The following is a 125,361-nucleotide window of genomic DNA, read 5'->3' as shown; positions in this document are numbered from 1 at the left end:
TTGAGTGAAAAAAAAAAAGTAAGTTGCGGTTTTCACTTGCATATGTAAAAATTAACCAAACAGAAGTGAATGCAGTCTCTTTGTAAAAGGTTAATATGAATAAAGCTAAGGATCCCCCTTGACTGTCTGGGAAAATCCCACTCTCCATATACATAGGAAGATTTTTTTTTTTTTTGAAGATTTTATTTATTTATTTGAGAGAGAGAGAGAGCGTGCACAAGAAAGAGAGAGAGAGTGAGAGAGCGAGCAGGAGCAGGAGCTGGCAGTCGGGGGCAGAGGAGGAGGGAGAGAGAGAAGCAGACTCCTTGCTGAGCAGGGAGCCCAATGAGTGGGGCTCGATCCCAGGACGCAGGGATCACGACCTGAGCTGAGCAGACGCTTAACAGACTGAGCCACCCAGGCGTCCCTGTATGTGACGTTTTAATTTCCCTTTTTAATGTAATTAGTATTATACTATATTTACTGTTCTACATGTTTGGTTTTGGGGTTTTTGTTTGTTTATTTGCTTGTTTTTACTTAATTATAGGTTGTGGTGGTCTTTCCACAGCAGTTCCCAGAGCCTCACATCATCCTTTTTTTTTTTTTTAAGATTTTACTTATTTATTTGTGAGAGAGAGAGAGAGAGAGAGAGCGCGCACAAGCAGGGGGAGCAGCAGGCTCCCCGCTGAGCAGGGAGCCCAATGTGGGGCTTGGTCCCAGGACCCTGGGATCACGACCTGAGCTGAAGGCAGACGCTTAACCGACTGAGCCTCTAGGCCCATTTTCAAGTGTACAGTTCAGTAATGTTAAGTACATTTAGATTGTTATGCAACCAATCTCCAGAACTCTTGTCATCTTGCAAAACTGCAACTCTGTACCCTCTAAACAACTTCCCATCCCCCCATCCCCATCCCCTGGTAAGCATCGTTCTACTTCTGGCTCTATGAATTTGACTACTCTGGGTACCTCATATAACTGGAATCATACAGTTTTGTCTTTTTTTTTTTTAACATTTCCTCTAATATTTTTTTATTTTTAGTTTTTAAAAGAGTTTATTTGAGATAGAGAGAAAGAGAGATTGAAAGAGAGAGCACAAGCCAGGGGGCAGAGGGAGAGGGAGAAGCAGGCCCCCCACTGAGCAGGGAACCAGACTTGGGGCTCGATCCCAGGACCCAGACGGTTAACGGACTGAGCCACACAGGTACCCCTCCTCTAATATTTTTTGAAAAGGTTTTATTTATTTATTTGAGAGACAGAGAGAGAGAGGAACAAGCAGACTCCACGTGCTGAGCCACGCTCTTAGAGGGTCTCAATCCCATGACCCTGAGATCATGACCTGAGCCAAATTAAGAGTCAGACGCTTAACCGGCTTGAGCCACCCAGGTGCCCCCATTGTCTTTTTTGTAACTGGCTTACAACTTCACGTTGTAGCATATGCCAGAATTTCTTTCCTTTCAATGAATGAGTAATATTCCACTGTAGGTATACACCATTCATCTATCAATGGATACCTACCTTGCTTCCGCCTTTTGGCTATTGTGAGTAATCTGCTATGAACACGGGTCTACAAATATCTCTTTGAGACCCTGCTTTCAATTCTTTTGGGTATTACCTGAAGGTGGAATTTCTGGGTTCTATGGTAATTCTATCTTTAATTTTTTGAAGAGCCGCCATACTGTTTCCATAGTGGCTGCGCCATTTCACCTTTCCGTCCCTGGCGCACAAGGGCTCCAGTTTCTCCACGTCCTTGCCAACACTCGTTATTTTGTTTTTTTGATGGCAGTCATCTGCTCTGGTCTGAAGGTTTGTGTCTCCTGGGCCTTTGGGAGGTGCTTGGGTCATGAGGGGGAGCTGTCAGGAATGGGATTAGCGCTCTTGTAGCAGGGACCCCATGGAGCTCCCTAGTCCCTTCTGCCACGTGAGGCTGCAGGAGAAGTCTCTGACCCAGAAGAGGCCTTCACTCGGCCATGCTGGCTGATCTCAGGCTTCTCTGCTCCAGAACTGCGAGAAAACAATGTCTGTTGTTTATATGCTCCTCAGCCTGTAAAATTTCGTTATAATAGTTCCAACAGACAAAAACACCGTCCTCACGAGTGCGGGGTGATTCAGGTTGTTTTGATGCTTTTTGTAACACGAGGTAGCCAGAAGCAAGAAAACAAGCGTGGGTAGGTTTAAGGGTCTGATTTTAGTCAGTTAGCCTGGGTTCAGATCCTGACTCTACCAGGTTCTAGCTACGTGATAGGTGGAAGCAATGACCCTGAGATCATGACCTGAGTCTGTTCTTTTCTTCTTCTTCTTCTTTTTCTGTTTTCTTTTTCTTCTTCTTCTTCTTTTTTTTTTTTTTTTTTGGCCTATTATAACTCCATTGGTCCTGCTCCCTTCTGCCTATAAAAATCTTTCATTTTGTGCTCCCTGGAGCTCCTTTCTCTCTGCCAGACTGCAGGCTGCCTGATTTGGATCAATGTTGGCTCAAATAAACACATTATGCCTCAGTTTATCTTTTAACAGACCTCATGCAGATTACCCTAAGCTCTACTGCCCCATCTGTAAAATGGGTATAATCATCTTACTATTCTTTTAGAGTTTAAGGATCAAGTAAGACAATGTACTTAAAAGGATTTAGCACAAGGTAATCTCAAATGCATCAATCTTTTCTTTTATATCTTATTTAAAAGAATCATCTCCACTCCAGAGTAATAAACATCCTATTTTCCCCTTCTGATTCTTTTATAGCTTTGATTTTGCACCTAAGTATTTCAGTCAATCGAAAAATACTTTTTACATCATATGCAAAAGGACGGCCGCTACTCCAATGCTTCCCACTGACTAGTGTATCCTTTTGCCACTAACTTGATCATCTCTTACTCCCAGCTGCCCAACGTCTGTTTTTGGACCCTCTTCTCTGTCCAACGGATCTACTCCTAAGCTGACATCACTCCCTAGAGCTTTAGAACAAGTAATGCTAGCGGGTTAGAGCAAACCCTTTTTGCTGTCCCTTTTCAAAACTGGTTTGGCTTTTCTCGCACTCTGTTTCTACACTCAGCCTATTAGGTCTTAAAAATAAATCCTGGTGGGCTTTTGAATGAGCTGTCCTGAAAAACTACCTTGGAGGAAAATGGATGTGTTTACAGCATTGTAACCTCTTGCTGGGAAACTTCTGTCTCCCAGAATTCTGTTTCTCCCTTCCCAGCCAACCCAGGTAGGTCTGAGTGTTCTCTTTCACCAAGGACTGGATCACAACCACAGTGGATAAAAGCCCTTATTACCCTCCTTTGCCCTTGAAGGAAAAGGGGCTGGAGACAAACTGCGAAACGAGATGATTTGGAAGGAGCTGAGCAATCTGTCTCGGGGAGACAGGCTATTCAGGGTGGTGAACCTGGAAACGCAGCTGACGGTTTGCCAAGACAGGCCCCTGGGCCTCCTGGACTCTCTCCTCTGATGGCTCTGACGACAGGCAGCTTTGCAGGAGCAACTAGAACATTCCAGGAATCTCAGGGCTTTGGGACTGGGGCCTGGTTTTAACTTCCCTCCGAACCCATTGTACAGATGAAGAATGTGAGGTGACAAGTGCGAGCAAGAGACACACATGTGGGTCTGGTCTCTCTGTCCCCAGCCTCGAGCTTGACTTAGCAGGAGGCTCAAGTGCATCTGAAGGGGGGGGGTATGTACTCCGCCCCACAGAGCTCCATCCCAGCCCCAAATAGAACAGAGGCCATGTCTCAGGATTTCACTTTTCAACGGGGCAGTTCCCTCAGATTAGGCTCCCCCTACCCCCACACCCTTCCCCTTTAAGAAGAGACCAGTCCTCGGCTTATGCCATTCATGGGATTTATTGTCACTTGCCAGGGGCCGGCAGAGGAAGGGGACACAGCCAAGCCTCACCACAGGAGAGATGGCACCAAGCCACCCAGCACTCTTCACCCCCGGTCCACACGGGGCGGGGGGGGCACGTCCTCACTGGCAGCAGCTACACTTCTCGGCCTCGGCCTCCGTCCCCTCTCCTCCTTTGCACACACAATCCTTGGCGCATTTCTCACACTCTGCAGGGCAGCACGAGCAGCAGCCTGCAGATAAAATCGGGAGCCACCAGTCTGATGGCCTCTCCCTGCGTCTGTCCCCATCAAAAGGGAGGGGGACAAGGAGGGATGCTAGGGGCCTGGTCGCACGCCCGGTTGGACTCAGCATCCGTGGTCTGTCGGTTGCATGCTGGGCTACCACGGGAGACGAGTGTCCAGTAAGTGGCCCACAGCCCCGTCGGTGGGTGCAGGGGAGTCCTGGGGATGGTGGGGTAGTGCTGGACCATAAGGAGAAAGCATCAGAGGGTGAATGGCCTTGAAAAGGGACTTGAAGGATAAACTTGGAGGAGCCGAGATGGCCAGGTGTAGGGGTTCCGGGAGATCCGTGGGAGGACCTGTGGTTAGTCTTATGCACCAGGGAGGAAAGGAGCCCTCCTCCCACCTCCTACTCCCCAAGCACATTAATTACACTGCTCCTGGGGAGACTAGGGGAGGTCAATTTGAGGGCATCCTCAAAGGCCTGAGAGGGACCAAGCCACCAGAACTCCAGAGCTGGCCCCCAGCCTTGCCAACGGCTTCCCCAGGCATGAGGTCTGGAGGTGAGGGTTCGGACCAGGCTTGCAGCTCTCCACCCCAGCTCCCCATTAGAAGCCGAGGATTTACGAAAACATCTTGCCCCAGGCCCACTGCAGCAATCACTGGGGGTGGGGCCTCGGCGACTCTATCTTATGGTCTCCCCAGGTGGTTCTGTCCCAGCAGGAGTCAAAAGCAATGTAATAGGGGGCCTGGGGTCTCTCCATCTTGCCTAGACAGACGCCAACTTCAGGGAGAAGAGGGGGCGGGGGGTCCCACACTCACTCTTCTTGCAGGAGGTGCATTTGCATCCCTCGCACTTGCAGGTGCCGTCGCAGGTGCAGGAACCGCCTGGGGGGGACACCACAGGAAGGGTTAAATGTGCTAAAACCGGGGTGGGCCTGGCCTAAAGGAGGAGATGGGGTGTCAAATCTCAGTGCCCTCTGGGATATAGCCACGTCCACCCTTCGACGAGGTTAAAAATGGCAAACAGGGAGGGTCCCTTCCCCCAAATGTCCTTGAGCGGGTCCGTAGGGCGCGGGATTCTTTGCAAGTCAGGGGCGCGCTGTGCCGCGGGCTGGGGGCGGGGGCTCACCAGTAGGGCAAGGGCAGGTCTCGGGGTCCATGTCCAGGGGAGCTGCCGCTGGAGGAGGTGAATTGGCTTCTCCGGGCAACTGGACGCACTGGTGGCAGCAGGTGGCGAGGCTTTTATAGGCCCCGGCGGGGGCGCGCAAGCACAGCCCGCTCGCGCGCGGCGCCCCCTCTCTCCATCTGGGCACGCGGGCTTCGGCGGAGGCGCGCACTGCGGCAGCGGTACCCCTCCCCCGCCCCACCGCAGCGCACCGCACCCCACCCCACACTACCCTGCCGCCGCGTGCACTGCCGGGTGCGCGCGTGCTCCCCAACCCCCCCTCCGGGGCCGCTTCCCACTGCTTGCACAGAGGCGACACTCCCCGCTCGCCCGTGTGCGCGCGGCCGTGAGCACCGATGGGGACGCGTCTGCCGCTGCAGCAGTCCCCGGCAGAAAGTGCGCACTCCCCCCCGCCCCCCGCCCAAAGCGGCGTTGCAGGTTCCCCAGCCCTTCCCTGCCTCTCATCTCCTCTTATTCTAGGATTCTGGGGCGCCCAATTCATCCAAATGGGGTGCTGAGCACCCTGCTGCTCTAGGACCCCATTCCCTCATCCCCCACGAGATGGGAAAAGAATCATAACACAAATGGAAGGGCCTTGCAAACTGCATTTGGGAGGGGCGGGGCTCTAGGAAGCCTAAAGGACAGGGCTGGGGTGACTGGGGGCAGTTATGGGGGGAGCAGGGTGCTGGTACTAGGTGGCTACTGCATCCCAGCTCCAAAGGGAAGCAGCTCTCCTTTCGTCTTTTCCTTCTGTTGAGTCCCTTGTGCCTGTGGTAGGCTGAAGAGATGGCCCCCAAAACATATCCGTGTCAAATCCCAGAACCTCTAACTACTACCTTATTTGGACAATGGGTCTTTGTAGATGTCATTCAGTTAGGGATCTTGAGAGGAGATCATCCTGGATTGGGCCCTAAATCCAGTGACAAGAGTCCTTATAAGACACACAGAGAATAGACAGAAGAGGAGGAAGCCCTGGGACCACAGAAGACAGAGACTGGAGTGACGTAGCTGGACCCGGAACGGATGACTTCCTTCCTCTGAGCCTCACTGGCCTTGCTCAGCAAACACATTCCATCCCCAGGAAGCAGAGGAGCAAAGGAAAGCGTTAGATAACTGGTCAAGGGCTATTGAAGTAAAAGAAAGAATTGCTAATGGTGGCATTTCAGACGGTCAGTCACCTGGTGACCCCTCCCGGGGAGGCCTCGCTTTGGGGGGGGGGTCATGCAAGCCCCTTCCACCTAGCTGCATCGGCTTCCTAGGACAAGGCTCATCTAGAGACAGAGTTTTATTTTTTTTAAGCTTTTATTTATTTGAGAGAGAGAATGTGTGCAAGGCGGAGGGCACAGGGAGAGGGACAAGCAGACTCCCTGATGAGCAGGGACCCCATGTGGGGCTCAATCCTGAGATCAGGACCTGAGCTGACTGAGCCACCCAGGCGTTCCTAGAGATAGAGTTTTAAAGAGAGTAATAGGAAGGAAGGAGGAAGGAAGGAAGGAAGGAAGGAAGGAAGGAAGGAAGGAAGGAAGGAAAGAAAGAAGGGAGGGAGGGAGGAAGGGAGGGAGGGAGGGAGGGAGGAGGGAGGGGGGGAGAAATGAATCCCAGGATCCCTGCAGTAAAATGTTGGCAAGGTGAAGGTGGGAGGGGGACAGCCACTACCTCCCCAAGAATGCACGTTCCTCCATAACCCCTCTCAAAGGGTTCTTCTCACCTCTCTACCCTAGCTTCCACTTCTTTCAGGGAGATGCCCCGTTAGGACCCGCACCCCCCCCCCCCCCGTAGAGGTGATCCCTAGGCTGCCCCCCATGGAAGGCAGGTCTGGTGAGTTTTCGGAGTGTGGTTCTGCTGAGACTGGGGCAGAAACTGAGCACTGCTCCAAATATCCCCATGCAGCATGAGCCTCTGTTCTCAGTCAGAGCTGGACAAGCACTTTCAAATGTTGGTTGGAAACCCTCCCTTCCCCCAAAGATGAGCTGCCCCAGGGGCCTCCAAGTGGCCTCACCTGAGGGGTGGAGCCAGCTGGTTCCTCCATGCTGTGCAGGTCCCACATGTGTTGGTCTGTGAGTCTAAGCATCAGTAGTGGTGAAAGAAGAGAAAAGCAGAAGAGGAGAACCAAGAGTCTCAGGAGAGGCTATGGTGTGATCTATCGAGGTGTTTAATGGGAAGCCCAAGTGGGTGCTCAACGCTGGCTTCTGCGGTTTCAGACGGCAGAGCTCACCAGCTCTAGCCCTGCAGCTCATGTCCTGTTTGTCTTCATGTTGCCTAAGGCTACTCTGGCCCCAGGTCCCGCGCTGCCTGTAGCCCTCAAGGCTTCAGTGTCTAAGACTTGCCGCGCAGGTGAAATGTGCATGCCAACACACTCATCCAGAGCAGGGACCCCCTCCGTCCCCCTCAGGCCTCTCAGACTTCCTTGGGATTGAGCCTCAGATGAGGCCATTTGGAGGCCCCTGGGGTAGTTCATCTTTTCTGAGATGATCTCAGAAAAGAGCAAGGAGTCCAGCAAGTCCCGCCCGGGTTGAAATCGATCCAGTGCCACACAGGGCTGTTGCACTGTCCTCAAAGGGTCTCCTAATTTACTATGCTGGGACCGAACAGTTGACGGAGAGTTTAGGAGCGGTGTACTGAAAGAATTTGCAAATGTGCTTCTCTGCAAGTAAAGTCATTTCTTGGAGAGATCTGCCTTTATTAGTAGAGGGAATGCTGAGTGAGCAATTTTATCCAAGGGGGCAACTAAAGCAGCAGAAGGGGCCGGGGTCACAGAGAGGGTAAGAGTCAGGGTAAGGATGGGGAGGGAGCCTCAGCCTGCCATAGAACAACTTAGCTAGAAATTTAATAACCCTCTATCTCCATGGTTACCTCCTGTTTATGGCAAATGATTCAGTTTCTCCTCTGCAGTAGTGATACAAGACCTCCTTTTAAAATAAATTTAAGTATAATAATAGACCAGGTGATATGTGATTATGCCTAAAATCGAGTAGGTGGTTCTGGAAGGACAGCAATCAGGGAAATACTGCACTACACCAGGCTGATCCCCTGAGTGCTCACATCCAACGTGGCTGCTGGTTCCGTGTCCCCTGCCCTCCTGCATCCTTCCTAGCCAGGCACTGGCACCTTTTGCGTGGGCTCTAAAGGCCACAGGAAGATTCTGCTCTCTCTGAACACTCGTGGGATGGGAAGTGTTAGACGAGGAGGCGGGGAAAGGCAGCCTCCATGCTTCCAGGTTTCAGAAAGTGGCCAGGTTGACCCCAGCAATCTTGCCAATACCTCCGAGCTCTAAGGAGTGTAATGCAGAGTTTTCCCCAAGGGGCCCCTCAGTAGAAGAGGAACAGAGGTGGTCTCCTCTCAATGAGCGGCCTGGGGGGAATCATTAAACCCTGAGTGAGTCAGGGCTCTACGAGCTGATTTGGGCATTGGTGGGTTAGAGTTCAAGGGCCACCCCTTGAGAAGGTTCTTGTGCATGGTGGGGGCAGGAGCTCCATGGCTTTGCGGGGAGGGGGTTATGACAGGGAAGGGTCCATTTTAGCTGGGGCACGAGAAGAAAGCCCTCAGGCCCCCAAACTGCAGGAGACATTCTGGGTGTCTGCTGGGCTCCCACAGCAGGATAACGGGGGTCCTGCACTGCTCACATTATCCAGACCACCCTGACACTCCTGTGAGAACCTTCTTCCTAAATGCAGCGAGTGAAGACTGAAGTTCTTCAGAGTGCCTGGCTTTGGGGTCAGACCTGATTTTGAATCTCACCAGCTTCCCTCCACTATTCACTGGGGATAATCAGACTCCTTACCCCTTCGGTTATGGTGAACATTCAGGAGCTTCTTCACACAGATTGCTGAAAATGTCACAGGTGCTCAGCAAACAGTGCTTTGATACCCCCTCTTCCAGGAAGTCTTCACTCCTGCCTGCAGCCAGACGTAACCGTCGTTCTTGGAACTTCTATGAGGTTTTGTCTAGGTATTTTCTTCCCTGTAGGAGAGGGGAGAGGGTAGTCCAACAGTCTCCCTGACACATTCTGAGGTTCCTAAAGGCAGAGGCTGAGCAAGGAGGTTCTTTCCTCTCCCCCCTTCTATGCTTAGCAAAGCTCCCTCTGTACCTGAAATGTCTTCGAATGCTGAGTGAATGAATTAATGTGAGAACTGAGAGTCTGACTTCGGGCTCACCTGTTTTTATGGGACCCCTTGAAGGCTGGGTCATGAAGAGTCAGGTTAAATTACGTATGTCTTAATGAAGTTACCCTGTGGCCCCCACCATCCTGCTTTTAGTAATGAGCAACGTGGTGGTGAATTCTTTCCTTCTCTAGCACAAACGTTCATCGAACACTGCCTTAAGCCACACATTGTGTTAGGGATGGCAGGTACAGAGGTGAGCAGGACAGTGACAACGTCTGTCTTTTCTGAGAACCCACTACCTGGGCAAGGAGGCATTTAATAAGAAATCCACACCTACGGGGGCGCCTGGGCGGCTCAGTCGGTGAAGCATCTGCCTTCTGCGCAGGTCATGATCCCCCGGTCCAGGCTCCCTGCTCAGTGGGGATTCTTTTTTTTTTTTTTTTTTAAAGATTTTATTTATTTATGTGACAGAGAGACAGCCAGCGAGAGAGGGAACACAAGCAGGGGGAGTGGGAGAGGAAGAAGCAGGCTCATAGCGGAGGAGCCCCATGTGGGACTCGATCCCGGAACGCCGGGATCACGCCCTGAGCCGAAGGCAGACGCTTAACGACTGCGCCACCCAGGCGCCCCTCAGTGGGGATTCTGCTTCTTCCTCTCCCTCTGCCCCTTCTCCTCCCCCTCACCCCCCACCCCCGTCTCCACCTCATGCGCACGTGCTCTCTCTCTCAAAATAAGTAAATAAAATCTAAAAAAAAAAAAAGAAAAGAAAAGAAGTCCACATACAGTAAGCTAAGTGCTGCCAGGAGGTGCGTAACATGGTGGTGCCCGTGATTTTGCATAAAGCAATCTCCCCGCTCTCCCTTCCTCGTTAGATCCCTGCTCCCCACTACCCACCGCCCAGGTGTGGGGACAGGCAGCATTGCGTCTCCCAGAAGCCACCCCAGAGCAGCCTGACCTAGCGTCAAAGTTCTGTCTCACAGCTCACCTTCCTTCAGTGGTTCTCCGCTGGTGGTCGTGGTGGTCATGGTGGTCATGGTGGTCATGGTGTTGGCATCTAATGGGTAGAGGCCAGGGACGCTACTAAGCTTCCTGCAATGTCCAGACTAACCTCCCCCCAAAAAGAATGATCTGGCCTAACGTGTCAATAGTGCCGCGGTTGAGAAACCCTGCTGTACTTTATCCTGTAACAAATCCAGGATGGTTTTGTAGCAACTCAGAGATGCAGGCAAGGGAGCCAGGGGAGTCAGAGCCCCTACCTTATCTCCGGCTGGCCTCTTCGGACCTCTGATTCATCTTCTGTCCGATGCGGACAGTCATGCCCAGCCCTGCCTCCTTGACAAACGTGTTTGGGAGCTGAAATACGAGAACGTAAGTGAGGGCGCTCGCCGGGGAAGGTGGATGGTGAGGCTGGGCATGGAGAGGGACGGAAGCCTCCATTGAGCCAATGGGTATTGTGGTCACGTGGCCCAAATTCTCCAAGACTGTTTCAGTTTCAAGTACTCTGCCCTACCCTTGCCTCTAAAAATAAATTGTACAATTCAGGCCATCGGTACCTCAGGTTCAGAAACATCTGGGTCTAGCTCCCCTCTCCCTCCTCTTCCTTCTTTGTTTATTGCGGACATTCTGAAAAATTTAAAAAAATATGGTTCTTTCAAATATAAAAACAGAAGCCTACAGTATACACTGGTCTATAAATGACTTTTTCCCTTGCTTGTCAGATCATGAACTTCTGTCCGTGAAATCAGTTTTATTTTAGTAGGTTCATTGCACGATTTATTTAACCGGTCCCCAACTTTGACACACTTTGCCATTTCTAAATCTTCACTGTTAAAACCCATGATGTGGCAAACGTCTTGGTAGCTTTTGTGTGTGTGTATTCACGATTTTTTTTTTCCTGAGGAGACAACATTCCTTGCACTAGAATTTCTGGCTCAAAGGATACATTTTTCCCCTTGTCACACAGTTATTTATTTTTTGTTAGAAATGTGCTACTTCAATTTCAGAAAATCCAGAAAAATAGAAAGAAGGAAAAGTAAAGATTACCTTTTACCTGTGATTTGAGCACAACCACTGTTGACTTTGTAGCGTATTTTCATTTCCATAGTTTGTATTCTGTGTGGCTTCTTTTTCAAAATAAATGACTGCATACCTAATTTGTAGCCTAATATTTACTTCAGATCTTACCGTAATTATTTGCTGCGTTTTTGCAGTTTTTGCGGCTGTCTCCTGTCCTGTTGCGTGTGCGCGGCAGCTTCCTTGCACCACCTCATACACGCGAGGCCGTTTCCCGTTTTGCACAATCGTAGATGGTACTGTAATGAACCTTGTCGTGGGAGTGAAGCTTTTTCATTTTCCCCTGAATTTGTGGCTCTTTAGACAGCTTTCCAGAAGTGAAGCTACTAGGACAGATAAGGATTTCATGGTTCTTGGACCCACATTGCCAAATTATTTTAAGAGCCTCCTGTCCTATGAATCTGGGTGGTTCACACATTGTTAAGGGCTTTTTACACCTAATCAGCCCTTGGAGAGTTTGGCCTGATTTATCTTCCCCTGCAGCCTCGTCTAGGGTTCTAAGCCCTTTCTGGGATCTCTTGGGCCCCAGACACGGCCAGACCGAGGGGGGAATAAACTCCGGCGCCGCCGGGCTCAGAGCAAACGCCTCCGCACCTGCCTCTGGACCTCGAGCGCCCCCTGCAGTCCGCGTGAGGAACTTCCTTCCTCGTCCTGTGACCTGGCGTTTCCTTGCTCCCCCACCAAGTTTTCCTCGCGTTTCCATCCAAGCGGGAGAATGTCCTGAGCAGGTGCAGACTTCGTCACGGCCTCTCAGGGGTTTCCATTGTCCCCTAGGCAGCACAAGAACACAGTCCGTGATGTGTCAGCTTCCTGACACAGCTCCTTCCTGCTCCAGGCAACTCTTCCTTGAGAAAGCTCTTTTTCTTGACATAAAATCTGTTTTCTTGGCATTTCCTTGCTCTGTTCAAGTGTCACCCCTCATGGCCGCCTGTAACCAGTCTGCTCACTCTTTGTTTCGGCCTTTTCCACAACTTATCTTACCTCGCGGTCTTCAGGCGTCTCTCTCAACTAGTCCTTCCTGAGTTCGGGAAGAGATCCTTAACTTCTCTGAGTCTCAGTTTTCTCGCCTGTAGAATGGACATCATAGTCCCACGAAGAAGCCTAGCCTGGAATTTGGGGCTCAAGATGGGACACGGGATACAGGCATTTACCTCTCCTTCCTCCTGAGAATCCATCGAAAGAAACTAAAGAAAGACAAAGAAGGACAAGACAAACTAGTAAAAGAGCTGAGAATTGGTGTGGGGGGAGGATAACTTGGATAGCACATCAATGGATCAGAGGTTACAAGATTTTTCTGGAATACTGGAATGGGTCAAATCATATCGATGGGTAAATGGGTGGAGAGGAAGCCTCAGCTCAGATGAAAAGGAAGAGAACTCTATGGGGGTGCTGTGTTATTTTGTTTTGGGGTGGTTGGGGGAGTCAGGCTGGGATAGCGGAAGAGGAAGTGGTCACAGAAACCAGGATGGGGACTGATGGAAGAAGTGGCAGTAGCCTGCCACGTGATCGTCAGGTTGGCCTCCTTTCCCCCTCCTTGTAAACTCCGCCAGTTCCGTGCAGGCTGAGGCTGCGAGACGTCCCTGCAGAAATGGAGTAACCAGTCTAGGAGGGGCCAGGGCTCTCAGGAAAGGGTCAGAGGAGGGCCCTTTTGGTTTTGGCACTGAGGGGTGGGCCACACCTGCCTGCCAGCTCCCCACCCGGGTATGCTGAACCCAAGCCTGCCAGTCAGCAAACCTCACTGACATCCACAGAGCCTGCCTGCAGCTCAGAGAAGCAGAAACAGTTCAAGAAAGAGGAAACTTAACAATAAACATTTCAAAAAACTTTTCTTTGCACATCAGAGATTCAGGAAAGGACTTAAATAAATAAGGTATTATGGTAAATGTTCAGAGGAGAAGCTCTTATGTATTAAACTACGATGGACCAAAATTTAAGAGATGAATAAGAGGATTGCAGAAAGCCTGAGAAATCTCTCAGAAGCGCCCAGCGACAAATAAAGGACAGTTCATGCTGGTGCTCACAGCAGCAACGCCAGACGTTGGAAGGTAGCGCAGCAATGCCTTCAAAAGTGCTGAGAGAAAATTACATTGAACTTAAAATTGGATATCCAGCCAGACTATCCATCAAGCATGAGAGAAAAATAAAGGTGTTTTCTGAATTTAGGGAATCCATTTTTTTTGGTAAAAACAACAAAACAACAGCAAAACAAAGAAACAATTGCTTGAGGATGTATTCTAGCAAAATAGAAAGGAGCCCAAGATGGAGGATGATGGGGACCCAAGAAGAAATGGGTCTAGCCTAGGAGAACAATGAAGAGATCCCAGAATGGCAGTTGTACAGAAGATCAGAAAAGAAGCCAAAACATATTAGATTGTTCCACAAATAGCAAGGGGGGGAAAGGCAATTCGAAATGCAAGGAAAAAACAGAAGCCTGAGGGTCTCTGATGGCCGCCTTGATAGGCTGGTGGAGTTGACAGCTGCTCGCAGCCTCTGCTGGGCCCTGCTCAGGCCCCGGCGGCATGAATGAGCACCAACTGCCCCAGAGCTGGAGTCACCCGCACTCTGCTGGAGATGGTGGTGTGGGTGAGCGAGCGAGTCTCTCCCTCCTCAGCTCCAGCCTCCAGGGACTGCGGCCTTCCCCGCGGTCCTGCTACAAGGTAGTTTCTGCATCACCACTTGCTCTCAACTGCACAGCTTTGGAGTTTAAATCTGGATTCGAACCTCAATTCTATAAACTAGCTGTGTAGCCTTGGCCAAATCACTTAACCTCTGTGAGTCTTGGTTTCCTCCTCTGGGGAAAATAACAGTAATGACCTTGTGAGGTCCTGTTGTGACGATTAAAATGAAAATAATGCAGGGGAGATGTTGGGCCCAGTGCCTGGCAGGTAGTAGGTGCTTAATATTTTAACCTATTATTAGACCACTTCATTCTTATAAATAACAGATAGCACGCATGGACCATAGATTCCTAACCCAGATCTCCTGGGGGATCCAGAGACGGCTCAGTGGGTCTGGGAGTTCCCTAAGATCATATGTAAAATTGAGTGAGGGTGTTTGTGCATTTTTAGGGAGAGAAGGCTCATTGCTGCCAGTGCTTCTTACAGGTGTTTACGGTCCCTGCTCTGCACGGTCCCTGGCAGCTGCTAAGCGCAGCGGCGGCTCTGCCATGGGAGGGACGCCTGTACAGCTTCCTCTTTGTCTCCCACTGTATTTCATCTGCTAATTCTTGTTTTGTCACTGTATTTTATTATGGTTTAATCTTATTTTTTCTTCTACTTATTCTTTTCTGTCTTAAGTGGAAAAAAGGACTTGGCAGAGAGTTAACTCTCTAAGGGAAAACACTTACCGAGTTTCCCCAGGTGTATCTTACACTGCCGTGTGTGTGTGTGTGTGTGTGTGTGTGTGTGCGTGTGTATGTGTGCGAGCATGTCATACGTGCTTGCACAGGCAGGGAATACCCCTGGAGTGTTACACAAGTAAGTGCTCACTGTCATTGTCTTGAGGAGGAGGGACTGGGGTGCAAAGGTGGGGAGGAGACTTAGACACTTTGGATCTTTTGTATTTTGTACATCGTGCATACAGACCTATTTAAAAATAAGTGATTTTTTTTTCTTTTTAAATCAAGGATTCCTCCATACAACCCACCCTTTTGCAGGACTACCCTGGGGAGTCAATGAGAGCGGTGTGTGAAGGGCTCAGCACAGTGGCTGGCGCATTGGAAGGGCTGCATTATGGTTAATGGCAGCACCGACAATCAAGCTTAGTTGGACTTGTGCCAGAGCAGGTGAAAACTCTGCCGTGTGTGTCAGCAATCTGGGGGGTGGGGGCAACGGCAGAGACCTCAGCTGCTCTTTACATTGACTTCTGTGAACTGCAAGAACTTCAGTGAACGGCATCACTTCCTCCTGGCCTCTGTCTGTTCCATCAACCCAGTCCAAAGTGGGCCCAAATAACCAAACCAGGAGCGAATGCCCTCGGTGCCTCGGCCTTGGGGATCTTCTTTAGATCCACGCAGATATCCTACGCTATGAGTTCATGGCTGATTCAGCACGCAAGTTCCTTAAATAGCACTCTTCACACGACAAGGCATTCTGGGCCAACATTATGCCAGGACAGCCTGGCTAAGATTCAGTGAGTCCAAAGCAGACCCTGCTCGAGAAGCTTCATTGGGTAGGGATCCCAGAAAGCACTGGTAGGAGAACGGACAAGTGAGGCAGGGAAGGAAGGGGGCCAATATGAGGTATGTTAATAGGCGGGGTACCGCTGTGGGCTAGTGGAGCGCTGCGCTGCTGGGGACTTTTGGGCCATGCTGTGGAACCTGTCTCTGATCTGTCCCACTGCAAGGGTAGAGACGCCGGGGGTATTTATCCACCAACTCCTGTTTGTCAGCAGCTAAGGGCTGTTCGCAGGGGCGCTGACTCTGCGGTGTGCCTGGGCTGCTCTGTGCACGCACCAAGCAAGCTCATGCAGCAGCAGAAAGCCCCCCGAGGCCGAGCTGCAGGATCCTGCGGTTAGCAGCCACTGCAGAAGGGGCGCAGGCTGGCGCTTCCCGTATCCGCAATGGCCTCAGCCCTTCTTGGTTCTGCTGGGCTAGGGTAAAACAGTGCTCGGAGCCACCAGACAACCATGAGTGAAACCTTTATTTTGCAAGCACTTTACATGAAGGTCACCAACACTGCATCTGAGCAAATATATAAAAAGCATAACCTATAGTACAATAATTCCAGCTTCTCGACTAAGGCACTGTACAGACATCTCCCGGGCCTTGGCCCCCAGCACAACGGATGCGTTTCAGGGGCAGCAGCTGCACTTGTCCGAGCCCCCTTTGCAGATGCAGCCCTGGGCACACTTGGCACAGCCTGGGGGGCAGCAGGGACAGCAGCCTGAAAGGGTCAGGAGATGGACAGGTCAGTTTGGGGTCAATGCTTCCCTCTCACCATGTCCTCTCCCACTACTTAGAGAAAGCAGGAAGGGCAGAGCAGGTCACAGGCTTCAATCCACATTAGCAGAAAACCCGGGGCAGGAAGTTGTGGGATGTTAGAGCCAGGAGGAATCTCAGGGGTCATCAGGAGTTTACCAGCTGCCCCAGAGAGGGGAAGGGCTTGCTCAAGGTCATTGGTCAGTGGCAGATCTTTTTTTTTTTTTATTTAGATTTTTAAATTTATTTATTTGACAGAGAGAGACAGCCAGCGAGAGAGGGAACACAAGCAGGGGGAGTGGGAGAGGAAGAAGCAGGCTCCCAGCGGAGGAGCCTGATGTGGAGCTCGATCCCAGGACCCTGGGATCAAGTGCTGAGCTGAAGACAGACGCTTAACGACTGAGCCACCCAGGCACCCCATGGTCAGTGGCAGATCTGAAACTAAAACCCAGAGCTCATGAAGCTAGGCCAGTGCTCTGTCCCTTTCAGCACTGGGCACAGCAGGACCTCCCTGCAGTCAGCCCTCTTCTTCCGCGAACACTCGCAACCCCGGCGACGCTCTCACCCCCAGGTGAGGCTGCCACCCTTAGGAGCTTTGTCCCAGGCCTCTGCTCAGCTGTCATTTCAGATCCCTCCCAAATGGGTCCCAGGCCTCCAGAACCCGCTTAATCCCACCATGGCTGGAGGGTTGGGAAGGGAGGGGACAGACTCTCCTAGCTTCCAGCCAGCGGTGCCCCCGGTCAGCATAACTCACTTTTTCGGCACGTTTTACAGTTGCAAGTTGTACATTTGCAGTTGTCTCCGCAGATGCAGATGCCTCCTAGAAGAGAGGACAGAGCCCCAAGCGTAAGGACTGAGATCAAAGAGGGTCAAAAGGTGTGAGGCAGACTGTCACCGTGGCAGGGTTTCCGGGCTGTCCTTGGGGAGTGGCTGGACAAGAGGACGAAGATGCTGCGGGGCAACACCCCTGGGGTACGGGCCCTTGGATGGCTCCCAGTCATGGTTCCCGGATGGAAACTGGGGTGGCTGCACTGGGCCCCTCAGCTGCGATACTTGCTAAAACGCAGATTCACGGGACCAACCCTTGAGATACTCTGATTCACAAGTCTGGGTAGAGAAAGGGAATCATATTTTAAAAAGCAACCCAGATGATTCTGTTGTACAGTGAGGTTTGAGAACCACTAGACCAGGCCAAGACTACCAAGCCCAAGGTCCCCCAGGGACTGTGGAAGCCTTGTATACCCTCTTCACCTTTTCAAGGCATCAGGCAAGATGGAAACCCGGGACGGGCAGGAGAAAGACCAGGGACATAGATAACCTTAAAATGAGAGCTGTAGCCCCACTTCTTTTCCTATAAAAACCTTCTACACTTAAAAAAAAAAATCATCCCACCTATCATTTTGAGTGTCAAATTTTGAGTGTCAAAATGCTGGAAGTTTCTGTCCCTTTGGCAAGTTTGGGGTACAGATATGTCCTGTTAAGGACCAGAGAGGCTTGTGAGAATTCTCGATACCATTTCCAAAGACCATAAAAGCCCAAGATGCCTCCAAACTCTGACCTCTCCCCTCCCGAGCTATGCGCTTCCGTAGAATTAAGGGATTTCAGACTCGGGAGCCCACATACACTTCTAATGACTCCCCTGGCCTCTGCAACTACCTTACGATTTTAGCACTTTCATAGCAGCCCTGGGAGGTGGGCAGCTGGGGAGGAGTGACCCTAGTTTTCAGGTGAAGATACGGAGGTTCAGAAATACGAAGTGTCAGGAGTGAATGGCAGCAGTGGACCAAAACCAGATTGCCAGGTCCTTAACTCTGGTGGCTGCCCCTAGGGGCCTGACGCTAAGTGGCCCCTGAGCCAGGGTCTCAGTTCTAGCAAATCAGGCTGGTAGGGAACAGAGTGGGAGCTCCTAATTGGAGGAAGAGAAATATTCATCAGAGCCCTACGGGCTCCAAATCTGAAGCTGGTGCAAGGTTCCAGGACCCCAGAGTGGGCATCCTTACTCACCAGACATGCAGGTGCATTCCCCGGGGTCCATGGTCCAGGCGGCCAAGAGGCTCCAGTGCTAGCACAGTTGGGGAAGAGAAGTTGAGTGAGCAGCGGCTGGAGGCTCCCTATTTATAGCTGTGTAGGTGTGCACTTGGGCGCTCCCCACCTGTCCCTGGGGCCAGACGCCCTGCACACGGCCCAGCCAGACGCCGCAGGCTGGGGGTTGGAGAGAGCGGGCAGAGGGAGGGCAGAGGAGAGGGAGAGCAGTACAGTCATTCAGATGCTTCTCACAAGGGGAGCAGGTGGCTGCACCCACCCATCTACCCACGTGCCAAGGTGTCAAGGAGCCAGGCTCAGGCTCCAATGGCACTCACAGTGCTCAGATTGGCAGCTATACCTGTCCGGTCTCCAGGTCCTCTGTAATCTGCCATTTCTGCTCCCTCCTTCACAGGGCCTGGCTCAGGGCCTCATTCTGTCTTCCCTGGTCATAAAAGCCCTTACTGTGGGCAGAAGGGGGCCCTATTCGGGCCTTCCCTTGGCATGTCCCCCAAACTCCCTGGGTGAGAAGGCCAAAAGTCAGGGGCACGTGCCCAAAGGGAGCATGCAACCTCTCCTTCTAGATCACAAATGTAACGCTCTGGATTCTGGAATTTTCTCTCATCCCAAGCCAGCCTGCTTCCAAGGGTTTGCTCAGACCTCTGCCCCAGGCTCCGAAGGGCAAATGCGCAGCCACTGTGTGTCTCTCTAGGCCTGAAGCCTGGCTGGAGGTAGCTGTGTGCTGAGGATATGAACAGAGTTTGGGTGCGTAGGCTAGGTGCCCCCAGGCGTGCGTGAGGTCTCTCGCAGTGAGGGAAGGGGGTAGGGATGGAAAAAGACTGGACATGGGCCCCAGACTGGAGGCTGGGGACATGGGGCAGATCTCTGGGCACCTTCCGGTGTGAAGATTTGAGAATTAAACATTGAACCTGGCCCTTCAGGTTGCTTTGAAGCTCTCTTTGTCAGTGTAGGGGGATAGAAAGTATTTTATTTGTTCATTTGATTTATAACTTTTAGATATTTTAGCCAGTGTCCTAGGAACCTCCGTTTATACTCCTGCTCTGATGCCCCGCCCAAACATTAGGAGGGGCTTGGAACCAGCCTCCTGTGGTCTTGCCTTCTCCTCTTCATTCTCCACCCTGCCCCGGAGATCTAGCCTCCAAATAGCACTGGCCATGTTATTCTATTGCTCAAAACCTTCAGTGGCTCCCACCATCTGCCGAATGAAGCCCTGACACCTTAGTCTTGCGTTCTAAGCTCAACTTACGTTTCCAAGGTCAAGGTCCACTCCTCCCTTCCACCTGCTCTACCGAAACCTAAGGACTCCAGGCTCCCTATACTTGGCATTGAACTTTTCCACCTCCAGGCCTTTGCTCCTGTCAGGTGTTCATCCTTTCCTGATCACCCTGAGTCCAAATAAATCCTCCTTGTTTACCGAGGCACGAATCAAATGCCATGTCTTGAGTGGGAGAAGCAAAGGGGGGGGGCTTTGGGGGAGAATGAAGCCCCCCAATCTCCATTATGACCTTTCTTGGACACAGGCAGCTGACTGATTTTCCGTCTTACATAATGTGTCCTCCTGATGATGCAGCTTCAAGCTGCCCCCAAAGCTGCCATCTTCACCGCCTCTCCATGTAGAAATTCTGGAGGTGCAGCTGCTGACCTTTGCTCCAGGAAGCTGTCTCTGATCTTTTTCTACTGGAAGAAACCTTTCCTTCTGTGACCCTCTCAGTGACCTGTTTGTATCTTTCTCATGCCATTTACTCCTTTTTACTCCGCTGTGTACGTGGGTTTATGGCTCTTGTGCCCCGCGCCCCAATCTCAGAGCTCTCAGAGGCCAGACGTGTTGTCTGAAGCATCTCGATTCCACAGTGGTCTGCACAACGTTGAGGAGGTGAATGAATGAATGAATGAGATGAATAGTCAGATGACTGAAGACATGAGGAAGCGCCTGAGTGGGCATGGGATGAACAAATGAACGAGCGAGTGAGTGAGGAGCGGACACGTAAATGCACGAGGCTCCTGCATGTGGGACCTGGGGACCTCTCCTGAAAAACACTGTCACCATCCGGAAAGGCAAGAGAGATGGGGCGTGGCCAGAACCAATGGCGACAGTTCCTCCCGTTTGTAAATTGCTGGGGTCTCCGTCCCTTATCCAGAAGGAGCGCTGGAAGCATGGGGTTGAGCTGAGACGTTCTAGGGAGGCCAAAGGCATTCAGCCCCACGGGCATCAGCAAGGCACAGGGAGGGTAGGTAGGGGCAATCTTGTATTGATCCAGAAATGGTCCCAGCCTGCAAGGAGTTCACAGCTAGCTTCTAGGGGATCCCAACACATTCCATTCATTTATCTCCTTCTAAGGGCCAGCACTGTGCTGGGCACTGGAGAGCCAAGGGTGAGTTAACACCAGAGCTTATAGTTGAGAAGGTCAGGAGGACATCTCAGCCCAGGAAACCTCTGCCGGGGCAGGGCTGCTCTCAGAGTTCAGAGGCTGGTTTCGTCTTCCCAGGCCCACGTTCCCATGGGCCTAGTGCCGGCCCATGTCTTGGCAGGACCAGCTTCCCCCACCTCTTGCGTGTGTGCCTTGCAGTGGATATCAATGCCTTAGGAGGTCTAGCCCAACCCATGAGCCCATAGCAAGGAAGGGATTTTCCTCCACCTTCATCCAAACCATCTCTCCTCCCTCTTTCCTCTCTGAGCCAGGAATGGCTTCTTCTTCGGATGACTGACACCGTGATGTTGCTTAAGGCCCCAGCTGAATGATAATCTCAAAATTCAATCCCGAAGGTAGCACGAAGCTATTTCCCAAGTTCTGGGCTGTGCAGACTGAAAGGACCCTCTGTAGCATTGGGCAGTCAAGTTCATGTTGAACTGCGCTGTCCTGTCCCTGTTACGCGGTCCTTCTTCCGGTGCCTGGGGAAGCATATCCACAGCCCCTCGTGCCCTTCTGCCTGTCTTCTGGGTCTCAGCTCTGAATCTTGCATGGAGCACAAAAACAAAAATACACACACCACCCTGAGTGGGTGCAATGGCTGTAGGCATAGCTTAAATCTGCACTTCGAAAATTAATGTTTCAGGGGCACCTGGGTGGCTTAGTTGGTCAAGCATCTACCTTCCTCTCAGGTCATGATCCTGGGGTCCTGGGATCGAGTCCCGCAGCAGGCTCCCTGCTCAGTGGGGGGGGGGGTCTGCTTCTCCCTCTCCTCTGCTATCCTCTCCCTCTCTCTCTCACTCTGTCAAATGAATAAATAAAATCTAAAAAAAAAAAAGAGAGAAAACATCAGTATTTCAAAGAAATATTAATCAATCTTTTGATTAGCGAAGAAGTGATCCTTCCTGGGGTATTCAAGAAGCCCTATGAGAATGTGATGAAAGTTCTCGATCCTCTACCCCCCAAAAAGGCACAAAAACACAGCATTTCCCCCAAAAGTTGAGAGGTTTTGTGCATCTCTTAAATCTCATTGGTGAACCCACCCCAGGTCCCCGCACCACACCCAAGGGGTCCCGAGGTCAGAACTCCTCTGCAGAAAAGCAGTCCTGCCTACAGCAGCTCTCCCCTTGTCACACAGTAGCTGGAGCTCCTTTGAGCCAGAGTCCTAACTATCTCCTTCTCCAGGTACGGCCTCCCCTTTGTGCATATGTCAAGGGTTTTTCTCAGAATGATGAAACTGCCTGTTCCAAAGGAGTCGCAATACTCCTGGCTTACAGAACACGAAATGACAGGGTTTCTATAGTCTCCCCCTCCCATCAAGGTAAAAGCTAAATACACGTTCTTGAGCCCAGCGTTTTTTTGGCGCAAAGTTTCTGGGACTCATGGCTCAGGAATGGAGGTTCGGCCATGGCTCGGGAACGGATGTCAGAGAAGTGTCCTGTGCCATGACTCCACACCCTGGTCTGTGTTTTGCTCTTGGGATCACCATCTTTTCCCACACAGGGACCCTCTGGACATACATCCCCCCCAACCCCCCGCAGCAGCCTGGAGCCATCAGTTTTATTATGCTGGTTTAGATACTGACCTCTCTCTCTAGATGACACGCTTTGCAAGAACAAAGGCTACGTTTATTAATCTCAGCATCCCCGTGGCCAGACTCACTGAGTGCGGCCCCGCAGTGGGTGCTCAGTAAATGGTTACGGGCTGACGATGAATAAATGGTTCAGTTCACAGAGTTACATCTTCTCTGGCTCTTGTAGAGGAGACTGAGAGGAACTTCTGCTCAGCAAGAGCCGTCAAACTCTTGATATCTGGAGTCCTGTGGCCAGGCTGTGTTCCTTCTTTGCTGTGTGACATGGGGCAAGTTGCTTGACCACTCTGAGCCTGCAATATTCTCGTCTGGCTAATGAAAACGATAACCTTATGGCACTGTCCCTGTGACGGTTAAGCAAGAGAACGCATATTAATACGCACTTATTAGCAGTGGTATCGTTATCATTGCCCGTGCCTGTTAACAAGCTGGCAGATTGGTTCAGCCACCCACACCGGTTTGTATGTTTCAGGGTCATGGACCATTCTTCAGCCTGTCTTGGGGTCCTGAGGAGGATGTATGCAGACTTTTCAAATATGGTGGGGCACCTGGGTGGCTTAGTCAGTTAAGCATCTGACTCCTGGTTTTGGATCAGGTCACGATCTCAGGGTTGTGCGATTGAGCCCCGTGTTAAATAATTAATAAGTAAATAAATAAATAAATAAATAAACTCTTCAAAAACCACTTTTCAAATATTGTCACTAATAGTTTCTGCTCTGTCACTAAAGTTCTCTGCCTTTAAGCTCAGCCTAATTCCTTTGGGGTTCCCCGGAGCCTGGGGACTGTAGAGCCCTGTCCTCTCTGACTCCTCTTGATTAAGTTTTCATCTGTTTGGAGGCAGAACTGACCTTCCACCTCCAGAGCCCCCTTATCTGCAGGACTAGGCAGGAGAGGTGGGTGGATACCATCTGGGCCAACAGGGACCCTATTGGGGCACCAGCCTGAATCCTGGATGGTCAGCCCTGAAAGAACCCTGAGAAATTGTGGGTTAGCTTCTTGTTCAAATGGGGAAACTGGGTCAACCCCTGGTCACTGAGCTTAGGTTGGTGGCAGGGGAGGACTCGAACTTGACTCCTCAATTTGTTACCAGTACCCACGCTTTAGGTCCGAGGCACTTCTCACAGAACTGGTCAGTCATTTGGAGTCTAGTGGCCTTATAAACTATTTATTAATTAACTTTATTATTAAAAAGTTCAAAACTACTAAAAAGTACAAAGACGACTATTATAACCACCATCGTATCTACCACCCAGAATTAACAGATGTCAACATGGTCATATTTGCTTCAGCTCTTTTATTTATAAGAAATAAAAAATTAACAGGCTCACGGCTTTAAACGCTGCCTGTGTGCTGGTGACTGCCAATTTACATCTCCAGCCCGGCCTTTCTTTTGAACTCCAGCCCCATGCTTCCGGCTGCTACTCAACACCTCCACGTGGATGTCTAACAGCATCTCAAACCCCATCCCTGTCTCACCTCCAACCAGATCCCTCCTTGGTCTTGGTCTCGTCTCCCTCCACCCCTGCCATCTGGTTTGGGCCACTGTCGCTCCCCAAGAAGATTTAGCTCGTTTCTTACCTGGCCCCCTTACATCTTCTCTTCCCTTGTCCTGGACCCTTGTACCATGTTTTATTATAAAAATACTGCAGGGAAAGTCCCCATTCGTGTCTGTACATCAGTATACAAAACTCACTCATTCCTGGAAGGATGGCTAGGGGGTAGGGAGACAGTCACTCTCCCAAGATCTTATACTAATTCATACTGCCTTGAGCAATTTCTGAGAGTTGCTATTTCCCCACTTCCTCCTCCAATGCTTCCTGTATTCAGACTTTGACATGTTTGCCCATCTGGTAAGTGTGAAGAAGTATAATGGTACCTTGCTGAGGTGTAATTTGCATGTCCCCGCCTCCCAGCTTCATCGGCCATTAACCTCCAGATGGTGAGCCATGGTTTAATTGTCCTCACACTGATGGTGCACTTCTCAGCAGTCTTTCACACTCTAGCAAGAGAGAGCATAGTGAATGTTACGGGCAGCAGTCATTTGTACATGGTTACCATTCTGACTCTTCCATCTCCCTTATCTCTGTGAACCCCAACTATAAAATGGGGGTCATTTGGTCTACTCATGGAGCAGGCATTTAACATACAAGTGCCCGAGGAATGGTAGATATTAAGATTTTGGGTTTGCCGTGGTGTGCTATGTTTATAGACAGCTTGATACGGAGCCGGATATACCTGGAGTTTGGCTTCAGTGCTTTGGCAAGGCATATCACCCTTCCAAACATCAGTCTGTTACCTTTAAAAGGGAGATGATAGTAACTGGAAGGAGCGGGACAGGAGATGCTAGGATAGAAAAGTCAAAGGAGCAGTAGGAAGCTGTGAAGAACGTAAAGGGCAACTATATTTGTCACAAATCTGTTTCACAGCCTGGCCTGGAAAAAAGCATGGCACAGAGCGGTGACAGAGCCCCAGACCCTGACGGGCTGGGCTTTGGGGTGGGAGGCTGGTTGAGAGGAGGAGGGGCAGCACCCTCCTTCCCCATGCATTATTACTCCTCCCCTGCTGGGCTAACGAGATGCTTCCTTCTCTGTGATCCAAGTTCTGAAGATCTTATCATCGGGAAGAGGTTCTGTAGATCTTCATAAATGCTAAGGTTCTTCATATTTCCTTTATTTTTTTCACATTTCCTTTAAATATACGTTTCTAGATATTTGTTCCAACAGCTAAGGTAACAGTGGGTATCTGTGTGTGTGTAAGAGAGAGACAGACAGACAGAGACAGAGACTGAGACAGCTGCACATGCCAGGCAATCTGGGGCCGTTCTGTCTCAGGATAGCTCCAAGAATGCCTCTTCCCTCCCATCGTAATATACATACACGCAGAACTCTGTTTTCCTGGCCCCCGCTTCCATTCACGGAGCCCAGGTAAAGTACCCCACAACCAGCGTGTGACCAGCCTCCAAGGACTTGGGTCTCAGCTCTGTGGATCGTAAAAATGAGGCCAAGGCTAATTAGGAGCCACCTTGCTCGATGCCCAATCCCCTGTGTGCTCGGCAGATGTCACAGACTCTCCAGAGCTTGTGCTGCTGGTTAATTACAAAGGACTCCAGCTCCAGGGCTGTAATTCAGTACCCACTGGGCAAGTGAAACCCTCCGCTTTGCACACGGCCCTAGAGGAAGGATGAGTAAGGCCAAAGCCAACAATTACAAACACTCATTGCCCCCAGCAGCAAAGTGGCTGGCCTGGGTTGGCTGGCAGCCCAGATTAGGGCTATTGAGATGGGGCAAGAGGCTCACGACTGTCCATCCATCCTTCCTTCGTCCTTCTTCTTCCTACTTACTTCCCTCCTTCTCTCCCTTCCACTAATCATTCAGGGAACATTCAGGGCCTACTGTGCACTAGGCTTCAGGTTAGCCCTCTGGATGGGGCAAGTGAGTCAGACACAGGGCCTGGTCAAGGAGCTTGCTTTCCAGAAGGGGCGATACCTATGTCAATAGCTGTCAGAAAAAGAGAAGGCGAGCAGGACGTAGGGCACACAAGTGCGGGGTGGCGCTAGAATGACCCTAAGAGTGAGTAGCTCCTTAGATTTTGTGCCCGGGTACCTCACTTGCCTTACTCTGGTCTCGGCCCTTCATTTCTCCCAGTCTAGGCAAGCTCTGAGCTCCTCATGGATTGTGCAGGTTTTCACATTGTGCAAGTTCACAGCCCCGGGGGTTCATGGAGGTGTATTACAGGGGCTGCTGAGGACGGGATGCCAGGTCTCATTCCTCCTCTCTTCCCCTACTTGCCCCTAATGGGGCAGGGGCGCCTGGATGGCTCGGTCCGTCAAGAGTCTTGACGTGGGCTCAGGTCCTGATCCCAGGGTCCTGGGATCGAGCTCTGTGTCGGGCTCCCTGCTCAGCGGGGAGTCTGCTTGTCTCTCTCCCTCTGCTTGTGCTCTCTCTTTTTCTCTCAAATAAATGAATAAAATCTTAAAAAAAAAATAAGGCAGCTGCTCTTTTTGTACTCTGTTTTGTCTTGTGCATCCCACCCATCTCCTCTCACATAATAATTGTATCCGGGGTCGGGATGGTGCTGCCGCTAGAACCAGTGGGAAAACCATTATAGCAGCTTTGCCTTCCCGGCTAGTGGACTTGCCCGAGGGAACAGGGGGTGCTGGCAGATCTGCACCCGGAATCTCAACGGGAACCCTGGCCCAATGCCCTTCCTTATTTTCCCTCTTTTTTAAAATTATTATTCATATTCTGAATGATCTAAAAAACAGGTAAGAATAGAAAGTCAAACATGGAAACTTCTAGTGTTAGCAAATATTAAGTCCTATTCCTTTCAATGACTTAAAGAACAAAACAAAGAGGGTGGAAACCTCCCACGTAAACTTCCCATATCTTGTTCCCACCCCACCACCAAACCCGGGAACTAATTTCTCGAAGTGTTTACCATGCCCACGCATGTTTTTCTACTTTCACTACATATATATGTACCTATAAAAATTACATGGTCTTGTTTTACAAGTTTGTAAACCTCATATAAAACGGCATCATTCTCCATGTAGCCTTTTACAACTTTCTTTTTTTGCTTTTTTTTGTCCAGCATTTTGAAATTTATGATTTTAACTGCTTTATAGCATTCTATTATAAGACTATTTCAAGTTCGATCCTTTCCCCTGTCGATGAGCATTTAGACCTTCCCGCTTTTCCAGTATTACAAATATCGCTGCACTGGACGGCCACATGGACGTGGTTCCTTGTGTGACATGTGCTAGAGTTTCTCCGGGGGTAAAGCTGGGAGCAGACTTGCTGGATGGAAGGTCATGTGCTTATTCTACCTTCCTAGAGAGTCCCAAATTGCTCACCAAAAGTTTACATGCCTGTGACCAATGTCCTCCCTCGAGTGTCCTTGTCCATGTCCTTGCTAACACTTGATATTGTCAGACTTAATTTTCATCAGTCTGACAGATACAAAATGGCATTTCCCTGGTTACTGATTTTCCCTAATTGCTACTGAGGCTGAGCAGACTATCATCAGATTTTTGGCTATTTGGATCCCCTCTCCGTGGTCCAGTATTCTTGCTAACAGGCTGCATTCCACGATAGCTCAGTATGGCATCGCACTAACTGATCTGACTTTAGGACCAGTTTATACCACTTTCTTGGCCACTGGCCTGTCTCTGTCTTTCCATGTTACTGGGTTTTTTGTTTTTGTTTTTGTTTTTTAAGATTTCTAATTTATTTATTTGTCAGGGACAGAGAGAGAACATAAGCAGGGGGAGGGCAGGCAGAGGGAGAAGCAAGCTCCCAGCTGAGCAAGGGGCCTGATGCAGGGCTCAATCCCACGTGACCTGAGCCGAAGGCAGACGCTTAACCGACTGAGCCACCCGGGTGTGGTGGTTTTTAATAATTACTGGTTTTTAATAATTTCCCCATTCAGAGGGCTCAAAGTGACCTTGGGGGATGAAGAAGATGAACATCCTGGTATGTTCCCAGGAAGGACACTCAGGGGCAGGTGGGGAATGGAGGGAGACACGGAACATATCCTCAGCCTTTGAGTTCTCTGCAAGCAGTCACTCAGCCCCCCTGGGAATGGTCAAGTCAGAGAATTCATTTTAGGCTTCTGCATTTTATCCCCTTCGTTTAGAAACCCTTCCTTCCAGTTGAAATGTATTTATAGTGAAGGGTTCTGGATTTGTCCTGTAATGCCTCTCAGGAATACCTGAAGAAAGAGAGAAGCAGAAGAACTGGAATTAAGATAATTCTAGAATGCCAGGGCTGTAAGGGCCATAATGTGGTCTAAACACCCTCTCAATCCCAAACCCATTACAGATAGACAGCCTGAGGCTCTGAGCAGGGAAGTGCCTCGCCTATCATCCCCACCCCACACCCCAGGTGCAGATCAGCTGGGTGAGGCGATGCACTGAGGAAAAAAACCTCCCCGGGCTTTCGAAACCTTCACCTCCTATACGGACTATCAAGTGTGGCCATTCTCTGAACCACCTGCTTGGATGAAGCAACCGCTTAGGGCTCCACATGGTGCCACATGCCTCACCCAGGGGTACAAAGAAGGTTTTATGGTATAATTGGGGAGCCGAGATGCCCAGAGGAAAGACCATTGGCGGGCATCACAGAACCATCTGCTCGGGCAGTGAAATAGAGCAGGGTGTCTGCCCTGCGCACACTTCTCCCCTCCCTGTCTTCTCTCACTCTGCGTTTCTTCCCCTTCATGTCCTCTCTCTTCCTCCTCTTCTCTCATTCCCCTCTGCCTTCACACATCTCACTTTTTTTCTTGTTATCTTCTCTCTCCTAAGGCAAGAAGACCAGCCTGAGACTCAGGGCAACGGAGTCCTCTAAATTCACTCGCTGGTATCACTCACTCACAAGGGCACTTCTCTGCTGGGGGCCTCAGTTTCCCTGAAACGCTGAGGAGGTGTCCATAGCTAGATCACTGCTCAGGCCCCTCCCCGCTCTGTTCTGGGTGATGGTAAAGAGACAGCTGTTAGGAAGATGCCTGATTCTATGATTTCTGGAGGGGCGACCCCCTCAGCGAAAGTCCCAGAAAAGCAGTTTGTATTTAAAGCATTCGGATCAAAGCCACTTTTTCGAGAAACTTCACTGATTGTTCATTGTCTGCAGGCACTCTTTGGCCGTGTTTTCCTCCAAAGATGTGGGTGGGAATACAGCAGCTCAGGACCTGCAACCCCTGCGGTGAGCTCTGCCAACAGCAGGCTTGCCAGACCTCCAAGACCTCCGGCGCTTCTTCCGGTTCCACAGTCTCATTGGGGGGTGGAGGGGTGGTCTGCGGACTTTTGTCTGAACAGGTGTCTCAGGGAGAGGGACCAAGCCTGCAACCATCCAGCCCCTTCCCAGCTGTCCAGGTTCTGCTAAGAACTCGGGACCATAGTGCACTACTTAGTCAATTTGTGGATCACTCCAGGATAAATAGATGGTTCTCTGAAGATAATCAGATCGTTCGCAATTAATGTTACGGAGAAAAAACAACAACAACAACAACAAAACCAAAGACAAGTGTTTGAGGGTTGTGGAGGAGACTAATGAGCCACTGCAGTCATTTTCTGTGTGGTAGAGGGGTTGATGCCAGAGTTGGTCGCCCCCTCAGACTGACCTCCTGTCTTCGTGCAGCTCAGGTCTGGGAAGCCCAGCGTGAGAATGGGAGGGGTGGTCATGACCACCCGGCTGGGCACGAAAGCCTGGGCGGGCTAGAATTCTGGACCAGACACAGGTCTGTGTGAGCCTCAGATGGACATCGAGGCTGCCATCACTTTGATTCCACCCATCTCGCTCTCTCTTTCTGGCCTGGGGCAGGCCATTTGACCCCCATGTCCCTGCCAGTAAAATAGGAATAATAACACACCCTTCTAAGGCTGCCTCTTACAAATAATTGGCCAGTTTTTGCAGGGCACTTTGAAGAAAATTGCTGTGAAGATGCTCTGCCGGTCCTGGAATTTTCCTTGGTGCAAATATCAAACACACAAGGATGGCCAATGTTCTGATTCTGGCACTTCCAGCCGAACCATTTTCCCCAATTCAGCTGGGAGAGAGAAAGACGGGGGAGGGGCTATGATCACAGCCTGGGCCTGCCTGGAATATTAAAGACAAAACCCTGCCTTTGATGCCTGCCTGCAACGCTTGTTAATTTTAATAGGAAGCGAGCAGAGGCGGGAAGTTTCTGCCTGGCACAGGAAAACAGGCTGAGGCCAAAGAGGATTAGTGTCAACTCAATTTGGATCTTGTGTGGCTTTGAAGTCCTTGGCCCAGTGCTGGACAGAGTTAAAGGACAACTCCTAGATGTCAGCAGGGTGGGAGGCAGGGGGCTGGGAAAAGTGCAGACCTAACGGGCCCCTTGCTTCTCAGCTCAGCCAGGAACAGACAGCCTCTGTCTCATTTTGGGAAACACCTCGGAGTCAACAGTCTCTCAAGCTGGGGAACTTGTGCGGAAGCATCGGATAGTGGTCTCCAACTAACGTGCATGCAGGGACTAGGCAGTTAACTCCTAAGAGTGAAGTAAGCGGATTGTATGTAACAGGGAGTGGTGGGGACTGTGGCAAACACAGTAAGCTTCAGTTGAATATTAAGATTTGGAAATTAGGGTCTAATTTTGTAAGCTCTTTTCTAGGGGATTTATATGAGAAATGTATTGCATTTCATAGGAGACATTGAAAATCTGAAGTGTGTGTGTGTGTGTGTGTGTGTGCGTGAGAATGATTACAATTTTTAACTACTGACCAAAGTTGTTTATTATTTTTAAATACTCTTCTCTTGAAAAAACACACTCATAGGCCAGAGCAGGCCATGGGGCCCTGTTTTGTGACCTCTATCTTGGAATTGTAAAGCTTTGGGGGTCCAAAATTGCTTAAAATTCACTGAGGCCTTTGGTTACTAATTTTTAGAGACTTCGGACCAGTCCTTGGTTGAAGCCATCAGAATCACCCAGGGGGAGTCTTTACAAAACACAGTCTGGGGGGGATTCTGAGGCAGTGAGCTTGGAGTGGGAGTCAGGGAGGGTCTCATATTTTTTTTGAACTTGTCAGTTGATTCTGATGTGCAGCCAGGTTGGGGGAATGGTGATCTCATCAGTTCCTCTCAATGATTTTTCATCTTTTTTGAGTCATAAACCCTTTGGAGAAGCTAAAGAAACTTATCAACACTTTGTATAACGAAAAAAAGACGTTCATCCAGAAAAAAGTTTACATACAGTGTCAGAGGGTGTGAGTACTCTCCCACTGAAAAAAGTTTACATACAGTGTCAGAGGGTCCGAGTACTCTCCCACTGAAAAATGTTTACATACAGTGTCAGAGGGTCCGAGTACTCTCCCACTGAAAAAAGTTTACATACAGTGTCAGAGGGTCCGAGTACTCTCCCACTCACAGCCACCAAGTGAAGAACCTCAACAGTACTTGATGCTGGAATCCCATGTACAAGAGTCATAAAAATGGCTTCCAGGGTCTCACTTGTACTCCTCCAGTGACAGGGAGCTCATTACCTTGGTGGTAGCCTATTCTTTTTACAGGAGCATTATTAGCAGAGTTTTGTGGGTTCTTCTGTTTGTTTGGTTAGTTCTTGTAGTTTTTTTTAAAAAAGATTTTATTTATTTATTTGAGAGAGAGAGAGAGAGCACGCGAGCCTGCACGTGTGCCTGAGGTGGGGAGGGCAGGGGGAGAGGGAGAGACAGAATCTTAAACAGACTCCCTACTGAGCACAGAGCTTGACATGGGGCTCAATCCCGTGACCCTGAGATCATGACCTGAGCCGAAATCAAGAGTTAGACGCTTAACCGACTGAGCCACCCAGGTGTCCCTGAAGTTTCTTAAACCAGTTTTTATTCTTGGCTCATCCTATGTCTTGGGGTAGAAGACATCATAAGGTCCTCTGCCTAAAGTAGGTTGAGAGGTGGCTTTTCTTTGCCTTAAACACCTTTAAACTTCAAGGGAGACTCTCCTTTTCCTCATAGTTGAGGTTGGGTGTCCATCATCCCTCCCTCTCTGCATCCACTCTGGGACTTTATAGATTTAATTCAAGCCAAGCCTCTTTGTCTGCATCTGGAGGAAACCTCATTTTGTACTCTGTCATCCTGCTGTCTCTTTGATGGCTTTGGTCATCTGTCCTTGCCTGACACATGTATCTGGGTTTGAATGCAAACACCCTGAAGTGTTCTCACTTACCTTTTATCCCAGGGCTTCTGGAAAAGGGAGCACATGTGCCTGCAAACATGGGCCTGAGTGCATGCCACAAGGAAGCTGGGAAAACGGCATCCTCTTATCAACCCTGCAGGAAGACAGGAATGACTGGCCACTTGTCATTGAATGGACATCCAGTGGGTCTGGCAGGGTCCCACTCAAGCATTCATTCACACATTCATGCCACAAATATTTACCAAGTTCCCAAGGGGCGCCAAGTTCTGGGCTGCATGCTGCAGACAGAGCAACCAATAACACCAAGCAAGTTCTTGCCCTCCAAGAGTTTGTATTTTAATAGTGGAGATAGAAGACTAGCAAGTAAGCCCACCTATGAATAATGACGAGGTGTGATGTGGCATGGGAGATAACTCTAGATATATATTAAGGGAAGCCCAATTCAGACAGAGGAAGTAATCCTTCCACTGAGAGTTGTGGAGTAAGGGTGTTCCAGACAGACAGAACAGCACACACAAGGGTCCTGTGGCTGAAAAGAGTTTGGCTTTTATGAGAAACCCAGAAAAGGCCAATACAGTTACAGAAAGTAACTAAGGGGGAAGAGACAGTTCAAGAGCTTTGATTCAAATGCCGAGAAGGTTCAGTACGTTTCATGAGTGAGTGAAGGAAGCCAGGTCAGAGACAAGAGGGAGCACTGGGGGCTGTGGCAAGCTGGCACACACGTGCCCTGTGTAAATCAAGGAGGGAGCCACCGTTCAGCTCCGGCTAGCCTCACACCTGTGGTGCTGGTATCTGTGAGTCCAGTGTTGCCAGGCCTTTTGATCTTGCAAGAGAATCCTCAAATTTCCATTTTTCTACAAAATCTTCTATTTAAAAAAAAACAAAACACGGAGATCATCACATGTTTGAGGGCCAAATGTGGCCTGCCTGGGTGCTGCCTCATTATAACCCCTGGGCCGGGTAAATCCACAGTAGAGAATCAAAGAATTGTAGAGCAGAGAGTGTCCCCACATTCCTATAGGTAAACTGAGGCCCTAAGTACTCTCAGCTTCCAGCTCTTGCTCTAATGGGTAGTTTCCTGAGAACATGAGCAGTCTTTCAGGCTGATATCCTCTTTGGGCCCCAGGCAAGAACTTAACCATGGGGCTCAGTTTCCTAACTTACAAATAGGTACATTGAGGCCAAGTCTGGCGGCTGCCTGGGGCCACAGCGTGTGGGGGTAATTAGGGTTTGTAAACAACTTTGAAGCTTCTAAGAGTAAGTATCCAGCAAAGTTCAGAAGGGGATTTCAAAGGGCTTATTTCTTCAAGCACCACCACTGTATCTGTCCCAACCTCTCCCCATCTCCCGGGGGCTTTACCCAGGAGGGAAATGAACAGGTGGCTGCCCTCTGCCGAGGGACTCCAGAAAGCCCCTCCGTACATTCATGTCTCCCTACCAACCTGTTCTTTCCTTCCCCCCTTTCCGTCCCCCTTTTCTCCCTTGCGCAAACACGCCGTGAGCCCTTCCAGGTGCCAGTCGCAGTGAGTCGCAGTGAGTCACAGCGCCGGCTCTAGGCATGCAGCCTGGCGACTCCTGCAGCCCAGGGAGTCAGAAACCACACGTGCAGCGCATGTGACAAGACAGAACCTTCAGACAGATGGTTATAGGAGCAAACAACATCTGAGGGTTCAGGCCCCTCACTGCCCCCCTCCCATCCTAAATAAGTGAATGCTTCAGCTGAAACCTGTAGTCAAGCAGGAGTTAGCCAGCGCAGAGTGGAGAGTGGGGGGAGAGAGTCTAGGTAGATGGAGCTTCCACAATCAGGGGCGGGAGGAGGGATGTAAGGGGGCTCCAAGTGTTCATACACCTGAGAGATGCCCGCTGGCAGGGGCCTCAGAGCTCTCGGGACCAGGGGGAGAAGAATTCCTGTCCCCTCAAATGTCCTTCTAGCTAGACTAAGAATCAAATTGACTCGGGACAGATTAATAGGAGAAAATCAAATTTAATAGCGTAGCGATGGGGGAATCCGAACACACGTGCAAATTCCAAAGATGGCCAGGCAAAATGAAGCATGTATGTCATCCTGAACCGAGGGAGAAGTGGGAAGGGGCCTGGGACTTCAGAGTGAAAGAACGCACTTCACGGGACCATAAGAAGAAAAGCAGATGTTTGCCCTGCCATATAGATGAGTCACTCAGATAAAATTTAGCTCTGGTAATAACCCTTATGCTGTAAAAGACCCCCAATTCAGAGTCTTCTAGGTAACTGGAGGAGGGGCAAAGTTTCTCTTGAGCCCGCATGGTCTCAATCGCTTTCAGCTCAAAATAATCTTCATGCCAAAGTGGCCCATCTCAGGATGACCTGTCCTCGCCCCCTAACAGAGCCCCAGGCTGAGTGGCGGATTTGATCTAAGGAAGTGGACGGGAGCCTGTTCACAGGGGGCCTTTGGAACAAGGGCAAGGACTGACTGACTGATTTTACTTTTTAACTGTTTACCCTGAAGGTAATAGGGTAATAAAAAGTTTCTGGATGTCAACCCAAAGGGAAATGTTAGGATTTGATTGCATTTTTTTTTTTTTTTTAAGAACTCAGTGGTTATTTCCTTGGGTTGATCTTCTCAAAGGAAAAGCCTCGCGAACGAATCCCTTCTAATTCTGTTCTTCGGTGATCTCCAAATCCCCCTTCTGCACATCTTCTGTGTCCCAAGACACCAGTTCCTTATCTGGGCAATAGGTACTCTCGTAAATCCACATTTGCAAGGAGAACACTGGCCCCAAGAGGTCATCTGCTAAGGTCATCCAGCCAGGAAGGGGCAGAGTGGGGATCCGAACCCCAGTCTAGCTGTTTCCAAACCCTGGGATCTGTCTACAAGAAGGGCACGATCAAGATAATGACCTACAACCCGGCGATGACCCACCTCCGCCAGGTCCCGAGGCAGAAAAAGCCCCTATCTGTAAAGATCTTCCTGCAAGTGTTGGATGGAGAAAAAAAAATCCCATCTCTAACGTCAGCCTGTGTGTGGAGGTGGTTCCAGGGGCAACTTGGAGGAGCAGCAGCTCTGCTCTGCCTGCGTTTGCATACTAATGAGGCAGGGACGCCAGTGGCTAATTAACGAGGGCCTGACCTCCAGGGTTCTCAGGATGCCAGCTTTTGTCCAAGTCTTTTCTCCTTCAGAGAACACTGAGCTGGTTCCTGGACCGGATGCAGCACAAAAGGGCCTTTCAGGGCCTCCTTTGAATAAAGTGTTCTGTTCCCACCACAGCTTTTTAAAGACTTGGGGAGAAAACAGAAACCCGAGGGACTAAGAAGTTCTGTTCTTCAAGGCTGGGCAGGCGGTGCACTGCGGAGTCCCAGGACAGGACTGCCCTGGGCCAGGCACCGGCAGCTGGCGGCTCAGAGAGGGGGCGGGGGTGCTGGCCTGGGCCTGGGCTGAGTCACGTTCCCAGCTCCCATGGTAAATTATCACCCTTGGTTTACAGCTAGTAAACCCAAAAGAGGACTGGAGTCACTGGGATGGCTCTGGTCCAGATGCACCAGGAGATACAGATCCTATTCTTTGCAGGCCCCAGAAGGGTCCAAAGAGGGCTCAGCCTGGGATTAATGTGTGGGTTTCTCCATAGGAGGGCTATCTGTGGTAGATTTAGACCATTCATATACATGCAGGGAGAGATGACAGAATACAATTGGCTTTTAGAGTAAGTGATAAGATACTTATCTATGCTAACAATAATAGAAATGCAAATTAAAACTACAACCAGTATCATTTAAAAAAAATCTATCTGATTGACAGAGATCCGAAAATGTGAGGTGCATGCTTGCGGAGGCAGTGAGGAGACAGGCATCGCAGCCTGTGGGCCAACGGCAGTAGCGTCCACAGCGGGGAAGGCGTATGGACTTCCACGGAGCACCTCCGCTTGTGGGAAATTATCCTATATATTTATTTACACACTGTGCACAAAGAAGTGGGTGCAATTTGTTGTAATTCTGTTTATAAAAGATTGGAAAAGAACTAACAGTGCGTGACAATGGGGATTGGTTCAAAGAATTCTGACACATCAGTGCAATGGAATTCTAGGCAGCCCTTAAAAATATGAGGTAGCCCCATATGTCCCCATCTAGAAGGACTGTGAAGATACACAGTGTTTACAGGAAAAGCAGAATGGTGTGCACAGCAAGGTACAGGATGCCACCATTTGTGGGGGGAAAGTGGGAAGAGGCTACCTAGACATCCACATTTGTATATGGACCGAATACATCTGCAAGGAGAGGCAAGACACACATAATGGTGGTGGTCACCTCTGAGAGGGGGCCTGGCGAGCTGAGGGTCAGCTCAGCTGGGAGGCAGACATACACTGGAGGCTTGTCTATAGTATTTGAATTAGTTTTACCTTCGGGGTGCTGGCTGGCTCAGTTGGCAGAACACGTGCGTCTTGATCTCAGATTTGTGAGTCTGAGCCCCACGTTACGTGTAGAGATTCCTTAAAAAAAAAAAACAAAACCAAAAAAACCACACTAGGGTGAATTACTTTTGCCATATTACTTTTCTAAAAGGAAAGAAAGGAAGCGAAGAAGGGAGGGAGGCAGGAAGGAAGAGAGATGGAGGGATGGAGGGAGGGAGGAAAAAGAAAGAGAAAGGGAGGAAGGACAAAGGAAGAAACAAAGTGTAGAAAGGCAAAAAGAAAAAAAAAAGCTCATTGGCAATCCTGCCACACTAATAAGATTTTGGCTTATGACTTTCTATTGTTTCTGAATTAATTTCAAAGTTAAAGAAAATTCACAAGAATGATACAAAGAACTCACGCATACCTTTTATTCCAACCTGCATGTTGTCACATTTCTCTCTCTCTCTCTATATATATATATAAATATATTAATCATTTGAGACTAGGTTGTCCCTTTATTGCCAAATACTTCATTATGTATCTCCGGAAAACAAGGATATTAATTTACACAGCCATAGTACAATCAACACAGTCAGGAAGTTTCACGTTGATGCAGTCCTATTATCTAGTCTACACCAATACTCTCACTCATGTGCTTGACTGCAATTTTTCCTTCTGCTCCAGGATCTGCTCCAGGGCCACACGATTACATTGAGCCGCCATGGGTTTTTATCCTCCTTTCATCTAAAATATCTGCCTCTCTTTTTCTTTCATGACCTTGACATGTTGGAGGGGTACCGTCCTGTCATTTTGCAGAACGCCCCTCAGGGTTTGCCTGATGTGTCCTCAGGCGTAGGTTCAGTCTTGGCCGTTCAGGGAGCAACCCCGCGGATGTGATTCTGGGTCCTCAGTGTATCTGGTCAGCACGCCCGTGATGTCACTGCATCCTGTAATTGGTGTCACACATCCATTTTTAAAACATAGAAATTAAATTACATTCAACAAGCTACTTTGTAACCTTTGTCCCTCCCCAGTGATATGCTGTGACCATCTTTATTTTAAAATTTATTTTTATTTATTTTTGAAGAGATAATATAGTCAGATGGTTCAAAATTTAAAGGCAACAAAAGGGGAAGCAGTGAAAAGTCTCTCTCTCTCCCCTGAGCCAGCCCTGCAGTTTTCCTTCTCTGAGCAACGACGATTCCCTGGTTTTTGTGTCTCCTTTGGCTGGTATTTTATATACGCATCTGATGAGAGGCCAGTGCGGCCAGTGCGTGGTGACCATCTTAATGAGCAGCAGGCAGAGGGGTCCCCATTCACATTGTTGTTTTAGGAGGGTGGCCAGAGGCCTGCAGTATCCCAGGATCTTTTAAGATGCTCCTTTTTTTTTTTTTTTTTAGATTTTATTTATTTATTTGAGAGACGGGGAGAGAGTACATGCACACATGGGGGGGGTGCAGAGGGAGAGGGAGAAGGAGACTCCCTGCTGAGCAGGGAGCCCAATGCGGGGCTTGATCCCAGGACCCTGAGATCATGACCTGAGTGGAAGGCAGACACTTAACCGACTGAGCCACCCAGGCACCCTGAAGAGGCTCCTTTCGTTTCTTCTAGAAACAGACAGGTTTCTCCTGGAGCCCAGCCTGATGGATGAGCTCAACCTCCTCGCTCAGGGCTCCTCTGCCCCAGGAATTCCTGCCCTGCTGAGACACTGTCACCACCACAATCCTCGCCCAGTCCTGTCCTGCCTCATTGCCTGTAACTGTGGGAACAGGCCCTTTATATGCACAATGTCATCTTCAAAGTGCTTTTGGCTTGTTAATTGGCCACAATTCACATTAAGATGACTAAAGATCCCACACATGCCCAACAGGGAAGGGCTGATGTCACTGGCCTTGGGAACACCTTGCTGGCACCTCACTGTGGAGAGGCCCCCAGCGGCTCTGAGTGATAGCCAGTCCTGGGAGAGGACCCCGGCTTTCCCACTTTACTGCATCTCTGGGAGCCTCAGTTTCTTTGGTCGGTGAAATGGAGGTGATAATAGGGTTGTCAGGAGGCCTCATCATATGATGTGGCTGGTGCGGGGTGGCTCTCCGTAAATGTTGGTTCCCTTCACACTTGGAGTCACTTCCTCCACAGGGTATTCCTCATCATCTTTCCTCTAACCTCCAGAACATTCCATACGTTCCTCTTTTAACCCTGATCCCTTCTCTGCCTTGTATTAGGGTGAACTGTGCCCCTGCTGCGTCCGTTAAGTCATTGAACATGGGGCTTACGTGCAAGGCATCCTTACGCCTCTCGGCAGGAAGTCCGGGGCCGGTGTGAAATTCAGTCAACGTGTGTGCCCGAGAGGCAGGACCAGCACTGTACAAGAACAAAGGGCCCTAGAGCCCCACTCTGTGGGCGCAGCCCCAGTCCCGTCATTAATTAGCTATGGGACCTTAGGTGAGCTACTTACCTCTTCATGCCTGGGAGTCTTGACCTGTAAAAGGGGAATAATTAATAACAGCACCAACATCATAAGCTTGTTGCAAAGATTAAATAAGTTAATGTGCACAGAACAGTAGCTGCCACATGGTAAGAGTTTTATAGCTGTTGGCTCTTGTTAGACCAGCATCCATCAAAGGCCCTTTCTCCTGGTGTGGCCTCCATACATGTTTGTTAAGCTGAACTGAAAAGACAGGATCCCCCATTCCGTCCTCGCAAATACACACACTTGGCAGGTTTTCTGAAATGCCACCGTTCCTAGTTCATTCTTGGGAGTTCAGGTATTCTACCTTTTTAAAAATGCGAATGTTGATTTCAAATGATAGTCCAACACTTTCTGTGTGAAAGGCTTTGTACAGGAATACCGCTCTGAGGCTGCTCTCCAAGCATATCGTTAAGGGTAAGGAGCAAAATATAAAAGCATGTGTCTAGTGGGCTACCATCTATGGAGGGAACAAAAACTAGGGAGAAAGGTTTATCTGGGAAGAGAGGACTTACTTATGCAATCACAGATCGTCTTCAGGAGGAGATCCAGGAAACTGGTCTCAGGAGGGTCTCTAGGGAGGGGATCATATGGCAAGTCCTATGGGGACTTCCTTTTCATTGTATATTCTTTAAAAATATATTCTTTTGTACCATGGTAAAATATACATAACTTAAATGTTACCTTCTTAAAAAGATTTTATTTATTTATTTGAGAGAGAGAGAACAAGCGGGGAGAGGGACAAAGAGAGAGGGAGAAGCAGGCTCCCCACTGAGCAGGGAGCCCAATGCGGGGCTCAATCCTTGGACCCCGGGATCATGACCTGAGCCGAAGGCAGACGCTTAAACTGACTGAGCCACCCAGGAGCCCTAAATGTAACCTTTTTAACCATTTGTAAGTATACAATTCAGTGGCATTAAACACATTTACAATGTTAACTAGCCATCACCACCATGTCGGGAACTTCTTCCTCATCCCATACGGAAACTATACCATTAAACAATAACTCCCCATTCTGCCCCCTCCACACCCCCCACCCCTGGTGACCTCTAGTCCACTCTGTCTCTATGTATTTGCCTATTCTTGTGGCTCATGTAAGTGGAACTATACAATATTTGTCCTTTTGTGTCTGGCTTATTTCACTTGGCCTAATATCTTTAAGGTTCCTCCATGTTGAAGCATGGAGGCAGTCCTTTTTAGGACTGAATATTGAATGAATATGAATTTTACTGATTTATCCATTCATCTGTTGATAGCTACTTGGGTTGTTACCCCTTTTTTTGCTATCGTGAGTAATGGTGTACAAACACTGTTGGACAAATACACTGTTGGAGTCCCTGTCTTCAATTCCTTTGGGTATATCCCCAGAAGAGGAATTTCTGGATCATACGGTCATTCTATGTTTAATGTTTTGAGGCATCATCCTACTGTTTTCCACAGTGGCTGCACCATTTCGCATCCCCACCGACAGGGCACGAAGGTCCAATTTCTTCACATCTTTGTTATAAACATATCCTTTTATATCTTTTAATTTGATAGGGTATCAAAGTATTACCACTTTAATAATATATTAAATATTCCAAGAAGCCAGCATTCTAAAGAGGTGAGGTGCATAAGTGGACAAAAGAGTGATGATGAAACAGGCAGCAGGCCTGTATTTAGCAGGAACGCATGACTGAGAATCCAGATTGTTGAATTCGAGTATTGATTCTGCATTATGTTGGCTGCATTGTCACACCCCCTCTTTGGGACGTGGTTTCCTCAGAGGTCAGATGGAAGTGTTGCATGAGGCCCTCCTGAGCTCCCTTCCTGCCGTAGCTGCCAAGGAGCCCACACAGAGAGGTCCTAAGAGCAGCGGGGACAATGCGTCCCTCCAGGTAGATTCCTGGTTTGCATCTCCCACTCCCTTGCCTGCTGGCTTCCACTGGCTTAGGTGATGCAGGAGACCGGAGGGAGGGAGGAGAGCACGGTGGGGGTCTTTACTGCTCAGCCCCCTCCTTGCGCTGCCACCTCAATGAAAGCAGCTCCAGCCAGGTGCCCCTTCGCTAGGCTCCTGAAACATGGTTCCCTCCCCTGGGGGAGGCTTAGGAGTGGTGCGTTAGTTTCCCAGGGCTGCCATGACAACATACCATAGACTGGGTGGCTTCAACAACAGAAATGCATTCTCTCACAGTTCTGGAAGCTAGTGGTCTGACATCAAGGTCTCTGTAGGACTGGTTCCTTCTGAGCGCCATGAGAGGGGAATCTGGTCCATGTTCTGCCCTCGCTTCCGGGGTTTGCTGGCCATCTTTGGCTTGAACAGCATCGCCCTGATCTCTGCCTTCGTCTTCATGTGGCATCCTCTCTGTGCGTCTATGTCCAAATCTCCCCCTTTTGTAAGGACACCAGTCATGTGGACGATGATCCCATAATGACCTCTCTTAAACTTGATGATCTCTGCAAAGACCCTTGCCAAATAAGGTCACATTGTGAGGTTCTGGGGGTGAGGACTACAACATACCTTTTTGGGGGGAGAAGGGACACAATTCAGTCCATACTGGGTGGTCACAGCTTCCGCTGCTGCCTCCTGCCACTGTGTTGGTTTCCCAAGTCCTGCCCACACTTCTGCAAATAGTCCCTTGGTTCAGTTTCTCACAATCCTGATTGAGAATGTGCCTCTGTGTCCTGCAGGGACCTGTCAAGCCTTAGCATCCTGGCCAGTTTGCTTTTGCCTTATTCTTCAAAAAAAAAAAAAAAAAAAAAAAAAAAAGCCCTGATCTTTGTTTCCTGGTGTTGCTTCCGGAAAATTCGGCAGGTAAGAGGAAGAACTTCTGTGTGTGTGTTGGGGGGGGGGTGGAGTTCAAAATACATCACATCTGCAGTCTCCTTAAGCAAGAAGTCATGGTAAAGTGTGTCCACACACTCCAAGGAAGCCTTGAAGGGTCCACCTGGGGGTGTTCAGCATAAAGAAGCTATGGAGGGATGAGGCTCCATCACTGAATACCCAAGAAGCTGACACGGGAAGAGTCAGGAAGCCAATCTGTCTGTTTCTACAGAGAGACTGATATGTGGCTCAGTACAGTATCATGAGTAAGGGGTTATTTATGTAAGTTTACATTAAAAATATATAATATAAACAGATTTATGTAAATAAAATAAGTAAGAGATTTCAGAGAATCGTGTGAGTTGTGGGCAGTCATGGGAAGTATTCAAACAGGGGCTGGATGGTCAAAGGCCGGGGCGGCCGGGGCTGATCTCTCCCCTTTCCTACTGGGAAATGCCATGATCGTAGAAACGGGACTTGGAATTTCTTTAGCCTGCTCTGCCCCCTGAAAATATGGGGCTCATATCTGCAAAGCTGCACGGGGCTTTCAGCTACAAGAATTTATACCAAGGTAGAAAAACTCAAACTTCCAGAGCAGGTGCCCCAGCCGCTGGCTTCCCACCCAAATGGGTAATTACTAAAGCTGAGTCAAGCCTCAGCCAGCGTCTGATGCTGCCCACACCCAGGTACGGCTCCAGGGGGCTATAAAGAGCACACTCCTTGGAAACTGGAACAGACTCCAGCTATCGGCTTTGATGTGCACCCTGGGGGCAGGCTGGGCTGGGAGCCGGTTCCTCTGCTCCTTGGGTGCTGGGCTTACCTCTTGGGTGCCGTGGTCTCCTCTAATTTCAAAATCATTCGAAGGTTCCCGGTCCTTGTCTGGCAGAGACGGCTTGTCGCTGCCAGCAACAACTCTGGTCACGCCTTCCGATCGATACCATTTACTACTGTGGGCTTGGCAGGTGTTGATGAAAGCAGGAGTTTTTCATCAGTCATGAGTAGATTTGTAGATTAAAAAAAAATCACATCAGTTACATAGGTATTTCAGAATGAGAAGCTTATGCTTCAAGCCAGAGGATGCTGGAAAGAACATCAACAAAAATTAATCGAAATGTGTTTCTTTGAATGAATTGTTTGGCAAGGCTATTATATTTGAATCCTGCTAGACCAAATCTTTTCTTTATTTTCCTAAAGAGTCTTTAAATACAACTTACCCCATAGGTCTTTACATAATTGAAGACGTGACGCACAGCATTGCTTTATTGTTGTTTATTAAAAAAAAAAAATGACGTCCCGGTCCTCCTCTGTGTGCAAATGGTAATCCATTCCCCATAGCTTCTTTTCTTCGGGAGTCTCTGGCTCACCCAGAATCATATTCGGAATCATGTCCAGAATCTCAGGCATGGTCTTGTGAGTGTCATGGTGCAAAACAAGAAAAAAAAGAGACACCCCTTCTCACTGCTTATTAGTACAAAACCATACAATCTCTCTTGAATTTGTCAGTGGGGAGAAGTTATGTAGGCCAATAGTAGGGGGTGAGAGAGATAAAGCAGGGTAATGAGAGAGTGAGCCTGGGGGCTCAGCGTAGGCCTCTCTGAGGAGGGGGCCATTGAGTTGCCATCTGATTGACAGATGGGAGCCAGGTTGACAAGACCTGGGGGCAGAGCATTCCAGGTGGTGTGGTAGGTATATACAATGTGATATTGATTTATTTGAATTAGACCATCATTCATTCATCAGATATTTAAAGAGTGCCCACTAGGCGCCAGGAACTGCTGAAGGTGCTTGGGTGATGTTAGGCTGGAGAGGGCAAGAACGTTGCACAACAGTCCCGGTGTCTTTTGCCCCGGCTGCCTGGCTCTTACTCCTGGGCTGGCGTCTCAGCCTCCCCTGCAGAGTTGGCCTGCTTTACTCCTTGACGCCTGATGAAAGGCGCCTGACCCAGGACTTGGCCTGTGGTTCTCCAGTGATGGACAAATCTCTCTGACTCAGGCATTCAGGATGAGGAAGTTCATTTTTTCAGCAAACAGAAGTCACATTCTCCATGATCAGTTCTTCCGAGGGATAAAGTCATATTTCTGCTTCTACCTGCCTGACTTCTACTTCTCTCTCTTTCTCTTTAGGTGGGGGTGGGAGGGTTGCTAGTTATTGGGCTCCCCTATCAGAAGTGGCCACCTTCTGACAGGGGGGCCACCTGATAGACACCTGCAGAACTTGGATTTGAGTGTGGAGAGCCAGGCAAAAAACAAGTAAAGAAATAAATTAGCTATTCTCAGAAAGAGATAAACGCTTTGAAGAAAATCAAGCAGCTAGGGGGAGAGAGAGAGAGCTGGGACACAGGGCAGGCCTCTCCGAGGAGAGAGGTATTGAGTTGAGACCTAACTGACATGTGGGAGCCAGACTTGACAAGTTCTGGGGGCAGAGCATTTCAAGTGGAGAGAGCTCCAAGTGCAAAGGTCCTGAGGTGAGGTCACACTTGGTGTGTTGGGATGGTTCAGACACTAGAGCTCTGTAGGCCAAGTTAGGATTTTGGATTTTATTTACTGTGTAACGGGAAGCCATTCAAGGGTTTTATGTATGTGACTTAAAAACTGATTAAACATTTTTTAAAATTTCAGTTTCAATTTAGATTTAAAAAAATTTTTAAAAATCTACTTCCTAGAGGCTTAATTTACATACAATAAAATTATTTAAAATGTACAGTTTGAAGAGTTTTGACAGATATATACATCTATGTAACCACCACCACAATCAAAAGATATAACATTCATACCACCCCAAAAAGTTTCCTTGTGCCCCTTTACAGTCAATTCTACCCCCCATGACCATCCCGATCCCTAGCACTATGCGAGACTGCAGACTCTTCATCCAGCCCCCCTGATGGGACCATCTTACATCATCACCGTATGTCTGTCAAAAACATGACACTGACATTGGTACAACATTAACCCAAACTATAAACTCTAGTCGGACTCCCCAGTCTTCTCTCTGATGTTCTTTTTCTCCTCCAAGATCCAATCCAGGATTGCGTTGCCTAATCTCGTGTCCTGAATCTCGTCCATTCTGTGACAGTTTCTTAGTTTTTCTTTGCTTTTCATCATCTCGGCAGTTTTGAGGCATACTGGCCAGGTGTTTTGTAGACTATCTCTCATTTTGGGTTATCTCTTGTTTTCTCGTGATCAGACAGGGCTTACGGGTTTCAGGGGAAAGTACCACAGAGGTGAAATGCCTTGCATGGTAACGTGACTTCACCTCATCCATCTTGATGACCTGGTTAAAATGGTGTTTACCAGGTTTCCTACCAGTTTGGTGACATGTGTGGGCGGTGGGGGGTGGGGTAGAAGAAAACTGGAGTTGAAATTAGTTTCTGCATCTGTAAAATGGGGACAATATTACCTATCTCATAGCGTTATTGTGAGGATTAAGGGACATAATAACACAAGTAAGGAATTTAGCATCTGGTACATAGTAGGTGCTCAACAGGTGTTAGCTTCTGCTATTACTATGAGCAGTAGTGGTGGTACATTTTCTCCTGTCTACCTTCCAGAAGGAGCAGTTTCTGGTTTTTTATATGTGACATGCTGCTATGTAAGTGGCCCGGAATAGGATTCTTCACTTCCTCACTGCTCACATGTGAGAAATGGGCTAACAGGACCCCCAGATGGACAGCCTCACTCCCATGGCCCACGGCACACCCATCCTGGAGTCAGGTGATGGGGGTCAGGTGACGAAGGGTTGAAGGAGGGGCCCCCTGGAAAGGCTGCTTGTGCAGTGTTCTCACAGAGCTGGACCCTGTGCTGCCTGCTCTGCTCCAGTGGTCTCTGGCCCCTGCCCCTCTGTGTGTTGGGGAGAGATCCTAATGGCCATTCCCCTTAATTGGGGGTAAGCTTAAGACCGGGGTCCTTTATAGGTAGGTTCTGGGGCAACAGGGTGGGGAGGGGCTGTGGATCTGGATCTCTGAAATTCACAGACATCCTCCACTCTCACACTACGTTATTTTATTTTTTTTAAAGATTTTATTTATTTATTTATTTATTTGAGAGACAGAGCACAAGTGGGGGCAGAGGGAAGTGCAGAGGGAGAGGGAGAAGCAGACTCCCTGCTGAGCAGGAAGCCTGACGTGGGGCTTGATCCTAGGACACTGAGATCGTGACCTGAGCCAAAGGCAGACGCCCAACTGACTGAGCCACCCGGGCGCCCCACACGATACTTTACTTTAAAGTGTGTGTTTAGGGTGCCTGGGTGGCTCAGCTGTTAAGCGACTGCCTTCGGCTCAGGGTGTGATCCTGGCGTTCTGGGATCGAGTTCCGCATCAGGCTTCTCTGCTGGGAGCCTGCTTCTTCCTCTCCCACTTCCCCTGCTTGTGTTCCCTCTCTGGCTGGCTGTCTCTCTCTGTCCAATAAATAAATAAAATCTTAAAAAAAAAAATAATAAAATAAAAATAAAATGGACTCCTTCCGCATGAGGTGTGGGAATCTGCATAAAAAAAATAATAAAGTGTGTATATTTATTACAAAAGTACAAGCTTGCTGTGAGAACAGCAAACACCACCGTGCACAAAAGAAAAGTCAAAAGTCCTCCTCCAGCCGGCCCCCTGCCGCAGCCCACTCTCCAGAAGTCACCTGGTAACTGATAGCTGGAGGCCTTCTGCCCAGAGGGGCCCTCTCACGAGGCCTGCTCCAGGCCTGTAATTCAGAGTCCTGAAGTGCACGAACCTCCGTTCTTTACACCTGCACACCCTCTAGTGGGGCTGCTTCACATAGCTTCACACAGTGAGGTGAGGACATGGAGGGTGTGGGAGAGGGCAGGTGTGGCCCAGGGAAGTCAGCATTCCAAGTGGGGTCTCACCTAGTTTCCACCAGACCTTGTCTAGCGAGGTGGGTTTTTTCCCACCCCCGGGGCTGAGAGGGAACCAGAAACAATGCTACTAGCTAAAAAAAAGAAAAAAAGAAAAAAAAAAGACACCAAATTTATTACAGTAACGACCTTACCAAGTCAAAGGCAGCCTTCTCACCAAGAGGGAATCACAAAAAGCTCATAATAATCATAATAACCGTTTATGGGAGCCCTTATTAAGGCAGGGCATTGTTTTACTTATATTAATTTGTATAATTATCATGACACTCCCCAGAAGAGGTACTCCAGATATTTCTCTTTTCTAGAAGAGGACGCTGGTGCTTGGGAAGTTCACTGCAGGAGACAGTACGGTACATGCAATGGTTCATAGCTCAAGGCCCGGAGCCAGACCACCTGGGTGTGCCATCCTGGTTCTGCCACTTACCAGCCGTGTGACCTTGGGCTTGGGTGGTCCAACCTCCCGTGACTCAGTTTCCATTCTTGTAAAATGGGGATGATGATAGACTCTGCCTCAGAGGGTGGCTGTGAGGATTAGGTGAGTAAGTGTGTATGTCAAGTACCTGGCACAGAGAAGGCACTCAATAAATACGAGCGTAAGGATTAAATGATGGGCCCGAGTCTCAGTGCGTGACTGATGGGGGAGGGATACGAACTCAGGTCTTCATACTTCGAGACTTGTAGGCTCACCCACTAGGTAATGCTGCTAACCTAGAGTCCACCAGCAACTCCCCACAAGTCCTGGGTCCTCAGGAGCCCCAGGTCTCACGAATGTGAAGATGACAGTGGTCCCCTCGGAAGAGCCAGTGATTCCAGCAGGGTCACCAGAGGTAGAGAAGACTCGGACTGTTGGTAGGAGAGTCATCTCCGGGCCAGCCTCTCCTGGCTGTTGTTCCTTTCTCCTTGCAGGAGAGCCTCCCCAAGTCCCCTTCTCTGATTAGTGTTTGTCAAGGAGAATGGGGATTATCTAGCCTTCTTTTTTTTTTTTTTTAAAGATTTATTTATTAATTTATTTATTAGACAGAGACAGCCAGCGAGAGAGGGAACACAAGCAGGGGGAGTGGGAGAGGACACTATACTGTCCTCCTAGTGGAGGAGCCTTATGTGGGGCTCAATCCTGGAATGCCAGGATCACGCCCTGAGCCTAAGGCAGATGCTTAACGACTGCGCCACCCAGGAGCCCCGATTATCTACTGTTCTGGTGATCCTTGCTGATCCTAACTAGGACGTGATCTAAGGACTCAAATAGCTCCAACATGGCGAATAATGTGATTGCCAGGGGACCCATGAAAGGGTGGCTACCTCCTAAATGTGGGAGCAGACATGACTGTCTGGAGTGGTGACATCCAACCTGTCTCCCAAGATGGGAGGGAGTTATGAAGCGAGGGAAGGACTTCCTAGGCAGGCAGAGGGCCAATGTGGGCAAAGGCAGGGAAACTAGAGACAGCAATGAAGAAGGGATCGAGGTTGAGGCAAGACAGAGGTGGCAGAAGAGGAAGCTTGCAGAGGCCAGTGGTGGTCAGAATTTGATCTCCATAAGCTGTCAAAGTGCTTGAACTTTCTTTGGTTGAATCTGGGGTGTCAGTGAAGAGTCATGAAGGGAGGAGGTGACAGTGGAAAAGTTTTGTCATCTGTGGAATGGGCTAACAATAGCCACCTGCCTCACAGGGTTATTACAGAATTAAGTGAGCCGTTCCACATGAAGTACTTAGAAATGGTGGCACGTAGAAAATGAAATGTTAGTGATGCTGCTGCTGCTGCCTGTAATGTCCTGTTAGGAAGAGAAACTATAAAGGTGGAGGCCACCAAGGTGGTCCATAGAGTGAGTGAGGCTTTGCTGGGTGGATGGAGGCCAAGGCCAGCCTTACATGGAAATCCAGTAAGCCATGGACTTGTCTGCCTGCTAAAGAGTAAAACCCAAGCTCCTTGGTGTGGCTCATGGCCTCAGGTGATGTGACCTCTTTCTCACTCACTAGGTTCCAGCCACGTTGTCTTCTTTCTGATCTTGGAACATACCCAACCCGGGCCTTTTCCTTTATTGCCCCTTTCCCCACATCTTCTAATGGCTGCTGCTTTCTTGTCATCAAGATCTTAGATCAAATTTCTCCTGAGAGCCTTTCCCTGAACCCATCCATCACAACAGCCTCATGACCAGAAAAAATGATCTTATTTGCTTTCATGTGTAAGGTTTGTTGTCCCTTACCTCCCCTAGGTTGTAAACTCCACAGGGGTACCAATTACACCTTCCTTGTCCACCACTGTTTTCATAGGTCCTTGAACACTGCCCGGCATAGGGAGACTGCCTGAAAACTGAAGGCCCAAAATGATCTCTGTTAGAGATTCATTCCTTTCAAGCTGTTTGTGGGAAATGTGGCCTATCAAGTTGGGATCAGCATTAGCAAAGTAGATTCAGTTTGCTGACAACTTTGTGGAGGTAGACTCTGGGGGTGGAGGGGAAGGATACTTCACAAAACAAATTAGTTCCGATGGACGAGGGCAGGGGGACAAGCCAGGGCATTTTCTACTATGAGGCTGTTGGGGAACTGCTACGAACTGTGGTGTCCTGACGGACGACAGAGGATGTGGTGGGGCAGAAGGGGGCTGGGGGAACTCAGAGGGAAGGCCTATCAGAGGGGCTGCAGAGGGCCATTGTCTCAGGTCTTACATTCCATCAAGGCCCTCAAATTTAGTCTTATGACATGATCTCTAAAGGAGGTTACACCTAGTCACAGACACGACAGAAGGCTTTAAGAAAGATGCTCATTTGTACAGCTGTGATTACAGAATCCAAGTAACAAGAATATTCTAGAACTCATCTTTCAGCATCTGACACAGTTATTTTCCTTCTTCCTGTCTTCACTCGGCTTCCAGAACACTATACTGTTCTGGTCCTACTTCCTCAACGGCTGCTCCTTCTCAGTTTCCTCTGTTGGTTCCTACTCATCTCATCCCTCACTTCTGAATGTCTATTTCTAGAAGGCGGCCAAAGGGAGAACTCAGGGCCTTTGCACCTGCTGAACACTCTTCCCCAAGACTGGCTCTCTCGCTTTCAAGTCCTTACTTAAATGTCACCTGTCAGTGAGGTCTCTTCCCTACCACCCTATGTAGTACTCCACTCTCTCCAATCCTCTAACCCTCTTCCCTCCTTTAACTTTATGGTTCTCAACACCAAACGACCTACTGCATGCATTTCTTGTTTAGTGCTTGTCTCTGCTGACTAGTAAGCGCCAGGAGATGTCCAGGAGAACTCCAACAGAGCAGTGAACATACTAGTTCACTGCTAAACCTCTATTGTCCGGAACAAATAAGTCATAGCATATTTGAATGACTGTTGGGAAGTTTTGTGACTTTTCAATTTTGTGTATTTCCATTTAAAAATATACAGGGAATTTTATAAGGGGGGGGCTGGACTACTTAAATATGACATGATTTTTATTTATTTGGAAAGGACTGGTATAGTTAGTGCAGGTAACTGCTGTGGTTTGCCTCGACTAACAGCTAAATCAAAAGGCAGAGCAGCCACTCAAGACACCTTTCCTGAACTCATGACCCTTTGGGAGTGGGGTACCTGTGTGTGGAAATATGCAGGGGTGCAGCTTGGTTGTGGTGCTAGGAGAAGTCCCGGAGGTGCAACGGCTCAGACACGTTCGCACAGTGGGCTCGAACGAGGTAAAATTACAGCCGCAAAATACGCGACTCCACCAGACAGAAACAACTTCAGTCTCCGCCCAGCGCGAGGCTCGACCACGCAGCCGCAGAAGGACCTGGGCGGAGCCTGCGCAGCCGCAGAAGAGGCTAGGTGGGCCTGCGCAGCCGCGGAAAGAGCGGGCGGTCTGCGGGGGATTACCTCGATCCCGCGCTGTTTCGGCCCAGGCTTGAAGCAGCTGGAGACGAGTTTCTGTGGTCCCCGAGCCTTGCACCGCGGCGGGTGAGGCCGGCTCCGCTGCGCAGGCCTGGGGCCGCGGGCCCTCTTCCCCTGAGCCGCCGCCATCATGCTGCTGCCTGTGTTCACCCTGAAACTGCGCCACAAAATCAGCCCCCGCATGGTGGCCATAGGGCGCTACGACGGGACTCACCCGTGCCTGGCAGCCGCCACCCAAGCGGGCAAGGTAACCGCTCCCACCGCACGGAGTCCAGGTCCCTCGAGTCCCTAGGATCTCCGCCGGCCGCGCTCCTGCGACCTCGCCCTTCATCCTGCGACCCCGCCCCCAGCCACGGTTGCCCGGCAACGGGTCGGCAGTCTCTGCAGCTCTCCGTCCTCCGCAGAATAACAAAGAATAACTGGGTCTCACCTGAAGGGCTTTTCCGAGCAGTTAACTTTATAGGCACTTAAACTTGGACAGTGTTGGAGCCCCTGTGCAGATAGGGAGCTTAGGGAAGAAAAGTCCCCAGGAGGGAAGGGGCTTGGTCAGGGTTAGGAGTGGTAGCGTACCCGAGCGTGCCCAGGGCCTCTGCCTGTCACTCTGGAGCTCCTCCCAGTATTTTATATTGCCTCTCGAACCAAACAACTTTATGGCAGAAAAATACAAAGACGCCTAAATTAAATAATTCAGATTTCACTTGATCTTTATCCATATACATTTACGTCTTTTCCTATAATTTATTCACCCAGTACCTGTTAGGTGCTTACTGTGTGCCAGGTGCTGTGCAAGGTGTGGGAGTCGCAGAGATGAAATGGAGACTTACTGAACACCTCCTTTGTGCTAGATGTTGGGGATTCAGAGATAAAGCTGAAATCCCTACTTTCACAAAGCTTAAAATCCAGCAGACAAGGCATATCAAGGCACTCTGTACTGACGAAGGCCTGATCAAAATACATGGAATGCAGTGACACCAAGCGTAATAACTTTTAATGGGTACAAAGCTTCATTACACGAATTCTCTCAGCATCCTTCCTACAATGCCAAGGGCAGCAGCATAGCACAGGTGTGATCCTGGCTCCAGTACCTACTAATTTCATGACCTTGGGCAAAGTACTTAATAATAGTATCTACCACATAGGGTTGTTACGAGGACTAAGTAAGTTAATACATGTAAACGGCTTGGGGTATGGGAAATGTAGGCACATAAGTCAGTTAGTTGTTATTTTCTTGTTACTCCCACTTCACTGACTAGCGGTTCAGAGAGGTTCGAAGTAATGCTTGAGTTCGTGCAACTAGAAAGTGGTGGAAGTGAAAGTTAAAGTTCCTGTTCTTGATCCAGTGTGGATTTAGTAAGCTAACATTTATATAATGTTTTATAGTTTTCAAGACACTTCTACCTATGTTGTATGTTAGATGATATGCCTTGGGATACATAAATAGAAAGTAATGATTCCTTCTCATTAGGTACTATAATGAAGTAGAGCTCCCTAGCACGGGGCCTGGCCTGTAATAATGTTAGTTATTGTTAAGAGGTACTGCAAATGCCAAAAAAAAAAAAAATCATATTGGTTCCATGGGTGCATAGCAGCTAAATAAATGGGCTGAAACGGTCCCATGGATATTGGCTCTGCCCCTTATTTGTCGAGGGCTTACTACTCCTGAGCACTGTTCTTAGCTTTGTAGTTGCAAGGTTGAAAGTGACAAGTCTCACCCACTTGGAGTTTACATTTGAGAGGGGGAGCTAGACACCAGAGGGGAGGAAAAAATATGTATATTTATATTATATATTTATATATTTTTATTTTTTATATTTATATGTTAATATATGTGTATATATGTGTATATATATACGTATAAATAACACACAGATAATGTCTCCCTAGGGGGAAAATTAGTAAGGGGATGGGAATGACAGGAGATTGCTATTTTTGATAGGGTGATCCATAGGCCTCTGGTAAGGTAACTGTAGATCAGAGATTGGAAGAAAAGGAAGAAACAAGCGCTGCAAATATGTGGGGTAAGTGCCTTCCAGGCAGAGGGATCAGCAAGTGCAAAGGCCCTGAGGTGGAAATATGCTTGGTGTGTTCCAGGAAAACGAGGCTGCTGGGACTGGGATGGGATGAAGGAAGCAGTGAGGTAGCTAGGGGCCAGATCATATAGGGCCGGCCAGTAGGCCATGTAAAGACCCTTGTTTTCAGGTGATGGGGTTTGGTTACAGTTTTAAGGTAAAGCATAACTCTGGTGCAGGGAGGTGAGTGTAGAAGTGGAAGCAGGGAGGTCAGGCAGAGGTGTCTATGGAAGCCCTTTCATTAGAATATGACCTAGAGTGGAAGGCGGGGACATGAGTCTAGATCTGTTTCTGGAGTTAGAAAAAATAGAGAAAGCCCTGTGACCTGTGTAATTGGATATTTTGTTTAGAACTTTAAACAAATCTGAAAAGTTATGACCTGATATTTTATATTGAGACTTTAAAAAAATGGTTAACATTTTATGATCCAAGTAATACAGGAATATATTCTTTAAACATAATGAGGCAACAACACAATAATAACAAACATTCCAGGTAAGGCTAAAGCCCGCCTTGACCGTTGGAGCCCATCTGTCTAGAAACAGGATTTTGTCATTATAAGTGGGATTCTGTTGAGAACGTGAATCTGACTTACTGGGATCTGGGTTTCTGAGCCTGAGCAAGGATTTTATTTGTTTTGTTTTGAGCAAGGATGTTTTAAAAAGGGGTTTCTTCCAAGGTGAACGTTATTGTTCTCCTCTGGGGACATTTTTCCTCTCACCACGGGGCTGAGGGGACCCGTTGAATTTCTGCTGTCAGCAGCATCCCCTCAGCTAGAACAAAGGTTCTGTGAACTTCAACCAGTCCTTTGGCTGAAGGCGTGGGGACTGATCCATTTGTTGGGTGAGTGAGCTTGGCTTTTTCCATGCCTGAGGGACAGTTAGGTCTCCTGGAGACTCAGAGAACAGCAAGAGGGGAACGAGGGAGATGTCAGCTCCTGGGAGTCTTGCTGCTCTTGGCCACAAACCCCAAACTCTTTCTGTTCCAATAGCAGTGAACATGAAGTCCGTAGGTGATCTCCCCTCCTGTTCTCCCTCAGCCTGTCTAATTACTGGAAGACTCTGAAAGAATTCTTTTGTTCCGAACTGTTCTAAAAGGTAGTAAGACATGGTGGCTAGAGTGTAGGTTCCGGAACCAGACGCCAGGCATCAGGTCTCAGCCCAGTCACTTACCAGTCACCACACCTTGGGAAAGGGCTTTGGCCCTTCTGACCTCATCTGTAAACCAAGGCTTGTTGTGAGGATCAAATGGAGTAATGTTTATAAAAGCAGGTTGTGAAGTATTACACAAATGAGGACATCAACATGATACTCCATAGCTATGTACGTTTTCTGTATATTTCCAGTCAATTCCTTTGAAAATTATTTGTTGTTGAGAAGGCTGTCTTGTTTAGATAATAACTTAAAATTAATCTTCTTTGGATTTCTTGCAAAGGGATGAAATACTTATTTAAAACCCAGTGAATTTTAAAACTAGAAGAGGTTTAAGGGATCTCTAGTGCAGTATTTCCCACCCTTTTCTTCTTTGTATTTTTTAGACAGTGAAGATTTCCCTAATGAAATTTTAATACCACAGATATGCTGCACTGCTGTTTTTGTACTGTACCCTTTTGGAGGGCCACAAGCCAATTTAACATCTAACATCCTCCTACCCCACAAATAGTGACCCCTTTTGGGGTGTTGAAACTGCCAAGTTAATTAACTTTGGACTAATTATTTAATTCTGTCTTACTAGTATAGACCGTGAAACCTTGCAAAAGCTTGACTGCATGCCTCAGTTTAAGTTTGTAAAACAGATCTACGAACAACCAGACTTTAAAACTATCCATTTTAACCCTTAAAACAACTGTTTTTTTTTTTTTTTAAGTTTTATTTAAGTAATCTCTACACCCAACATGGGGCTTGAACTTCTAACCCCAAGATCAGAGTCACATGCTCTTTCAAATGAGCCAGCCAGGTGCCCCTGAAACAACCAATTTTAAGGGTTAGGAAGTGAATGTAGTAGGTGCTTGGATGAAAGATGCTACAGAAGTATTTATTACTGTATGTTATGTGATCGTCTTAGTGTGTAGCAATCACATTGTAGCTGGTAGCGCTTCCCGAAGGTTGACCAGGAAGAGGCTAGTTTGTGAGGGTGCTTTGACATTCTGCTGGTGAGCAACAACTACGTCTGGTCCATTACCTTGTTCTTGACAAGGCTAAGAACCACTGGGTTTCCACAATTCCTAGTGATTGAAAGCTAGCAATACACAGAACTGTGTATGAGTGTTTGAAGTTTTGTAGGTGATTAAAGTGACCTCTTGTTAGTGTTGATATTTGTTAATACCCTGGGTCTCTTTAAAAATATATGTTAATTTTACATTTTTGTTATCTTAAGGGGATGTAATTAACTGTTTCTGTTTTAGGTTTTTATTCACAATCCTCATACTCGGATCCAGCATTTCAGTGCCTCCAGGGTCTTCCAGAGCCCCCTGGAATCTGATGTTTCACTTCTCAACATTAATCAGGCAGTCAGCTGCCTGACCGCAGGAGTACTGAACCCGGAACTTGGGTATGATGCTCTTTTAGTGGGGACGCAGACTAATCTTCTGGCTTATGATGTCTACAATAACTCGGATCTGTTCTACAGAGAGGCAAGTACACCCCTTTACAACCGTAGCATTTCCATTACTCATGAATGTCCATTGGTATTTTACGCTTGAAAGAGATGAGACATTTATTTTGGTTTGCTTATTGTATGGCTCTTGTAATGTAAACAACTCGGAGATTTTTTCCATTCCATCTGCATTCTGCCTGACACTTACTTGTTTTATCATGGTTGGTAACCACTGGGTGCCATTCCAGCTTGTCTCCCATGAGGTACATCTGTGCTACCACCACCTGTCAAAATCTATTGAGAGCTCAGCCAAGAGCCAGGAAGTCAGTGATCAGACCTCCTAGTAGCTTTGCATTAAAGTTTAATATGGTAGTTTATAGAAGCACTTACTGTGCTCTGCCATCTACAGGCTACTGCAGCTTTTTACCCAAGTTATTCATATTTATTATGGAAAAGATAGGGAAGCAAAAAAAATACTCATAATTTCTCCATCTAGAAATAACACAGCTCTTAAACTGATTAGACTAAGTGAAATTTTTTATAAAATAGGATCATACTGTATACATGTAGCCTTTTTCTCTACAAATTATTATATTAACATAGATTAAGATATAATTCACATACCATACAATTCACCCATTTAAGAGATACAATCCAGTTGTTTTGTAAAAGAAAAAGCACACCTTTTCTTGTGCTTAGTTCCCACTTATCTGCCTTCTTTTGTAAAATGTCTAATAAAAAGGTCTTTTGCCTGTTTTTTTTATTGATACTTTGGGTGTATTATTGATTTGTGGATTTTCTTTGGATATACTGGTTATAAATTCTTATATATATACACACACACACCCACACTATATATATATAACAAATAACAATATATATAACAAATATCTTCTCTCAGTATGTGGCTCATTAGAATAAGTAGGTATCTTTTGATGAACAAAAGTTTCTGATTTTGTTGGAAGTCTAGCTGTTTGGCTTTTTCTTTAATAGTTAGTGCTCTTTCTTTCTTTCTTTTTTTTTTTTTTTTTTAAAGATTTTATTTATTTGACAGAGATAGAGACAGCCAGTGAGAGAGGGAACACAAGCAGGGGGAGTGGGAGAAGAAGAAGCAGGTTCATAGCTGAGGAGCCTGATGTGGGGCTCGATCCCACAACACCGGGATCACGCCCTGAGCCGAAGGCAGACGCTTAACCGCTGTGCCACCCAGGCGCCCCAATTAGTGCTCTTTCTGTCCTGAGAAGTCTTTGCCTATTTCAGGGTCACAAAGATAATTCCTCCTGTGTTTTTGTGCAAGACTGAAATTGAGTGTAGGACGTGTATATGTACATATAGGAAGAGAGAGATTGATTATTTTAAGGAATTGGCTCACACAATTGTGGAGGCTAGCAAGTCCAAAATTGCAGGTTAGGCATCATCCAGGGAAGAGATGATATTGAAACTTGAGTCCAAAGACAGTCTGGTGGCAGAATCCTTCCTCCAGGGAGGTCAGTTTTTTTTTTTTTCTATTAAGGTCTTCAACTGATTGGATGCGGCCCACCCATATTATTGAGGGCAATCTGCTTTGCTCAGAGTCTGCTGATTTAAATGTTAAATCTCAATAAAAAAATACCTGCACAGAAACACCTAGAATAATACTTAATTCAATATCTGGGTACCATGGTCTAGCCAAGTTGACACATAAAATTAATGATCTCAAGAATGCAGCTCTGCAATTGCTGAGTTAAAGGCCTTTCTTAAATGAGGTTTTTGATAGGTATTGCTAAATTGCTGTCTACAAAGACTATGATTTTCCACTTTCCCCCCAGAATATGAGAGTGCCTGTTTTATCACACCCCAACCAACAATGGATAATATTATTTTTCATCTTTTCTAATCTGAAAATTGAAAATGATACATTGTAAGAATGAAGATTTTCACGTTCATTAGTGATTTGTATTTCTTGTGAATTTCCTGTTCTTTTTTTTCTTCTTTTTTTTTTGGCTTGGGTGTTTATCTTTTTCTTATTTATTTGCTTTCTATTACCTCTTTTATTTTATTAATAAAAAATTAGTTCTTTGTCTTAGATATTGTAGGTATTTTTCCCAGTTCACTGTTTACCTTTTTATCTTTTGATTGATTGGCCATTTAGCAATTTTGATTTCTCATGAATTTTTCTTTCCTTTATAGCCAACCTTTTTTTTTTATAGTTTTCCTACATGCAGATTATGTAAATAAGGACTATTTTCTTGTATAATAAACAGTATTTCCAAAGATATCCTTGAATTTTTTAAAAATAAATTAAATTATGCTTATATGCCTTATTCAAGAAGTCTGGAATGTTTATTAATTCTGGATGGTGGGGATGTAGGTGTTTTATTATTCTTTGTACTTCTCAGGAACTTTACCATTAAAAAGAGTAGTAGCAAGAGAACTAGGCAATGAGTATTAAAAAGATTTCCATCCATCACGGTTAAAGTGGATTATAAAAGTGCGGGAGTTTTAAAGGCATAAGTTTGGTTCTGTCAAGCATTTGGCCTCTAGAACTCATAGTTCTAGAGAGCCTCGGATTCTGTAGCAGTTGATTGTGGCGGCGTAGTGTGAGAGGCCAGCAGCCTGAGTCAGTCCTGTATCTCTGTGCGTCCCCGTGGAAGCACACACAGGCTGTAGTGACTGTCCTCAGTACAAGGCCCTGGCCTGCCTCTCAGGAGACCATGTGGCTTCTCACAAATGACGACAGAGAGATTTGAGTATCCAAATAATAATAAGGATATATGTTACCTCCACTACCTCCACGGTGCCTGTGCGTCACTGTATCTGAGATTGTATTTCTTTTTTGTCTTCCTCAGGTTGCAGATGGGGCCAATGCAATTGTGCTCGGAACACTGGGAGACATCTCCTCTCCTCTTGCCATTATTGGTGGAAATTGTGCTCTGCAGGGTTTTGATCACGAAGGAAATGATCTCTTTTGGACGGTATGAACAAAACATTCTCTTAATTCTCCTAAACATTTTTACTTTTAATGTTCTTTATGCTTTGTTTGTTTTTTACCATTGACTATAATGAATAAGAAAAATGAAATAGAATAAATCCTATTTATAATTCTGTACATTAAAAAAAAGAACATTTGTGGGGCGCCTGGGTGGCACAGCGGTTGAGCGTCTGCCTTTGGCTCAGGGCGTGATCCTGGTGTTACGGGATCGAGCCCCACATCAGGCTCCTCCGCTATGAGCCTGCTTCTTCCTCTCCCACTCCCCCTGCTTGTGTTACCTCTCTTGCTGGCTGTCTCTATCTCTGTCAAATAAATAAATAAAATCTTTAAAAAAAAAATAAAAAAATAATAAAAATAAAAAAAGAATTTAAAAAAAATAAAAAATAAAAAAAGAACATTTGTAATTTGAATAATACCCATTGGTGGTTTGTATAATCCTCTTTCATGTAGGTAATGTATTTGGATTAAGTGAAAAAAAGATGGCATATTAATGAGTTTTGGTTTTATTTTCAGGTTACTGGAGATAATGTTCATTCCTTGGCCTTATGTGACTTTGACGGTGATGGTAAGAAAGAGGTGTGTGGAGGAGGAGATACTTATCTTCTGTGTTCAGCTGAATAATTTCCCCGTGACAATGACATTAGTGTTAAGAGAAGCGTTAGTCTCTTGGTTGATTTTGGTGCTCTTTTGCCTAAATGACAAGCTAACTGGCCTCATTTGTCTTTCTCCTCTTTTGAACAATGCATCACTTGTGTTTGTCTAATACAAAGATCAAGGCCATGGTGTTTCAAAGAGGACAGGGAGAGGGGGCAGAATGGTTGATGGGACCACAGCCATATTCACAATCTTACAACTCACTTCTGATGCTTTGAAACCATATTAGTAAGTAGTTTTCAGTTGTGGCTAATATTTTCAGGAATCTAAACATTTTAGAAGATGGGCCCTTAGCCTTTGCAGATATTCTGATGCTTCCTCTAGGAGTCAGCTTCTTGGGCAGCCCGCACAGTGCTGTGTCGGGCACCGACTCACCTGTCCCTTGTCCATGGCTACTGGTCTCTGGCATTTGAAACAGGGCTTCCATCTGCAGGCAGAGAAGGCACTGAGCCGGGGCATGTTTTCTATTGCTGGGTGGAAGTTCATATTCTGGCACAATGTGCAGCCCACATGGAAGGATACAATCTGTAGTGGCCACTTTTTCTTCACTAACTGAAGCTGGGGACTGTCCCAGTGGGAAGAAGCTTCCTGAGTACCAGATTCTCGGGAGACTGAAACTCTCAGGGAGCAGTCGCAGTGTGTAAAGTATTGTGCAGCTTTTTGTCTTATCTATGGAAATTCTACTGTGTTCACTTATTGCAGGAAACATGCGTGAGTCTTTTCCCTTTCAGCTTCTCGTTGGATCAGAGGATTTTGATATCCGAGTTTTTAAAGAAGACGAGATTGTGGCAGAAATGACAGAAACAGAGGTGAGAAGTGCTGCGTCAGAGTCATGGTAATCCTGGGCAAGATTGATCAGCACCGTGAAATGTCACATCACATGAGAGTGCTGGGACCTCTTCTCACAACACAGACAGTCTTGGGGTAAAAACTGTGGTGATTAAACAGAACTGCACATTACAGAGAAAGATGCACTTAAAAATCCTGTATCAAGATTTATTTTGAGAGTCGGGGGGAGGTGGTGGTGGCGGCACAGAAAAAAAAGATGTATTTTGAACAGATTGATTAAATAGAGCAAAATTACGGAGTACATAAAGGCCTTTCTTTCAATGAGTTAGTGGATACTGATAATAATAATAACACTAATAATTATAACCATTTATTGTACACCTAATAGATGCCAGATACTGTTCTAAGTGTTTTATGTAAACTAACTCATTTAATCCTACAACAGCCCTATTAGGAGGATATTATTATTATTATTATTATTATTATTCCTCTTTACCGAAGAGGAAGCTGGTGTTAATTTTCTTGTTTTTTTTTTAAGATTGTATTTATCCATTTATTTGAGAGGGAGAGAGAGAACACAAGTAGGGAGAGGGGTAAGGGAAGAGGGAGAAGCAGACTCCTCGCTGAGCAGGGAGGCCGATGGTGGGGCTCGATCCCAGGACCCTGAGCCGAAGGCAGATGCTTAATCGACTGAGCCACCCAGACTCCCCTAATGTTAAGTTTCTTTGTTAAATTACTCACACACGGTCATGGCTATGAAGTGGTGTGGTCAGGATTTGAACTTTGCCTTGTCCGCCTCCTCATCACATGTATTAAATGGGATTGAATGAAGTACCCAAACAAGATTTTTATAACTGTTCTTCTTCATTCAAATTAAGTACTTCTTAGGCACATTTCTGTCAGTAAACTTAAAATCCGATGTTGGAGAACTTGGCTGGTTTCTCAGTGATTAGAATTACTCATGTAATAGAACCTAAATGAAGTTTAAGCTTCATTTGCCTAGGGAATGCCCTTATCCATTGTAGCTTTGGCATTCTTAGGCTGTTTATTTGCTGCTGGTTCTCTAGGATTGGGCACGATGGAAACAGAAGAATGAATTAGGATATTCTGAAGGAAGGAAGGAGACGAGGATAAAGGAGCATGGCTCGTGAACATTCTAAAGGGGCAGCAAAAACAACAGAAGGGAGTCTGAGCCGTCTGAATGCTGGGATCCTGCAAAATTTATTCAGGTCGTGTCTGAGAGTCTGGATCAGAAAGCTTGAGGGCACTGGCCTCAGAACCCGTCCTAGCCACTGTCCTTGCTTCTTGCCACTTACAGAAGCGGTCTAAGTGTCTGTTCCACTAACTACAAAAAAAGACCAAAAAGCAAAACTTGCATATTGATAAACAAAGTGTTATCCTTGATTTAGCTAATTTACCTTTATCCTATAGCGAGATCATAGATTTTTACTTAGTTATACTATGCTTTTTATGTATTCACAGTTATTATCATTATAAACTGATAGTTGTGGGTAGAGACAATTAATGACCCTAATGAAGGCTAAGGGGTTCTGTTTAAGTGTCTGTGCCTAATGTGTGATTTTTTTTGGAGAGTGTCCTTAGCTTTCATTAGGTTCTTAAAGGGGTTTGCTACTCCCTCCTTCCCCCCTGCAAAAAAAAAAAAAAAAAAAAAAAAAAAGCCAACTTGCGAATCACTGGCCTATAGGTGCTGTGTCCTGCATTATCGTTTATCTTTCACTCAAATTGGTAGTAAATCCTTTCCAGTTTGGTGGCAGTTATTCAGATTTTGTTGGATTTCTGTTTATTGTCAATGCTAGGTGTGAGGAGGCTGCATTCTTTGAAACATCTTTTTCCTAAATCCTAGAAAAGGACAGGAGACCATGAAATAGAGGTAGGGACTTGAGCTGATGTTGGTCCTCTGGTCACTGGTCCAACAAAAGAGGAAACTAGTGAACTAATTAATGAAGGACGGAGGGACCTACAGAATTTGGGGCTAAGTTTATGAAAATCTGAACTTGATAAAATTGTTCATTTCAGGGCCATTTTCCTGTTCTTTTGGTTTGATTTTGCTCCTAGCTCAAATGTCGTTCTGCAGATCAGCAAAATTATAATTCATTTGGCAGTTGAACAGTACTGACTATTGCCAGAAGAATGCCTTGAGCTAAATAATTCTGGAATCCTACACAGCACTTTGCATTCAGAGTTAAGTGAAGTGGGTGGTTTTGTAGAAAAGCTGTAGGTGTAGAGGAAATTATATAACTATTCTCTGCTTTATACAATTTATTTCTTAATATCTCTTGTATTCATGGCAGAATTAGAAAGTAGGTCTGCAGGAGCATAGATATCATTAAGCTTTGGTCTTTAAATAAAGGATAATTTTGTTCAGTATCTAAAATTTTATCCTTTTAAAGGTGTTAAATCCTCAAACAGTCCCATAAATATTTCTGTATGATATACACATTCTGTGTATTGTTACATACACAAATTCATGTGCTTTTGTTTGTACTTTTCAAAGAATTATGTTTTCTTCTAAAAAACATCTTTCATCTCTAGCAAGCAATAAATTTTGTCATAGAAAAAAAGCATGTACACAAAAGATATTCAGTTGTGGGTTTGACAGTCTTTAAAATTTAGACTGTAGGATATTAAAACATTTTTTGAGCTAGTGTTTATAACAGTGTCTGTTGTACATTTTCTATATCTTGTATACTCACTTTATTTTATCCTTAATCACTTAATTTGTTTTTTTAAAAATAATTTGCTGAAACTTGCCACATAAGTTTGATATAAAACAGCAAACTTTGTAAGTTTATTTAATTCTGATTACCCAACGCTGAAACAGATGACATGGATCCTAGAGAAGAGGAGTACCTTCCCCTCTAACAGATTTAAATCTAATTTTAACACACTTGGTAATAAGGCATGTGATTTTATAAAGCCATACTTCGCATCAAATTGAACCTTAATGGGAGGATGTTGTGTTTTTATGTGTTATTTCTTGCAGATAATCACCTCTCTTTGCCCCATGTATGGCAGTCGATTTGGTTATGCCCTTTCTAATGGCACAGTTGGAGTTTATGACAAAACAGCCCGATACTGGAGAATTAAAGTTAGTATAATTCCGCCTCCAATATTCAGGGATTTTATACTTATTGAAAGACTTCTAGACTAATTATTGAAATTCTTTTTCAGTCCAAAAATCATGCCATGAGCATTCATGCTTTCGACCTTAATTCTGACGGAGTGTGTGAACTGATAACTGGTTGGTCCAATGGGAAGGTAAGTTTAAATACAGAGTTCAGGTATAATTCAGAGGACTACTTGTTTGAAATATACCAGCTGCATGACTCAGAACCAGTAACATGAGAATATAAACTTGTTTTCCTTGGCTGTGCTTTCCAAGTTAACTTCATAATCTTTGCACATTTTTTCTTCCTGCCCTAGTGTCAACATTACAAGTGAGTGAGTGTCCTTTTAGTCTTAAAAACCCTATTTGGAGAAATCTTTGGGAAGATCTTTCAAAATCTCTTCCTTGAAGAAATGAGAATCAGTTTAATCAGGTTGATCATAGGTGTAGGACTGTAAAAAAAGGAATTTTAATAAGCAAATAGTGAACTGTTTGTATAGCTCTTCTCTAATAAATCTTTAAGACTGACTGAAAACTTAGAGTTAATGGGAAGAATCGTGTTATCATATTGTTTTCCCAGCTATAAAATTCAAAATAGAGTCTTTTTGCTTTCTTTCCTTTTTTAAGCTCAAATCAGAATTTTCTGCAGACTTCTGGCAAGTCAGGATTGTCTTGTTAGAAGCTGCCTTACTAGCTGCCAGATCTCCATGGGTACCATTTGCCCTAGCTTTCTTGTGTGAAGTGCTGGATTGCCTGAAGGAGATCAGCTAATTCCTGCCTTTTCTTCTTTGATTTTTCTTCACTTTTGGCCAGGACCTTGTAACCTTCCTTTGGTGTTGTGTGAAGAATAGGGTCTACCGAACTGTTGTGTTGGTTCCTGCTTCTCTACCTGGTTTTGTCTTTGGCATGGGCATTAAAAATGTTAAGGGAAGACTGGGGTGCTGGGGGGGCTCAGTCAGTTAAGCATCTGACTCTTGATTTCAGCTCAGGTCGTCATCTCAGGGTCATGGGATCGAGCCCCCCCCCCCCAATCCAGGCTTTGCGCTCAGTGGAGAGTCTGCTTGAGATTCTCTCTCTCTCTCTCTCTCTCTCTCTCTCTCTCGCTCTCCCTCTGTCCCTCCCACTGTGCGCATAATCTCTCTCTTTCTCTCAAATAAGTAAATCTTTAACAAAAATTAAAAATAAAAAAATTGTAAGGAAGACTATGTTCCTTAGTAAGAAACATGAAAATTGTAAAGTGGACCATATTCTGGGGGGATATAAATATAAATAATAAATATAAATTAAATTATTATGATTGAGTCAAGAATTAGAAACCACTAGACTTGAGAAGTTCTCAAAAGTTACCTTAAAAAAAAAAGCTACCTTCAAATATGACTCTGGACCTAGATGTTTTTAGAGTTAAATGCTTTCAAAATTTTAAAGAATTTCTATTATATAATCTGTTCCAGAACATAAAAAAAGATAAGAAAATCAACACAGTTCATTATATAAGTAGAAAAACTGATAGCTACACTTAACAGAAGTAGCATACAAAAGGGAGATATACAGATCCAGCATGTGAATATAGGTGCAGAAATCCTAAATGAATACAAGCAACCAATTAACTTTGCCTTTAGTAGGTCGTTTGTTGACTTGGAGGGCCATGCTTTGCTCAGGGCAAAACCTCCATGTCGGATAAAGCAAAGAGCAGAATATCCAGAGAAATATTAATTTGTAGCCTTGCCTCTTAGTAAGTGAACCCTCTTATTTGTCCAATATTGTGTAAGTGCAGAAGCAAGTTCAGTTCAGTCTGAGTTAGAGGGTTATTATTATTTTTTAAGTAATCTCTAAACTCAACATGGGGCTGGAACTCAGGACCACAAGATCAAGAGTTGCCTGCTCCACTGACGAGCCAGCCAGGCTTCCCCAACTTCAGCATTGATAATTATGACACGTACATGTTATTGTTATTAAGAGCATGGATATTTGAATGTGATATTCTCCAGACAAGGGGTAGGAGCTAGTAGTAGGCTATGACCTCAATGACTTTGATGGTGAATGGCACTGGCTATTGAAATGGTTGCTCTACCAGATTTTCTATGCTACCCTTTTATTGATAACACTTGTTCTTGCTTGAAACAAAAGCCATCACTTTAAGTGGTTATCCTTCATTGTTGTTTTTCAGGTGCATTTGTTTCTGATCATTTATTTATTTGCCTTTCTTGGGGAGAGGAGACTTTCTTGGGGTGAGGATAGGAGAGGCTCTCTGGGGTATCTCAATAGTTTTTACATGGAAGAGTGACCGACTCTGAAACAGGGGTATTATAAGAGGTTATATGATGGAGTGTTGAGCTAGCTTAGAGTTTGGTATTTTTCAAACTTCAGATGTAAATATGATTTATATACATAGATGATAAAGATAAAGGTTTTATGTAGAACTGACATTTTGTGTCTATGTCTATGTGCCAGGCTCTAAGTGCTTTAATGTGTTAACTTCTGTAGGCCTCATTCCAGCCCTGTGGGGTGTAGGTAGAGTTATTTTGCTCAGGTTCTTGTTTTTGACCCCCAGATGAGGAGAGCAAGCATGGAATGGTTAAGAGACTTTCCCAAGGTCCCACAGGTAGTAAGTGCCAGAGCAGGAATCGGAACCCAGACAGTTTGGACTTGCCCTGTTCTCTATATGAACTGGCAACCCATTTCTCCAAACAACATTATGTAAAGGCCAGTGTGTAAAACAGCTTTTATTTAAAAAGAAGAAAGTATAGCTGGTTGTGGCCCCTTATGGTCCCCTGAGCCCCAGGGGTCGTAGGTGTCTCCTGAGAAGCCACGGGGCTCCATAGAGCACTCTTGAGAACTGCTAGACTGACCTTTAAAGCTGATTTTGACTTTAGAATTTTGTGTGTGCTTTTTTTAAATTACAGCATAAGCTATTTTTCAAGTTCTTATTTTATTTTTAGGTTGATGCTCGAAGTGACCGAACTGGCGAGGTCATCTTTAAAGACAACTTTTCTTCCGCAATTGCCGGTGTGCTGGAGGGAGACTACCGGATGGACGGCCACACACAGCTAATCTGCTGCGCAGTGGACGGGGAAAGTACGGTGGGACGGGAAAAATCCCCGAAAAGTCAGATTTTCAATTTGATTGAGTCAGAATACCAGGAAATTCCACTACAAGGTGTTTGTGTGGATATCCTCCCATCCTAATAAAGTCACCTTCTTGGTGGAGGGATGAGAACTTAGGTTTTTGGCTTTTAGGAACAGACAGTTGATGATTTAAAAGTAGACCTGGCTATGCCTGGGTATTCTTCAATGTGGTAAGGGTTTTTTCCGTTGTTAGTCCGGGGCTACCTGCCGGGCACAGCGGAGATGAGAGGCAACCTCATGGACACCAGCGTAGAGCAGGACCTGTTCCGAGAGCTGAGTCAGAAGAAACAGAATCTGTTGCTGGAACTCCGGAACTATGAGGAAAACGCCAAGGTAGGTCCTCGTCCTCACGGAAATGGAGATTTTCCGGTGGGAAAGGCAAATGTGAAGGAAGACTGTCAGTGTCTGCATGGCGGGAGCCCCTCCTGCCCACTGGCGAAGCACGCATTGCTTCAGCCTTTTTGCCAGGGTCAGAGAGGAGAGGGCACGTACCCTTTCATCTGGAAATGCCATTTCCGTGCAGCTGAACTATGGAAATATTTGCACACGTGTCAAAGACATTTACGGTAGCACTATTTGTGGCAGTGAACAGTTGGAAGCAACCGAAATGTTGACCAGTAGTAGGGAGTGTGCTGGGGGATACTGAGCAGCTCAGGAGAATGAGGTGTATGCACTTGGACTGATATGGAAGGATATCTGTGGCCTTAATGAGGGAAAAATGCAAGAACAATATGTACAGAATATCTCTTACCTTTTTCAAAAACAAATAACATAAAAGTTGACAACCACAAAACCTCTGTGTGTGTGTCTGCCTGTGTGTGTGTGTGTGTGTGTGTGTGTGTGTGCGTGCGTGTAGGTCCCAGCCTGGCTGTAGGATGAGCTGGGAGGTGGGACTTTAATTTGCCTTGTCCTGGGTAATTGTATTTGAATTTATTATTAAGTGAATTAATTTTGCTATTTTAAAAGAATAACTCCTAAACTATAAAAGGGATGATGGGGTACAGTGGACCCTAACCACAGAAGGGGAGGGTATTTTCCCTTGGGAAGAGGCTGGGTAGAGAAAGGGAGTGATAATGAGGTGAGTCCTTTGAATTCTAAAGAATCAGATTAATGTCAGATGATTGGGAGTCAGTCTTTTGAAGCCGAGTAACTATATTATTTAAAATTGACATTAGTTTACTGCTTTGGTGACTGAGTTGGGAGTGGGGGCATGTTTTGCAGGCTGAATTGAGCAGTCCACAGAGTGAGGCTGATGGGCCTCGGGGCATCATCCCAGCCAATACCAAGCTCCACACCGCCCTCTCGGTCAATCTGGGGCATGAGACCCAGGCTGCTCATGCAGAATTGTGTATTTCCACCTCTAATGGTAAGAAATTATTTATAGTTGGCATCTGTGGACACCTGTGCCATCTTGGAATCGTTCTTGAACTGCCTTTTTCTCTGTTCTCTGCAGACACCATTATCCGAGCAGTATTGATTTTTGCTGAGGGAATTTTTCTAGGTGAAAGCCATGTGGTTCACCCCAGCATTCACAACCTTTCCAGCTCCATCCGCATCCCAATTACACCTCCCAAAGATGTCCCTGTGGATCTGCACTTGAAAACCTTCGTGGGTTACAGAAGCAGGTGACCCTTTGCGAGGCACAGTTCCTTTCTAGCCAGCACTTAGAGGAGGGCAAATGGGTAGATTTTCTGTTGTGCCATGGATTTTGAGGGGCCGAAGGAGCCATTTGATGGTTCTACCCACCCAGGCAAGATTTCTCATGACCTTTACTTCCCTAATTGGAAATCTTTCAAAAATAAAATGGGCGTTTTAAACCCTTGGTGCATGTCTGTGTGTATGTGTAAGACTCATGTTCTCTTTAACCCCAAACCCCCTTACTGTAGTACTCAACCCTCAAGGTTTTTGGTTTTTTTCCCATCAGCTAAACCCATAAATAACAACTTGATGACCCAGTAGTGACTTTGTAGTTATTTTCTGGGCTTTGCATTTTGAAATAATATTCCACGCAACCCATTTCTCTTCTTGTGTTCCATCGGTTGACCATAGCACCCAGTTTCATGTATTTGAACTGACAAGACAGCTCCCCCGCTTCTCCATGTATGCGCTGACCAGCCCTGACCCTGCCAGAGAGCCACTCAGCTATGTCAACTTTGTCATTGCGGAACGGGCACAGAGGGTGAGTGTCAGGCTTTTCTCTTTCAATAGTTTTGCACTTCAGAATCCTTTGGATGTCCTTTCATAAAAAGGGGAAATGACATGAATGAGCTATTTGGTAGCAGTAATTATGACATGACAGAGGTAGGTAGTTTGGCGTTGGCTTATAACCTGTGACGAAAATACTGCTAAAGTATCTTCTCTCACTTTGAAAAGATACATACCTTATTTACTAGAGCAATCCTCAGTTACAGGTAAATTCTCACCAGCTTCTAATTCCTCTCTTTCTTTTGTCATGATGTTGGTGTACTTGTCTTGACCCAGTGTTCCAGGAGGAACCTGCTTCAGAATGGAAAGAGTGCGAGTTGGCGCTAGGAACATTTTGGGTTCAGATGCTACCTTAACTAATTAAATTCTTCGTGATTTTCTTAGTGCTGTCAGCCCTCACCAGTCTGGGCCTCAATGCCCTTATCTGGAAGGGAGGAGAGTCCCACCTCACAGGGGGCCCCTGCAGATTACAGACTTGGTGTCACTTATATAGGGTAAAAGACCAATACGAGTGGCCTTTAACCTTGGCTAGACCAGAAATCTCAGGGAGGCTTTGTAGTCATGTAGATTCTTACGTAGACCTGGTGCTGCTACCTGTGTAAGTACCACTGTTGTTACGAATATTAAAACTTACTTTTTACTTATCATGTATGTGTATCTCTGTGTCTGTCTCTCATGCGTTTGCATGCATACTTCATTTTAGATTCTGTTTAATGGATGGAATGGAATCGTTTTAAGCAGACTGCGTTGTCCAGGATATAGCCACAGAAGAGCTATTGTATAAACAGACTTAGCATCATACCCGAAGTGTTCCTACATTCCATATACGATTATGTCTACACTGAAAATGCTCTGTAGGCACGCATGCTGTGGGGCCAGACATTATGAATGTTACTTAAGATCATGTATGGGGTGGGAAAAAGGAGTGTGATTAGTGTATTCTTGGTGGGAGGGGGTGTGAAGTATAATTCTTTGTGTGTTTTTTTTCTTTATCAAGCAATAATTCTAGAAAGAAGGATAATTCTTAAGAATGACTGTCCTTTAAAAATGGAAGTTCATTTCATCCTATTCGTTTTTAAGGTTGTTATATGGCTCAACCAGAATTTCCTGTTACCAGAAGACACTAATATTCAAAATGCTCCATTTCAAGTGTGTTTCACATCCTTACGGAATGGTGGCCAGCTGTATATAAAGATAAAACTTAGTGGAGAGGTAATGTTTACTGTCACAGGCATAGATTTCTTATGGACTGTTGACCATTCAGTGCAAAGTGAGGTGGGTGGCACCAGTCTCAAGGTCATAAAACCGTGTGTTTCAACGTAGTCCGTTATTGTTCGTTGTTTTAGACACTGGGATGTGATCTAGAATGGTGGTGTTCTGTCTTCCTCCACCCTTCCTTTCAGCCCTTGCTTGTCTAACTTGGGAAGGAATGGGGATACAGAGGTGAACAAAAACATTTCCAATGTTTGAATGATTTTGTTGTTTAGTTAACAAGGCCGGATGATTGGTCTTTTAGCCTGCTGCTAGAGTGTGACACACATGGTTTGTAATTTCCTCCAGGGCTAACCCCTGTCTTATTTACCACCACATATAAATTTGGGTTCAGTCAATATATTGAATATGGGGAAATTCTGGTACTGTTTCAGCTAGGTTTGTCTTTAGTATCTGAGGATGCTAAGCTCATCTTTTTTTCCCTGGATAGATCACTGTAAATACCGATGATATTGATTTGGCTGGTGATATCATCCAGTCGATGGCATCATTTTTTGCTATCGAAGACCTTCAAGTAGAAGCAGATTTCCCTGTCTACTTTGAGGAATTACGAAAGGTGCTAGTTAAGGTGAGGGGACCCACTGGATGCATTTGTGACAACGTGGTAGCGTCATAATATTTAAAATGTTTCTCTTAGGAGATGAATGATACCCCAAATGTGTATATGTATCTGACAGTCATGTTTTAAAGAATTTTTGAAAATTGTTCAACTTCAACTAGTTTTGGAGGGTTCACTAGTTAAAGGATTTCTTTTATAAAAGTGAGTGGTTTAGCTCTAGATCACCCTGCTTTCTTTGGTTTGGGGGGATCCTTTTTAAAAAATATGTCATATTAACCTTTTCCTTTGCTAGCCCTTCCTTTTATCTGTTGTAGTTATATTGCTCTGTTGTTCAGTGCTTTCCAAAAACCCAAATCAAAAGAAAAATAAGGACTGTGACTGGCCCTAAATTATAACCATATTCTCACCCCAAATCTCTAAAATACTGTGTGTGTTGCTAGGGCTCCCAGTGGTAAGACATGGAAAGATGCAGATGGAATGTCATCTTGAGTGTTGGAGGTGGTGTAGACTAGTCATTTCATTGATGAGGAGGTAAAACAATGGGGGACAGTCAGGATGGTCCAGGTGAAAAGGGAAAGAGAAGGGCCTCCGTATATGGCAGAGAGTGTCTTCTCAGTCTGACTAGTTTTCAACAAGTCTGGGAGGGATTTTTTTTTTTTTTTAAAGATTTTATTTATTTATGTGACAGAGATAGAGACAGCCAGCGAGAGAGGGAACACAGCAGGGGGAGTGGGAGAGGAAGAAGCAGGCTCCCAGCGGAGGAGCCTGATGTGGGACTCGATCCCGGTATGCCGGGATCACGCCCTGAGCCGAAGGCAGACGCTTTAACGACTGCACTACCCAGGTGCCCCTGGGAGGGCTTTTTAGTTCCTGAGTGTTCATGGTCTTTAGGTGGACGAGTCTCATTCAGTGCATCAGAAGCTCAGTGCTGAGATGGCCGACAATTCTAACCTGATCCGAAGTTTGCTCGTCCGGGCTGAAGACGCTCGTCTGATGAGGGACATGTGAGTATTTACCAGGCTAAGGCAGGTGCAAGGTTAAAAATGTCAATATTATGGAACAGCAACGCTCAAATGCTACCGGTAGGAGTGTAAATTGGTACAGTGACTTTGGAGAATAACTTGGCATTGTCAGTGAAGTTGGAAATGGGCATTCCCTGTGACCCAGCAATTCTACTCGTGGTTTATAACCTAGAGAAGCTTGTGTCGACGTATAAACCAGGATATTTGTACAAGAATGTTCATAAGAATCCCAACGTGGAAACAGTCTAAACTAGCATCAACAATATAATGGCTAAACTATGGTATAATCGTACAATGGAATAGGATATGCAGTGAGAATGCATCTGTCTCAATGACATGTGACAACATGGACAAATCTTACAGGCATAAGGGTGATTGAAAGAAGTAAGACTCGAAAGAATGTGTACACAGTGCTTCCTTTTATATAGTTGGGAAATGAAACACTTTAGTGTTTGGCTCAGGTCATGATCTCAGGGTCCTGGGATTGAGCCGTGCCTCGGGCTCTGCTCTGCAGGGAGCCTGCTTCTCCCTCTGCCTGCCGCTCCCCCTGCTTGTGCGCTCTCCCCACCTCCCCATGTCTAATACATAAATAAAAATCTTAAACAATAGAGTGTATCATTTGGGAAGCATACCTAGATGAAGAATCTATAAGGAAGTGCAGGGAGAGATTATATCTAGGACAGTATTCTCTCTTAGGGCAGGAGGGACTGTGTTCAGAAAGAGCCTATCGGAAAGTTTCGGGATGTGGCAGGTCCTGTTTCTGGGCCTGGTTTACAAACATTTGTTCTGTCAGCTTTTCCGAATGTGTATTACATTTTACAGTAAAACAGTTCACGATGTGCAGATGTAGCTTCTTGCAGAATTTATCTTGGCACTCAGAGTTACTGCGATGGAGATAGTAACATCGGTAACCAGTGACAGACGAAGTTTCTGTGCCTACATTACAGGCAAGAGTGCCCGGGCTTGTGCTTTTTCCTGAAAGGCCTGAGTTATTGGCACATATTAAAATGGTGTTGCTCAGAAGTAAGTGATTTTTGAAATAATCATATTATTGAAAATTTCAAACACATACAAAAGCAGATTAAGTAACACAGTGATTTCCTCTACACCCGCTACCTGGCTTCAGTAGTCATGGCCTCCTGGCCCTTCTGGTCTCCTCGCTGCTCACCTTCTTCCTCTCCCAGGCAGGGGGCTATTTGGAAGCAAATTCCAGACATCGCATCCTTTCAGCCACGAATATTTCAGATAGTGAGCCTTTAAAAAACAATGACCACATTATCACACTTAGGAAAAGAATTTCTTAATATCACAAAATAACCTAGTCAGTGTTTAATTTCCTCAGTTGTCTCGCAAGTGTGTGTGTGCTTTAAGTTGGTTTTTTCAAGCAAAGACCAAAGATTAAGTTTCTTGTAATCCACATGTTTGCTTGCTCTTTTTCCCAGCCCTCTCCCTCTACCGTGGTTTCCCATTTTGGATTTTGCGGGTCGGATCCTCGTGGTAATGTCTAGTAGTATTCTTTTGTCCCCTGTATTTCTCTTAGAGTGGTGGGGAGAGGTAGAGGCGTGGTCAGATTCAGGTTCAGGTTTTGGCAAGACTACGTCTTAAGCGGTGCTGTGTACTTCCAGGAGGGAGCATATGCCCGGTTGTCTCCTTTGTTCTGTTACCAGTCATCGATGGCCGTTGTCTAGACCTTTTATTTCTTTTGGAGTTTGCGAAGCAGTGATATTCTAACTCTGTTACTACTTCTTCATTTTTTAGCTGAAATACTTCTATAAAGCACAACATTCCCTCATGAATTAATGATTATTTGATTCCCTGAGATATTGTTTGTAAGAAAAGACAGATTATTTATCAGCTTGAAAATAATGAGTTGGGGGGGTGCCTGGATGGCTCAGTCGGTTGAACATCCAACTCTTTTTTTTTTTTTTAAAGATTATTTATTTATTTATTCGACAGAGATAGAGACAGCCAGCGAGAGAGGGAACACAAGCAGGGGGAGTGGGAGAGGAAGAAGCAGGCTCCTAGCGGAGGAGCCTGATGTGGGGCTCGATCCCACAACGCTGGGATCACGCCCTGAGCCGAAGGCAGATGCTTAACGTCTGCGCCACCCAGGCGCCCCTGAACATCCAACTCTTGAGCTGAGCTCAGGTTTTTTTTTTTTAAGGTTTTATTTACTTGTTTGAGAGAAAGGGGAGAGAGAGAGAGAGCAGGGGGAGGGGCAGAAGGAGAGAGAGAAGCAAACTCACCGCTGAGCAGGGAGCCCAACGTGGGGCTTGATTCCAGGACCCTGGGATGGTGACCTGAGCTGAAGGCAGATGCTTAACCAACTAGCCACCCAGGCGCCCCTGAGCTCAGGTTTTGATCTCAGGGTTCAAGCCCCATGTTGGGCTCCATGCTGGGCATAGAGCCTACTTAAATAAAAGAAATATATATTAATAATAATAAAATAATGAGTTGGTTCCCTAGTATCCTCCATACTGACCAGTGAGATTTTTAAATCCTTATAAACTCATGTATTTTAACATATTTAACGTGCTTCAAGCCATTTCACTTATTCTGTATGATGGCTATATTGTCCTCTTTGGCCAGTGGAAACCTTCTCAGTTTGCCTATAGCTACCTTTGGACATAGCCAATATTTCTGTTACGTCCTTGTTTTCTTGTGCAAGATGTTTTAGGCTTATCTGGTTGATCTGTTCTGAATCAGGAATCAGCCATTTCTCTAGGGAGCCTTAGTTCTTTTTAGTGGGAAATGGTATTTAGAGATCATAGTCTGCACTTTAGAGGTTGGTTACTGTTCCTAGGACCATTCAATGGATAGAGCCAGGAAACATATGTATATTTTCAATGAGAGACTGTATCATGAGTTCATACTGATTCCATTTCAGATTTATGAATGAGGCCTCTCAGCTTTGATTTTAAAGCTGTATCTCTTCTTTCTCACATTGGAAATCATGGCTCTAACCAGTATCCACATGAGTCTTTGCTAGAAAAATACCAGTATTACCATCAAAGTATGACTGCTGAAAACAGTAAAAACATTTTTCTGGTTTTTTTGTGACTTTATTCCAGTGAGAATTTTTAGTCAAATTATTGTATTTGAAATAATTCCCCTTTTTGGTTTTGCCACAAATTTGATATATAGTTAGCTTCATTTGGTTCATTTTGCTTTTGGTCTTGTGGAAACTGACATTTTTTTCCTTTTTGGTGTAATTTTATTACACATTTATTAAAATCTTTATGTGGTTCCAAAGTCAGCACTATAAAACAATGTGCAGAAAAGTCTAACTTCTAATCCGTGTCACCTCCATCCTGTTCCCTCCCTCTCACTGTACATAACCAACCAAAATCTGAATACACACACACCCACGTATACACACATTCACGTCTCCTCCGTCACTAGAGAAATCATAGCACGTTACTCTTCTCTGCCTGGCTTTCTTTACGTTTAAAAATACTGCCATCACTTCACATCATGTACAGAGATACTTCTCGTCGTTTTTACAGCTGTACAGTACTCCTTCTCTGGGCGCTTATTCAGCCAGTTCCCTACATTTGGGTTGTTCTTTTGCTGTTATAGATGGTGCTGCAGTCCAGAGCTTTGTTACATAATTTTTTCATATTTTTGCCGAGATATCTTTGGGAAAAAGTCCTGAAATGGAATTGCCAGAGTAAATGATAATTGCATACAGAATTTTGCAAGATATTGCCAAATTCTCCTCCATAGGTGTGATATCATTTTGCATTCTCAGCAGTGATATATGAGTGCTTGTTTTTCAGTCTTGCCAGTGGAGTATGTTGGCACACTTTTAGGTATTTACCAACTCAATGGGTAAGAAATGGTCTCATTGTGGGTTTCATTTTCATTTGTTTTATTGTGAGCAGTGATGAGCATCTTTTCTTTGTTTTAAGGGCCATTTGTATTTCTTTTTGTGTGTGAACTATTTATTTTGCGTGTTCATATATTGGTCTGTTAATCATTTGTGACATGGGATGCAGATTTTTTTCAGCTTGCCATTTGTATCTGTCTTTTGCTTTAATTTTTAAGCTTTATTTTTGCTTTTGCCATGTAACAGCTTTTTAAAGTTTTTACATAGTCAAATTGGTCATTAATTAAACTTCCACTCTGAGGTTATAGAATCATTCACCTCTTTCTTTTTCTTTCAGTACTTCTATGTTTTCATCTTGTATGTTTAAGTCTCTGTTCCAGTTGGAGTTTATCCTGGTGTTCGGCATAACAGTGATAAAATCGGTTTTCTCTTTTTCTGTTCTGTTCTAATACTATTACTTTAAAAGTCCATTTTCCCACTGATTTGATTTTAGAAGCTTGCCTTTATCATGTGTCATATTTCCATATGCACTGGGTCTGTTTCTGGATTCCCTATCCTGGTCTATTGGGCTGTCTTGTCTCTTCATTTGACAGTACCATTCATTTCTTTATAGGTGCTTTTTGTGGTTTCTGGTGCCCCTCCTTCCAGCCCCCGTTGTTCTTCCTTTTCATGGTTTTCCTGCCTGCTGTACTTGTCTTTTCCAGTGAACTTTATCATCAGCTTTTTTAGCTCCAGAAAAAAAAAAGGTGTTTTTCTTGGGATCATGTTAAATTTATGAACTTGATCTGACGTTGTTACAAGGATGTTTAGTCTTACTGAGAACATGGTATGTCTTTGTCTGTGTTCCAGTCATGTTTTAGGTCCTTCATGTAGGTATTAGCTATTTTCTTGTTAAGTTTATGCCCAAGTATTTTATTTTTGCAACTGTAAATAGGATCTTTCTTCCACATTACATCTTCTAGGTTTTTTTTGTTTGTTTGGATATATGAACACGGCTGAGTTTTTATATTGATTTTATAATCTACTACTTTACTAAATGATAATTTTTTCCAGGTGTGAATTTGTAGCCTTTGTAAATTGAGGCTATTTTGCCTCTTACTTTGCAATTCATTTTCTTCCTATTGTTCTCTTTGAGGTATATGAAGTTTTTGCTTTTTCTGGCCAACTTTATCTCCAGTGCTGCTTTTCTACTCTCTCGCTGGCTCTCCCCCCCCCCCCTTCACAGTCAGAGAGCTGTTGTTTAGGCATTTGATTGCTAAACTGGAGGAAAGTGACCACCAACCTCTAAATCCCTTTTTTTCCCTGATTTATATTTCATTTGAAGACTCAGATGTATGTTTGTTTTTATTTTTTAAAGCCAACTTAGTTGATACATACTTTATTATATACATGCAGAAAATTCGCTCCTGTAAAGTTCAGTAAATTTTAGAATCATATAAAACCGTGTTGCTCCTGCCACAGTTAAGATGTAGACCCTTTCCATCACCCTTGTGCCTCGCGGCATCAGCACCCCCTCACCTCCGATCCTTGGCATGCACTGGTCTGATTTCCCTCCCTGTAGTTTTGCCTTTTCCAGAAGGTCATTTAAATGGAATCCTGTAGTGTACGCCTTTTGAGCCTGACTTCTCCCGCTTACCCTCATGCGTTAGAGATTCATCCATGTTGTTGCCTGTATCAGCAATTCGTTCCTTTTTACTGCTGGCTACAGTACTGTTCCACGGAACGGATATACCATACTTTGTTTATCCACTCACCGATTGACATTGGGTTGTTTCCAAACTCCAGTGATTGTGAATAAAGCTGCTATAAACATTTGCGCACAGTTTTTTTCGCAGACATGTTTTCACTTATTTTGGGTAAATACTTGTAATGGGATTTCTGGGTTGCAGAGTAAGTGTATATTTAACTTTGAAAGAAACCGCACAGTCATTTTACAAAATAGCTGCACCATTTTGCATTCCCATCAGCAGGGCGGGAGACTTCCAGTTGCTCTATGTCCTTGCCAGCATTTGTCTTTATCCGTTTCTTTTATTTTAGTCATTTTCATCGTTGTGTAGTAATGTCTCAGTGTGGTTTTAATTTTATGCCTTTGTTTTTTAAGACCTTGATAAAATTAGAAGCTGAATTTATCAGTTGTCTAAAAATATTACAAATAAGGTCACTTTTGCCCAATGAATATTAATCAGAAACTCTGAAGCTAACTTCTTGCCTTGCCTACTTTTCCTTACCCCCCCCCCCCCAGCACAGTGGGCACTTAATAATTGTCAGCTCCATGGACCAATAATCAAGAAAGGCTACTTGTCTTCCATTTATCTGGAAGAAATGGGATATTTTGATAGAAACTTCTCAATGTTTCAAGCCAACATTTCGAAGTTTAAAATTTGGTGTTGTCTTTATGTAAGAAGTTTGTAAGTTTTTTCATCTAAGCCTGCCATATTGAGGTATAGTGATGTTAATTCACTTCTGTTGATTTACACAGGAAAACCATGAAGAACCGCTACATGGAACTGTACGACCTTAATAAAGACTTGCTAAATGGATACAAAATTCGCTGTAACAACCACACGGAGCTCCTGGGGAACCTCAAAGCAGTAAATCAGGCCATTCAAAGAGCTGGTCGTCTGCGGGGTAAGTCTCTTTTTGTAGCCCTGTTCAAGTAGTCTGTAATTTGGGGGTGAGAACCCTTAGAGCTAGTGCTAGCTTCTAGAATTCCTACTGGGGCCGACAGCAGCATACCTTTGACACCCAGCTTGGCCGCAGTCACTCGAGGTTCGTCAGCCTATTGTTTGGCTTTAGTCCGTCTGAAGACTTCAGAGGGAAAGAAAACTTTCAGCTCCTTTTCTTAGATCTTGCTGCATTCCAAGAAAAACCTAGTGACATATACCCATGGGGAAAGCCTTAAATATACCTATTTTTTTAAAAAGGAGACTGAAAATTAATGAGCTGTGTCCAACTTAAAATACAGAAAAAGAACAATAGAATAAGTCAAAGGAAGCAGAAATGTTGCCAGAGAGTTATACCTGAAATCTGCTGTTTGGGTCAATGCTTTGAGCTCCTTTTAGAAAAATAAGCTTTGCTTGGGCACCTGGGTGGCTCAGTCTGAAGACCATGCAACTCTTGATCTCGGGGTCATGAGTTCAAGCCCTATGTTGGGTATAGAGATTACTTAAAATTTTTAGGAGAAAAAAAAAATCTTTGCTAGGTGGATATATGCTTTGATCCTCTTCTATAAAACTGACTTTGTTTCTAGGTTTGAGATGGTCCCTAGGTTTGGTTTGTGATAAATTCTCTCACAGTTGTCTTTTTTAGGGAGTGGTAAGGTAAATTTGCCCACCATGTATCTCTTTTCTACCAGAGTTTTATGCTGTTTTAAAGCTGGCCTCTGATTTACAATTTCACTTTTAATCATCTTTTGGATTGTACTGATCTGATGTTTCATCCCACACAGTTGGAAAACCAAAGAACCAGGTGATCACTGCTTGTCGGGATGCGATTCGAAGCAACAACATCAACACGCTGTTCAGAATTATGCGGGTGGGAACAGCTTCTTCTTAGGAAAAGAAAGAATAGGTAATAAAGTTCCTAAAAAGGGATTTTCCCTAAAAATCGAGGCTAGTTTGCTTGGATCACATCCTGGTGAACCCAGGTGCCAAGAATGGCAACAGCCTTGGTGAGTGGTACAAAGGCAGACCACCACTGCATCTGAAAAGTACATCCCTTTCTATTTTTAGAATCAGTTGCACTGTTACCGAATACCAGGTCTTTGTAGGGGAGAATACTTTTAAAACGTTAGGGCTTCAAAGTCCAACTTTTCTGTCTGTATGTAAAATTGGTATATGATGTATAGATACATCTTCTTCCTTGAAATTATAATTGAATTTGTAATTAAAATTTTTTTTTCATTAAAACTTAAGAGTTGCTCTCTCTGTTGACTGTAAAATCACCACCATATTAGAGTTGCAGGAACCATTTGTATGATGTGGAGGAGAACACAAGCGTGGGTATTGGATTTGTGCGCCTTTTTATCACTGACAGGTGGGCGTAAGCAACACATCTGCGTTTAACGTGATCTGTTAGTTGGGGGTAATGTTAGCTACTGAAACTAATCGATCTCAAAGTTCACAGTGACCCATTTATTTCTCATTTATATCAGATGTCTCTATAGTTATTCAGGGACCCAGCTTCCTGTGATCATGCAGCCGGGTCATCTTCTAGGACAGCCGATCTTGGAGTTCTCTAGAGAGAGAAGTTTCAGGAAATGGATTCTGGTTACTATTTTCACGTTCATTGCATACGATGAAGGCCTGATGGCGCCGGGAACCTGGTGTGAGAAGGCCTTGCTGTGATTTAAGTCCAAGCGAGTAGAACAGGGATAGCTTTTCTCAAAGCTGTGGTCTGGAAACAGCACATGACCATTTCTGCTTGTGTTCTGTCAGCTAACATGGCCACACCTTGCTGCAGAAGGGCCAGGAAATATCACCAGCCGTGTGTTGGCAAGGAAGAGAAAGCTGGTGTCTATGCCAACAGCTAGCAGCTCCTTCCCTAAGAGTGAAAATTTTGCCTCAGGTAGATTCCAGGACTGGTTACATTCACCAGTTTTCACTTTTTTTTTTTTAAGATTTTATTTATTTATTTATTAGAGACAGAGACAGCCAGCGAGAGAGGGAACACAAGCAGGGGGAGTGGGAGAGGAAGAAGCAGGCTCATAGCGGAGGAGCCTGACGTGGGGCTCGATCCCATAACGCCGGGATCACGCCCTGAGCCGAAGGCAGACGCTTAACCACTGTGCCACCCAGGCGCCCCACCAGCTTTCACTTCTTAACAGCATTCCTAAGTAGTGGGGAAGACAGTCCATCCCGCTGTGGTAAATTAATCTTATGAGTCTCTTCCATGTAGGCATTTAGGATGACCTCTTCTGGTTCTGAAATGTGAGCTTTGTGGAATCCTAATTTTTATGAGACTATGCCCTAGAATACCTTTGTTCAGCATTTTTAACCTATAAGCTCAAAAGACACCCACATATACTGTATTGTTTTTCATAATCCCTGAAGTAGTGAAGCATCTTCTATGTGCTTTGAAGATGAGGGAACTGAGGCACAGGGATTAATTACTTGCCAGAGTCACAGAGCTAAAACTCGAGTCTCACTCTTGAGTCTTCTTCTGTTTTGTTTTTTAAAATTAATTAAAAAGATTTATTTATTAGAGAGAGAGAAAGAGAGGAACACAAGCAGGGGGAGCAGGAGAGGGAGAAGCTGATTCCCCACTGAGTAGGGAGCCCAACGCGGGACTCGATCCCAGGACCCTGGGATCATGACTTGAGCTGAAGGCAGATGCTTAACCAACTGAGCCACCCAGGCGCCCTACAGTCTTTCTGTGTTTTAACCATAGTCTCACCTATACGTTTTGAGATTAAAATCTCTAGTTGGCGCTGGTTTTAAATTATATGGCACTATTCAGTTTTAGGGACCTTAACAGAATAATCTCATCAAAGGTCATTGTGTTCTTTAGCCAAAAATCTTCCCTCTTAGACCTAAAAATACAGCTAGTCCTGAAGGGGTTGACCTGCAGCAGAATATATCTTTAAATAGTCCTGATTTATACAAATAGTTGATTTTCACATTAATTTGATCCTCTTGGCATTTACTGCTGAGCTCAGAGAGGCAGAATGTTTTTTACAGGGTCCCACAGCTTGCTGAGTCACGGTGTGGGTTTGAAACCAAGTAGCCATGGCCCTTCCTGCTATTCCAAGTCATGTAGAGAATCTGTTCCTTCTGTTTTGTTGCCATACTTTTCCATCCTGATAGAATCTGAGGCCATCTAAGAAGTCACAGCTTAAGCTTATTTTGTTGCTGCATTTTGTTGAAGCTTTACATGAACACTGAGCCTTCATTGGAAAGCTGATCTTGAGGATCCTGGTATCTGGGGGAAAGCTTTGAAGTCATTTTTCAAGCATCCCTTTAAAAAAGTCCCCCCCGCCCCCTCCCAGATTCAGGTACTCAATATTTTTGAAAGAGGATGGTTTTTATTATTTCCCACGTGTCTGCCTATCCACATCCATCAAGGCTTGGCTCAAATGCTCTCTCCCCAGGAGATCTTCCCCTCCCGTGGCTATTCCTTAGCCCTTATTACATTCTGCATTTAGATTGCTGTTAATCCTCTCCTGAGAACAGGGGCTGCATCGCAATCAGCTTTCTCCTCCCAGTGGTGCTGAGCCAGTGCCCTGAGCACAGAAAGCACCTGCTGCTCTCCACGGGATTGCCTGTCCTCAGCCAGCCCATCAGGAGCTTCAGAAATCAAAGAACTAGGGACTTTACAACAATTATGCAACCCTAGAAGTGCTTTACAAGAATGAGTTCCAACATTATTTATGTTTCAAAGTTTATAATTAGCAGTTACAAATCTGCCAGTGCAGAGGCCTGTGATCACAGAACTAAATTATCTCCGCTTTCACTTTGAAACCGAAGTACAGTAAGACACCCGTTGGCAGCGGGGTGGTTTGCATTTTGCCTCTTTCCCATCTGGCCCTGCCCACACGAGATGCTGTAGCTCCTGACTCATCTTTTTATTTGTATGGTACAGAAATCTGCTTTTCCTAAAATGATGCCACATGGACGATTCCCAAGTAGTTTTCAGAGCTGTCTATGTGGACTGATTTTGCATCAATCAGAGAAAGAAATCGTGTGTTTCTGCAGGAACGTTCCGTTCGTTGGGGGGAGAGCTGGTGTCACAAGGACCCTTCTAATGGGGCTTGCATTTTCTCATTCAGTGTCAGTGACATATACGGAAGTACAGCGTGGTACCGAAGAGCTAGGACAGCCAAAGCTTCTGGCTGAAGAAAGACTGGTCTAGGAGAGGGAGCCCAAGCAGTGATTTTTTCCCTTCAGTATTCTGCGGGAAAGAAACCACTGCGTTCAGTGGAGTTTGGGAGCCAGTCAATGAGCAGTAGAAGAGCCAGGTTCAAAACCAGCCTCTTTCCCTTCTAGGCTTCATTTTCCACATCTTTAAAATGGGGGACAGAGATTAGATTATTATTAGCGTTCTTCCTTAAACTTTTTATTTTTCCTCCTCTTAATAGAAATGCTAATATGCTCTCAAAATAACTTTATGAAAATATTCTTCATTTCCATCATTATGAACACATACAGGAGATTTGTTCTGGGGATGTCGACCTTCTGCAGCTGTAGGAAGTGGCGAAGCAGTCTCTGGAAGGCACATTCTCTGTCTCGTACGTTACAAAGTGCCACAGCGGCTGTCACAGGATGGTGGGATTCCAGATGACCTTTCCTTTATATTTTTCCATGTTTTAATTCTTCACAGTGAACACGTATCATTTATATAATCTGAAAAAATATAAAGCTGTTCTCTTTGGGGGGAAAAATCGTCCTTTTCTATAAGGAATTATAATAATTGGAGGTTCACTGTTAAGAATTAAGAGAGAAGATGCCATATGTTATACAGGTGAACATCATAGCTCTTATCTGAAACAAGTATTTAAAAGATGCCCATGTTTTAATTCCTTTTTTACCACTAAACAGCTGTGGACACTGGCTGAAGCCCTAAAAATCCAGATGAAGAATGAAGTACTAGGAAAAACAGCTTCTCCGTCACTGAGTGTCTTCGGTGCAGGAAAGCGACCTGCGAGCTACACGGTCCTCTACGAGGCGCTGCTGTAGATGATGTAACGGACAGAAACATCAGAGGCTGGCTCTCCGGGCCTTGCTCTCCCTTCAGACACCGATATTCCGTAGTGTATAGAAAAGTCTGTCGTGTTGACAGACCATAAACACACTGGGATTAAGGAGAAACTAATAAGTACATTTTAACGCTTGTGCTAAGATTTAGACTGAGCGCTCCAGAACAGGAAAAGTGGGGCGGCCTCGTACCTGTCACCTAGAGCCACGAGTCTCTCTTTCCCCAGCTTGGCACATGTGACGGTTTCACCTGCCTGCCATTTTCTCCTGGGCCTTCTGCTTCCAGTTACGCCCCTGACCGGTTCACTAGAACCTCACCCCTCTTGCTCCTGCTCATGAAAACACATCAGAAGGCAAGTGAGTGAAAGTCATATTGTCGGGATGACCTTCATTCAGTCTGTAGCAACTGAAAAGAAAAGGCAAGCTTTGAAACTGTAAGCCATTAGTTACAAAGTCACCATGGTGAAAAAACTGTGCTCTACAAAACAGTATGCATGTGCACTGGCCCAGTACTGTGTGGGCGTGGGAAGACACCATTAGAACTAGTTCTAGGTGCTTACTTTTCATCTCACCTGGGGAAAAGTAGTGTTTTGTAACAATACTGAATATTAGTGCATGTGAAAAGTTTCTAGACAGACATCCATATAATGGGTATAAATGCTAAAATATTTTTTACTGACTGGGGTGCAAAATTAAAATTTTGAAACCACTAACCGAAAAGAAAGTAAAACTCATTCTTTCATTTAAGGTCAACTTTAGAATAGAGTCACTACTCGAAGTGTTACGAGATTAATGAAGATAAAAGCCCAATGCTTTTCCTCTTGATTAATAAAACCCCAAATAAAAGCTGCGGTGACAGCTAGTAATACATGTAAAAAAGAGAGAGGAAACAAGAAAACAAGAATGGAATGAGAATAGCATCTTTCAGCTAAAGATGCAGTGACCCCAATGCCCGCCTGGCACACCCACATGGACAGGTGGGACTTCTCACGTAACCCCCACAACGGTCCAGAGGAAAAGAATGTAACAGAGTGCATAGCCTCTTGGCATTGTGATGGGGCCTTTAGCATTTGTCCTTTTAAAGAAAAAAAGGCAACAAACTTTATAGCTGACCCAAGAGTGTTTCGGAAAAGGAAAGACACACACGAGGCCAGAATCACATAGTTCTACAGGGGCCCCAACTCCAGGATGGAAAGGCAGTGGCCCTGGGAACCACTACATAGGGCACAAGCAGCCCTCTCCTCTACCAACCAGAAGTCTCCGGGGAGGGGGGCAGCGTGTGGTTTGGGTCATGCGTTTACCATGGCAGAACACCATCGTCTAAGTCTACACTGTCCTAGGAGAGTCAGTGAAACAAAGCCATAGGCAGTGGGAGGAAGCATCATGAGCCCAGAAAGAAGAGGCTAGAAGTTTCTGCAATGTTCTAGACCAGTGTGATTAGGAAGGGCAGAATCGGCCTTGAGAATTAAAAAAAAAAAAAAAAAAAAAAGATCACTGGAAACATGGATGAACCTTGAAGACTTTATGCTCAGTGAAATAAGCCAGTCGCAGAAGGGTGAATATTGTATTGTTCCACTTCTATGAACAGAGACAGACAGAAAGTGGAATGGGGGCTGCCAGGGGCTGGGGGGTAGGGGGTTACTTTTTCATGGGGATGGAGCTTCAGTCTGGGAAGATGGAAAGGTTCTGGAGGTGGATGGTGGTGACAGGTGCACAACCACGGGAACGTACTGAATGTCACGGAAGTGTACATTTAGAAATGGTTAAAATGGTACACTTCATGTCGTGTTTATCTTACCACACACAAAAACTTTTAAGAAATCACTAAGGAAGGCCATATGGGAAACAAAAAACTGAATGTTAAAAAAAAAAAAAAAAAAAAAGCCTTTTTTGTAATCAAGAGAGAAGTACCTGGCTCCAAGCTCAAGGTCTAGATTGAGGACAGTGATGATGAGTCCTACCACACACAGATTTTAAGGACACCGTCACACAGGTCCCCTTGTGGCTCCTGCGTGCTTCCCAGTACCGAGGCAGGGCCTCTTTCCTCAGCTTTGCCCAGCCCTGTCATTCATAATAGACAAATGAAAAGTCCCAGAAACCGGTTCTATTTGGGAAGGCTTTCTTCTGTTCCAGGCTTCGGTGGTTAATATGCTTGACAAATTTCAGAGTCTCTCTGTCTCTGTAGACCAGTGCCAAAGAGTTGTTTTCTGGATTCACTGTTAGCAGCTGAAATAAGCAAATACAATGATACATCAGAACAGAGAACTTATTCTCAACTCTTTTCTTCAATGATTCACCACTGAACAGATGGTTTTCACATCGTGCACTTAAGACTGGCGACAGGGGATCTTTTAAAAGATCCTTTACTAGGAGGAGCTATTGCGCTGGCTGTTAAGGCATTTTCCAATGAGCCCCATTCCAACACATACCCAGAAAGATTTTACCTAATGCATTTATTTCTTACTATATTGGCAGATTACATAGGAATCCACCATGTAGCTCTTAGCTTACATGGAATTTCTCAGTGTAGAATAAATGCTTACTGATTACCCTTTGACATCTTTATTCCTTGCCGAGTACTTCCTACTAGAAATTAGAACCACTGCCAGGCAGACCATCATGGATTTATCAGCTAAAGACACTGGCAGAAGGTCGTGAAACTTGGGTCTTTGAAGAATGAAAGCTTCCTCAAGAACTAAAAAGGGCAGTTTGCTGTCGGAAGCAACTTACCTCTTCATCTTCACCTTTGGCAATGTAGGAAGTAAAGCCACCATATTCTGGCTCCCAGCCTTACAAAGGGAAAACAAACAGCATTCAGAAAGCTCTCACTGCAAGACTTCCAGCCTCTGCTTCCATCGCTGATCCCATGCTGCTTAAAACGGGGGGCTCTGGGAGCTCAGTAGTAATCAATTCTATGACTTATGAGCTTGAATTTACCATTCAATCAACATTGAGTAAGAACTGAGAACTAAGAATTGAATGTAAAAACGCACTTGGAAGGACAATTACATAAAAGATGTAGATCTGGGGGGTTACTTGGAGGGAAATTACAGTTTGGTCCACATCCCCCCTACCTTAGTCACAGATATAAATCCTTTGGGTTGGGAGACTGAAGTTCATGACCCCCAGGGTCCCCTCCAACAGGGAGCTTCTGTGATCTGCGATCCTGGCCAAGGCACATCACTTCTGAATTGGTCTGGAGGGGGTCACCCGGAGACTGCCCCTCTTAAGGGAACAGTTCACTGTTGTCCTTCCTGCCTCTTACCTTCACAGCCACAGTAGAGAAGTAAGTCCAGGGCAAATTCAGTCTTGCTGTTGTCATGGATCAAAGTGTAGTGACCAGTCTTCCAACGCCTCAGTTCTCCCTGGCACATAGGAACACTTGAGTCTAAAGAAGAAACAACAGAAGGCCAGAAAAAACTTAAAGCAAGTTTGATACAGGGGCACCTGGGTGGCTCAATCAGTTGAGCATCTGACTCTTGATCTCAGCTCTGGTCTTGATCTCAGGGCTGTGATTTCAAGCCCCGTGTTGGATTCCATGCCGGGTATGGAGCCTGCTTAAAAAAAAAACAAACAACAAACCTTTGATACAACGGCTAGTTTGCGAGGGAATAATAAGTAGGAATGATCCAGCACTAAAGGGAAAACATTCCCATAAACCCTCTGAGCAACTGCTCCACCAAACCAGCCTTACTTATAGTGACTGTCAGAAACGTATCGTGTGCTAGTTGGTGGGCTGGGGGGTGGGGACGACTTGACGTTCTATTTCTTTCTTTATAAGAAGTCTTAGATGGAATATACATTAAGCTGCCAAAATAAAGAATTATAACATGAATAAATATAATTTTAAATAGATTCCCCCTGCCACCTGCCTGCGTCTCCTATTATTAACGTCTTATCTTAGTGTGATTCATTTCTCCCCTCCTCCTACTCCCTTCCAGCCACTGATTTTACTCTCTCCTTAATTCTGCCTTTTCCAGAATGTCACAGAGTTGGAATCATACAGTAAGCGGCCTTTTCGGACCGCCTTCTGCTCAGCAACATGCACCTACGGTTCCTCCACGTCTTCTCCTGGAGGATCGAGCTTGATCGCTTGTTTCTTTTTAACGTCATTCTTTTGTGGTCAGAGAAGCTACTTTGTATGATATCTGTCTTTTATTTTTTACTTTTCTAAAGATTTTGTTTTTAGGTAAGCACTACACCCAACGTCGGGCTTGAATTTACAACCCGAGATCAAGAGTCACACTCTCCACCGACAGCCAGCTGGGTGCCCCGGTATCTTTTAAAATCTACTGAGACTTAATTTGTGGCCTAACTTATGGTCTGTCCTGGAAAATGTCCCACGTTCACTTGAGAAGAATGTATATGCTATAGTTGGGGGGGTAGAATGCTGTGTATTACGCCTGTTACACGTAGCTGGTTTATTGGGTTAAGTCCCCTTGGGCGCTAACCTCTCCAACGACTACTGTAGAACTGTCTGATTTCTCTCTCCAATCCTGTCAGTTTTCGCTTCATATATTTTCGGTCTGTCATCAGGTACATAAGGATTTATAGTTGTTGTATCTTCCTGCTGTATTGAACTTTTAAAACTATAGAATGTCCTTCTTTGTCTCTTCTAATCTTTCTTGATTTAAGTTCTGTTTTGTTTGGGCGCCTGGCTGGCGCAGTTGGGAGAGCATGCAACTCTTGATCTCAGGGCCATGAGTTCGAGCCCCACGTTGGGCGTGGAGCCTTACTTAAAAAAAAATTTAAAAAATGGAAAAATAAAATAAATAAATAAATAGAGTCTATTTTGTTTGATATTAGTAGAGCCACTCCTGCTCTCCTGCATGGACCACCTTTTTCCATTCTTTTATTTTTAATCTGTTTGTGTCTCTGGGTCTCAAGTGAGTCTCTTGTCGACAGCAGACGGTTGAATCCTGTGTTCCCATCTATTCTGCCAATCTCTGTCTTCTGATTGTCACTGACGCTTACGGTAACAACTAGGAAAGAGGGGCTTAATTCTGTCATCTTGCTATTTGTTTTCTAAATGCTTTATAAAAGCTTTCTGTCTCTCATTTCCTGCATGCCAGTCTTTTGTGCTTAGCTGATTTTTTGGTATTGAAATGTTTAAATTCCTCTCTCATTTTCTTCTGTGTACATCCTGTAACTATTTTCTTTGTGGGTACATGTGGGTTAAAACCTCTCATTTGAGTTTATGCCAGTTTAACTTTAATAAAATACGAAAAGTCTGCTCCTTCACGGCTTTGTTCCCACCCTTTTCTTTAAGAGGATGAACTTTACAGTTACTTTTCACAATTACCTCTGTATTCCCCCCTGCTCTGGCCCAGGCCCTTGCATACAGTAGACGCTCAGTAACAGAATAAAGCATCTTTTGGCTGCCTGTATAGACTTTTTCCAAGTTCTAGGTTCCCATGAAAATGAAACCAAAAAGGAATAGAGGCTAACAGCTACTTTTTAAAAAAGCCTATGAGGCCCCACTGATCTTCACCTGATTCCTTTTAGGGTCCAGGTATAGGCGCCAGTATCAATCATTAAGGAGAGCCAACCTTTAGCTTAAAGAAAGGCTATCCTGTACTTTGACTAGCACAGAGAACGCCACCTGGCTCTGGTTGTGCTAAATCCGTGGTGACCAAAGCAACAGGTCAGTCAGTCGGGGAGGCCACAGAATCTGCCTTATGCTGCTTGTGGTTTTCGTGTCACACTGCTGGCTTTGTTTCCGTGGCAGCTCCCTCCCTTGTCTTTGTTCTTCTAACTGCAACGGGGGCCTTCTCCAGAAATCAGAGTGGAAGCAGGGAGAGTACAACTGAGGAGAGGAATCGGGCAGCAGATTTTCTCGTCTGATTTAGTAGGTGCTGAACCGTGTATGCTCAGTTACTGGTGCCAAAATTTCCACAGAAGCCTTACCCCTTAAATTTCCTATATTTTCCTCTTCTCGATCTTGTCTGTAGATAATGAAAGACTTCCTCTTTTTTTTTTTTTTTTAAGTCTATTTATTTATTTTTTTTACTAATCTCCACACCCAATGTGGGGCTTGAATTCATGTCCCCGAGATCAAGAGTCTTCCGTCTGAGCCAGCCAGGCGCCCTTAGACTTCCTCTACTTTTAATAATTTCCTTCTACCTATTTGCTTAAATTCAAGCAATCTTTTTAGGCTATTATTGGTCCTTGGCAGAAATAAGCTGTGTTCACCTTCTTCTCTTTGATGTTCTTATGTTTTAGAGTAGCTGGGGGCAAAGCCAGTCCTATTTCTGTCCACTGTTCGTATATTGTTAGCCTAATAAAATGTATGAGCTGCTCCTCCTACCTAGAACGTTCTTCCCACAGATCCCTCTTGTTATTCTGATCTGAGCTTAGATGCCAGCTCCTGAGACAGGTTTTTCCAGTTGCCCGGTCACCTAAGAGGCCACTCGATCGTTCCTTAGCACACAACCCTATTCAAATTTTCTGCTTCAAACTCCTTTCTTTATCTCCCATTTTCTTATGGTTTGTGTACACGTTTAATCTCCGTCTTCTCCCACTAGAACATAAACTGGGAGAACAGAGACCTTGTTTGTTCTGTCCTCCAGCGCCCGAAACAGGCCTAGCAGATCATAGATGCTTGAGTAATATTTGTTGGCTGAATCAATGATTGAATAGTGAATGCTTAACGGTAAATAAGGACGAATCATAACAATGGCTTACCTTTCTTTGCTTCGTTTTCCTCTGACTCTGGCTCTGTCTGCTCCTTGGTCTGCTGGCTGTTGTTGCGGAAGGCCGTCTGCTGGCTCTCTGGCCCAGAGGAGCTCTGGCTCGTCCCTTCTTCAGTGTTATCGTCAGCAGAGGCGCCTTCTCCCTCTTTTTGGTTCTCCACCTCATCTTCTTCTGAAGGGGCCAAGAAGTGAAGTTTCAGGCCTGTGAAGTTGGACAGCAGCAAGAACAGAGCCTCGGAGCGAAATAATTCCATGCAGTCCTTCAGAATGTCAGGAAGCTCGCTCTCCTCAGCTTTCTCATAAAACCTGGAAAGCAGTGATGCCAAGTTGTTCATCAAAGCCACACCTGTACAATTACTGATGGAAGAAAAGCTGATCATTAGTTTTGCATCCCGCGCCCTAAGTCCTGGCACAGCCTACTAAAGCACAGGTTGTTACAACAGTGAGGTTCTGTCAGGGCCTGCCACTGGATGTCCCTGGAAATGAAACATCACCAGGGCCAATGTCCCATTACTGGCAAATGTCCTATTATCGGAAGAGAGCCTTGCAGACAAACAGGCAGGGACTGAACACAAAGGCAAATGTCTCGGTTCTACCTTTTGTTAGGGGGACCTCGGCTGCTCCATTTCACGTCTCCTTTCTCCAAAGCCTCACAGACCTCTGCAAATTTCTCAGGCTGGAAAATGAGCAAAGAAAGAAGCAGTTAGTGAGTCTCTCTGTGATCCCACACTGGTCTTGCAGGTGGAGCTGCTCGGCAGAATCATGCTGGCTGATTCCTAAAAGGGCCAGTGGACATCCGCCCCTTCCGCGCAAGCTCCCCCGGGCCTGATACAATGTGGCCAGGACAAAGATTGGACAGATCATCAGCATGCTTTAGCCAAGAGACCTGAGGGCCAGTTTGGGCTATTTCCTTTAGTGGTTGTATATCTCATGTCAAATCGCTAAATCTCTCAGACTCCTGAACTTACAAAATGAAGATCATAATGCAGTCTCTTCAATTCGTAAGATGTGAAGAAAAAACAATGAAACTACTTAACAGTCAATGTCATCACACTGACAGTCTCTGCAGGCCTCACCTTTACGTAATCAGCTTTCTAAATAGAGAAAGCCGAGGGTAGAGCAAGAAGCTGATTAATCTACTGAAATCTGCTCCACAAGAGGCTTTCTATGTACTTGTTTAATGTGGCTTCCCAAGGAGTGTTCTCAAAACAGCAGTCCTATCAGCTGTAAAATAGGAAAGAGGATCCCAAAGCCTGGTTTAGGTAAGCTGAATAGAATAGGATCAAACAAGTTCATTTATTAGAATACTTCTCAAACTCCTTAATATGCTAATGTCAGCTTTAAAATTCTGAGGGGGGGGGAGGAAGAGAGAGAAAGGGAGAAAGGGAGAGAGGGAGAGAGAAGTAGGTGGTGTGTTTCTCATGGAGGAACAGCTCTTGGGACTGTGCTTCCATGGGACCCAGGGTCAACAGTGAAGCGCCACATCAGTGTCTACGATCTCGTTTGGGCCTCACGACAACTCTTCGGGACGAACAAGGCAGGTCTTATCCCAGTTTAACTGGTGAAGAACTAACTACAAGCTCTGGGAGATTCAGTGATTTGCTCGTTAGTAAAACCACAGAGCCAGGACATGAGTATGAAGTCTTCTGACTCCTGATGTAGTTCCCTCTCCGCTGAAACGTGCTGCGTATCATTGTCAAACAGTGATTAATAGGTGTTGCTCAGTTCATAATTTATCTTTTACTAAAAGCGATAGTAAGCTGATAGGAAACCATATTAATCAAATGAATAGGAAGGAAGCTACATACAACTCCCTCTCAGTGTAGAAGTGTGGGCGCGTGCGTGTACCATTAAGGTTCCAGAAAACTGGGGAACACCCAAGGGACTCTTAACTCACTAAGCATACAACCGATACCAATGTTAGCTACTAGCATCACTTGTATATTTTATGAAACAGATGATATAAACATTCTAACCAGGAACTAACCAAATACTCCTTTAATGACGCCTGTTTACCCACCCAAGAAGCAATAAAGACAAAAGCACAAGTTGGTATATCCGTAAGATTTTGTTAGGGCCTGCTACTGATGTCCCCAAGATACACCGGACAGAACCTGCTGGCTTACCTTAAGGAACTCCTTTAGGAGAATTTCAGACCTTTCTTCAAACTCTTCTTGAATTTGAACTTGGTAATCCATGTCCAGATAAGTAGGGTTGATCCAATCATACAAAATTTCATGCTTACAAAGAAGCAGCAGATGCAAAACGTGAATTAACAATTCCTACTGCTTTTGTTCTTACATCATTTCGTGCTAGTAAGATCTATGCAAAGCCTCACTTTATAATCTTCTCCTTGTTATACATAAAAGTGCTGGAAAACTCTGCCTGAGAAAAAGATACTATCAAAAGTTTACCTAAGAAAAGCGAAAGAGGAAACTCAAAGTCCAGTTTCATTAGCAGGAAAACAAACCATAGGGTAAAGCTTCTAAGATAAGAATCCCGACAACAGGCATTTATCCTTACATCTTGTGGGATGTGCGGGCTCCGAGGTATGAGAGGTTCAAAGTAGTTGGGAGGCCGGGTCAGTGAAGGACCATGGAACCAGCCACTTATAGACAAACGTGACTTTTCTTCAGATAGGACTTCAGACACCTGAAAGGACAAGGCCAGCAGTGCATGAACGCACCCGCTGAGGGGGACGATTGCCAGCCAAGGCGCGCTCACTTCCGGATCTGACACGCTGGATGCGTGCACAACCTAGCCACGGAAGTCCAACAGGAAGCTCTCACATTTCGGTAACAGGGGACTAAAAAGCATGATCCTTAGTACTCTGTATATTTGTGGTTTATAATCTTTACCTGGTGAAAGGATACTGGAGACACTTCAAAGAAGACCAGTGTGTTCCATGAAGGGATAAGAGACTTGACGATCTGCTTCGGCTGAAAGTGTTCTGCAGCAGGAGAGAACACAACCACAAACGTGGTTTCATTACCAGTAACCCCTTTCAGGCCGCCTCGTTTCACTCTGACAATTCTCAGATTTCTAAGGGGAACCAGATGTACCCTGCAGATCCCAAAACGCCACCCCCTTCCATCTGTTTCACTCAGTTCTGCTAGCTGACCTTTGTTCTTACTACGCCATCTGTCTGTTATCGATGAGGGCTGGAATACCTTGGCAAAGTTTTCTAGAGTCAACATCTGGTGTCAGCCATTAGGAAACAACCCTGACTTCCTGTCTGGCCGACCGGCCCTGGCCGACCAATGGCCCCAGGCAGCTTTCTACGGTCAGTACTCAGGAGGTCGGTACTCAGGAGTCCACCTCTGGGGTAACGACTCCAAGTACAATGTGGAGAGGCGGCTGTCAGGGCCGGTGTCTGCTCCCCCTGCGGTCGTCACCCGAGTGAATGGCTTCCTGCTCCTCAGAGGAGGACACACGCTGGGTGTACGAGCTCCGAAGTAGCTACTGGTGCTGACGCGCATGCGCTTGTCTTACCATCAACGTCGTACAGGTCCAGGGTGCCCCCCAAGCTCCTGTCCCAGGGAGGAACCAGGTAAAGAATGAAGGCGATCCGGCGCCCTTCCAGCTCATCGTCATGGCAGAGGAGGGCGTCTGCAATAGCACAACACGCACTTTAATGTCCCTGCGCCGACAAGGAGCAGCCGCTAATCTGATCCTGTATTTTATTTTATTTTTTAAAGATTTTATTTATTTATTCATTTGACAGAGATAGAGACAGCCAGCGAGAGAGGGAACACAAGCAGGGGGAGTGGGAGAGGAAGAAGCAGGCTCATAGCGGAAGAGCCTGATGTGGGGCTCGATCCCAGAACGCCGGGATCACGCCCTGAGCCGAAGGCAGACGCTTAACGACTGAGCCACCCAGGCGCCCCATGATCCTGCATTTTAATCTCGGTCCATCTGATATTCACCTGTAATGGGAGCTCCTTCAGCTATAAAATGACACTTATTTCTCCTGTTTTATAATGGCAGACATACAACTGGGAACATGGAGAACTCTAAAAGCACTGAAGAGCACACATATGGACAGACCCCAGAGATAATCACTAACAATATTTTTGCATATATCCTTCCAGTATTTTTCCTACATATAGTTGCCTTTAAAAAAAAAAAAGGGTGTCCTACAGTGGTTGTTTTGTGGTCTTTTTATTACCTGGCAAGTGTCTGTCCCCATCACTATACCCACCTGACATCGCTGTTTTAATGGTCCTCTAATTATTTTACTATACAGATTAGGAATTACCTTCTTTTTCCTTTAATTAATCCACTCGTTTCCATTTCTCATCTGTTAAGAAAGATGCTTCAATGGACAAATGAGTATCACTGTACATAGATCTTTTGGTAGTGGTTCCTGTTAATTTCTTGAGCTAAAACTTCCAAAAGCTGTTAGGTGGCACTGAGCAAGGGAGGCATCCCTGCAGGGCAGGACAGGGCAGGTATGCTATGGTGAACTGTGATCATTCACACATGGAGGGAGTGTTTTGATAAAGAAATATACTGAAGGTAACGGAAGCCCTGGAGATTACTGGTGAGGAAGGCAATTACAAAAATGGAAATGGGGCGCCTGGGTGGCACAGCGGTTAAGCGTCTGCCTTTGGCTCAGGGCGTGATCCCGGCGTTATGGGATCGAGCCCCACATCAGGCTCCTCCGCTATGAGCCTGCTTCTTCCTCTCCCACTCCCCCTGCTTGTGTCCCCTCTCTCGCTGTCTGTCTCTCTCTCTGTCAAATAAATAAATAAAATCTTAAAAAAACAAATACGGAAATGGAGAAATCGGGGATAAATCCTATGGTGTTGAATTGGAACCACAGGAATCAATGTGAATCGAGTTTCCTATGTAGATATTTAGTTAGATACCTACATATTTCTAGATAGTGACATACATGAACATGTAAACGTACGTGCGCATCCGTGTATTCGCTACCTCTTCTAGACTGAAAGGCCTGGGGGCAGTGACACCCTAATAGCAAAAACGCTTAAGAGTCCAGATCTTGATTTTTAAGCATCATTCGTCACTAAAAGAAATCAGGGTTCTTTGAAAGAATGGCTAACTCTGGGTCTAGAGCAGGGGACATATAAGATGAGCCTGGAAAACCTTGTTTTGCTAGGAAGTTAAGATATAATAAGAATGATGGGGACACATTAAAAGGACATGGAAATCAGTTTAAAGGGGCTCCCCTTGGGGCGCCTGGGTGGCACAGCGGTTAAGCGTCTGCCTTCGGCTCAGGGCGTGATCCCGGCGTTATGGGATCGAGCCCCACATCAGGCTCCTCTGCTATGAGCCTGCTTCTTCCTCTCCCACTCCCCCTGCTTGTGTTCCCTCTCTCGCTGGCTGTCTCTATCTCTGTCAAATAAATAAATAAAATCTTAAAAAAAAAAAACAAACAAAAAAAGGGGGCTCCCCTTGACCAAATCAGGGACGAGATGAGCATCACTATAACAGAGCCGCTGATTACAGCCCATTGCATAGCGACCCATAAATCCACACTGATGTAAATAAATAGATACATAAATAAACGGGAAGAGACGAAGGCTTCCTTTACAGAAGGACAACCAATAAATGTAAAGGGAATGCCAGAGGGTGCTAAAATAAGTGAATCAAAGTTGGAGGAGAAATGAGATAGTGACATAATCTTTAAGCATCTTCCCACAAAATTCTTATTCACTTACAGAAAGAAAAAGAACAAGGCTACAGTGGGAAAATCTGATAACAGTTACCACCTTATTTATCAAAGTTAGTACCACTAACTATGACACATAGAAACCATATACCACTTGATAAGATGCAGTAAAAAACCCACATAATTAATTCTGTAACATTCCTACCAAAAATGCAAGGCTTGAATCTAATCATGAGGAGGCATCAGACAAACCCAAATTGAGGGCAGATTTACAAAATGAGTCATCTGTGAACCTTCAGAAGCATCAATATCATGAAAGTCAAGGCAAGACTGAGGAACTGTTCTAGATCGAGGGAGACCAAATCAGGCACGACGACTATACGATCCTGGATGGGATCCTTTTGCCATCGAGGATCGAACCGTGGAACTTGAATGGAGCCTGTGGATTAGATGGGAATAATGTATGGATCCTAATTTCCTGATTTCTTGGATGGTTTATCGCCATCATCTAGGAGAATGTCCTTGTCGTAGGAATCACTGAAGTACGTGGGGGTTCCTGGAGCAGGACGGCAACCTACTCTCAAGTAAAACGGGAAAAAACTATTTGTACTACGCTTTTCTGTAAGTTTGAAATGATTTCAATCAAAAAGAAAAAAGTTTTGAAAAAAGGGTGTATGACAGGACTCGTCCTGCGTATCGCTCAGCGCCAACAAGTGGTTACCAATGTATACGTCCCCCGCTATACTTTAGACTGGATGAGAGTCAACCTGCGTCAAAATTCTACTCAGTAAAACAAACCAAAACACTTTCCCTTCCAGGTGGAAAAGAAAACATGCTTTCAAAAAGACATGTCTATGCTCACAAAGGGAACTGTGACAATGGACACCTCCGAAGAGAAAGGGGGACAAGGAGAAAGTGCAGGGGCCTGTCGGTTTATAGTGTATCCTGCTACATTGTTTGAAGATTTTCCCTTAAGAATGTAGTCCTTTCTTACCTTCAAAAGAACAGCAACAAAAAAAAAAAAAAGAAAGAAAAAGAGGTGCTGAGGTATTCGCTCCCTAGGAGGCCTAGGAGCAGAGTTAACAATACCACCTCTGGGCTTCCTGATACCGTACGTGAAGTTGGCATGTGTGTGCGTTATCAGCATTTTCCTGAAAATGTGGTCAACAGCTTTCATCATATTTCCAGCAAAGGAACCACTGCTTTATACCTTCCAATAAGACGGGCGTTTCGGTATACGAGCCGGGTCAACTCTTCCTCATTAAGAAGGTCCTAATGCTATGGTGGGGGGGGGACGTCTCCAAGTCTAGGATTCTGGCACACTGACGCTAGCTCGCCGACACTGTGTAGTCAAAGCCTGTAAGTTCTCCAGACATCAAGGGCTTTATCTTTCTTACCAGAGAATTCATATTTAGCACAGGACATGTCAATAGTTGACTCCAGGTCAATCTTGGAAATGTTAGCAAGCCAAGTCCGGAAATCTTCAAACAGAACTTTCCTAGAAATGTCAACAAAGGTAACTTGTTAGCCACAGCCTTTGGATCTTGGCCACAGCTGCTCTTTCCTGGAGGCTGCAGTAGCTTCTTTACTTTAAACTTGCGCCGTGTAGGACTTGGAACTGAAATAAAGAGAAAGAAATGCAAACCCATCTACTGTAACATAGTTTTGCTCTGCTGTTTTTTACTTTCTTCCTGTTGAATTGATGGTATGCCCTGTCACGGCAGTGCTCTGTCCTCTGTCATAATTTAGCATACTGAGTCCTCTTTCCGGTTACCGATTTTTAGACACGTTTTTCGGCACTAAATACTACCCCACCGTTTAATGACCACTTGGGTGACACGGCTGCAGATTAAAAACTTTAAGTTGCAATAACGGTGAATACTATGCTAACTGCGTAGGACCAGAAAAATCTTTCACAGAAGTTCTGATGCTAGCATGATACCAGTAAGATATGCCGAACATTTCCATTCACCAGCTAATGGGGCTCTGTGTATAGAAATCTCTTTAACATAATTTATAACTCACTCGGCCAATCAACTTTGAAATTATGTGAATCTTGATGAGGTGAAAACATTTTTTTTAAAGATTTATTTATTTATTTATTTATTTATTTATTTGACAGAGAGAGACAGTCAGAGAAAGAGGGAACACAAGCAGGAGGAGTGGGAGAGGAAGAAGCAGGCTCCCAGCAGAGGAGCCTGATGTGGGGCTGGATCCCATAACACTGGGATCACGCCCTGAGCCGAAGGCAGATGCTTAACGACTGAGCCACCCAGGCGCCCCGAGTTGAAAACATTTTGAAAGGACTTACATCAGTTCACATCTGGCACAGACAGAATTTTTTGGATCATCTTGGTCCAAATGTACGCAATTGAAATTCCCATAAAATGTAACCGTGCTGTTTGTAACTAAATATCAGGTCTCCAGACTGATCTCCTAAGATTTTAATACCAAGTCGCTTTTCTACACTATAGGTTACCAAACCAAAAAATTCTATGAAACGCTGCGCTAGGTTGGTCCATCCAGAAATGCCATGTAATTTCAAAAACAGAGTCACAGATTATATCAAATGAGCCAGCAGAGCAAAGTGTTAAACCAGGCTTGAGATGTGGGTGGCAAACATTTCTGCAAAATCTTGATGCTTTAAGCAACTATTATCAAAGCCTTAAATCCTTCTTTTACTGGTAACATTGGCTTCGTCAAATGTATCCCATAAAAACCTCTTCCTCTAGACACTCTATGAAAGTGTCACAAGGACAGGGTTATTTTCTGTCGTTATTCTCATTTGTTAATCGAATTTATTGGAGAAATCACAGAGCCCAACAGGGAAGTATAAAGATCACCTTTCTATAGACCAAGGAATCCCATCTCCCACACCGTCCAGCTTTACCCTGTGGGTATAGAATGGAACCCCAGTCCCACGGGAAATGTTTACCAGAGGCGTGCTGTGAACTAAGGAGATAATGCCTTACAGTGCGATCATCTCTCTTTGGAACAACAACAAAAGGTCTAAACAAATATGAAATATTATCAGTTGCAGTTAATACATGAGCAATACTTCATAATTTGGAAGAATTAATAATCTGTGCAGGCTGTCATCATATATCAAAATGTCCCAGAGGAAAAAAGAGAATGAGAAAAAAAATGACTTCTGTATAAATGAAAAACAGTCTTTACAAAGTAACATGTGCCTATTGTAGCAAAACTAGGGGAAAAACCCTCTGTAAGTAAAAAGAAACTGTTAAAAAAAAAAATCTGAAAGCCTACTAGCCAGATTTAAACATCCCATTCTTCTCTCTTTTCCTTTGTACACAGATAGCCAAATAGATCTCTTTTTTAACAATCATTCACACTGTGTGTGCTGTTTTAACATCTCTCTCTTTTTTAAAGATTTTATTTATTTATTTGACACAGAGAGAGAGAGAGCACAAGCAGGGGGAGTGGCAGGCAGAGGGAGAGGGAGAAGCAGACTTCCTGCTGAGCAGAGAACCTGACATGGGGCTCGATCCTAGCATCCTGGGATCATGACCTGAGCTGAAGGCAGACGCTTAACCAACGGAGCCACCCAGGTGCCCCCATCTTTTTCTCTTGACAAGTGTACGGCATCAATTCTAATATGCCTCCTCTGTAAGAAGTATCATTATTTTGCTATCACTTAAAAAATGTTGCCAATTAAAATAGGACACAACAGTAATTTGTGAGACACTGGATCTCAGCAGTGCTACAGTGTGAAAAAAGAAAATGTATCTTAGAATTGGTGAAATCATGGGCGCCTGGGTGGCTCAGTTGTTGAGCGTCTGCTTTCAGCTCAGGGCATGATCCCAGGGCATGATCCCAGGGTCCTGGGATCAAGCCCCACATCAGGCTCCCTGCTCTGCTGAGAGCCTGCTTCTTCCTCTCTCACTTCCCCTGCTTGTGTTCCCTCTCTCGCTGGCTGACTCTCTTTCTGTCAAATAAATAAATAAAATCTCTTTAAAAAAGAGAGAGACTTAAAAAAAAAAAAAAGAATTGGTGAAATCAGGTTTAACTTTATCATTCTCATATATTAAAATTCACATGTTATATTCAACGGTTGTAGAGTTTTGTACCATTATCTATATAAATCTCAATGCATGGCCATTTAACTTGTATATAATTTTTCACTATTTTGGGGCACCTGGGTGGCTCAGCGGGTTGAGGGTTCGACTCTTGATTTTGGCTTAGGTCATGATCTCAGGGTTGTGGGATAGAGCCCTGCATCGGGCTCCGTGCTCAGCAGGGAGTCTGCTGGAAGATTCTTTCTCCCTCTCCCTCTGCTCCTCCCCCAACTCACACTAGAGCATGTGCTCTCTTTCTTTTTCTCAAATGAATAAATCTTTAAAAAACTTTTTTTCACTATTTTAAACAACATTACAACATGCAATCTTGTATGGAATTTTCGAGCACATCCCTAATTAGTTTCTCAGGATAAATTCTTATAAGTGGAATGACACTACAAAAAGATAAGTATAATTTTAAGAGTTTTGATACATTTTTCAAAACCATCCTCTACGAAAAGGATCTATACTTCTGTCAACGTTGGGGGTTTTTGTTTTGAATATTTGCCAACCTAATATGTGAAAAATGGTTCCAGCAGTGTCTCCTTGATTACTAACAACGTTGAACATTTTATCACTGAGGTGGGCCTTGGACTCAAACTGACTTGAGTGTGTAGCTAGCTCCCTCGGTTTTCATCTAGGAGGCCCTGAAGAAGTTACTTCATCTCTTGCTCTGCTTTCTGCGCTACAAAATGGGATTATGACATAATGTTATATGATGTAACATTTTCCATACCCAACAAATATGATTAGTTGTTTACCTTAAAGCACAGATGTGAGGCTCTCTTCTCTTCTTCAAATCATCAGACTTGATCACAGAAAAACAAAACAAAACAAAAGGATTTCCGTCATATATTAGACACACAGAGGAGAGCGGTTCAGTGAGTGCCCTGGCAGTGTAGGATTGTGGGGAAGAGCCTGACTCTGAAGCCAGACTGCCTCGGTTTGACCTGTGGTCCCTCCATGTGGCAGCTCTGTGACGTGGGCAAGTTACTAACCCTCTGGGTCTCACTCATTCAACAATACTTAAAGAGTTATCGACAGTGCAGCTTATATTCCTTTTGAGGGAGACAGACGATAAACATAAAAAGCTGATGGTTGGTTAGAAAGAAGGTGACAAATGCATAGGGAAAACCAGCAGGATAGGAGGGACTGGGCGTGCCAGAGGTGAGAAAGTGTTTGCAAGTACAAACATGGTGGCCAGGCTCGATTTCGCTAAGTGAAGCCAAGCCTTGAAGGAGGTTGGGAAACGTGACAAAGGAATATCTAGGTAAAGAGGATTCAAGGTCCTGGGGCGCCTGGGTAGCTCAGACGGTTAAGTGTCCAACTCCTGATTTTGGCTCAGGTTGTGATCTCAGGGTCGTGAGGCTCCCACATCAGGCTCCCCACTCAGCATGGAGGCTGCTTGAGATCCTCTCTCCCTCTCCCTATGCCACCCCCTGCCCCACGCACATTCTCTCTCTCTCTCTCAATAGATAATTAAAAAAAAAAAAAGAGGATTCAAGATGAAACATGCCTTGTCTAGACAAGAAATCCAAGGAGACTGTGTAGCTGGAGCATAGAGAGTGCGGAAGGAGATGAGGCCAAAGAGGCAATGGGGCACCTCAGAGCTCTTCTAAGTACTTTCGCTTTCTGTCAAAGGATCAAGGAATCTTTGGAGGCTTTGAGCAAGGGAGTAATAGGATCCTATTTACATTTTTAAAAATTGAGAGAAAATTCACGTAACATAAAATTTACCATTTTAACCATCTAAGTGTGGATTCAGAGGATTTTAGTATTTTCATGATGTTGTGCGACCACCATCATCATCTGATTCCAGAACATTTATCATCCCCACCCCAAAAAGGAACCTTATACCTATTAGGCAGTTGCCCTACATAGTCTTCTGCCCCAGGGTCCTGGCAACCACTAATCTACTTTCTGCCTCTCCATATGGATTTGCCTAATCTGGACATTACAGATAAGTGGAATCCTATAGCACGTGGCCTTGTGTGTCTAGCTTCTCTCAGTACATTCCTCCATGTTGCAGCAGCATTACTATGCCGTTCCTGTTCCTGGCTGAGTAATATTCCATCGCATGGCTAGACCACACTCATCTGTCCATTCATCAGGTGATGGACATTGGGTTCTTTCCATTTTTTTAGATATTATGAATAATGCTGCTATGACCATTTATGTACTTGTTTTTATGTGCACGTTTTCAATTCTCTTGGGTCTACTGTCATTTTAAAAAAACTCAATGGCTGTGATTGTGTAGGCAGGCAAGAGTGGAAGCAGTAAGACTGGCTAATAAACTAACAGAATAATCCTGATGAGAGGCAAAGATGCCTTGGACTGGCTGTTGGTAGTGCAAGTGGAAAGAATTGGGCTTTTCTGGATATGTTTTGAGGAGAGAGCCTGGAACATTTCCTGAGGAACTACGTATGAGGTGAGAGAGGACCGGAAGGCCCTCTGGAAAGCCACCTGGAAAGACTGAGTTGCCATTCACTGGGACAGGTAAACTTGCAGGTGGAGCAGATTTAGGGGAAGAAGATCAGGAGTTTAGTCTTGGACTTAAGTGTGAGACACTTAACAGATACCCAAGAGTAGAGGCAAAGCCATGAGAGTCCCTGGAAATCTGCCTGGAAGTGGCCCAAGGGCAAAGCCCTAAAGTACTCTATCATTAAGAAGTCAGGTACAAAAGGAAGACCTACCAAAGGAAACCAAAGGCTTGCCAGGGAGGTAGAAGGAAGACCAAGAGAGCATGGTGTCCTGAAAGTAAAATAAAGAAATATCTCCAGGAGAAAGTAGTAACATAGTAGCTCAAATGTGGCTGGAAGGTCAAGCAAAATGAGTCCTGAAAACTGATGCCTGGATTTACTACCATGGAAGTTGTGAGTGACCTTGACAAGTATAGTTTCAGTGGAGTTGTAGGTAAAAGCCTGCTGCAAAGTGGGCTTGACAGAGAACGGGAGAAGCAGTAGTTGAGAAAGTACAGACAACTTATATGGAATTCTACTGTCAAAAGGAGCAGAGGAATGTGGTGAAGGGCAAAGTTAGGTCAAAAGCATTTTTTTTCTCAGGAACATCTTTCATTCATATGTCACAGGGAATAATACAGAAGAGAGGGAAAAACCAATGTATTCCCTTCATCGTAAAACAGGAATAGGAAGGTACTTTCTTCATAGGACGGTTATGATGACTTAATGAATTAATAAATATAAAGCACTTAGCATGGCATAAAGCACGCAGTCAATAATACTTGCTTTAAAATATCCAGAATATAAGGCAACTCCTACTGACACACTTGCTGAGAAAGGTTGTAAGATGTCATAGACCCCATTATGAAGGCAATTCACAGCACAAGCAAAGAAATGGGGATATAAGCAAAGTTTGAAGGGACAGGAGACTGAAAATAGGTTTTACATCTGTTTTCAGATGAAGAAGTTCAGTCCCAAAGTGAGCATAGTAAAAATTATTCACAGCAAAGTAGAGTTTCACCAAATACTCATGTGATCTAGAGTAATCTTTTCTCCCCGCCTCATTACCCAGGGCCCTTTTCATTATTTTGCCACTCACTGACATCACAGAAGTATTTTCATCTACCAAATTGCATCGAGAAAAAACCTTTCTGATTTCTCAGTTTCAGTAATCAGAGATACATACAGCCCTAAATCAACAGAGAGACCTAGTGTTATTGAAGTTGATATAATTATAAAGGCAGATAGTTGTGGCTTTTAATTAACCTACGTAACTTTACTAGGATAAAAGTTTAATTTTCATGGGATTTCCTGACCTGTGTTTTATACGTGTTAAGGCCCAAAGATAGACAGACTGGGAGGGCACCTGGGTGGCTCAGTTGGTTAAGCATCTGCCTTCGGCTCAGGTCATGATCCCAGGGTATTGGGATCAAGTCCCACATCAGGCTCCCTCCTCAGCGGGGAGTATGCTTCTCCCTCTCCCTCTGGCTGCTGCTCCCCCTGCTTGTGCTCTCTCTTTCTGTTAAATAAATAAAATATTAAAAAAAAAAAAAGATAGACTGGGGGACACAATCAGCTCTAGTGCAAAAAAATAAAAGCAAGAAATGGAAATCCTGTTATTTACTCCCTTATTCCAGATAAAAAGAAATCAAAGAGTTAAATGCAAAGAAAACAAAGTAATCCTTCATCTTTTCCATTTTTATTTTATTCTGTGATTTTTTATTCTGATATCCATGAGATTTCATAAAGGATTTCTAAGAGTAATGTACACCATGTACTCACAAGATATTCCCCTCAAACTGAGAAACTGATGACCTGTATTTCTATAACTAGACTGAGCCCCGTCTTCTAAGAGTAGAAACACCAGCCTTGATTTTGATATGGTCTTTCCTGCCAAATTAAACCATCCACCAAAAAAAGAACCTTACTCTCCATAGACATACTGGGATGCAGCATACTGCAGTATATCAAGCTACCTAAAGACATGAACTCAAACATTTAAACGGGTATTATTTTTCAACATACAACTCTCTTCAGCATACCAATCTCCATAATCCCCTTTGTTTATAATGTACTTAACTTACTGGCTTACTGTATTTCTTGACTATCTGTCACCATCGCCAGCACCTCTCTTAGTTTAGATTTTGAAGTCTTACAGGGCAGGAATTGTCAGAGGCTCTCATGCAATAATTATAGCATCTAACACATCGTTAACAGTCAGTAAGCTTATGTGAAATGAACGAATGCTCTCAGCAATGTCAAGGCAAGGACCTTGCAAGGCAAACCCAATTTAAAGCCTCACGTCTAAAGGTAATGAATGATTTTGTAGATAATGCAGTTCTGAAGTGGAAGAGCGAATGTGAAAGGCAAATAAATACCTGCTGGAACTTATATAAATCGTTATACTTTTCATGGAAGTCCAAGTTCAAAAGTTCCTTCTGAAGCCCTTCCAGAAAGTTTTGGCTTTGGATGAAGTTTGGGATCACGCAGTGAAGAAAGGGATCCATGTCCATGACAATGGCCTCTGTTGGAAGGAAAACATTACTTATGGCTTTTTCCCCTTTTGTATTTTTGACCCGCGTAAAATGGCAGAGAGAATACAAAAGGGAATGGTCATGAATTTTCAGAAATCCAGTACCTAAAGACATGGGAGAAGAAGTATAACCTCTTCCCTTTTTTTCTTTACCCATTCAATACTACTTTTTAGATATATTGTGCTTAAAATACTAGTCCTTAGGGGTACGGGTGATGTCACTAAATTAAGGTTCCTGCTCTTTTTTGAGTTTTTTAGTTCAATGATTAGCTATTGAACTGAATATATTTTAGATTCTTTATTCATTTCCCCTAAACTTAAAGTGAGAGGAGCAAATTAAAAATGAGAATAGAGGGGTGCCTGGGTGGCTCAGTTGTTTAGGCATCCGACTCTTGATTTTGATTCAGGTCATGATCTCAGAGTTGTGAGATAGAGCCCTGTGGTGGGCCCCATGCTAGGCCGGGAGCCTGTTTAAGATTCTCTCTCTCCTCTCCCTCTGCCCATCCCTGACCCCTAAAAAAACGAGACTAGCAATACTGGCTGGCAATTTTTCTTCAACCCTGACTTTTCTTTCCCCAAGTTACTGCTGGAGGAAGTTACAACATACACTTTTTTTTTTTTTAATCAGTTCAAACATAACTCTTCGATGCCTTGATTTCTGTCTCAACATTTTAGCCACTGCCTCTGATACTCTAGATTAGGGACCCCTCTAATATTAATAGGCACCACCACCACATACCCCATGCCAAACACAGTGGTGCTTTACATGCATGATGTCGCTTTATCTTCTCGGTAACCCTGTAGTAGACATCACTATTTCCATCCTACAGCTAAGGATATTGACAAGTCCCCGCGGGTACAGAGCTTGCTCTTAAGACACTAAGCTAGCACTTTCTATGTGCATCCAGACACCCAGGACTCACCACTTCAAAGCACTTAACAACTGAAACAAAAATCATTGCAAACTCTAGGAGGGAAAGCATGAGGCATGAAGCAGAATTCTTATCCTCTAAAGTGATATCTGAAGCTGAGGCTGGAATTGTTCAAGGTGGGTTCCTTCCCTTGTTCAACACTCATTTACTCCCATAGGTCACGTAGTCGACCTATAGGCGTGTAAAAACGAGTAAGGTCAGGTGCCAGCTATCTGGCAGCTCACAATAAATGCTCTGGCTACACGATTTTGGGATAACCGATCATTGCCTTCGGAGGAACTTCGAACTTGCATGCCCTCTGCTTCCCAACTCTCGGGCCTACGTTTCTTCCTCTTCTCAGATTTCTAAATCCGAACTTGGAAAGATAGAGGGCAGCAGAAGAGTCAGAGGTGGCCAAAGCCACAAAGTTTCCAAGGGTCTCTTCCCTCGTGGCCCCGCTGCCCGGGGCTCGGCTAGAGTGGCAGGACTTTCAGAGGCCCCTAGACCCTCCTCCCCCTTCACAGCACCCGGTTACCGTGACGGAACGGCGTCCTGCGGCTCCAGGCCTCAGACACCTGCTTTTTCAAGGTTTCTTCCGTGACAGCTTCCGAAAACTCCGCTTTCACCTCCTTCTTTCCTTTTTTCCCTGTTCGGCCGGGGCCGGGCTCAGCTGGCCGTTTCCCATTCATCTTCTCTTAAGCTACAGACCCACGCCGCACTGATTAAGCAGCGACTTTCCTAGCCTGACTACAATTCCCAGAATGCCCCCTTTCCCATGTTCCCCAGCGCCGACCAATAGGAAGTATCAAAGTAAGAGGAGGCGGAACCCATTCCTGGTTTACCAATGGAAGCTCTAGATATTGCGGCCATCTCATCAGCGATTGGCCTAGTGGGGCTCGGCCAGGCAGGCCTCCGCCTCTCTACTTCCTGCCGCCAGAGGCTCCGGATGCACTTCCGGCGTGTCTTCGCCTCCTCTTGCGCTCTCATGTTAATGGCGGGTGGCGTCTGCTGAGGGGGACGCAAATAACCGCTACCGGCACAGGGAAAGGCTCCCTGCCTGCCCCACTTCCTCTCGCCGCAAGTACTCGAGCTCGCCAGCATGTCCGTGGTGCCGCCCAATCGCTCACAAACCGGCTGGCCCCGGGGGGTCAACCAGTTCGGCAACAAGTACATCCAGCAGACCAAGCCCCTCACCCTGGAGCGCACCATCAACCTGTAAGTGCGGCCTGCCCTTAGCGCGCTGCATTCGCGGGCACACCCTTCCTCGTGAGAGCTCCCAAAGACTCCCGATCTTCTTCCGGCGCGCCCCCGGCCCTCGGCGGGCTTCACGCCTCCCCATCACCTCCACTCCCGCTCGCGAATGCGCGCCTTTCTAGATCCCACGGGCCCCTTCCTGGTCCTCGAGCGCCATGGGGTTAGAGTCCTACTTGAGAGGGTTTTCCTTTCCCGGAGAGAAGGCTTGCTCCCATGCTGCTGGATTCAGTCATAATAGGAAAATCCCAGGTTTGCTTTTGAACTCACCCCTTCCCCACGTCTCCAGAGGAAACCAACTGCAGAGCGTGGTGGTCATTCTTCCCGTCCTGTGTTTATGTTTTCACATCACGTATGTGGTATTGCTTTTGTGGGTTCTTATTTGATGTGAATGGTATAATGTTATCGTGTTTGAAGTTTTCACTTTTCTGTAGCAGTGAGCTTCCGAGAACTAGCCATAATGCATAGGTTTAGTTTTTTGTTTTTCTCTCTTAACGGCTTCATTGATATTTGAGCGCCAGAATACACCACATTTTATTCATGTGCTCAGGGCCATCTGGCTTGCCCTATGCATTCACCTGTCTTCTCTGCCGCTGCGACAGCAGCCAGGCCCCCAGCGGGCCCCAACTTGGGACGGTGCATACTGTTAAGGTTGGGCTTTCATTCAGAACGACCGTGGAGGGGACCAGCATGTAGCCCCAGAGAACCCATTGGGGGCTGCGTTTTTATTTTCAACACTTTTCTGTTTCAACCCTTCAAGCTACTGCATTTCGATGTCACTCTCAAAAGTTATCTCAAAACTATCAAAAGTTGCAGGTAATTGGCGTTGGAGTTCTGTCTTGCTCAAGAAATTGTCAGTATGCTCTTGCTCTCATTCTCTCTCTCTCTTTTTTAAAATCATTTCTGAGAGTTTCTGAGGCACCGTGGTGCTGACCCTAATGAAGGAAAGTGGTCAGTTTATGTTGGTCATGTTTAAAAGGTGCAAGGACTAGGCCGCCTGGATGGCTCAGTCGATTAAGCGTCTGCCTTCCGCTCAGGTCATGATCCCAGAGTGCTGGGATTGAGCCCCATGTTGGGCTCCCTGCACAGTGGGGAGCCTGCTTCTCCCTCTCCCTCAGCCTGCCGCTCTCCCTGCCTGTGCGCCGTCTCTCTCTCTGTAAATAAATAAAATCTTAAAAAAAGAGAGGTGCAAGGATTTATTGATACTGGTGTTTCCATGAGAAACTTGAGGTGTTTCTCTATTTTCCTTTCAAAGAAATGAACTTTTCCCCTTCAAAAGCAATTTGAAATAGAAGAAATGGTTGTTGTTATTGTTTTATTTGGCAAAACAGGTGCTGGCATGGAAATTTAGACAATAGAAATGTTGGGTTTATGAAATCTGTAGCTAGATGTGTGTATACAAGTTAATAACTCTAGCTATTACATTAAGATAATAGCAGTTTAATGTCGTATCCCGTCTTTAACACATCTTCATAAGATTCCCATGAAGTGGAAAAGGCAAATATTCTTTCTAAAAATGTGAAAGCACAGCTTCTGGATTACTTTGGTAATTAGGACTAGGTTTTGCAGTTTTCCCTTGATTTAACTTCGTTACTGGATCAGTTTGCATCAAGTTACTATGTAGAATTAACGTGGTGAAGTGTTTTTATTTTTGCTCCATTAAAGTTATGGGTTGATGAATTTACAGAGTGTTTCTTCTCCTGTATAAATATGGTGTTCAGAAAAAAAATCACTGTCGTGAACTCAGTTCATCTGGGTGAGTTGTAATCTAACCTGAAAACAAGTCCTTTTTCTCCCCTACTGTACTTTATTTTAGGAAGTATTGCATGAATGTCTACTTTTTACCAGGCACTGGGCATGACGCTGGGTGTACAGTGTTGAGGAAGTAAGATGTAATCCCTGCTTTGCAAAGTTCACAGTGTGATGGGAATAAAATGGATGTCTGGGCTGGCACTCTGATTTCATATCTGAAAATTCTCACATTTCATTTTGATGGCATCTCTTTATTGATTTGAGAGCTGGCTTTTTACAGTATAGATATGTACAGCTATCCTTAATTCTTTGTAACTCAAGTTGTGAAAACTAAATGTTAATACATAAAAAAAAATTGCCTGGCACATAGTACTGTATGAAATTATTGCTGCTAGGAATGATGTTAGATTCAGCGTTGGGTCCAGGGGAAAGTTCTTAAATTCTTTAAAGCATCCTGGAAATGGAATATGTTAGTTATTTTAGAGCTGCTTCATTCATGCCTAGAATCTGGCTTCAGTGTTAAGTTTTGACAACCTTGATTTGTTTACCTTTCAAGAATAGCTAAGTGGATTAATTATTTAGTTGTTGGCTTTTAATGTTAAGTCATTTTGATAGGGAATAGGCAGGTGTGGTCAAACGTTCTTACTCAAAGACTTACAATCAGAGGCTTCCTTACTGTAAGGGTTATGATTGGGGGGGTTACAAGGTGGTATGTTTGATTAAATATAAATATAAGATTTTTAACTATCTTTAAGGAAAAATTTGGTATTTACCAGGCAAGATGAAAACTGTCTTAAAATGAGCTATATTTTGAATTCTTGCTAGAGGAGGAGAGAATATTCAGATTAGATATGGTGGGCAAAGGATTTGAATGACGAGAAGGGAAGGATAAGGATATTGGATAGAACACATGCAGAAAGTTAAGGTTTATTTAGAAAAGAAAAGTTCATCGGAAGAGGAGAGGATTGTGGTACCAGTCAAGTCTAAGGATAGCTGACTGAGAGAAAAATAAGAGATGATGGAAGGTGGTGGCTTACCTTGTAGAAAAAGAGATACTAGTCTTTAGCACCCATAATTAATAGAATTTCTGATTACATTAGTAGAAGAGCCCCAAGGGGGTGTTAGCCAGGTTGGCAATGTTAGTCTAGCCGCCGATCTAAAACCAGAGGATCACAGGATACCCAGATAGCCACTTTCTAAGCATTTGAGGGCCTTTAGGGGTGGTGTTATCTATACTTGAAAGTTCAGGTGTGGTGTAGCAACTTGATGTAGTGGAAGCTCTGGCCTTACAGTCCAAAGAGCTGGATTCTAGTATCTGCTGTCACATTAATTTGTGTAACTTTGGACAAAACCTGGTTCTCTGAGTACAGTATGAACACTTTTTTCCCTCCATAGTTTCTTTATACGTGTTTGGTATCTGTCATGGTAAATTATGGTCTTCAGTTCTCATGTTAGATATTTGTTTTTGGATCACAGGTACCCTCTTACCAATTATACTTTTGGTACAAAAGAGCCCCTCTATGAGAAGGACAGCTCTGTTGCAGCCAGATTTCAGCGCATGAGGGAGGAATTTGATAAAATTGGAATGAGAAGGACTGTAGAAGGGGTTCTGATTGTACATGAGCACCGGCTACCACATGTGTTACTGCTACAGCTGGGAACAACTTTCTTCAAATTGTAAGTGTCATTGGAAGTTAACAGCTAGACAACTTTTAATAGGACTGCTGCAGCTTTGGAAGACAATTTTAGACCTTAGTCATTTATTTCCTCAAACACTGCTGTTAATGGAATCTTTAGAAAGAGAAAATGATGTAATTTTTCACCAGTGTAGTGCTCATTTATTCCTTATCTAGCAATCCACATGTTTCTATATATTGCTGTTAATAACTGAGCCTGATAGAAGCCCCGTGAAGCAAATTAATCCAAGTTGAATTTCTAGATGTCATTGTACCATTACTAAGAACAAGTGATGGTATTTCTTTCTTAGCATGAATTGTGTTTCCTATTCTTAAAATGACTTGTATTTTTATAGATAACTGTTTAGTATTATCATTTAAACTCATAAATATCTCTGTGTTATACATTTAGTGCACAACTGTTTGACCAGATTGTACCAAAAAGAAAGATCTCAAATCCTTATTTTGGAATTCTTGAAGAATGCCCCATTCTTCAGACCTAAAGATTGTGATCCATTGCCTCTTTGGGCATTTCTAGAATCCATTATGACCAGATTACCTTCCAGAGAGAAGAGATTGGGATAGACTGGTGGCTGGAAGTTGTTATGGTACATATTTTGTTTGTTTAAAACAGGGTTTGTGCACTGTTAGTCTGGTGAATTAATATTATGAATTCAACTGTCTAGCACATTCTTACCCCTCCCTTTGACATTTGTTTGCTTTGATTGCCTTATGTGACATTGAAATATGTGTTACTCAGTTACATGATAGAAATAACTATTATTGTGTTCTTCCTGTTATCCTAAAATTGTTGTAATTTGAAAGCTGAAATTCTTAACCTTTGTACAGACCTGGTGGTGAACTTAACCCAGGAGAAGATGAAGTTGAAGGACTAAAACGCTTAATGACAGAGGTATTTCTCCATTTAACTCCTTCAGCGGTTTATCCTTGCCCATCTGAACACCATCAACTGAATGGATAATTAGGCTTTTTATCTTTTTAGCTTTTAAGTTTATTTTGAATAGTTTTCAATAAATAAACGACAGTGTCAGTACTATCTTTATTTTCTGTAAGTTGAAGTAGAACTTACTTTTAACATTTTTTTCCATTGAACTGTTGATGTAACAATAATGGTTAATAAAAGCCAACATTTATTGAGTACTTACTGTGCTAGGCACTGTTCTGAGTGCTTTATATACAGTAGCTCCTTCAGCCCATCACAACAGCCCTAGGGAGAAGTACTATTATTAATCCCATTTTACTGATAGGGAAACTGGGCACAGAGGGTTCAAGTAACTTGCTTGATGTTTATAGCTAGTATGTCATGGAGCTGGAAATTGGAATGCAGTTAGTTTTGTTGCAGTGTAGGCCAGTATAGGATTTTGACAAGAATGATTCCTGTTAAAAAGCTATTTTCATTTCTTCACTTATCTTTTAAGCTTTACCCCAATTTTGCTACCATTTAAAAGTCACTCTGATGTCTGTCTTTAAAAACTTGAGGCCAAATGCATAGATGCTCCAGGTTTTGAAATTGCAGGTGGTTTTTATTATTAATTATTTTTCTTTTTTTTTTAGCATGCACTCCTTCCCTCTTTAATTACAAAACTGATACACATTCTGGTAAAAAACCTTGGCAAATGCAGAAAAGCAGAAGGAGAAACAAAACTAAAATCACCTGTAATTCTACCACTTTGACCTGTTGGTTTATCTTTCCAGTATTTTTTAAAGTGCATTATACCTTTTAAATATTGTGCTGTGCTTGATCTTCCGTTTACATGTGGTTGATTGAACCTACTTGCTTAACTCAGCTGCTTCTCAGAAATCCACCAAAAAGGAAGTAAAGGGTTTTTAAAAGATAGAAATTCGGTAGGATTGAAGGAGTTTAAGATGAGACCATTGCAAAAAAAAATTTTTAGAAGCTAGAAAAGCAGATGGGCAAATCACATCTCACTTAGCGGAAACCTCAGCCTGGCAGGCGTTAGTTCTGGACCTAGCACTTAATAACACCACAAAGGCTTTGGAATTGGAAGTGCCAGGTGCTCATTAAAGTCGGAGCATGCATGGACTGGAAACTGGATTGATTGAAAGTCTGTATTTCTATATCTAGATTGTCTTCCCCCACTCTTTCCAGTTAGATAAAGATTAGCTGGTGATTGATTGTCAGTAGAGATTGGCTCAGAGAACACTAAGCTATGAAAAAGTAGAAAGGATGAGGAGAATAAATGAGAGTTTACATCCTGAATAGTGAGACTTCTAGATTTCTACTATGCTGATATAATTGTGACAACTAGGCTTACATACCCCAGGCTGAAGTTTGGAGGTTTTATTTCTGGAGAAAATGATCAGTCCAAAAAAAACCCCTCCATATGATGATATTTGGGAATCTTCCCAAAGAATAGTGTGGCCCTATCACTCAGAGGTGACAGCTAAGCATCTTAGTGCTTCACCCTTAATTGTGAGCCAGGCTTTTGGAGAAAGTGTCTTAACAAAAACAGATCAAAAGAAGCAAATGGAACTCAACAGAAACAGAATTCAGCAATCAGTAAAATTATAATTAATATTCTTGTGTGATGAGGTGATACAACTCATCTGTGGAACACTGGGCCATCAAAAAGACTATTCAGCCAACAAGAAAGAACCCAGGAGTATTTAAAAAGTGTTAGCAGAAACAAAACATTCAGTAGAGGGTTAAAAGATTGAATTGAGGAAATCTAGAAAGTAGGATGAAAAGGTAAAACAAAGGTGAGAAAAGATAAAATTAATGAGTCATTCTAGAAGGACCAGTATAGATTATAAATAGAGCAGAGGAAGAATATCAAAGCAGTAATTCAAGAAAATTTCCTAAACTTAAAGAACGTGAGTTTTCAGATCGAAAAGACCTACTGGCCTGCCCTCTATAATGAATGTTAAAAGATCCATGCAAAGACATATCATCATGAAAGTTTAAATCAATAAGGATAAAGAGAAGATCCTAAAAACTTCCAAAATTGGGGAATGGGGGGAGACATGAGTTAAATACAAAGCATCAACAGAAATGATATTGACTTCCTAGAAATAATACCAGAAGTTAAAGGGTTTTGTAACATGCCTTCATAATTCTGAGAGAGCATGATTTCTGCTATAGTAATCAAACCATAAATCAAGTGTGCAGGTAGGATTATTTCCAGACATACAGAGTTTCCAGAAATATATCTCTTGTAACTTCTCAGGAAGCTACTAGAGGGTGTTCACCACCAAAATGAAAGGAAAAACTAAAAAGATACAGGATTCAGAATATGGAGAGGATCTACCAACACGGGAGAAAGGCAGAGGGAAGCCTTAGGACTCCAGTTGTGGAGGCAGGGTTGAGAGCATCTACAGACTGGAGGAGGGTGATAGAAAGCGTCTTCTTAGGAAAAAATGAAATTGATAGAATAATTGACATTTGAATTGAGAAGAAATTTAAGTTCTTGGGAGAATGTGGAGATGAAGTGGTGATAGTGAATGATGTATGAAGCAATTATTAACTAAAAAAAAGGACAGTTGTGTAGTAAAAAATGCAGTTGTAGTTTACTAAACACTCTGGTGTGTCTAAGTCACCTAGTCACAGTAATTTAAATACTGAATGTAGACTTAACCAAATATTGATAATGGGAGGATGGTGGAAGAGAAAGTATGACTGGAGGATATAGTTTTAAGATCCAAATTCTCACTCACAGTAAAGGGTGTTGCTTTTTTCTTTAGGTTTATAAAAATGTAAAGTAATCAAGAAATGACCAAAAAGAATGCATGGAGAGTATAACTGTAGTGGAGAAACCTGATAAACAGTACCTCAGCCAGCTGATCAAGGTTAACTTCAGTGAAAAGTCACGTCTATATAATATGCCCTTGGTATGATGTGATGAGAATGGTACTTTAGTTTGGTGGTCTTCCTCTCCAGACTCCCCAAAATCCATAATCCCAGTCTGATTGAGGGGCATGTTATAAAATATCTGATTAGTATTCTTTAAAACTGTGAAGATCATCAAAAACAAGGAAGCTGAGAAACTGTTACAGTCTATAGGAAAAATTATAATTTAATGTAATGTAGTAGCTTAGAGGAGATTCTGGGACTGGAAAGTTAAAAACCAAGGATATCTGAATAAAGTATTCACTTTCAGTTAATAAAGTAGCAGTACTGGTTCATTAGTTGTGACAAATGTGCTGTGCTAGTGTTAGATGTTAATAGGGGAAACTAGGTGTGGGATACGTAGGAAATTTGTACCATCTTTGCATTTTTTTTCTGTAAATCTGAAACTAAAAGTTTGGTTTTTTGTTTGTTTCAAGTTTTTATTTAAATTCTAGTTAGTTAACATATAGTGTTTATAGTTTTAGGAGTAGAATTTAGTGATTCATCACTTACACATAATACCCAGTGCTCATCACAAGTGTCCTTAATACCCATCTTCCATCTAGCCCCCCCCGCCCCACCTCCTCCCCTCCAGCAACCCTCTGAAACTAAAACAGTTTCTTTAAAAACAAGGCAAATGCTTGTAAAAATAGAGGCGAGTGTGGGGGAAAACCACTAAGAGTTGAAAGTCATAGCCAGTGGAAATGGGGAAAGTGAGACCGAACTGCTCTTTGCTATTATAGACCTTGTAGAACCATGTTTGACCAATTAAAACATATACCTTGTAGAACCATGTTTGACCAATTAAAACATATAGAGTATAATTTTGATTAAAATAAGTTTAATATTATGCCACACAGATTTATGAAAATGAAAGTTTTTTCTATAATTTAGTTAGGTGGTGATTTACACAAGCTACAGCTTGATTCTAGAAAAACTATCATATGTATGGCATTGGCTCATGTAAGATATTGGCCACCTTTGGTTTTTCATGTGTGGCCAGGGTATAACAACGGATTTGTTGGTCCTATATAGTTATGTTGATGCTAGATTGCCATTTTGGAACTAATAGTTATGTCTTGGGCCAAGGGACATAGGTAATAATAGACAAGAAATTATAAAGAGTATATCTATATCTTTACAAAAGAAAGATATTCATGGGGAGGCATATTCAGTTGTTTACTGGCTGTATTATTTCTTTTTGACAGATACTGGGTCGTCAAGATGGAGTCCTGCAAGACTGGGTCATTGATGACTGCATTGGTAACTGGTGGAGACCAAATTTTGAACCTCCTCAGGTCCGTGCTCATTTCTGTTTGCTGGGCATTTGGGGAAGTAGAAAACTACTTTAATTTCAGCTTTTTGAAAAGAGTATAGCAAAATTTGACTCTCTCTCATTAATTCAGATACAAAATTTTAAAACCAAGCATTTTTTTCTTTTAAAGGAAAATTTCACACATACAAAAGTAGGAATAATAAAAGTACATGAATCCCATTACCTGTCCTCCACCTTCAACAGTTAGCAACTCATGATCAGACTTCACCCGGCACTCCTTTTCTCCTGTCCTCACTTTGCATTATTTTGGAGCAAATCCTAGGTATAATGTCAAATGTAAATATTTCAGTATGTGTCTCTAATACATAAGGGTCTCTTTAAAAACACAACACAGTACACATTCTCACACTAAGAGTAAGAAATTATTCCATAATATCATTAAATATGTGTATCTCTGACTAGTTTCAAGTTTTCATTTTGTTTTCTAATTTGTTTAAATTAGGATAGTCTCTTAAGTCTCTTTTGGCCGGTCAGTTTCCTAGTTCTCTCTTTTTTTTTTCCTCATCATTTATTTGTTAATGAAAACAAGCTTTATAAGTCCTTTGTGTTCCCGTTGCTGATTGCATCTGCCTGTTGTCATTGAACATGTAGTTCTTTTGCTTCTGTCCTATAAACCTCTAGTTAGATCAAGTGACTGGATTTGGCTGGTGGGGGAGTACAAGGCTCACAATAGGTGGTAAATAGTTTATTTCTGCATAATAAATTACCCCCAAACTTAGCAGCTTAAGACAGCAGACATTCGTTATCTTCATTTCTTAGGGTCAGGCATCTGGGAGCTGCCTAGCTGGGTGGTTCTGGCTCATGGTCTCTCATGAAGTTATGGTCAGGCTGTCAGCTGGGATTGCATCACCTCAAGGCCGGGCTGGGGCTGAAGGATCTGATCCCGTCTTCACACATGTGTTTGTTAGCAGGCCTTTCTTCCTGCGCTGTCAGACCGAAGGCTTTACTTCCTTGTTGGGTATTGATCTCAGGCCCCTCTCTGTTACCATGAGAGCGTCTCCATAGGGTGACTCCCAGTAAGGCAGCTGGCTTCCCCTAGAGCTCGAGATCCGAGGTGGAGACAGTGACAGAGAGCATGCCCATGTAGAAAGCTGTGGTCTGTGTAACCTAATTTTGGCAGTGACATACCATCACTTCGGCTATATGCTATTGGTCACACAAGCCAGCATAGTACATTGTGGGAAGAGACTACATAAAGGTGTGGATGCCAGGGGACAGGAGCCATTGGGTGTCATCTTGGGATGGCCCTCAAAGACAGTATCATGCACTTACATCAGAAGTTTTATAATGTCTGGTTGTCTCTTTTTGTAATGTTAGCAGCTCATTATAATAGTTTCTTGGGCTTATTAATTCATTAGGGTTATGATCCTTTTATTAAGGGAAACTTCTCTCAACGCCGTGGAAGCTGGTGCTAGTACTCACTACCTGAGGTATAATTTGTGTAGGAAAGAATAGATGCTTCTTTTCAGAAGAATGAGTTAATTTATTAGTATCCTTCAAAGACTTCATTCAAAAGAAAGAATAAGACAAAGACTTGGGTACAGATAGTTTGTTTGGAAAGTGATCCCAGGAAGCAGGAGACTGACGAGACTGATGGGAGAGGGAGATCAGAAACAGCAGTGGTCAAAAAAAAGAAGGGCACGTAATTTTATTATAGCTGTGGGCAACTGGGTTAATCCTGCTAAGGGCTGTGAAGACCATGTGGAATGTACCTTAAAATTGTTCCATTAGAAGGACGGAAGGCTGGAGACTCCTGCCCCGTTGGGTGAGGGTCGTATTAACTCCCTTGCACTTTCATATTGAGTCAGAACACTGGTTGTGAGATTTTCTGGGGCTTTGGAAACGCTTTGAGGCTGAAAAGCAGAGAGAGAGAGAGAGAGAGACAGTGGCAGCAAGCTGGGAGCTTTCTGGCACTTTCCAGAACAGTTGGAAATCTGAGGTGGGATGAGATCTGAGGTGGGTGGTGATGAGGGGCACTAAAAGCATCTGGTTCAGTGACCTTTTAAAGTGTCCTGTGACCTCATGGATTTAAATACATTCGTTGTATTTTAATCCATTGTGATGATTAATAATGGTACTGAGCTAAAATTTTCTTATGTTTAACTGATGGGAGCCTCTGATCCCGAATCCTGTTGACAAGGCTCTATGACTTAGATAGTTTCTTTGCATGACAAGATGTTCCAGGTTAAGAATTGTATAAAGTATCAACCAAGCAAAAGATGATTATGTCTGTCCTCTTCCTTCTGACTCTCTAGTATAGCTGAGGGATAGGAAGAGAAGGCGCCGTGGAAGCTGGTGCTAGTACTCACTACCTGAAAATTGTCTTGGCTTTAAGAAAGTACAATTTCATCTGGAAATAGTGAAGTTCCTGGTCCAAAGATACATAGAACGATTATTGTTAATGGTTTTTTTTTTTTTTTTTTTTTTTTTTTGTTTCTGAACATTCTTTGATTAAATTGGAAGCTCAGTAATAAGACAAAAGTTTTCCAGGCTACTCTCTGAATACTCTCATTCATCTCCCTTACCAAAGTCCTAGGACAGTTCCCTTCACTGACTGAACCCTAGGGTTGGTTCTGCTAGCATGAGATAATAACGTAAGCATTGTGTGTTTATTTAATACACTTGGAGTATTGGTTATGTGTCAGCAGGAAAAGAGCATGACACCATCTCCCTGTCTTGTATAAAGTGCAGTTGGCTTAAAAAAACTCCCAAGATGAAGACTGGAGAAGAAAGTATTAAAAGAAAAGGGACATATAGCCACGAGTAGAAGAAAATTGCGGTAATGCCAGTCACTTTGGTTTGGTCATGGTTTAGGAGCTTTTGTTGTATGTGAACTACAGGTCTCCTGTAGCCTGTGTTGTTCAAACTTCTACTCACCAGTTTGTCATTGCCAGTGTGCCTAGTTTTCATGATTGTGTTGTCTTCAAAGCCTGGGACAGTTGTCTTCATTCATCATACCTTAGGGATGGCTCTGGTGTATCATTATTCTAACTTGAATACTGGGTTATCCAATGGGGTAGCATAGTGGGGAAAAAATAGGCTTTTATCGTTAAATAAGGGTTGAATAGATGAGGTTGAATCTTGGTGTCACTACTTAGTTGTGGAGTCTTGGGAAAGACATGTAGCTTCTCAGTTTAAGTTCTTACATAAAATGCGGGTGATGTTTCCTCCTTTTGGCCGCCTCTGTTTTATCCTACTCTCCCCTTGTATCTGTTTTCAGCACTTTCCAATTCCCCTGCCCTCAAATAAAATTCCCAAAGCCAAAGTAGATTTTTCTGAATGTATGTGGGGAGGTGCTCAGGTGAGTTCTCTATCTCCACCTTTTCAGATTCACTATGCCAGAATTCTTTCTGAGGTAGCAACCTCCCCTCTCTAATTCTCTTTAGAATCCCTTAAGTTCTCCAAAATATTTTCTCCATTTTCACAAGCAACTTGACTCTAGCTGACAGGACCTCACTGAGACTACTCATCTGGTGTTCCTGAAATGTGTGTCTGGGCTGTGTGTGTGTGTGTGTGTGTGTGTGTGTGGCATTGTTGGGGGAGGAGTGTCTTGTCAGATACCTCATAGGCCATATTTAAACTTCTAATATAGTAAACTTCATTGGGTTGTAAATTTCTCAAGCTGTAAATCCTATGACTACATATTTAATTGACTTGAATGGTTGAATGGTTTATTACTCATTATGTTGTATTTATTAAGCATTTTATCTATTATAACATCTGTTAGGTACCAGGTTCTGGTAAAGGGAAGACTAGAAAGAGTTCTGTTTCTCCCAGCAGTTCATGCTATATTGGAAAGAAATATAAAGAAATAAATGAAACCACAGGATACATGTTAAAATTGTGTTGGGATTATGAGGAACTTGGTCTCAGAGGGTTGATACTTGATCTTAACTTCTGAAGTGGGAAAAGTTGATAAGTAAAGGCATGGAGGTATGAGGGATATTTTGGCAAATACAAATTATTCTCTTTTGTGATTTTAGTACCCATATATTCCTGCACATATTACAAAACCTAAGGAACATAAGAAGTTGTTTTTGGTTCAACTTCAAGAGAAGGGTAAGTTATTTTGTTTTTGAATGCAGCCATCTGAAAACTTTTGTAGAGTAATTTCAAGAATACTTTTATTTGTATTTTCTTCAAGTTCCTTGAATTTTTGGATTTATTGTGAAAATTAAAAGAAAATAAAAACATACTATGTATGTACAGAATTAACTAGTGTTTTTTTTAAAGATTTTATTTGTTTTTTAAAGATTTTATCTTGTTTGTTTATTTTTTAAAGATTTTATTTATTTGAGAGAGAGTGTCAGCGCCATTGTAAGCGGGGAGCGGCAGAGGGAGAGAGAGAATCTCAAGTGGACTCCAAACTAGTGCAGAGGCCTGAGCCGAAATCAAGAGTCAAACGCTTAACCCACTGAGCCACCCAGGCACCCCAGAATTAACTAGTTCTTCTCATAGATGTGCCTGCCAGTTATGCTATTGGGGGAAGAGTAAATTTAACTAGAGTCTAAAATACCAGATTGTAGTGTTTTAAAATACCTGTTGAGCTTCTGGTACTGCTATTCACATTGTGATAAACTGAAACTTTTATGGGACAGAGGAATTAATTTTTTAAATACCATCTTAGGCTTGTACATTTTAACAAATAATTATTTCTTGTCATAGTCTTAAAATGAAATATTAAAATAAATTACAAACCCAGAGGCTCTGCTCTTCTCCCGTTGTTCCCAGGGCCAGCACTTAGAAGATGCTCTCACTTGTTAACAGCACTAACTATGGGGGTACCTGGGTGGCTCAGTTGGCTAGGCATCTGCCTTTGGCTTTGGCCTGGGATCAGGGTCTTGGGATCGAGCCCTGCATCATGCTCCTTGCTCAGCGGGGAGCCTGCTTCTCCCTCTCCCTCTGCCTGCTGCTCTCCCTGCTTGTGCTCTCTCCTTCTCAAATAAATGAATAAAATCTTTAAAAAAAAAAACAAAACCCAACAACACTGACTATGAACTTTGCTTGAAAGATAACAGCCAAAATGTATTAAAGAGAACTATCTTTTTCCTCAAAAGTTTCTCAAATGTAAAACTGGTGATTACTTTATAAATGAATTTTAAGCAGTGATTATGTGAGAATTTATAGAAAATGAATACTGTTTTGTTTTGTTTTAGCCTTGTTTGCAGTCCCTAAAAATTACAAGCTTGTAGCTGCACCGTTGTTTGAATTGTATGACAATGCACCAGGATATGGACCCATCATTTCTAGTCTCCCTCAGCTTCTGAGCAGGTATGGAAAGTTGAACTTTTGTGGCTGATTCATCTAAATTGCTTGATTTAAAATATTCTGAGCTGCTTGAGAAGGGATAGTTATGAATTTTGGTCTTTAAGGAAACTAAGACTGTAGATCGATTCTTAGTTCATGTACAAGCCATAGATTAAATATGACTGACTAAAATTAGTATCCCCAGACTCCAAGTTGCAGCATGACATTCTGGTATTTGGGTGAGTGCTCTTCCCCACATCTGATATCTTTGTCACTAAGTCTGAAGTCTTTATTAAAAGAAGAGATGGTAAAATGGCAGTCAGCACTGTATAATAAAATTGAGGGGAATTATCTATATGAAAATGTGGAGAATTGAATCTCTTGGTGTAATATGTTCTCTTTCCTCTTTGAAATGTGTTATGTTTAGGTCTACTGTACATGGAGTTTGGTTTTTTGTTTTGTTTTTTGCAGATAGAGGTATAAGAAATGCATTTTTAAAAAAAGTTGACATACTGGTTGAGGTCCTTAGAGTCTTCTGTAGATAGGAGTCACAGAGCAATGTGGTGGCTAAGAATATAGATGCTATGGGTAGCGTTTGGATTTGAATTCCACCTTTAATAACTTCCTGGCAAGCGATTATACCTATTTGCTTATTTCTTCACCTGTGAATCAGGGTAGTAGTCCCCACTTCATAGAATTGTGAGGAGCAAGTAAAAAAATGCATGTAAACTGCTTAGGACAGTGCCAGGCACCTGGTAAATGCTTAAAAAATGTGAGTTCAAAAACCGTCCCAGTAGTGATTTTGGCCTTCTGTGAAAACTTGTTGAGTATGAAATTGATTCTTTCCATTTTGTTACACTAATCAAACTATCTTTTGCTCCTCTTCTTTGGTCTGCTGATGGGTTAAAAGTGGAAGTATGAGATTTGAAAAAGAGTCATAGAAAACATTTATTTGGACACCACTTATCAGGTATCAGGAACTATGCTGAGTGGCATAATACAATAAAGCATAAAAATTTTCCTTATCTCAAGGAACTTGTTAGTGGATAATTAATCAAATGTACAACTGATAAATTTTTTTAATTGTAAGTATTCAACAGGACTAGTATTTAATGTCTAAGACGAGACAGGTGAGAGAAAAGGATGTTTTGATGTAGAAAATGCCAAAAATGTCAAGGGAGGGTAGAAGTGTCCAAGTTTTCTCTATCATCTAAGATAAAAAAACTTTGTGAATAATGCTCTTTTTAATAAAGATATTGTTCTTTCTAAAATTCAGGTTCAATTTTATATACAACTGAATTCCTGCACAGTGGAGAAGTAAAAGAAGCCGTCTCTGTGAGCACAGCTATACACAGTGTAGAATAAACATGGTAGAAAAGTTGTTTTTTGTTTTTTATCTCTTTCCCAATCCCTAAATTGCTACCTACTTCTGTTGTTTGAATAGTAAAGTTACTATGAAGAACTAGATAGTGGCGTAAACAAATGTGATAATGTTTAATTTACTTTTTGGTTCTACGCATACTTTTTTGTACAACATTAAAGAATATGAACTTCTTTCTATTTGTATTTTTTTTTTTTAATTTTCACATTAAACGTGTAAAATTCTTACAGGTGAGGACAGTTTTTTTTCCCCCTGCTCCTAGGCTGGTGATGTTAAGAGACAATGTCAGGTTTAGGTCAGTTGAGTATATGGGACCCTTGTTCCGATGCCGTTTTAGGGGATATACTCCAAGACTGTGTTCTAGATTTTTATGATGAGAAACTTCCATTACTTTTGGGAACTAGATTTGCTTGATGGAGTCCCAAGGTGCAACTCCTGAACCAAATAATACACTTGGAGTTGTACTACAGCAGAGCTCCCAGTATATTACTAACTGGTACATTTCATGCTGATACATTCAGACCTTTGTTCATAAGCAACAAACCTTAAACATACGGGAAGCCATTAAAATTGGCTGGATTAGGGAAACTCATGGGAATTGATATAAAAGAGACCTACTGAGAGCTGACTGAGACTTTTTTCCTTCATATAATGGGGTTATTATTTGTGTTGTGAAATTATGTGTTTTAGTTATTCTTAGGGCCATGGTAAAATGGCGATATGTGAAGGAAGTTTTTTAAAAGTGGGTCCGTTAGGTTTTGAACTCTTGTATTACAAAGTTAGTTTTTTCAGTTATATCCATAGAAATGAAAATTTGGTTTTAGCAAGTGACAAGCCTTTTCAAAAATATTTTGTAATAATTTGAATCAACTGAAATCTAAAGACAGGATAGGGGATAGATTTTGTCAGCCTATGGGAAAAATACCAAATTTTAAAGGTTCTTTAAAATAACACTGCTAAATTAGGATCAGGTTTTGGGGAATAAAAAATGATTCTTAGGGCAAAGGAGTGTGCTGGCTGTGTCATTGCTTAACGGTCCAAGTATGTTGTGCGTGCCTTTTAACACAGTGTGTTGACTGTAGGCTTGGATGAAAAGGAGATCTTGTAAAATGCAGCTACTTAAAGAAGAGAGATTGCTGTAGTTTTTAAGAGACAGACAGAAGTGAACTTTTGATTAGTTCCTACATCTTTATGATACCGATCACAGGCCTTGTCTCCTGAATATTGGTGAGTTGAAAGGCATATTGTGAATTCTTCTCTATTTAGTCTTGAGAAAATCAGACCAAAAACAACTGTATCAATAAAGGTTCAAGTTTATTTAGCTGAGGTCCCATCAAGCCTTTACAAGGTTGGGTCAAGTAGTGATTGTGATTGTGCTCATGCTTAGTAGGCGAGCAACAGGCTCTAGGACCAAAAATAATTCGTGATTTCCTTTGAAAAAGCCACTAATTCTATGGATAGTCCTCTTCCTTCAAGGGCTAATAGTCCCGCCCCTGTGATTTACATTAGCATATTTATAACTTACTATAATTTTACTGGTGAGTTCACTGATTAGTTGAGCCTTATCAGGATTGGGGAAGGCAGAAATGGAAACAGCTTGATCCAGCCCACCCTCTAGGGTTGCTTCTGGCATCCAAGTGAAAGGCTGTAGTAACCACATTTCATATGCACTAGCGCTTGCCACTTGGGGAGGGTGCAAAGAGGTGGACTTTTTCTTAGTGTTATTATAAAATGCTGTATAAGTTGAAGAGATCTGATTTGAAGCTACTCATGTCCTTTGTAACATAAGCTTTGACCTAGAAATTCTTTCTTGATCACTACTTTGCAGTATAAGTGCTTGAGTCAGTCATCTATATGTTGGGGCCTTGATTTATGCTGGCTGGGTTATTAACCTTAGAATGTAAAAAGATCTGGTTTTGAATGTAGAATTGGCAACACACAAACACAGATTTTTTTAAACTGTCTTTGAACTGGTCAGCTACAGTTACATCTTAATACTCTCATGTTTTAGGTTTCCTGATGGAAATAGACCTAGGGAAATTTATATCTGATACATTCTTAAAACATTAGAAGAGGGTACAAGGGAATGTTTAACACTAAGCTCTTTTGATATAAATGCTTAACATACTAAAAGAACTAAGTCTTAAATTGTGCATTCTAATTCTCTACATATTAGAGAATAATTTTAAAATGAGCTCTGGGGACTGATTTGTATTTTTGAATGCCTCTTATGTTCCAGGTTTGTTTATAAATGAGAGTCCTCTTTTGCACTGTATAAGTATAATAAATGTCATGTTATTTTCCCTGAATAATCCAAGTAGTGCATAGGCTATATAAATCTAATTGGCAGTGGAAAATATTTAGTAGGTTGGGGGATAAAACAGTTTTACTCAAATATTTTCAGTCATATTTAGAATTGACATCCCTTGAAGAAAAGTGAAATTTGTTTTTTTTTTCCCTAAGTGATGAAGACTGTTAAAATTTCTTAATAAGTAGATAATACTTAAAATGGCATTATGATAATTCTGTTTATGAATATACTTTTAACAGCAGATCAGGGAGATTTCTTATTTTTTCTCATTGTCTTAGCTTATATGGTTCAGTTATTATTTTATTACGGGTTCCATTAAGTTAGCATTTATTGGCATATAAAACATAGCCAAATTAGCCAGTCTGTTTTCTTCCATGCTTAATTAAAGTGAGAGGTAGAGGTCCTCTAAATTCAACAGGCCAGCAAGCAAGCAACTTAGAATTTTTTTTCTTAAATGATGTGACTCTTAAGCTCTCAGGTTTTTAATGACTTTATTTTTTAAGTACTTGCTCAGTCACTTGAGTTGAAATGCTTGGAGTAGCTTTTCCACGTCAGAGTTTCTCAAACTTCATGTTTTTCCTGGTTCATAGTGTGGGGACAGTACGTGCCGCCCACTAAGGCTGCTTCAGAGGGTGTGCGGTTTTTTATGTTGCTTCGCCAGAGAAGCCTTAGTGGTTTTTGACTGTACTACGAGTCCGCTTCCGTAGCAGAGGTTTGATTTCCTATAATTATTCCACTTGTTCTGCATCACTTATTATTTGGGTTAAACTGGATTCATTTCAAGTAGTTTGCCTTTGTTGTTCAGATGTGATGAGAAACATAATACTGTAATTTGACTTGAGCCATAAAACACATTTTAATATTAGCTGGTATTTATCAAGCTTGTTTTTATGAAAAAAACTGACTGAAACCTAAGTGAGTCTTAATGAAGCCAGTTTAGGTGTAACTTGTATCTTAGTGATGGATTGTACCATAGGACTAGAGAACTGGGAAAATGTATTAAATGTTCTCTGTTGAGGGAAAGATCAGTGCATTTAAAAACTTAAAAGTTTGGTTACTGTGTTTACATCATAGCGTATTAGCATCATTTATGGTTTGGCTTTGAGAATTTTTATGGCATTACACTTCTAGAAAATGTATAAAAGAAACTGTTTGAAGTTTTGGTTATATTTTTATATTTGTAAAGTTTGATTAAAATGGTCACTGTTCTTTTTAAATTTTATTTTATTGTTCATTTCAATTAAAAAAATAAAACAGAATGACTCTGATTGTGTGTGGCTGCTAACCTTAGTGTGCCATTAGAAGTCCTGCACGGTTCTTTTTCAGTGTTGTTGGCCAGGGGCGATTAGGTAAGAGACAACTTGACAGAATAGCGAGGGTCTAAAGAACTGGGACATTGATGTTGCCCTCTCCTGGCACTTCCTCATTGTGTGTTAGCAGTGACCTTAGGCAGATCTACTTTCCTGCATTATGAAGCGGTCCCTGGATTTGGAACCCGAAGACTGGGATTTAGAAGTTGCCACACAATTTTGCTGTGTTGTATCATTGGGGGACTCAGTTTCCTCATCTATAAATCTATGTGTTGGTTCCTTTAGGTTTTTTTCCCTCAAACTTGCCTGGAAGTCATGATGTTCTGTGACACCGTGCTTGCTGCTTATGTAATACTGTGTAATGTAATTTCAGCATCTTAAATAGAAACAGTGTACCCAAAAGATGAGAACACCTGTGTCATAAGATCACAGCCTTGAGGTTTTTATATCTGAACAAAAGTTGAACAAAACCTGATAAAGTTATTGTAAAGTTTCTCTGAAAATTTTACTGCTTGTATATTGCATGTACCAAAAAGCTATGAAAAATTATGAAAGAAAAGCTAAAAATTGAAGTATATGCATTAACTTACTTTTTCCCCTACAACTTGAGTTGGTTATTGTTTCCTCCTCTGCTAGATTTAGTAGTGGAACGCACTGGTCCAGCCAGTGAAACATCAGAGTTCTGT

At 44.2% G+C, this 125,361-nt stretch overlaps 4 protein-coding genes across 6 annotated transcripts; 2 read left to right on the top strand and 2 right to left on the bottom strand.

The window, feature by feature from the left end:
- Positions 1 to 16,000: 16,000 nt before the first annotated feature.
- LOC113252263 (metallothionein-4) lies at positions 16,001 to 18,373 on the bottom strand. Its single transcript, XM_026494795.3, has 3 exons — positions 18,298 to 18,373; positions 17,048 to 17,113; positions 16,001 to 16,258 (listed from the first exon to the last, which is right to left on the bottom strand). The coding sequence occupies exons 1-3, from the start codon at positions 18,326 to 18,328 to the stop codon at positions 16,167 to 16,169; spliced, it is 189 nt and encodes a 62-aa protein (XP_026350580.1). The 5' UTR covers positions 18,329 to 18,373; the 3' UTR covers positions 16,001 to 16,166.
- A 31,855-nt stretch (positions 18,374 to 50,228) lies between these two features.
- BBS2 (Bardet-Biedl syndrome 2) lies at positions 50,229 to 78,454 on the top strand. The gene is made up of 17 exons (XM_026494792.4): positions 50,229 to 50,576; positions 54,803 to 55,030; positions 57,822 to 57,947; positions 58,478 to 58,540; positions 59,350 to 59,427; positions 62,412 to 62,516; positions 62,600 to 62,686; positions 65,474 to 65,609; positions 65,853 to 65,992; positions 66,881 to 67,025; positions 67,113 to 67,284; positions 67,709 to 67,838; positions 68,945 to 69,076; positions 69,567 to 69,704; positions 70,587 to 70,699; positions 77,026 to 77,174; positions 77,995 to 78,454. The coding sequence occupies exons 1-17, from the start codon at positions 50,460 to 50,462 to the stop codon at positions 78,099 to 78,101; spliced, it is 2,166 nt and encodes a 721-aa protein (XP_026350577.1). The 5' UTR covers positions 50,229 to 50,459; the 3' UTR covers positions 78,102 to 78,454.
- Positions 78,455 to 80,910: 2,456 nt separating this feature from the next.
- On the bottom strand, positions 80,911 to 105,319 carry OGFOD1 (2-oxoglutarate and iron dependent oxygenase domain containing 1). 2 transcript variants are annotated; one of them, XM_026494790.4, is made up of 13 exons: positions 105,079 to 105,319; positions 103,478 to 103,623; positions 99,402 to 99,448; positions 95,962 to 96,062; positions 92,422 to 92,538; positions 91,788 to 91,879; positions 91,453 to 91,581; positions 91,056 to 91,169; positions 89,526 to 89,605; positions 88,922 to 89,235; positions 85,503 to 85,625; positions 84,968 to 85,026; positions 80,911 to 84,463 (listed from the first exon to the last, which is right to left on the bottom strand). In XM_026494790.4, the coding sequence occupies exons 1-13, from the start codon at positions 105,230 to 105,232 to the stop codon at positions 84,302 to 84,304; spliced, it is 1,638 nt and encodes a 545-aa protein (XP_026350575.1). In that variant the 5' UTR covers positions 105,233 to 105,319; the 3' UTR covers positions 80,911 to 84,301. The 2 variants fall into 2 exon arrangements, with proteins under 2 accessions (XP_026350575.1, XP_026350576.1); XM_026494791.4 differs by lacking the exon at positions 91,056 to 91,169.
- A 153-nt stretch (positions 105,320 to 105,472) lies between these two features.
- NUDT21 (nudix hydrolase 21) lies at positions 105,473 to 124,633 on the top strand. Of its 2 annotated transcripts, XM_026494789.4 has the most exons (7): positions 105,473 to 105,758; positions 109,023 to 109,223; positions 110,072 to 110,135; positions 114,299 to 114,388; positions 118,410 to 118,485; positions 119,583 to 119,697; positions 120,950 to 124,633. In XM_026494789.4, exons 1-7 carry the CDS (start codon positions 105,643 to 105,645, stop codon positions 120,969 to 120,971), a joined length of 684 nt encoding a protein of 227 aa, XP_026350574.1. In that variant the 5' UTR covers positions 105,473 to 105,642; the 3' UTR covers positions 120,972 to 124,633. The 2 variants fall into 2 exon arrangements, with proteins under 2 accessions (XP_026350574.1, XP_057170074.1); XM_057314091.1 differs by having other exon boundaries at positions 105,497 to 105,758; positions 119,583 to 124,633.
- The last annotated feature ends 728 nt before the right edge of the window (positions 124,634 to 125,361 follow it).

Source organism: Ursus arctos, unplaced genomic scaffold (genome assembly GCF_023065955.2).
Source record: "Ursus arctos isolate Adak ecotype North America unplaced genomic scaffold, UrsArc2.0 scaffold_19, whole genome shotgun sequence".
In the NCBI taxonomy this organism is placed as follows: Eukaryota; Metazoa; Chordata; class Mammalia; order Carnivora; family Ursidae; genus Ursus; species Ursus arctos.
The sequence above is the reverse complement of the archived record's forward strand: the minus strand, read 5'-3'. Positions and strand labels throughout refer to the sequence as shown.

What these genes read in the sequence shown, in the direction of transcription:
- LOC113252263 (XM_026494795.3), bottom strand. Translation starts at nt 18,328, where the DNA reads ATGGACCCCGGGGAATGCACCTGCATGTCTG. An exon ending in GGAATGCACCTGCATGTCTG is followed by an intron (nt 17,114 to 18,297) that starts GTGAGTAAGGAT and finishes CCTCTCTTCTAG; the next exon opens with GAGGCATCTGCATCTGCGGA. An exon ending in CTGTAAAACGTGCCGAAAAA is followed by an intron (nt 16,259 to 17,047) that starts GTGAGTTATGCT and finishes TGACCCTTTCAG; the next exon opens with GCTGCTGTCCCTGCTGCCCC.
- BBS2 (XM_026494792.4), top strand. Translation starts at nt 50,460, where the DNA reads ATGCTGCTGCCTGTGTTCACCCTGAAACTGCGCCACAAAATCAGCCCC. An exon ending in TTGCGGAACGGGCACAGAGG is followed by an intron (nt 67,839 to 68,944) that starts GTGAGTGTCAGG and finishes TTCGTTTTTAAG; the next exon opens with GTTGTTATATGGCTCAACCA. An exon ending in AAGAGCTGGTCGTCTGCGGG is followed by an intron (nt 77,175 to 77,994) that starts GTAAGTCTCTTT and finishes CATCCCACACAG; the next exon opens with TTGGAAAACCAAAGAACCAG.
- OGFOD1 (XM_026494790.4), bottom strand. Translation starts at nt 105,232, where the DNA reads ATGAATGGGAAACGGCCAGCTGAGCCCGGCCCCGGCCGAACAGGGAAA. An exon ending in GCCCGCACATCCCACAAGAT is followed by an intron (nt 91,170 to 91,452) that starts GTAAGGATAAAT and finishes CTTCTTTGTAAG; the next exon opens with CATGAAATTTTGTATGATTG. An exon ending in CGAGGTCCCCCTAACAAAAG is followed by an intron (nt 89,236 to 89,525) that starts GTAGAACCGAGA and finishes ACTGCTTTCCAG; the next exon opens with GTTTTATGAGAAAGCTGAGG.
- NUDT21 (XM_057314091.1), top strand. Translation starts at nt 105,643, where the DNA reads ATGTCCGTGGTGCCGCCCAATCGCTCACAAACCGGCTGGCCCCGGGGG. An exon ending in CTGGAGCGCACCATCAACCT is followed by an intron (nt 105,759 to 109,022) that starts GTAAGTGCGGCC and finishes TTTGGATCACAG; the next exon opens with GTACCCTCTTACCAATTATA. An exon ending in GGTTCAACTTCAAGAGAAGG is followed by an intron (nt 118,486 to 119,582) that starts GTAAGTTATTTT and finishes GTTTTGTTTTAG; the next exon opens with CCTTGTTTGCAGTCCCTAAA.